This window comes from Primulina eburnea, chromosome 3, assembly GCF_022965805.1.
Source record: "Primulina eburnea isolate SZY01 chromosome 3, ASM2296580v1, whole genome shotgun sequence".
NCBI classification, from domain to species: Eukaryota; Viridiplantae; Streptophyta; class Magnoliopsida; order Lamiales; family Gesneriaceae; genus Primulina; species Primulina eburnea.
In genome coordinates this window covers 11,894,972-12,036,717 of record NC_133103.1, presented here as the reverse complement: position 1 = coordinate 12,036,717, position 141,746 = coordinate 11,894,972, and the positions used below count along the sequence as shown (strand labels likewise).

General features: G+C 34.8%; 16 protein-coding genes, 1 non-coding gene and 5 pseudogenes across 26 annotated transcripts in view; 13 read left to right on the top strand and 9 right to left on the bottom strand.

The window, feature by feature from the left end:
* The window catches only part of LOC140826453 (protein MRG1-like), a 3,960-nt gene extending 2,197 nt beyond the window's left edge, over positions 1-1,763 (top strand). For all 3 annotated transcript variants that reach the window (XM_073188760.1, XM_073188759.1, XM_073188762.1), the window contains 5 exons: positions 1-89; positions 287-366; positions 689-858; positions 999-1,083; positions 1,418-1,763. The exon at positions 1-89 is cut by the window's left edge. In XM_073188760.1, the coding sequence (XP_073044861.1) occupies positions 1-89; positions 287-366; positions 689-858; positions 999-1,083; positions 1,418-1,508 (515 nt within the window). In that variant the 3' untranslated portion in view covers positions 1,509-1,763. The remainder of the gene's footprint in view (positions 90-286; positions 367-688; positions 859-998; positions 1,084-1,417) is intronic.
* Positions 1,764-17,602: 15,839 nt separating this feature from the next.
* On the top strand, positions 17,603-21,129 carry LOC140826452 (probable LRR receptor-like serine/threonine-protein kinase At4g37250). Its single transcript, XM_073188758.1, has 2 exons — positions 17,603-19,377; positions 20,325-21,129. The coding sequence occupies exons 1-2, from the start codon at positions 17,727-17,729 to the stop codon at positions 20,999-21,001; spliced, it is 2,328 nt and encodes a 775-aa protein (XP_073044859.1). The 5' UTR covers positions 17,603-17,726; the 3' UTR covers positions 21,002-21,129.
* A 6,251-nt stretch (positions 21,130-27,380) lies between these two features.
* Positions 27,381-29,481, bottom strand: LOC140826451 (cyclin-D3-3-like; annotated as a pseudogene).
* Positions 29,482-31,653: 2,172 nt separating this feature from the next.
* LOC140826450 (protein RER1A-like) lies at positions 31,654-33,908 on the top strand (annotated as a pseudogene).
* A 299-nt stretch (positions 33,909-34,207) lies between these two features.
* LOC140826448 (UPF0481 protein At3g47200-like) lies at positions 34,208-36,429 on the bottom strand (annotated as a pseudogene).
* A 396-nt stretch (positions 36,430-36,825) lies between these two features.
* On the top strand, positions 36,826-39,477 carry LOC140826449 (uncharacterized). Its single transcript, XM_073188757.1, has 3 exons — positions 36,826-37,376; positions 37,679-37,785; positions 38,715-39,477. The coding sequence occupies exons 1-3, from the start codon at positions 37,026-37,028 to the stop codon at positions 39,427-39,429; spliced, it is 1,173 nt and encodes a 390-aa protein (XP_073044858.1). The 5' UTR covers positions 36,826-37,025; the 3' UTR covers positions 39,430-39,477.
* Positions 39,478-45,750: 6,273 nt separating this feature from the next.
* Positions 45,751-49,282, top strand: LOC140826447 (probable inactive receptor kinase At5g67200). The gene is given in 3 exon segments (XM_073188755.1): positions 45,751-46,439; positions 46,441-47,473; positions 48,574-49,282. Coding segments are annotated over 3 exon segments (2,031 nt in total). The 5' UTR covers positions 45,751-46,004; the 3' UTR covers positions 49,137-49,282.
* Positions 49,283-58,814: 9,532 nt separating this feature from the next.
* On the top strand, positions 58,815-62,456 carry LOC140826446 (floral homeotic protein APETALA 2). Of its 3 annotated transcripts, none has more exons than XM_073188754.1 (10): positions 58,815-59,996; positions 60,098-60,123; positions 60,256-60,286; positions 60,413-60,500; positions 60,894-61,039; positions 61,140-61,184; positions 61,289-61,380; positions 61,491-61,654; positions 61,882-62,010; positions 62,114-62,456. In XM_073188754.1, exons 1-10 carry the CDS (start codon positions 59,476-59,478, stop codon positions 62,327-62,329), a joined length of 1,458 nt encoding a protein of 485 aa, XP_073044855.1. In that variant the 5' UTR covers positions 58,815-59,475; the 3' UTR covers positions 62,330-62,456. The 3 variants fall into 3 exon arrangements, with proteins under 3 accessions (XP_073044855.1, XP_073044853.1, XP_073044854.1); XM_073188752.1 differs by having other exon boundaries at positions 61,864-62,010; XM_073188753.1 differs by having other exon boundaries at positions 58,817-59,996; positions 61,870-62,010.
* A 7,025-nt stretch (positions 62,457-69,481) lies between these two features.
* Positions 69,482-76,048, top strand: LOC140826445 (nicotinate phosphoribosyltransferase 1-like). Its single transcript, XM_073188751.1, has 15 exons — positions 69,482-69,818; positions 70,100-70,247; positions 70,503-70,622; positions 70,759-70,893; positions 70,978-71,039; positions 71,589-71,664; positions 72,252-72,353; positions 72,880-72,996; positions 73,559-73,617; positions 73,845-74,019; positions 74,090-74,224; positions 74,297-74,395; positions 74,632-74,737; positions 75,497-75,612; positions 75,746-76,048. Exons 1-15 carry the CDS (start codon positions 69,652-69,654, stop codon positions 75,821-75,823), a joined length of 1,695 nt encoding a protein of 564 aa, XP_073044852.1. The 5' UTR covers positions 69,482-69,651; the 3' UTR covers positions 75,824-76,048.
* Positions 76,049-78,093: 2,045 nt separating this feature from the next.
* On the top strand, positions 78,094-79,926 carry LOC140828247 (uncharacterized). Its single transcript, XM_073191233.1, has 3 exons — positions 78,094-78,894; positions 79,005-79,190; positions 79,505-79,926. Exons 1-3 carry the CDS (start codon positions 78,442-78,444, stop codon positions 79,787-79,789), a joined length of 924 nt encoding a protein of 307 aa, XP_073047334.1. The 5' UTR covers positions 78,094-78,441; the 3' UTR covers positions 79,790-79,926.
* Positions 79,927-81,831: 1,905 nt separating this feature from the next.
* On the bottom strand, positions 81,832-83,141 carry LOC140826444 (mitogen-activated protein kinase kinase kinase 20-like). The gene has a single exon (XM_073188750.1). The coding sequence runs from the start codon at positions 82,984-82,986 to the stop codon at positions 81,913-81,915; it is 1,074 nt and encodes a 357-aa protein (XP_073044851.1). The 5' UTR covers positions 82,987-83,141; the 3' UTR covers positions 81,832-81,912.
* A 15,450-nt stretch (positions 83,142-98,591) lies between these two features.
* LOC140826443 (uncharacterized) lies at positions 98,592-102,108 on the bottom strand. 2 transcript variants are annotated; one of them, XM_073188749.1, is made up of 5 exons: positions 101,815-102,108; positions 100,617-101,243; positions 99,881-100,220; positions 99,344-99,425; positions 98,592-99,070 (listed from the first exon to the last, which is right to left on the bottom strand). In XM_073188749.1, the coding sequence occupies exons 2-5, from the start codon at positions 101,167-101,169 to the stop codon at positions 98,885-98,887; spliced, it is 1,161 nt and encodes a 386-aa protein (XP_073044850.1). In that variant the 5' UTR covers positions 101,170-101,243; positions 101,815-102,108; the 3' UTR covers positions 98,592-98,884. The 2 variants fall into 2 exon arrangements, with proteins under 2 accessions (XP_073044850.1, XP_073044849.1); XM_073188748.1 differs by lacking the exon at positions 101,815-102,108 and having other exon boundaries at positions 100,617-101,682.
* Positions 102,109-105,411: 3,303 nt separating this feature from the next.
* LOC140826769 (heat shock factor protein HSF24-like) lies at positions 105,412-106,553 on the top strand (annotated as a pseudogene).
* A 3,126-nt stretch (positions 106,554-109,679) lies between these two features.
* Positions 109,680-111,365, top strand: LOC140826442 (red chlorophyll catabolite reductase). The gene is made up of 2 exons (XM_073188746.1): positions 109,680-110,080; positions 110,596-111,365. Exons 1-2 carry the CDS (start codon positions 109,727-109,729, stop codon positions 111,205-111,207), a joined length of 966 nt encoding a protein of 321 aa, XP_073044847.1. The 5' UTR covers positions 109,680-109,726; the 3' UTR covers positions 111,208-111,365.
* Positions 111,366-111,448: 83 nt separating this feature from the next.
* On the bottom strand, positions 111,449-115,556 carry LOC140826441 (single myb histone 1-like). 4 transcript variants are annotated; one of them, XM_073188744.1, is made up of 7 exons: positions 115,417-115,556; positions 114,149-114,344; positions 113,769-113,986; positions 113,311-113,395; positions 112,945-113,028; positions 112,183-112,500; positions 111,449-111,812 (listed from the first exon to the last, which is right to left on the bottom strand). In XM_073188744.1, exons 2-7 carry the CDS (start codon positions 114,296-114,298, stop codon positions 111,645-111,647), a joined length of 1,023 nt encoding a protein of 340 aa, XP_073044845.1. In that variant the 5' UTR covers positions 114,299-114,344; positions 115,417-115,556; the 3' UTR covers positions 111,449-111,644. The 4 variants fall into 4 exon arrangements, with proteins under 4 accessions (XP_073044845.1, XP_073044846.1, XP_073044843.1 ...); XM_073188745.1 differs by having other exon boundaries at positions 112,148-112,500; positions 115,358-115,552; XM_073188742.1 differs by having other exon boundaries at positions 115,358-115,552.
* A 327-nt stretch (positions 115,557-115,883) lies between these two features.
* LOC140826440 (NADH dehydrogenase [ubiquinone] iron-sulfur protein 4, mitochondrial-like) lies at positions 115,884-118,399 on the top strand. The gene is made up of 5 exons (XM_073188741.1): positions 115,884-116,130; positions 116,420-116,508; positions 117,154-117,283; positions 117,951-117,980; positions 118,160-118,399. The coding sequence occupies exons 1-5, from the start codon at positions 115,963-115,965 to the stop codon at positions 118,217-118,219; spliced, it is 477 nt and encodes a 158-aa protein (XP_073044842.1). The 5' UTR covers positions 115,884-115,962; the 3' UTR covers positions 118,220-118,399.
* Positions 118,400-119,204: 805 nt separating this feature from the next.
* Positions 119,205-119,278, bottom strand: TRNAT-AGU (transfer RNA threonine (anticodon AGU)). The gene has a single exon. It is a non-coding gene; the product is annotated as a tRNA-Thr (tRNA).
* A 654-nt stretch (positions 119,279-119,932) lies between these two features.
* Positions 119,933-123,723, bottom strand: LOC140826439 (ACT domain-containing protein ACR1-like). The gene is made up of 9 exons (XM_073188740.1): positions 123,305-123,723; positions 123,178-123,223; positions 122,737-122,851; positions 122,494-122,561; positions 121,742-122,413; positions 121,547-121,651; positions 120,329-121,470; positions 120,185-120,245; positions 119,933-120,112 (listed from the first exon to the last, which is right to left on the bottom strand). The coding sequence occupies exons 1-7, from the start codon at positions 123,373-123,375 to the stop codon at positions 121,081-121,083; spliced, it is 1,467 nt and encodes a 488-aa protein (XP_073044841.1). The 5' UTR covers positions 123,376-123,723; the 3' UTR covers positions 119,933-120,112; positions 120,185-120,245; positions 120,329-121,080.
* Positions 123,724-124,817: 1,094 nt separating this feature from the next.
* LOC140826438 (growth-regulating factor 1-like) lies at positions 124,818-128,235 on the bottom strand. Of its 2 annotated transcripts, none has more exons than XM_073188737.1 (4): positions 127,615-128,235; positions 127,020-127,202; positions 126,015-126,360; positions 124,818-125,922 (listed from the first exon to the last, which is right to left on the bottom strand). In XM_073188737.1, exons 1-4 carry the CDS (start codon positions 127,799-127,801, stop codon positions 125,268-125,270), a joined length of 1,371 nt encoding a protein of 456 aa, XP_073044838.1. In that variant the 5' UTR covers positions 127,802-128,235; the 3' UTR covers positions 124,818-125,267. The 2 variants fall into 2 exon arrangements, with proteins under 2 accessions (XP_073044838.1, XP_073044840.1); XM_073188739.1 differs by having other exon boundaries at positions 127,621-128,235.
* A 2,694-nt stretch (positions 128,236-130,929) lies between these two features.
* On the top strand, positions 130,930-132,995 carry LOC140826437 (uncharacterized; annotated as a pseudogene).
* A 555-nt stretch (positions 132,996-133,550) lies between these two features.
* On the top strand, positions 133,551-139,089 carry LOC140826434 (DEAD-box ATP-dependent RNA helicase 16). The gene is made up of 15 exons (XM_073188735.1): positions 133,551-133,849; positions 133,976-134,134; positions 134,227-134,316; positions 134,439-134,567; positions 135,292-135,392; positions 135,872-135,986; positions 136,135-136,266; positions 136,757-136,822; positions 136,945-137,124; positions 137,341-137,436; positions 137,598-137,735; positions 138,093-138,175; positions 138,287-138,324; positions 138,417-138,631; positions 138,835-139,089. The coding sequence occupies exons 1-15, from the start codon at positions 133,631-133,633 to the stop codon at positions 138,898-138,900; spliced, it is 1,827 nt and encodes a 608-aa protein (XP_073044836.1). The 5' UTR covers positions 133,551-133,630; the 3' UTR covers positions 138,901-139,089.
* Positions 139,090-139,220: 131 nt separating this feature from the next.
* Positions 139,221-141,247, bottom strand: LOC140826436 (probable xyloglucan endotransglucosylase/hydrolase protein 7). Its single transcript, XM_073188736.1, has 4 exons — positions 140,864-141,247; positions 140,528-140,628; positions 140,250-140,446; positions 139,221-139,764 (listed from the first exon to the last, which is right to left on the bottom strand). The coding sequence occupies exons 1-4, from the start codon at positions 141,033-141,035 to the stop codon at positions 139,374-139,376; spliced, it is 861 nt and encodes a 286-aa protein (XP_073044837.1). The 5' UTR covers positions 141,036-141,247; the 3' UTR covers positions 139,221-139,373.
* Between the last annotated feature and the right edge of the window lie 499 nt (positions 141,248-141,746).

Below are 141,746 nucleotides of genomic sequence, written 5' to 3'. Positions count from 1 at the left end.
CTGCAGAAAAACTGATAAAGATCCAAATTCCACCAACTCTGAAGAAGAAATTAGTTGATGATTGGGAGTTTATCACACAGCAGGATAAGGTACATCTACTGAATAATTCTGTTCCTCCCAAGAAAGAAAAGGAAGATGATTGGAATAGGTTGCATTTTTTTATGATCTGCATACTAAATTTTCCTTTCAAATTGAGGTGAGACATGGCTTATGAAGTGTTACATTACCCTCTATGCTTGTTTAATGGCAAGCAAGAATGTTTATTCATGTGCTACTCCTCTGGCAGCTTGTGAAACTCCCACGATCTCCTTGTGTTGATGACGTATTCACAAAATATCTTGAATATAGGTCCAAGAAGGATGGCATGTAAGTTTATAATTTTCCACTTTCCCATAGAATGAAACAACTCGTTATATGATTAATTGGTTTGTATTTGACAGTAGGTGGTGATGTAAGTTTCTTATATACCACTTTCTCATAAACAGAAACAACTCGGTTTATGATTAATTGTTCTCATCCTGGGGGATGGGGGGTGCAATATAAAACCTTTAGGCTTGTTTTCTCAGGGTGGAGCAGTACTTCATTCACATTTTAGATTAGTAGTCTGTTACTCCACTGTGCTTTCTTGTTATATTTGCAATTTGCATCCTTGTATTTTGTAACTGTGGTTTATTTCCATAAAATTCAGGATGACTGATGCAGTTGGAGAAATTTTTAATGGTTTACGATGTTATTTTGATAAAGCGTTGCCGGTCATTCTTTTGTATGAAAAAGAGCACCAGCAGCACAGAGATGTAATTTCAGAAAGTGTCTTTCCATCAAGCATATATGGTGCTGAACATTTATTGCGCCTCTTTGGTATGTTTATCTGGTTGTATTCCATCATACCACAGTTTTCGTTCACATTCATGATATGAATTTTTTTTAGACATCTTCTTGTGAAATTTCTGTGCTGGTTGATGTGATTTTATGTTCATGGTAACTTCTCTTATTTGCAGTGAAGTTGCCAGAGTTGTTGGCACATATGAGTATTGAGGAGGAGACTTTGATTCGCCTGCAGCAGAAGTTACTTGAATTTCTCAGGTATAAGATTTGTTTATTTTCTTATTTTGATGTTGTCCGCTGGTCTGATTCTTCTAAAAATATTGGTTGATAAAGAATGATGATAAGATCATTTTGTTTTTCTTGTCCCCAGTTAGATCGTAATCTTTTTGAATTTGCTGTAAGCTTTGAGTTCCACTTGATTTTATGGATCATAACAACCATTTAAGATGGATTAATGCTTTGTACATTGGTTCAATTTATCCTTTCTCGAGACTTGCTTGGAAGTTTAGACCATAGTTTGTTTTGAGACTCCACGATATTCTTTTGTTAGAAATGCTTGAAAACTAGTCCTGGATTTGCACATTTGATGCAGGTTTCTGCAGAAGAATGAGAGCACATTCTTCCTTGGGACGTACGATGGCCCTAAAGTCACTGAAGGTGGCAGCAAGAGGAAGGATGATTGATCATCAACAGCCGACTTGATTGTCATGTGTATCATCACTAGCTGAGTGGAACATTCTTGTAGGTTCTGAACTAGTTATATGTTGATATAGATGGACGCCAAATAGCCCAGGCGTTGTAACAATAGCTCTTGCTTTACTGTTTTACTCAATATTTAGTGTTTGTTCTAGCCTAGATGTACCACAAACAACAGTTTTGGTGGACATATTTCAGGTTTTTAAACATCAAATTATGCTACTTACCTTACCCTCTTGATATGCATGCAATTGTTTTACTCAGTTTAAATCTTCAGTTTTCACACGCAAATTCAGATTTAATCATCTACATGGAACAGAAGATGAAATATTATTTTGGAATGGAAAATATGGAGTGGGTGGCAAGTGGCAACACCATCCAAGAAGTGTTGTCTACCCTCATTCCACTCGTTTCGACTGGTTCACTCTACAAGCTTATGTAGCTTTCAAATTTTTATGGTTAGTGAATATGTAACTCCAGATTTTGTTTGATTTGGGTCTTCCACCGTGAAATAGAAAATTATAATTCTTGAATTTGTTGATAGAAATATATTAGTATGAAGAAAGTGACATAAAATCTGGTGTTCATCGTGATTTATGAAATATTTGTTAATAGACAAAAATTTGTGTGAGACGCTCTCACGAGTCGTATTTGTGAGACGAAATTCTTATTTGGGTCATTTATAAAAAATATTATTTTTTTATGTTAAGAGTATTACTTTTTATTGTGAATATCGGTAAGGTTGACCTGTCTCACAGATAAAAATCCGTGAGATCGTCTTATAAGAGATCTATTCTTGTTAATATTGTGAACCGTAGGACGTGTGTTTGGTTTTTGTTATATATAAGTTGCTTTAATTACTAAATAATAATTATTTATCAATATTTAAGCATACAATATGAGCTTGTATCATTTATATTTCCTCATAGTTTTGTACTTTTCGTTTTGCTAAACATTTTTCAGTAAGCTAAATAATGTATTTTAATGCCGTGGGGAAGGATTAGTTTCATTATTAAAACCAGCATATTTGCGCTACAGATTTATGGAATTTTAATATATACTAGAAAAAATACACACGCGTTGCATGTGTTATTATTATTTTTAATTTGATCAAATAATATTAAACAACTAACACGAAATTATTTTCAATTTAGAAGAGTTGTTCGATTTAAGAAGAAAGTTTTGTTTATATTTTTTTATAAGTAAAATATGGATATAGTGTCCTATAATATAACTACTCTAGATTGAATACACCCCACTTACTTTATTACATTTCATACTAAAAATAAATCTAATACAAATTAATGAATCGTGCCCCAAATATATATATGTATTTATTATTTATTAACCGCGATCCAGCTCCCAATGGCGTCAGTAGTTGGGCGAAATAGCATTTACTCCCGAGTCCTGGCATTGAATGAGGGTAGCAATAAATCTCCTTTGAATAGAGTCCTTTCCAGCTACCTCACGTCACATATTTTGAATAGTAGATCTGAAGTTTGTTAAGGATACTCATAATTTACTGCAATGTAAGATCTGTTGCCTCAAACGGGTTGATTTAGGAGCACTACCCACATGATAGAATCAAATGCTCAAATTTAGTTATACATACATAAGTTCCACTAATTTTTTTAAAATCACATATATGTATGAATTTGTCCATCCAAACCATGTGGAAGCACTGCCTCCATATATAGCATCGAAGCTACCCCAAACGCGAGTTGCTACTTTGTATCTTAAAGATACTCTTTATTTTTTGAAATTGTGTGTAAAGTTCATAATAATTACTTTTGTAAATTTGGACAAAAAATTACCTGCGTAGTTTCAAAAAGGACAGAAAATTATTGTACCATAGCTTGTTTTTCTCTTTCAATCACAATAAATAAGCACGAGATCCGATTAATGACTAATTTAATGTAGACGGTGAACTAATTTCGGAATCAATCTTATTATAGTCGTAAAAGTGGATAAAGCTACCATAAAAGTCCATCCAAAAAGGTGGACCAAATTAAAATAGTGGGGAACCCTTTCTTGAACTCCAATGATTCCAAAAACCCATTTAAGGATTTGCTTTAACATTGGATGAAGGTCTTGTTGGCAGCATTTTAGGTCTGAAAATTCTGAAACACTTCTTCAGTGTTATGAAACAGATTTTTTGTATCAGTTTTTTCGAATAAATTGGATATCTTCTTTTATCACTAAATTTTCCAGTGCCCAAGATGCTTTTGTATTGTCGGATGCTAGCTTTGGTAATGTCACACAGTCCAGGTGGGAGTTAACAAGAATTGAACAATTTAGAGTGGACGTGAATGCGGGTTTTAATGAGTAAAAGAATATATTCTATAGGCGCTATCATTCGAGATCACTTTGGTCATATTGTTGCTGCAACATGTTGTAATATTCCGAATCCGAATCCTGGTTCCATCCTTAACTTGGAGGGGAACTCACGGCAGTGCTGCATGGAGTATTATCATGCAAGCAATATGATCTTTCTCATGTATTGGTGTGTTCGGATTCGTTTGGAGCAGTCCGAGAAGTGAATGCACCAACAGAAATTTTCAGTCCGAAAGGTGTTTTAATTAATCAAAAGCTTGATGCAGGACAATATATTTGATGGTTTTCATCACTTGAGTTGCAAGGCGAATTTGGTGGCTCATAAGTTGGTCAAGTTTGGATTATCTACATCTCTGCCAATGTTTTGGAATGATAATTCAACTTTACCTTCTTGGTTATCTAGTACTGTAATTGATGATATCATGATATAATGTTATCTACTCTCGCGATTGGATGTCTGACTTTTGATGATAACTAAATTTTACTACTATAATTAATGTCGAAATTTAAAAATTTTCGAACGCAAACTAAAATTTGCAAATATCATAGAATTAGAAAAATATCTACAGATTATTTATCTCTCTGTCTCTCCCATTCCTTCGAGTGGCGTGGTGGGTTCAAGAATAGTAGAGAAAAAAAAAAGAGCCAAATTTGGTGAAACGCGTGGCTTGTTTGTGAAGGACTAAATGCTTCCAAGTCCAATCCAACTTCACTAGAGGTCACCTTCCGGTGGTCCAAAGTATAAAACCCCAGCTATTTCTTAGCTTAATTGTGTACACGAGATACATTCAGTCACAGTGAATCGATCAAAAATTGTGACATTGCAGTGTTGATTCTTGAACTATTTTACATCATTTTCAAATCCCAAAATTCAATCTCATCCATCTTTATGTACTGTGTGACACATGATGTTTTATGAAACATAATCATTATGAGGGCCCTTTTGTTGGGTCGGTACACCCAAAATATCCAAAGACTGCAAGGGTCAAGTTTTCGAGTTCTCCTATTACTGGGAAAAGATGCTATTCTCCCAATATTTATTATGTATGAGCTTCTTAATTATGAATTACTATATATGCAGCCATCTTTTGGGTATGCAATTTTGTAGTACAACTCAAACATTTATGCATCAAATAGTTATGATACCCTTAGTAGGATCCGGGTCATAGTCAGGGTCGATTTCAGGAGTATCCGGGTATAACTCCTCTTCCCGGATGGTATAACTCCTCTTCCCGGATGGATTGGTGTTGTACGCAATTCTTTATTATTTACCCGGGCCCTCATAGAGTTGGTCGGGTGCTTCTCCCCTGACCGGGTAGTGTTTCCCAGTTGCATATCCACTTTGGCAACCTCGAAAATAGCGTTACCTCGACAAGTGAGCCACACTTGAGTATAATCATTACATGCCATCTAATCTGCCAGAGCAACTTGGGCTTGGAGTGTCCGAGAAGTCATCAGAAGCTAGGATGGTAAACCGACTTAGTAGATGTCACGGAAATCGAGGTAACTACCCATTCCTCCCCTATAAATAGCCGGTATTAAATTCATTTAAGGGAGAGAGACTCTTTGAACTAAAAAGTATTGTTCACATATATTCGCATATATATTGCTTAATTTCTTCTTTGCCTGCTGATTTAAGCATCGGAGTGGTCACGTCGGACACCCCTCCGGCGCCCATTCACGAGTTCATCTTCTTGTTTGCAGGTCAAGACTGAAGCCATATACCTTGTTCATTTTCCTAAACAACACTACAAATACTTGATTCGATCCGGTGGAGCACCCGACCCTGCTCATCTATTTCGCCTGGATCGCATCATTGGCGCCGTCTGTGGGAAATATACTGAATTCAAGACGTTAATATGGCTCGTACAAGAAGAACCGATCAGGGTGATCCTCATGCCCAGGGGGATGGGGGACAGACTTCGAGACAAGCCAATGTCAATAATACTGGGCCAAACATTACCCTGACCCCTGAGGAGTTAAAAAGAATGATGGCTGATGCCGTCGCGTTATATGCAGCTGGAAAGGAGGTCTCTCGACCTGTTACACCACCCGGTGATAAACAGGGTGATAAACAAGGACATGAAGAGGAGCAAGAACAGGAGAGGAGGGAAAAAGAAGTAACAGGGGAAGATGAGGAGTCCAGCGCCGGATCCAAATCTCCTACCATGGCAGAGGAATTGTCAAATTTACGGCAGAAGATGAAGGTCCTCGAAGGACAGTTGGAAGAACGAAGCGTTGCCCGAACAATCTTGAGAGGATGTCCGTTCGCAGACATCATAGTCCGGGAACCTCTTCCCGGGAATTTCAAGTCCGCCAAAGTAAAAGATTATGATGGCAACGCTGACCCAGAGGAACACTTGGCCAGATTTGAAAATACGGCCATGTTGCATTGCTACACTGACCGAATTAAGTGTAAAGTATTCCTAACGAAGTTGGTGGATTCAGCTCAGAGGTGGTTCGAAGGCCTGGCATCCCAGAGTATTAACTCCTTTCAGGATTTCCAGAGGGTGTTTTTACACCATTTCAGTAGCAGCAAGAAGTACAAAAAGACTGCTTTTAGTCTTTTTGAGGTGAAGCAGAGTCCCGAGGAGAGTTTGCGGGCTTACATCAAAAGGTTCAACAGAGTGGCTCTAGACGTCCCATCTTGTGCCACCGAGACCAAGACTACTGCCTTCACCCAGGGTCTGAGAGAGGGTGAATTCTTTAAATCGCTAACCAAAAAAGTGCCCGGGGATTTTGAGGACCTGTTATCCCGGGCAGAGAAGTACATAAATATGGAGGAAGCCCAGAAACAGAAGAGGGAAGCAGTGAGGAAAGAAAGGGGAGACCGGGTATCCAAACCCGAGGAGAGGGGACAGAAGAGGGGCAATCCAGGGCATTTCTCTCATCATGTGCCTCTGAAGATTGCCCGAGAGAGGGAGGTGCAGGAGTGTAGTAGGGATTTAGCTCCGGATCATCAACTGGCTCGGCCAGAGAAGACAGGATTTTGTGCGCTTCACAAATTAGGCTATCATAATACTGAGGATTGCAAAGTTCTAAAGGGAAATTATGTTGCGCCTTCCTTCCCAAAGCCCACTATCAATACTCAGATGTCTAGGGTGCCGCCGTGGGCATCCCGACAGCCCGGATCTAGTTCTCAGAGAGGAGGTGTGAGAAACAACTCTAGAACCGAGCCCGGAAGAAGAAGGGGGCCTGAACCTGAGCAGAGAAAGAAGTCACCTCCCGTTGTAGGGACAATTAAAATGATATCCGGAGGCTCTACTGACGGAGACTCCAATCGGGCAAGGAAGTCAAGAAGTAGGAAAGAGTGCTTGGAGGTGGAAGGAATGAGGGGCAATGAGGCAGTCATCAGTTTCGGCCCGGAAGACCTGAAAGGGGTGAATCTACCCCACAACGATGCCTTGGTGATCCAAGCCCGGGTGGCGAATTATGACATTCTGCGGGTTTTCGTAGATTCAGGCAGTTCTGTGAATGTAATTTTCCAAGATGCTTTTGAGCAGATGGATTTACAGGGCTATCACCTGGAAACAGTGGAAACTGCTCTTTTTGGTTTCGCCGGACACATGGTTTATCCAGAGGGGGAGATTATTTTGCCGCTGACTCTGGGCTCTCACGATCTAAAGAAAACAGTGATGACTTCTTTCACTGTGGTGAACTCCCCGTCATCATATAACATTATCCTGGGGAGGCCGGCTATGAATGAGTTAAGGGCTGTAGCGTCTACCTACCACCAGAAAATAAAATTTCCTGTGGGAGCAAGGGTAGGAGAAGTTCGGGGAGATCAACCCTCTTCTCGAAAGTGTTATGTAGAAGCGGTCCGGGCGGATCGGAGCAGATTTAAGAGGGAGGGGAAGAGAGTTAGGACAGGAGAAAGAATAGTGGAGGAAGGGGAGATCCACTTTGTGGCAGAAGAAGAGCAGGAGGCGGTGGAAGTGGGGCCGGGACAGCAAATCCGGGTGGCTCGGGATCTCAGCATGACCACCCGGGTAAGTTTAATTAAGTGTTTAAAAACTAACATTCATGTATTTGCCTGGTCCCAGCAGGAGCTTACGGGGATTTCTCCCCTTATATCGGAGCATCATTTGAACATCATCCCGGGATCTCAACCCGTGAAGCAAAAAAAGAGGCATTTTGGTCCTGAAAAGGACAGGGTCATATCCGAACAAATAAAGGAGCTCCTGAAGGCAGGGCACATTCGGGAGATTCAATTCCCTACGTGGCTTTCCAATGTGGTTTTAGTACCTAAATCCACTGGCAAATGGCGCATGTGCGTAGATTTTCGTGATCTAAACAAAGCATGCCCCAAAGATCATTATCCACTGCCCCGGATTGACCAGCTGGTAGATTCCACTTCTGGTTATGAGCTGCTGAGCTTTATGGATGCGTACCAGGGGTATCATCAAATTCCCCTGGCCAAAAAAGATCAAGATAAGGCCAGTTTCGTCACCTCGGGAGGTACATTTTGTTATGTTGTAATGCCTTTCGGGTTGAAAAATGCAGGGGCCACCTATCAGCGTCTTATGGATAAAGTATTCGAGAAGCAGCTGGGGCGGAACGTAGAGGTCTATGTGGATGATATCTTAAGCAAGACCCGGGAGGTCACTACTTTTATTGATGATCTGGAGGAAACTTTTGCCACCCTCATGCAATATGGGATCAAGCTTAACCCGGCCAAATGTATTTTTGGCGTAAAGAGTGGCAAATTCTTGGGATTCATGGTCACAGATCGGGGAATTGAGGTAAATCCAGAGAAGGTGAAGTCTGTCTTATGTATGCCTTCCCCCCAATCTGTAAAAGAAGTACAAAAACTGACAGGAAGGATTGCTTCCCTTTCTCGATTTATATCCCGATCAGCACACCGAAGTTATCCTTTCTTTCAAATCTTGAGAAAGGCCCAGCAATTCGGGTGGAACGATAAATGTGAACAAGCCTTCCAGGACTTGAAAGCCCATCTTGCAGAGCTCCCGGTATTAGTAAAGCCCGAGCCCGGGGAAAAATTATTCCTATATTTATCCTCTACAGAGCATGCTGTCAGTTCAGTGTTGATCAAAGAGGAAGGCTCTAATCAGAAGCCTATTTATTACGTCAGCCACGCTCTAAGAGGGCCCGAACTCCGGTATACAGAGGTAGAGAAGATTGCATTGGCTTTAATCGTAACTTCCCGGAAGCTAAGACCGTACTTCTTATCACATCAAATAGTAGTTCTTACCAACAGCCCTCTTGGTAAAATCATGACTCATGCTGAGGTATCTGGGCGAATGATTAAGTGGACTGTGGAATTGGGGGAGTACGATATCGAATATAAACCACGAGTGGCTATCAAGGCACAAGCTTTGTCAGACTTCTTGTCTGAGATGATCCAGCCCAGTGAAGAGGAAGTGTGGAGAGTTTTTGTAGATGGGGCGTCTAGCCTGGCAGGGTGCGGAGTAGGAGTCGTGATGATATCTCCCCCGGGAGAAAAAATCAAATTGGCAATAAGGATTGATTCCCGAGTAACTAATAATGAGGCCGAGTACGAGGCTGTGCTAGCTGGAATTCGAGCTGCTCGGGAAGTCGGGGCTTCCCGAATAATTATATATTCTGATTCTCAGCTTGTCACTCAGCAGATAAGGGGTGTCTACGAAGCCAAAGATGACAGGATGCTGAAATATTTACAGCTTATCAAAACACGAGCGGAGGGCTTTTCGGATTGGAGTATCGAACAGATACCCCGAGAGGAGAACAGCGAGGCGGATATTCTGGCAAAAATGGCTGCCTCCCTAAGTGAAGTAAGTACCCGAGAAGTGTTGCACGTCTCCCGTTTGATCCTCTCGACCGACGAAGGAAGAGCCCCCGATCCAGAAAACTCTTGGATGACGCCCTTAATCAGATTTATTGAAAAGGGTGCACTACCCGAGGACAGAGGTCAAGCCCAGAAGATTAAGAGACAGGCTTCCAGGTTTGTTTTCTTAAACTCAATCTTGTATAAAAGATCATTCCAGGGGCCTTTCTTAAAATGCTTACCTGAAGAGGAGGTAGATTATGTACTCCGGGAGATTCATGAAGGATGCTGCGCAGAGCACCTTGGAGGAATGTCTCTAGCTCGAAAAACCATGCTTGCCGGGTTTTGGTGGCCAACTCTTAACCGAGATGCCACCCGGATAGTTCAAGCTTGTCAGAGCTGTCAACATCACGCAAATTTTAAGCACAGCCCGGCCACTCTCATGAAGCCCATCTGGGCATCTTGCCCTTTCGATCAATGGGGTATGGATATTGTGGGTCCCTTCCCAAATGCTCGGGCTCAGAAGAAATTTTTATTAGTAGCAGTGGATTACTTTTCCAAGTGGGTTGAAGCCGAGCCCTTAGCCCGAATTACCGAGCAGGAAGTGTTGAAATTTCTGTGGAAGAATATTGTATGCCGATTTGGGGTGCCCAGAAGACTAATCTCGGACAATGGCAGACAATTCCAGGGCAAAGAAATTATGTTGTGGTGCCAGGAAATGAAGATTATTCAATCTTTTACCTCTGTTGCATATCCACAAGCTAACGGTCAAACAGAGGTTGTCAATAGAATCATTGTGCAAGCACTAAAGACCAGATTACAAGGTAAAGGAAAAGATTGGGTGGAAGAATTGCCTAGTGTTCTCTGGGCTTATCGGACTACTCCCCGGGCACCTACTCAAGAAACTCCTTTCGGCTTAGTGTATGGTTCTGAGGCAGTCCTTCCCGTAGAGATCGGAATGACTTCTTCTCGGGTAGAAGCTTACCCAAGCAGCAATGATCAGGCCAGGGCTATGGAATTGGATCTGATAGAAGAAAAGAGAGATCGAGCATGCATCCGAATGGAAGCATATAAGAATCGGATTATGAAATCATATAACAAAAGGGTCCGGATCCGAAATTTCCAAATAGGAGATCTCGTCATGAAAAAGGCCAATCCTGCTGGGGAAGTCGGAAAGTTAGAAGCCAGGTGGGAAGGACCTTACAAGATTACTCGAAAAGTCAGTTCGGGATCTTTCTATTTAGAAGATGCACAAGGGCGTTCCCTCAAGAGACCTTGAAATGTATTTAATTTAAAACAGTATTATGCTTAAATGGGTGTATTGATTGAAGATATAATGGAAGATATATTTTTCTCAGAAGTGTTCTATTATTTCTTGCATCTTAAGTTCGACGAGTACTAATCTTAAAAGCCCAGGGCACTACACCCTGGCTCGGGGCTAAACACCTCGACCATTCCAAGTCCCGGGACATGCTCCCCGGCCCAAGGCTCCGCACCTTGGTTCTTAAAAGCCCAGGGCACTACACCCTGGCTCGGGGCTAAACACCTCGACCATTCCAAGTCCCGGGACATGCTCCCCGGCCCAAGGCTCCGCACCTTGGTTCTTAAAAGCCCAGGGCACTACACCCTGGCTCGGGGCTACACACCTCGACCATTCCAAGTCCCGGGACATGCTCCCCGGCCCAAGGCTCCGCACCTTGGTTCTTAAAAGCCCAGGGCACTACACCCTGGCTCGGGGCTACACACCTCGACCATTCCAAGTCCCGGGACATGCTCCCCGGCCCAAGGCTCCGCACCTTGGTTCTTAAAAGCCCAGGGCACTACACCCTGGCTCGGGGCTACACACCTCGACCATTCCAAGTCCCGGGACATGCTCCCCGGCCCAAGGCTCCGCACCTTGGTTCTTAAAAGCCCAGGGCACTACACCCTGGCTCGGGGCTACACACCTCGACCATTCCAAGTCCCGGGACATGCTCCCCGGCCCAAGGCTCCGCACCTTGGTTCTTAAAAGCCCAGGGCACTACACCCTGGCTCGGGGCTACACACCTCGACCATTCCAAGTCCCGGGACATGCTCCCCGGCCCAAGGCTCCGCACCTTGGTTCTTAAAAGCCCAGGGCACTACACCCTGGCTCGGGGCTACACACCTCGACCATTCCAAGTCCCGGGACATGCTCCCCGGCCCAAGGCTCCGCACCTTGGTTCTTAAAAGCCCAGGGCACTACACCCTGGCTCGGGGCTACACACCTCGACCATTCCAAGTCCCGGGACATGCTCCCCGGCCCAAAGCTCCGCACTTTGGCTCTTAAAAAGCCCAAATGACCATGAGGACCGGGTCTGGGAATACATATGTATTTCACATATCATTTAGTCACAAGGAAGAAAAGAAAGTTCTTCATTAAAGGGCTCGAAGGCCGGAAATTACAAAGAAAAAAGAGAGAAGGTAAACAATCCTACTCTAAAGGTGCAGTTTGATCCCCGGACTCCCCAGCCTCTTGGTCAGCATCACCATCTTTAGGAAGGGAGTTAATGGCTTTGTCAATATCCGGGAAGCCTTCTTTGTTAGCCGGGATTAAGTTTTCCTCTTCAAACTGTTCCCGGCATTTCTCAAAACCGACTTTGAAGTAGTTGTATGATCTATCTTCAACAGCCGCTTGGAAATCTGAGGATTGAAGGAAAATAGTCTTCCATTCCTCTTGAGTAAGCTGTAAGGATTTAAGCTTATCCTCAGCAGCCACGACTCGATGTTGTTGGCAAGTAGCTTCTTCCTCAAGGTAGCGGGTCCGGGATTCCAAGAAAGCAATCTGCCTTTGAGAGGCCTCTTCTCGGATTAAACTTTCATCCCGAGCACGCTGAGCGGAAGCCAAATGCTGGTTGGCCATTTCCAGGGAGGCCAGGAGACCGGTGACTTTCTCCTCATGCAGCTTGGTAGCCCGGGCTATATCTTCTCGAAGTTGATCATGAATTTCTTGAGCCGCCCGGGCTTGCCTATTTGTCTTGGTGGCTACTGCAGCCACCTCCTCAAAAGCAGACATTATCATTTGAGCAGCCTGAGCAAAAACAAAGAGCAAAAGTCATAAAGAATGTGTCAAAATATAAGTGTAATAAGGAGAAAAACTTACGGAATAGAGGCGATTCGATCCTTCCAGAAATCTATTGCAGGCCGGAACACTTTTTAGAAAGGCCGCCTCAGAAAGACTGAGCATCTGCTTAAAGCGTTTCGCGCCACTAGAAGTAGGCCCTTCGAAAAAAATGTTAGTCGAAGGAAATTCGGAGCTGGAGGCTTCCTTGAACTGCGGAGGAGGAAGGGATTCGTGGGAACCAGAAGGACCCTGATCACCTGCAGGAGGATTATCCAAGATAATCAGTTCGGGCTCGACAGCCAAGATCCTTTGCCTTTTACTAAAAGGAACCAGATCTTCGGCCTCCTGTGAGGTCTCAACCACTACCCGAGGAGTATCATCCCGGGAAGGATTCTCTCGAGTAATTTCGATTCCCCGGGGCGTTTCCTCCATAGCACGTTGTTTTTCTGCTTCGGCCATTGCCCGGTTTGTTGCGAGTTCCTTTTCCCGGGCCGCCTTTTCGACTGCCCGTCTTTTAGCGAAAGCTGCTTGCATCTCGGAGTTATCTGGACAGAGGAGAAGTAAGTGTTGAGTAAATCAAGGAAAGAACAAGGGAGGGGGTGGCAAGAAAGAAGGGTGAATTACCGGGTTGAGGGCCCGAGCCCGCCACCTCATCAATCATGCGATCTTCGGGATCCTCACCCCGGGGACTCAACCCATATGTGATCAAATTATCATCAGAAATTAATGTGGAAGATGAGTATTTGCGCCCTTCCACCAAATCCTGGCTCACGATGAAGGGTTATTCAAATTTATAGGTGCCGGGAAGCGAAGGTTGTGTAGGCAGAGAAGAGAGAAAGCCAGACAAGCAGGGAAGATCTCCCGGAAGTCGAATAAAAAAGTATCTTCCTTTCCACCCTTTTTGAGAAGAGGGAATATCATCAAGGAAGCGAGCGTTATGCCGGGCAGTCAGGGAAAAGGCATTATCCCCAAACCGGCAAGAAAAGTAATAGTGAAGAATGAGGGGGTTAATAAGAAAATTATTCATGTTAAAGAGGACATAAGTGGCAGCCATTATCCTAAAAGAATTAGGGTGAAATTGGTTAATGGGTACGCCAAAAAATTTGGCAACTGCAATGAAAAAGGGGTGAATCGGAAATCTAAGACCATTCTTAATTTGGTCCCGGAAAAAAGTAGTGTACCCTTGAGGGGGGTTTTTTGCCCTATCAGAGGACTCGGGTATTAAAATAGAAAGATTGGAAGGAATACTACCCCAGGTCCTAAGTTCTTCATCCGCCCCTGGGCGCAGGGTGCTACTCAAAGAGGAGAACCAGGGAAATCCAGGGGCCTCGACAGGAGGAGGGCTCACGGCCCGAGTTTTGCCCTTACCTTTCCTTTGGGCAAGAGTTCGGGAGGAATTAGGAATGGAGGGTTTAGAAGAAGATGGTTTAATTAAAGAGGCTACTGGTCTCTTAGCAGGTTGGGTGACAGAGCGTTGGGGTGGGGGAGATTGAGAAGCATCGGAGCGTAACGCAGCAGATTCGTCGCTAGGAGAGCCTCGCGCATTGGCTCCCGACGTTGAAGAAGTAGAGTTTGACATGATAAAAATAGAGAACTTACAGGTTTTGAAGAGGAGCTTCGGAAGTGGGTGATTTTTTGCACGGAAGAGCTTCGAGGAGCAATTTAAGCAGGGCTTCGCCGGAGATTCGAATTTGAAAGTGATATTTTCAAAATAATTTAGGCGCTACTTATAAGGAGAAGGACTCGATCTCTACCCTTGATTTGCATCTGATCGGATGGACGAGATGATCCTTGGGAATCGGTAAGGACACGCGTAATCATTATGGTGTCAGACTTATCAACGCCTCGAAATTCGAAACGTTGATAACCGTTGAAGCAAGAAAGGTACGTACTATCACGGTACCTTTTGAATTACCCAGTTTTTGGTAGCCCGGGGGGTTTAAGGCCCCGGCATGTTATTTGGGAGCCCGGGAGGTTTAAGGCCCCGGCATGTTATTTTATAAATCGGGAGGTTTGAGGCCTCGATATGTTATATGTTATGTTAAACCGGGGAGATTTTAAATCCCGGTTTTTACTTGGAAACACGTAAATTTGAGGGAAGTACACAAGCAAAATGCGCGAAGTAAAAGGCGAGGCCCCCGACAACTTGTTCGATAGCCCGGAAATTTAATTACCCGGGATTGTGTTTTTAGTCCAGGAAGAAGGATATCGCACCCCGGAATAGATTCCCAGACAGGTATATCGCGGAGACGTTTTCAGTTTTATAATTCGAATTATTACGATTGATTGAGCATCTATTGTTGCGACGCACGTAAATTTATATAGATTTTCTGGAAAAGAGGCAATAAAGCAATAAAAAGCAATAAATTTCTCATTACATAAAGAAGCGGCGAGCAATTATGTCATCCATTACAACAGACACAGAATCTCGCCATTCTGTTATCCAGTTAGTCAGCTCGTGGATTCGAAGATTGACAAAGGTTTCATTGTGCATTATCTTGGTTAGCGCATGCCATTCTTTCCGCAGCATCATGTGTAGTAGAACCTGGTCATTAACCAGGTCTGTAATCCGGGCCACTGCAAATTCTCGGATATACTTCCTCGCTCTTGCTCTTTGTGCTCGAGTAAGAACGAGACTGTTGCGGTAGGAAAAATCCAGATCGTGGGCCTTATCTCGTACGGTCATAACTTTCCTCCACACGCTCTCCTCGATGCCTCTCTTTAGCTCCTCTAGATGAGGACGCATTGCCGGGGTCACCAAGACGTGTGTGCTGCTGCAAGCACTGGAACCGCCTGAACTCGACATGGTAAAATGGGAAATTGTTTTTTGTGTTCACCCTCTTACTTATAGGCAAACGTCCTTAAATGTGGGGGAAATCCAAGAGTCTCAGCCATGCGAAGCGTCTCCTTTATTATTCAAAGGCAAGAGTTGATCATAGCCATCAGATTTGGACAGGTGTATGGTCAGGATGTCCCTCGTAAAGTGCGCGGAGCAGACGAAAGGATCTGAACAGTTATCAAAACGTCAAATCGGAGGTGCCTCGAAATACGGAACGTTTTTGTTTGGCAGGATTTCAATAAATCTCATATTATTATGGCACCACGTCAGCAGACCGGGGGATTCTTGGTCCCTGTTTATTCTTTCTCTCGAACTACAAACTCGAGATCTCAACATAACAAACTGATAAATGCTAGAACGAAAACAAAAGGACATTTCATTATTAAAAATGAGCACGAATTACACGGAGATGTTCATCCTCTACAACAACCCTCCATTTGTGCAGCCAACCGCTGAGATCTCCGGTAGCGGTCTTGCCAAAGCTATCTGACCCGGCTATGTCTTCCAGGATCTTCAACTCCTTTTCTAGCATTAGTGCGTAGACACCATGGTGAGTAAATATGTCCACATACTCCGCAACACAAAGACGTTCACGATACTTCTGCATACGAGCCACGTTCTCAGGAGCAGGAGCCCCTTCTGCGTACTGAGAAGATTCCAGCTCGTACAATTTTTCCCAAAATAGGAGTATTTTGTGGAAAACTTCGTCTTCCAAATCCGTCTTCCGTCTCTCTGTGGCCGCACGCATAAATTCCCCCGCCATATCAGGAGCTTTCGAATTGCTTGAGCTTGCCATTGCATTGATAAGATGGAAGGATAAGCCAGGTCTCTATTTATAGGGTAGAGCGTTCATCTCTACCTTCGATTCAAATTTAATCGGACGATCGCAGGACGCTTAGGAAATCGTGCGTACAAGTGAAGAGACGTGTGCAGTTATTGAGAGTATAGACTCATCATTACCTTGAAAAACGAGCAATTTTCAGTAGCATCCTCATTAATGTATTCGATCGATTCTCTCGAGAATAGTGATTATCAGACATCGAGGAGTCAAGGATATGGAATACGAGACACTCCAAAAGTTCCCTTGTTTAAATATTTGTTCACAATTGCAAAGAGTGCAGAAAGGATCAAATCGGGACAGCGAGTCAAGCTCTAGCCCGACTATTTTAGGGATGGGTGGTGATACCCCTAGTAGGATCCGGGTCATAGTCAGGGTCGATTTCAGGAGTATCCGGGTATAACTCCTCTTCCCGGATGGTATAACTCCTCTTCCCGGATGGATTGGTGTTGTACGCAATTCTTTATTATTTACCCGGGCCCTCATAGAGTTGGTCGGGTGCTTCTCCCCTGACCGGGTAGTGTTTCCCAGTTGCATATCCACTTTGGCAACCTCGAAAATAGCGTTACCTCGACAAGTGAGCCACACTTGAGTATAATCATTACATGCCATCTAATCTGCCAGAGCAACTTGGGCTTGGAGTGTCCGAGAAGTCATCAGAAGCTAGGATGGTAAACCGACTTAGTAGATGTCACGGAAATCGAGGTAACTACCCATTCCTCCCCTATAAATAGCCGGTATTAAATTCATTTAAGAGAGAGAGACTCTTTGAACTAAAAAGTATTGTTCACATATATTCGCATATATATTGCTTAATTTCTTCTTTGCCTGCTGATTTAAGCATCGGAGTGGTCACGTCGGACACCCCTCCGGCGCCCATTCACGAGTTCATCTTCTTGTTTGCAGGTCAAGACTGAAGCCATATACCTTGTTCATTTTCCTAAACAACACTACAAATACTTGATTCGATCCGGTGGAGCACCCGACCCTGCTCATCTATTTCGCCTGGATCGCATCAAGTTACAAAATAATTCCGATTTTTATTGGAACCAAAAGAGACTCCGCCAGTGATTTTTTTTAAAAAAAATCATAGCAAGACTTGCTAATTAAATTCAATGTATTCTATGATAAGATTCCAAGGAGAGTATATTTGGTAAGTAGATTTGGTTGTTGGTGAGCTGTTTGTGTTGTCTTTAATACATGTACTTTTTTGACATCGAATTTTACCTCACATGGTCCCTTTCTGTCTTAAATCTCAGTTAATCTTTTTTTACTATATTTCCTATCTTTCTCTCCCCCTTAACTTCTGTCCCGAACCAGCGAAAATGTGGGATCACTGTTTAGAATCATGAACTACCAAAGCTACGGTTTGTTCCATTCATGGCGGTGGAGAATTCTAGCATGTATATTTCTACTTCGGGCTCAGTCTTATGGGCTCAACATAGACGGGCTGTTCTTGCTTTCTTTCAAGTACGGTATTCTGAATGATCCGTTGGGTGTTATGAAGAACTGGAACCACCACGATGCCACGCCATGTTCCTGGAATGGTGTCACCTGCGGAACTTCGGGATCGGGGGATGCTTATTTTCGGGTTACGGGCCTGTCGTTGGCGGGTTGCGGGCTCCTGGGTTCCATTCCGGCGACTCTTGGCAGGATAGAGCACCTTAGATTCCTTAATCTTTCAAGAAATTCAATCAATGGTTCCATCCCTTCAACTCTCTTCCGAGCAACCGAGCTTCAAATTTTTGATATTTCTAACAACTTGGTCTCCGGTGAGCTGCCAGAGCTTGTGGGGAACCTGAAAAATCTCCGGGTTCTTGATCTTTCAGACAATGCTCTATCAGGGAACCTGCCAAGGAATTTAACGAGTCTACAGAATTTGACTAGTGTTTTTTTGCAGAACAACTACTTATCTGGTTCACTACTTGGTGGGTTTGATTCAGTCCAGGCTTTAGATCTGTCCTCCAATTTGATCAACGGGTCCTTGCCGCCGGAATTTGGAGGCAGTGATCTTGCATACTTCAACATTTCTTTTAACAGAATTTCCGGCGAAATTCCGCCGGAATTTGCTAGCAGAATCCCTGGAAATGCCACCATTGATTTTTCGTTCAACAACCTGACAGGCCCGATTCCTGAATCATTTCTTTTCTTTAACCAGGAAACAAAATCATATTCCGGTAACCCAGAATTATGCGGTAAGCCACTATCAAATCCCTGCACCTTTCCATCTTCCATCGCAACTCAGCCCAATGCTTCTATACCTGAATCTCCTCCTGCTATTGCCGTCATACCCCAATTTATTGACTCCATCCCTTCAGTTGGTGAAGGTGCAGCTGCTGGAAACCAGCCTCAAAGAAAAGAAAACAAGCTCAAAATCGCAACAATTCTGGGAATAGTTGTCGGAGATGTCGTGGGTATCTGCGTCGTGGCAGCGGTTTTTCTGCACGTCTATCATCTGAAGAAACCAAAAACTACTAACAATGAGGCAAAAGAGGGAAAGGACTTCGACTGGGCATCCTCGGCATCGTCCACGGAAGGACACAACTGGCTGAAAACATGGCCATGTCTGAAGAAACAACAAAACTCCGCCACCGAGGAAAACGAGGAAACATCCTCCGACTCCTCCCACGCATCGAACTTGAACAAGAATCATGAAATGCATGCAACCCAAGAGAAGAAAAAAGGGGAGCTGGTAACGTTTGACGGGAATCAAGAACTGGAAATGGAGAGCTTGCTCAAGGCGTCAGCTTACATTTTGGGGGCGTCGGGTTCGAGCATAATGTACAAAGCGATCCTCGAAGACGGCACCGCATTGGCTGTTCGCCGGATCGGCGAGAGTGGCGTAGAACGTTTCAGAGATTTCCAGAATCAGGTTCGGGTGATTGCAAAACTGGTGCACCCGAATTTGGTCCGGATTCGAGGGTTCTACTGGGGCGCTGAGGAGAAGCTCGTTATCTATGAATTTGTCCCCAATGGCAGCCTCGCTAATGCTCGTTTCAGTAAGTTTTTTAATCCCTTTAATTTCTTGAATGCTTGATTAATAGACCTATTATTTAACTTTTTAAAGATAAAAGCAAAGATAAATTAATATTTAAAAAGTAACTCTAAAGAATTATTCGAGCTAATTCTCTCATAAATTCTGGACTATAATATATAATAATGAGATTTAGGTACTCAGGCTAGAACTAGACAACTAGTGGTCCTATGAAACTAAGTTTCACGATTGCATGCTCGATAGAATTTTGTTAAGATAGCTAGCTAGTAATTTGGGTTTGACCTAAATTAAATAGGAAAGAAAGTAAGTATACACGTTTGGCAAAAAATAAAGACCTAAGTACCCGTTTCGGTCCCTCTCTCGACCTATGATACCCAAACTGGCCTTGGCCAGTGTGTGCCCTCGACTATCATGCTCTGAATTTTGTCTATTTTTAGAAGAAAAAAAGTTTGAGATTTAGAAGAAATGATGGATGAATCCACGTGTGAGAATGGAAAGGGACGTAATTTTTTCTCAACATTAAAGCTGGCAATTTGAACGGTAAAGTTTGTTGAAACTTGAACATTGTTTTAAATGCTCATGGCTCAGTTGTCTGTGTCACCAACCAATGCATTTCGACCGTATTTTATCTCTTGCAATTTGGACCATTTTGGCACGAAAGCGATGTATGTCTCGGGCCACGGCCATCATTTGCAAAGCCAATTGTCCATTAGTCACAGTCATCTGCATGGAAAGGGGCCGGACTTCCACCACCATTTACTACTACAATGATATCCAAGTGTGGCTCGGCTTAAGATGATGCTTGGTTGATTTTCCATTGCCTATTTTGAACTTGATGAGGCTTTGTCATAAACATTTGTAAATGAGAAAACGGCTTTTTTGGTGCTGTAATATTATCATAATTATGAATTAATTTAATTTGAGAGTGCACTTTTGTTTTGTGATTTTCAGGGAAAGCTGGCTCTTCACCGAGCCATTTACCTTGGGAAACACGTCTTAAGATAGCAAAGGGAGTGGCCCGTGGGCTTTGCTACATCCACGAGAAGAAGCATGTCCATGGCAATTTAAAGCCTTCTAATATACTATTCGGCCCTGACATGGAGCCCAAGATTGGAGATTTCGGGCTCGAAAGGCTTGTGTCAGGTGAAAATAGTTCCAAGAATGGGGGCTCGACCCGAAACTTTGGTAGCCGAAGATCCACGGCCTCTCGCGACAGCTTCCAAGACTTTGCCTCCGGTGCCACCCCGAGCCCAAGCCCGAGTGCCATATGTGTATCCCCTTATCAAGCGCCTGAATCTCTACGAAGCCTAAAGCCCAATGCAAAATGGGATGTTTTCGCCTTTGGTGTGGTGTTGCTAGAATTACTTACCGGAAAAGTTGTCCTGACAACCGATGAAATGGGGCCTGGTTTAATCATCGGAGCTTCCACATCAGCAGAGGAAGACAAGGGAAAAGTGTTGAAAATGGCTGACGCGGCGGTTCGAGCAGAGTTGGAGGGCAAGGAAGAGGCCTTGTTGGCATTATTTAAATTAGGGTATAATTGTGTGGCTCCTGTCCCACAAAAGAGGCCATCCATGAAAGAGATCCTTAATGCACTTGAAAAGATTTCATCTTCATCGTACTATTAAGATCACTATGACGATTATTTGGATCCAAATGTTGGAAATGGCTTGCATGTTTGACTAATTTGTTTTTAATTTTACGAATAAATCAGTGATTTGTGTGATAATTGTATATAATTTATTCTTTGAGCCCAGCCCAAGTCCCGTAATTATTCATCCGGCCCCATAATTTTGAATGACAAAAGGAATACCAGCTCAACTTGCACAATTGCATTTCAAAAACAGACATAAACGCTAACCATTCTAAATTTTCAAACCAAATCGAACTGTCGAAACTTGGAAGAAAAAATGGCGACGAATATTGGAATTATGGATTCTGCTTGGATTAACTCTATAAGGCTTGCGCAGATGCCATTGGCTGTCATCTGATGGACGCTGCACACCCAGGGATGGTTCCTATGAACAAAGTCAATTTCGACGTAAAGAACTAATACGAGAAGATCCAGAATTATAACGTCCTTCAAGACGTTTTCAACAAACTCAAAATCACTAAGGTGCCGACAAGTTTCCGTGTCTTCATCATTCATTGACTGATCTATACTTACTATTTTTCGTTCCTGTGAAATTTTTTCTATTGATTTCTTCCTAGTTCTCGTTTGCTCGTTATTGGGGAAGTCTAATGAGTGCATCCCTTGCCTTTTGTGTTTGTATGGATATGTGTACAGCATATTGAGGTCAACAAATTAATCAAAGGGATCGAGGCCGCTGGACAACCTGGACTTCATGCAATGGATGAAGCGATATTACTGCCATTGCGTTAAATGGAGGGCTAATGAACAAGTGAATCTTTTTGTGCCAAAACTTCTTTTGCTTTTCTAATTGCTACATTTGGTCGAGTTTCCTGCGTTGATAAATGTGGGTATAAAAAAGTTCTATGTGAACAGTGTGCTACTCTTCGTACTTAAATATTGTTGTCATCTTTATGTTTCTGAATTCATGAAACAGATGGCATATAATCTTCTATTATGTTCTATTTGGCGTGTAGAAAGTGTGTTCTTATCGATTTTACTTTTATTTTAGCTACTTTCATTAACATCTATCAAACATACAACTTGTTTTGACCGCAGACGTAGTCCCAAGAACTATCTTGCGAGTATTGATGATTAAAGCTCGTTGTGTGTTTGATATAGGTAATGTGGAGCCACAAATACTTCAATTTAACTGTTGTTAACTCAATTTTCCAGTTTACAATCCTTTGGAAAGAAGAGAGCAAGAAATCTGCACCGTTACAGCCTTCATCTAGAAGTTCAGCAGCTGCGCCGAAGCACACCTCTGACGATGTCTGAAGGACTTTCACCCTCATTGTCTTTGTTTAAAAAGTATAAGAACAGTGTGTCTCATCATTCTTCCTATAGAGCAAGAACTAGGCAACTAGGATAATAGATTATGGTTTTCTTGCATGCCATTACAGGACGTTGTGTAGTATTTGCAGTTTAGTTTATTGCTTCTATACACTAGCGTGCTAGATTCGTAAGAACAGATTAGCTAGTTCCACGGATAAAGAAAAGCCCTGTGGTAAAAAAATGGGAAATTGTAACAAGTAATGGCTTCTTGGGATAATTTGTCAGGTGAGGTATGTGATGATGTGAATGGTACGAGACCTTTGACTGCTTCATATGGGCTGATTGTAGGATATCAATTTAACCAACGATTCGTGAATGAAACTGACTCAAATATTTGGTTGGAAGATCTGAACTTTGAGATTATTCAAAACTCTAAAATTATTTGATTTTTGTATCCTGTATATAATTTTTTATTCATATTATTTTCTAAATGAACATTTTTCTTTTAAATTTCACCATTCGTCTCATTTCATTCGCTTCCTCTCTTAACGAGTTTGCGACTTCTCGGATATATCTTTTTCAACCAACATTTCTCATCCAGCAGCAGAGCCAGATACATATATAAGCTCGGGTGGTCTAATTTTTTTTAAAAAAAATTATATGTAAATTTTGGAATAATATGTTATTAGTCCGAGTATATCAATTTAAAATATTAAAAGGTTCTAGAGTTTAAAATTCTAGCTCGAGTAATGTTCTCATCAATTTCTTCTATCTTATCTTGTTTCCACTATCAATATCACCGATTTTTTCCTCAATAAAGATATTACAATTTTCATATTTGGGGCACGGCAAAAAATTCCATCAAAAGACCACACGGACCATGGGATCACCTTAATATTCTTGAACCACTACTAGTATAATAATAATGATAACATATTTTTATCCCTTCAGCTGCGTAACGAATCATGTATATATACTCTTGGGTTGGAACTTTTATCATGCGAAGCTCATTAGGTATAAATGACAAGTGAAGTGAAGGCCATACAGTGGCTGATCGGGTAATTTGTTCAGAATAAATAAGTTGATGATCTTTAATTCTAAAGAAAAATATTTGTTTTATAATTTTTATTATGTAATGAAAATTGTGTTGTAAGTACAAGAAACAACATTTGGTGTGCATTTTTTTTTTTTTTTAGAAAGGATTGTGATACTAATATTAATTTTTCTTTAATTATAATTGCTGGCCGTGGCTGGGGTCTTGAACACGAGACCTATGTCAGTATTTGAAACACTTGGTGCTACTTAAGCCTCAATGGCGGTGTGTACTTGTTATCGAGTAGCAAGAATAAGTAACAACTATCTTTGCACTTGATATCGAGTAGATACATGAAAATTTCAATCAGCACTAGTTCGACACGAAAGATGTTTATAAACGAATTTCCAGATTTATAATCCAGACATGATATTTAAACTTGAAATCAGACCAGAGATGAAATAAATGTCGTTTATTTATAATATTACTCGTACATTGATGATTCATGCATATGAAATTCTTAGTCAACCAAAAATATCTGTTGCATATTGAAGATTAGTTCAAATTAAATGACATAAATTTCAACTTGGGAAATATATATATTTGGTGGGCATATTGAAGCCAATGAGCTGATCGAACAGAACCTCATTAAACACGTGCATTAGTTCTTGCTGACACCTTTCATCAGAAAATAGCATTTGGATTTAATTCATTTTTGACCTTTGAATCCGTCCTTTTCAAATAAATAGTTACACCATTTTAACAAAATCCAAGCGCCTGTGTATTTAATAAATGGAGGTCCAAATGTTCATACTTTCATCAATGTTTTTGTTCTTTTCATGATTGGTAGTTGTGAAATTTTACTTCACACAATGTTTTTTTTAACCACAGCAATTCCCAAAGGATAACTCAAAAAAGTCTCACGAGATTAACTTTCATAGGCACCATACAGTGGCGGAGCCAGAAATATGACTCTGTCCGGACAAGAATTTTAAACTCTAAATTCTTTTAATATTTTAAATTGATCTACCCGGATTAATAGCATATTATTCAAAAATTTTACATATAAATTTTAAAAAAATGGGGCCACCCGAGTATGTGACTCCGCCACTGCCACCATGGTCATGGATGTCATCAGCTCGTATTGGAGCCTTCCCTTCCCTCATTGTAAATAAACAACAAATCGGGCTCCCGATTGTACCCCGAGCAAGTTTCAACATGAAAATGTACACGAAAAAAGCAACACTCAGTACAAAATATTTTCACTGCCTGCAAAGGCATGCCCGTACTCCGGTGTTCCCAGGTAATATGAGCATTCAAAAAACGTACCAATGAGTACTGAATGTTTCATCCTTGTTACTCAAACATCTATATGAAATGGGAACCATCTCTTTTAATTCTCAAGATAACACAAGCTTTAATAAAATAATAAGGTTTGATATAAACAAAAAATTGATAAATCAGATATCAATAAGGACATACATCGATTCACAACCAAGGTTAATCTGGCCAAAACTGATTAATGAATATTAAAAATATAGCCCTCGGAACAAATGACACAAAACATTCAATGCAGTTATAGTCAAAGACAAAACGATATTGATGCATCGAGAAAACCAATTCTGAGCATGAAAAAATGTTGATATAACTAATCTAATATGTTTTTTTATTTTACACATTATTAATTTTTTACAAGTATCATTACTAAGTATTTGTAACAACATTTAATTAAAAATGTCTACAAAAAAGTGTCACAATTCTAAAGAAAACCAATTCTGAGCATGAAAAAAAGTTTGAGATCTAATTCAATATCTCAAGTTTAAGACCGGCTTGTAAATTCGATACTCACACAAAACCCAAAAAAAAAAACACCTTGGCGGGAACTCAAGTTTTACATTTTTTTATCGGACTTTTCAAAAATATTCAACGTGAATCGTGGTGAACCATGGTTAACTCGACCTACCTCTGCGGGCACTGTCCGCAAAGGTCGATCCAACGGCTCGGATTTTTCTGAGTCAATTTTTTTATTTTACATGGAGGTGGGTCCGGATCACTCATGTGGAGTGATCCGGGCCGTTCATTACAGGAGTGATCCGGGCCGTTCATTGTCCGTGCTGGCAGTGCTTGTAGAATATTATTGATTTCAATTCGACCTTAATGATGGGTTTGAAGTTTTTGACTAATTGAATCTAAGTTCAAATCTAAATGCTCCAAACTTTGCCTTCACATGTTTAATAGTATATAATATAATAAATAGAATGGTGCAGTAAATTTTTTAGTACCCGATCTTTTAACTTTTAGCAATTTTTTTAGCATTTTTAACTTCTTGATATAAATTCAAATCTAAAGAATTCACAAGCTCGACTCGTGGCAAAATTTGGGCGAAGAGTTGACCTTAATGCTCCTAAGTCCTACACTCCTACCCATCCCATGGTCCAATTTTGTACTACATTTTTTGATGTTTGCGCTGCAAAATAACTAGCTGACCTAATACCCACATGCTATGTGCAGTCAAATAACTCCACTGCCCACCCACTGAATCATATACCACAAATATCTCATTCCACTTTTTAATCTTGCCAATTTTATTTCGTTTTATAAAACTAATCCAAGTGTTTGAAGATTATTTTGTTACTCTATATTTATCAATTTTTTTATCTCATGAGTAATTCCTTTGTACAAATATTTCAGAGATATATAGTTCGTATTTATAATGAAAAGTAATATTTTGAATACATATCAACATATAGTAGATATTATGAAAAATAATGTTTTTACAAAAAAAATTAATACTTTAAACATAAAAACGATATTTTTAATGTATCGTGTCGAATCAAAAATTCATCTCACAAAATTGACGTATTAAACAAACTCAATAAGTTTTGGTGTGGTGTCGTAGGATATGTTTTTGGTGCTTGATATTATAAACAATTTTAAACTTTCTTTTTATTTCTCATATGTGATGGAATATCACAATCACTCTTTTTTTAGAATACAACGTCTTCATCGAGTCCTGAACCTTATTCCACCAATGTCAAAAATCTTGAGGTGGCTTCTACAATTTTAAGAAGCCGCTCTGATTATGTAGTATTTTTCCTCTCACAGGTTAAAGAGGTGCATGTCACAACTCAATTTTTTTAAAAAATAAATCCATTGTAACCCATATAAATTATTTAAATTTTCATTTCTCTCTCTTTCGGTGGGGTGATGCGTCATAGTTTGACAACTCTATATATGTGACAAATCACAAAAAAATTTTACTGACCATTTGATACGAAAATATTCATGTAGATAACCATACAATTAATAATAACATTCATCTAGAAAATATAAATATATTGAGATAATCCCTTGGAATTAAGTTGTGAGCAATAGAAACAATATTTTTGGTATATTCATTCTAGAGATTTGATGATTTTTTTCAAAATGACATATTTTTTTTAAGTTGATAAATTTCTACTAATTTTTGTAGAATTACAAAAATTTCTGAATATTTTCACAGAATTTTTTAGATTTATTTGATGACCAGTACACTACTTTAGATTTTAGTGAAAGTCGTCAGAAGTTGCGAGTTTCATATAATTTTCATTTAGATGTGGACTTTAAAATTTCATATAAATATATTTAAATTAAATTTATCCGCTTCCTTAGCAAAATGGTATGGATATATCTTATATACAGATTAAGAAAAAGAATTTATTAGCCAATGAGGTGCAGAACCAAGAAATAACATTTCTCTTAAAAAGTAAAAAAAATGGTTATTTTGTTTTAAAAAATATATGAAACTTCTTCAAATGAAATAAAATACACAACTTGTTTTGTCGGTTCATTTGAATTTATTTTATTTTTTCAGAAAAAGAGTTAAACAGCGCATAGTCCATGCCACCCTGTCTCTACATTGAAAAGCTTACTTAATTCATTGATACCTCCTTTTGAGAAACAACCAAAGACAACATCCATCCCTGTCTCTGAATCTTTATCAAACCTATGCATACTATTGTTTATCTCATTATCTGTGACATATATAAACTCATGTCTCGAATTCACATTCAGTAGCAATACCAACACATGAGCCCAAGAATCATGTCTTTCCAATCTCATAAGCTGATAAGAGTTGAGCTTTAACGGGATAGGCATTGAATACATGGAAATTTAATCGAAAATCGTATGATCGCGTTATAATATGATCGAAACATAGCAAAAACGAGAACATGAGTGCTCAGTGAAGACAGTCGTTAACACCAACAGGTAAATTACTGCTTAATGAAGCTACCATCGTGTGCTGATCCAGAATTCTGCTTCTCTTAAATAATGGCTCCAGAAAGGATGAACCAGACAACACATGAGCCCATGAATCATTCGAACTATCGGAGCTGAAATATGAATCAATTACACCACTCGGGCTACTTGGTATGGAGTCGTGTTTCCTCTTGTGGAAAAGCCTGCGATTATGGTCATCCATTAGCTCCACGATAAGTTCATGGCAAGCGTCGGCCTTGTCCTGTAACAGTTCCGATTTGGCAATCAAGAATATGTGTTGTCAGTAATCAATAATCAGCGAAACTCCAAATCTGGTTTCAGTAACCGAGGAGATGCTAATAGATGGGATCAGAATTCAGAAGATGAACAAAAAGCAAAGAGATCAAACAGACCTTGCTAGTTCTTAGCACGGTCAACAGTTGGTTTTCGTATTCCAGGGCAACAGAAGGCTGAATCTCTCTTATAACATACTTCATTGTTGCAGCAGCAATAACAGAAGGAAGAAAATGCACAAACCTACAATCTGAAATTACACATGGAATTGACAACAATTAGAACTCAGTGGACAGAAACTCTTGGAAAATTAGGCGTAGAATCATGGCCTTAAATATTAATTCACAGACCAATATATCCATTCCACTGAAGTAAAAATAGAGTACTGCCGTACCGGTAACAATAGTGAGTACAAGACTCTCACACCTCCTCAAGAACTCGGTTTGTAGATTGGTGATCAATCCAAATCTCCTCACAATGTGGTCAAAGAATGAGAGTGGTGTCACAAGATTCACCTTCCATTGAAGCGTCGAGAGCACCAATAGCTCCCCTCTCTGTATCGTCTTTGCCTCGAAAACATACTTGGATTCGTCCACCTAAAAGCCATCCAAATAAAAATCAAGTCAATATCACCACAAATTCAGCACAACGAGGAATTAGACAAATATGATTTGAATAATTGATGAGTTTGACAAAGTAATGCACAGACATACACGATTTGATTTTAAATGTATACCGTATACATCTGTTAACAATTGCATTTAAAGCCACAAAACGATATACAATATAACTGCGACAAATCTTAAATCTTAAGATATCAAATAACGGAAGAAACCACTCTAGATTGTCCATATCTCTAGGCATTATCAAATTTGGGACAAACAAATGGATTAATTGTCCACAAGCATATACGTTGCGAACACTAAAAAGTCAAATGCCCATCAAGAAACATACTTGAAGGTCTAACAGAAGAGGCACTCGAGTTTCCTCCACTTTTGCAGCTATAGAAACACAAGCCACAGCAGCCAGTTGACTCATCCATGGCTTATCTTTCTGAAAACAAGGGCTTGACACAAATCTGTCATAGTAATACACAGCTAAAAAACCAGTCATGGCAGTGAACCCGTAGCGTGCAATAACCTTCAATATCCATGTAATAGCCTCATTTCTCCCCGTTTCCAAAAACCCATTAGAACTAATTTCAGTACATCTCATTTCCGCCTGATCTTTTTCCTTAATCAGAAGGGTGACAAGCTCATCATCCTCCCAGGAAAAATCACTCTCATTTATAAAAGAGAAGGGCTTTTCACGAATTTCATTAATATCCAAACCAAACCCACAACCCCAATCTTCATCAAAACGCTCTTCCTCACAGTAAAGATGGTCAAGAATTTAACTTTGGATGAGGAGGTTTTGTTCTTGGAAATGGAAAACCATCTTCTTCTTGGAAGAAGACATTGGAACCTACGCTCATTATCCTCAGGACAAGAAGATAAAACTCGAAATATTGAATCTTTGGCTCATTTTCACACCTTTGCGTCTGTTTTCACTCCTTTTTCGCCCTTTGTACCCTTTCTCCTTCTGATACTGAAAAGGAGAGGAGAGCGAGGAGGCTAAAGACGAGCGTCCGAGGGGTTTTATACTTTTATACGTGAACAGACCAATTCACGCCTGTTCTTTTTACTTTTTTTTTTAATTATTTTATTTTTATTTGATGCCGAGCAAAATTCGGCCTTAAAATAATAATTCCTTGTGTCGGGCCGTGCAGGCTGAACCTAGCCCACAAGAACTGCATGGGCTTCCATATATAACATATTATATTATATTAAGCCCGGGCCCAAAAAATTTGGTCAGGTTTGAACGGTCGAACCAACTACCAAGTACAAAATGGTGAGGAACTTGTTATATTATAATAATAAATCAATAATACTGAACCTATACATACGCATATATATATATGTATATATATATATATTAGGTGAAGCTAAACATTAGAAAAACTCTTTGTATACATGATATAAATATAATATAATATTGTGATGCCAAATATAGATTTAAATAAGTATTTTCCTTTGTCGATATGAATGTACACTACTTGCTAGCTATGAAAACCTGTTTATCTAAATGGATCTTATGTAATTTTTTTTATTTTTAATGTATAAAAATAAGCTAAATAAAATATTATTCAGAATAAAAAAATTAAAGACGTATTAGTGCTAAACTTTTAATGATTTTTGTTGAGTTAAAAAGTTTAGAGGTATTCAATCTAGATTTTTATATATTATATAAAAGTTTAGTGATATTTTGTAGAGTTTTAAAAAATCATGTGGTATTTAAACTTGACGTTTAAATATTTTACAACAGTATATAGAGATTCAAAATATCAATAGATTTTTAATTACTCGTGAAATTTTATTAAATACAAAAATTAAAATTTAAAGTACATCTATAAAATATGAAAAATTGTCTATATTTAACTATCAAATATTTCAAACTCAAAACTCATTTTTCTTTTTTGGATTTTTTTAAAACTTATTTTAAAATCAAAATTATTAGCATCATTCATTTTTATTCAAATTTTAACAAAAAATTATTATACTATATAAAAAATTATAATATTTTATTGGTTTATAATTTGAAAATAAGAAATTATGTTAATAAGTAAATTTTAGTTTATTATTAAATATTATATACAATTTCAGTTTTAATTATTTTCATAATTGTAGTTAACATGTATCTTACTTTTGATTATAACTCAAAATTCATACATATGATATGATTTGAACATATGCAAATATATTACAAAAAAATGTGTGTGATTGATTGATATATTAACATATTTTTAAAAATTCATGAAAACACGCCTATATAAGAATAATTATATAAAATTAAATATATTAAAATTTTATAAAATTACACTAATTTTACATTTTTCAGTTACTTATTCTATATTTCATATACAAATAATTGTTTAATTTATTTTGTTGTTAGAAATATTTTAAAAAATAAGATTAATAATTTTTTCATACAAACATTACTTAAAAATGAATATATTTATTTTAAGTTTTATTATTTATTAATATTAGCTATTACATAGTTAAAATATATTAATTAATTAACTAAAAATGTTGAATTGACTTGAACAATTAAAGTTTAATTGCAATAAATTTAGTATTAACGTATATATCATTTTTCGTAAATCAAATTATAATTTTAAAAATATTTATATCAATAAATTAAAATATTTAAAATAAATAAAAGTTATTCACGTTCAATTACTAGTTTAGAAAAAAAAAACAACAATCATAAATTACAAATTTATAAAGATTTCAATGAAAAAATTTATAAATGTCTATAAAAGTCTTGAAAAAAAAATCTACAAAATTCTATGAATTTTTTTTAAAATTCTATGAAATTTTGTAAAAGTCAGTAGAAATCTATCAACGAGTCAGTCATTTAAAAAGTAAGCAGATATATATAACTAATGCACACCTTACATTTGTATAAGTTGAGAAGATAATTAATGTGATACGTAAACCATATTTTCTAGTCAAATATTTAAACTGTCATATATTTATTTAACATTTATTTGACTTCAACACTATAATAAAAATAAAAAAATATTATATTATACACATCATGAGTCACTATTATATAAATTTGTTTAAAATTAAATTATATTGTTATCAAAATTTAATTTATATTTACGTATTATGACCAATTATCATTATTCACTAGTCTTATAATTTTGGATGAAATCGACATTTGTAATTTTTGGTAGGGTCAATGTGAGAAATTAGAAAGGAAAGGGACTAAATGATATAAACCCGTCTTTCCCTCCTCCGTCAGCACCTGCAGCACCTCCTAACTCTGATCCCAATGGACTCGACTCCAGGTGGTTCCTTGACATCCTACTGAAAAACCCGCCACCGAGTCTGCGGCGGCGGCCGAAAATCGAGATTCACCTGTGTCTAAAGCCTCTATTTCACGGTGGATCTTCACAATTTCCCAACGATACCAGCACTTGTTGGACAAAACGACGCCGCATGTTCTGAACCGGTGGATCGCATTTCTGTGCATCGCAGCCTTGTACGTGGTGCGGGTTTACCTTGTAGAGGGATTCTACGTGGTGTCCTACGCTCTCGGTATCTATATACTCAACCTTCTCATAGGATTTCTTTCGCCTCAGGTGGACCCGGAATTTTCCGATGGGCCCACCCTTCCAACTCGCGGCTCCGACGAGTTTCGCCCTTTCGTCCGCCGCCTCCCCGAATTTAAATTCTGGTGCGTCCATTTCTGCCATTGTCCCAAAAAATAAAGAATATTGGCTTGCGTTAAACTAAAGTCAACGACCCAATTGAAACTCAGGGAATGATTCTATCATGTTAAGAAATACTGGTTTTGATTTCTCTTGTTTCAGTTGCGCTGACCCTGAATAATTTCGTTTGTTTTCTTTTTCCTTTTCTGGATACAAGCAACTTTTTAAAAGAGAATTTCCTGAGATACCGTAGTTGGACTGCTACAAATCTGTGTAAAATTGGAAACAACTTCGCAGATCAATTCTACCCTTGTTTTCTTTGATCGCTGTGTATGTATTATAAATTTCACTTTGAGAGTGAATTTTGTATAAATATCTCTTTTGTTTTTTAATTCGCTTTATTTCAAGACTACAAGTAAGTGAATTTTGCATTATCATAAAAGTTTTCTTCTTTTCTTTTTACTTGGTGATTTGTTTTGGATAAAGTTTGTTTTTTTAGATCGATGGCGTTGGGTTGTACGAGTGGCGAAGCATTGATATTATGGTTGAATGAGGGAGTGGAATTAGTTGTGCGGTTGTATTGATGATGATTATGGATATGGTTGTCTTTGTTATCAAGGGGTGAGCCCGCAATTTCAGAAGGGACGAGTGCATATTTATGAAACTTCAACTAGCTTACAATTTTATGTTTTATTTGTGCTGCGATCGGTGGGTAAAAATACAGAGGAAACATTTGGTGAAAGCTATATTAAAGTAAGAGCTCATATTACATCCTTAAATTGTCAGTTGGCAAAAGTTCTTCCAGCCATGGTGCCAGAGAGCTGCATGAGTTCTCACAATTTTTGCAACTACAAAAGAAATCCATTTATTGGTGTCTGGAGCTTACACTTGTAAGCAGATGGGTTTGATTTGTCTGTGTAGTGCGTACTCTTGTATCATGATTCTCAGCTTGCCTTGTAGTTTTCTTTTTACTGGATTTTATAAGTTTTCAGAGAGATTTTTCTTTGCTTCCAAGCAGAATGAACTTTTTTTGAAGCAACATCGTGAAATGTGCTTTACTTCACGATGTTGGTATTTAATATCTGGGAGCCCTGTAAATGGCGTTTCAAATAAAGCATCATTTTATTCATTTATCTTTGCTGTTCTGTGATTGGTTTGTCATTGTGATATCATGTTAAGGTACTCGATCACCAGGGCATTCTGCATTGCTTTCATCTTGACATTCATCAGCATATTTGATGTACCTGTTTTTTGGCCAATCCTCCTTTTCTACTGGATTATTCTGTGCATGCTAACTCTGAGGCGACAGATAGAGCATATGATCAAATATAAGTATGTTCCATTTTCCTTCGGGAAGCAGGTATGTGTTAACACACGTCATATTTTAATCTTTTGTGTAAGTTCCCTCTTACTTGAAACTGTGCTATTGTCAACTCTAAGATAATCTTATGTACTTTTCAGCGGTATGATGGAAAAAGAGCAGCTTCAACTGAGCCCAAAAGCTTACCCCCCGTAGTCTAGTACTCGCATATAAGGTATAGCCTCCGAGAACTTCTCTGTTTCCTCAATTTTATCTGAGGATCTTAGCAGCTGTGTCATTCACATTTATGCAGCCAAGTTTGAAGGTTATCGTGTTTCCTGCTTTGTGTCTTAACTGACCATAGAATATCTTTGTACAGAAGTAAAGCATCAATGAGTGGATCACTGATCTTATGAGTTAGAAGTGAGAATTATTCACAAAAATATGAACTCTGTTATACCATAATTTGAATTTTATAAAAATGTTTCAATGTGGAATCATATTCATTCTACTTGTTTTTTGTTGTTTCTGCGACGTCACGGTTTGAGAATCTGTATTTCTCCTCGTTTTTTTTTTAAAAAAAAAAAACTGAAGGAGACTTGCATATTTTCATCTCATTTTCATGTCTCTTAAAAAATCAGTGTAATAGTTTTTTCATCAAATTTTGTCATCCTCCTATTTCAGATACTTTGTGTTCTCAAATTCTAAAATGTGTCGTCATATATATATTTATATAATGGGGTAAACTAAAGTTGCAGAGTAAGATCAAATATATATAATTTTTCAACTACTACCTCCTAAAATACATTGCTTTCGAACTAAAGCGCTCAAAAATTATTGTTAAGATTTTAGTTCGCAACTGCAGCAAAAGTATGTGCATATCACCTTTTTCTGCTAGTCAGATTTTAGTTTCTTGGCTTCTCGATTCCCAGCATTTGTGTTTTGATCTGTTCCGAGTGACACTAAAGTCGTGTCCCTTTGAGTTTTGGTGAGTATGGTTTCCTCAGAGAATTGATTTTCCTCGATCGCTTCAATCTGATCTCTGTTTTCTCTCACCCTAATAGAAAAAGTTCGCAACTTCAGCAAAAGTATGTGCAAATCAGCAAGCAGGCGTTATGCGTTAGTTGGCTTATAATAACCATAGATATCGTAAAATGTTTGTGAATAAATTAACGGCAGCAACACAACTGCTGCAACAAGGGAGATAATAGCCCATGGATTACTGAAATACTTTGATTTCAAAGAAGCCCTCCAAGCATTCCATCTATGATCATAATAATAATTCACTTGTTCAGACAACCTCGATAAATTGCTGTCATTTATGTCAAAAACCACTCTTGACAGAGACGATTGAATAGTTCGGCAACCTCCGCGTCGTTCCCCAGCCAATGCTCAATAATCCCACAATAATGCAGGTAGCTCACATCGGCTGCCGAGTCAATCAGGTTGTCCATGAAGATCACGTACGATGTTATGTCGTTTGAACAGTCTAAGTGGCATTGTTCATACGCAATGAGGTTAAGGAAGAGCGATTTTGTGCCATCGTGGATCAAGAGTCTGGGAATCTTGAGTACTCCATTCTTGAATTTTATATCTCAGAATCTGTCTGTTTTCCTTCTCTTAAATTCGATCCCTGCATCTTTTAATTCTGTGACACAGTGAATGAGTTGATGCCGTCTTTTATCCACCACCCGGTTTGTGTGCGACCACCGTTTGATCCATATTCGAGGAGTCGGTTTTGGGCCGACTCGGATGGCTAAAAGGCTCCTCCTGAAGACTTCAAGACTGTGGAGTCCACCCTGCTCGGTTAATGGATGGAAAGTGCTCTCAGTTCCTATTGATGACTCGACCTTTTTCCTATCGCTCTTAGTTAATGCTTCATCTTAGGCATCAATGGGTCAAAAAACCGAAGCGCCAGTCGTGCCTCGACACCTTTCTGGTCAGGATTTCCAGACTGAAGGCCTAAAAGCATATCCCATACAAAGAGAGGAATCTGATTCTCCAGCATTATCATGTCCCGTTGAATTGAATACATAGAACCCCGCATCGCAAAAACGCGGTCATTCCTTGAGTACCCCAATTGTGTAAACCCTCCGGTCGCACCAGAAAGGAGCTCGAGATGAAACAGGAGTCCAGCACCATCATCTCCACAAACTCATTGCTACTTAAACAGATAGTCCCTTCATAACAAGCTCGAGTTTTTTCTTCAAGCTCTTTAACAGCGTCCAAATGTATTATTATATCTTGATTCGTTCACTTGAGAATCCGATGAGCAGCTCGCCACTTGTGCTGGTCCATGTTTCGTAAACGCTTCTTGCCGTGATGACGAGGGCCGAGGGACACAATCTGAGGAATATAGGCCTTATCGTCACCATCTCTTAAACAATGAGGTATCCTATAAATACATAGTTTTGCCCATGAGCTCGCAGCATCGTCGTTTTGAGGTTGATCAAGCTTCTCTTTTATACTGATCACCCAATCAGACTCGGGATACTTGATCTCAACTCGGTCGCTCTCATCTTCTTTGATTGAAACTTCAATGGAATTCGAGCCCTGACTTTCCTGTCTGATCTGACCATTGATTTCTCGAGGGAACTCAACGGATCCTGAAACGGTGTGGCTTTGTGCATTATGAATCCCAGTTTCTACTGTTTGATTCAGCTTGAGGGTTATCAAGTACCAACTAAGAAGCTCTTTGTTGAATACAGCCACCATTTTTTTGGATTCTGGTACGAGATCTGTTGTGTGTAAGAATGAAGCTGATTTATTGATATTTTTTTGGGTTTGAATGATGCCCTTATCTTTAGACTAAAGTCTTTTGGATTTTAAATTTGAAAACTATTATTAGAATAGAAACTGGATGCTGAACTATACCTAAACCAGTAGGGCAATCCAATGATGGAAACTTGTATGAACTTTTTTCCTACACGTTTTTATATGATACAAGCAAAAGGCTATGCGTATGAACCTTCACTATATAAAAGAAAAAAAGTATTTATTTTGACTAATTGATTTCAAGCGAAAAGTATTTCCTACTAAGTACTCCACAGATTAAATTATATCAAACGAAAAAGTTTTTTGACTTGATTATGGTTTTAGTTTATACAATTTATTATATTTTGAAAAAACAAATTGTTGGAATTGTCAAATGTTACTCAGTTTTCAGTCTGTTTTGCTTCCATGTTTTTGATGAAACATTTCCAAGTGAATTTTTTTAATCGAATTGGCTTTAATTTCTTTCTTTTTTAAAAGAAAAGAAAAGAAAAAAAAGACCCCTTAAAGTTTTGATAGCACTTTCTACTAGTCTTCCATCTCGCCTTATTATAATAGCTTTTTTTTATGATATTATGGTAATTTCGTAATTTGTATTTAAAAAAAAAAAAAAATACCCGACTCACGATCAAACGTAATGTAGGAAGCGGGTGGGGTTGATAACCAAAAACCCTGCATTGCCCTATTTTCCAAGGCCAATATTATTTGAAGCACCTCCCAGAACCCGCGGCGGCGATGGATCCATCACCTTCCACCGCCGCGTCCGCCCTCTTCCCGTCAGAATCGAACTTGGGAGTCTGATCCAGCTCCACTTCAACCCTGACCCGAAACTGAATCTTCTCAACCCGTTCATGGCTGCACAATCTCAACCCCTCTCCGCACAATCCTTCCCCACCATTGAAGAAGACGATACTATCTGCTCATCAGAAGCTTCCGTTCTTCCCACCGAGATAGAATTCTCTCCTTTGGGTCATCCGAAGGGGTACTTGACCGGGGAGGCCCGCATCGAGAGGGCCTGGTCTCATTGGAAGAGATTGGGCAGTCCCAAGCTCGTTGTGGCCCCCATGGTGGACAACTCGGAGCTTCCCTTTCGTCTTCTCTGCCGCAAGTACGGCGCTCAAGCGGCTTACACTCCAATGCTTCACTCTAGAATTTTCGGTCAAAACCAAAAGTATCGGGCAGAAGAATTTACCACCTGTAAGGTATGTTGAGTTCCAGTTTTAATTTTCGAATCCTTCAGCTTGTAGATAGAAATTAGCCTGTGTAACACGAAAATTTGTTCATTTGATCCAAGCTCGCTGCTGGGCTATTCCAGAAACAGGCCGATTCAGCAGAGCACGAATAAGGATACTAGCCGGCCAATTGAAGAAAAATCAAATAATACTTTTTAAGTATAAATTTCCGTTAACATAATCATTGAAGCAATTTCTTGGTCTCCCCTAAGTGGAAATGGGCAACAAATTATCTAATGTTTGTGTTGACTTGATATTTTGTGAAATGGCAGGAGGATAGGCCGTTGTTTGTGCAATTCTGCGCTAATGATCCGGATATTCTGCTGGAGGCAGCACGGAGAGTGGAGCCTTACTGTGATTATGTTGACATCAATTTTGGGTATTTGTTCTATCTCAAAATTTCACTTGCTTCAAGATATAACCTTTTTTTTAATCTTTTGTATTGAATGTTTATTAGTATCTGAATATATTAGCTCAGTTTAAATTCCTTTGTTTTGAGTTCGCGGTATGAAAAAACAACGTTATCAAGCTTCTTGGTTTTATTTTTGTTTTGAGATCAATATTACTATTATTTAACATGAACACGGAGGACTAGATTTATAATATCCTTAATTTGGATGGCCAAATAGTACTTTCAGTTTCGTGTTATTTGTTTATATAAAAGTTGTGAAACCCTCACTCTTGTAAATACTGCATAAAAGTATGACTGAAGTTTCCTCTCCGTGAAATCAAATGATATTTCAGTCACTTGGAGTTATAATGGATCCGAAACCAGACGGTGGATAGACTTGCTTGAACTTATCAACTCAAATGCTGCCAGACTTTAAATATCAAGATTTGATTTAACATCCTTCACCAACACTTTATAACGTTTTTCTGTGATGCAAGATTTAACCTGTCCTCTCGTTTGTGTTTCAATTATCTTTGCCCTCACGTATTTGTTTCTCTTTTAAATTTCGAGTTTTTGCCCAACTCTTTTGTGCGGTTTTCTGCTCACAGGAAAAGGGTTCCTGGAATTTTTAACCTTTTCTTGAATTTGCTGTATTCACGACTTCCAGCTAAGTTATTTGGGACATTTATGAAATCTCAAGTGATTCTTTTTGTGGTGTACGTGATTGCACTGCTTCTTTAGCGTTCTTATCTGGAGCAGGGGACACCTCAATTTGTTTTATATATACTACTCGGTGTACATATTAAAGAACACCTTGAGTGAATCACTTTGTTGGTGTACATTATTGAACTGCTTCTTGGCATTCTTATCTGGAGTTGAGTTAATCTTAATTTGTTCTATATATCCTTGTTATGCAGTTGTCCCCAACGTATTGCAAGACGAGGGTATTATGGCGCTTTCCTCATGGATAATCTTCCTCTTGTTAGGTCCCTAGTTGAAAAATTGTCTAAAAACCTTAACGTTCCGGTGTCATGCAAAATTCGAATATTTCCAGATTTGCAAGATACCATCAACTATGCCAAAATGCTGGAGGATGCTGGTTGTTCTCTTTTGGCTGTACATGGAAGAACAAGAGATGAAAAGGATGGAAAGAAATTCCGGGCTAACTGGAATGCCATCAGAGCGGTTAGAAATGCGGTTAGAATTCCTGTCCTTGCCAATGGAAATATACGGCACGTGGATGACGCCTGGCAGTGTATAGAAGAGACTGGCGTTGAAGGGGTACTTTCAGCGGAGTCCCTTCTCGAGAATCCTGCTCTGTTTGGTGGATATCGAACTGCTGAATGGGTACACGAGAATGAAGAAAACACTCAAGATGGGAAGCTGGACCAAGGTGATCTGTTGGTGGAATATTTGAAGTTCTGCGAGGAATATCCGGTTCCATGGCGAATGGTTCGTTCACACGTGCACAAGATGTTGGGAGACTGGTTCAGACTTCATCCAAATGTAAGAGACGATCTTAATTCACAGTACAAGCTTACGTTTGAGTTTCTTTATGACATTGTGAACCGACTCAGGGAACTCGGTGTTCAGATGCCTCTTAAATTGTCTGGAAATGGTAGTTCACTATAAATTGTTGGGTTGTTGTTAGATTATATAGAAATTTATGTGATTTTACTTGTTGATTCTAGAATATGCACTAATCGTGCTATTTCCATGTGGGTAATGGATTCTTGATCTTTTAAATTTTTTAAAATATCATGATAACCAGAAGCTTGAATTGTGATAATTTATCAGTTATAACTTACAACATAGTGGTTCCGTATTCGAAGGCACAAATATCGCGTGATAATGAGTCACTGCCAATTCGTTTTATTGACGTATTATGCGGCTGGATTTTGACTTTTTTCACACATGCTTTGTTCAACAGTTGAAAGCTTATGGCATCCACGTTGGTGTTAATATGAATGAGGGTGGGTGATGTATTTTAAATATTTCATAATGTTATGTTCAAAAAAATATATTTCATAATGTTTAATGTATATATTGTTTTTAATTATATATAATTGTGGATTTTTTATGTTGTTCTTTTTCATTTCAAATTAATAATAAAATTTTAATTATAAATAATTGTACTCTTAAAATAATATGAAATAATCGTAAGTGATTAATTTTTTAAAATTAATAATAATATTATTATTTAATCATTGAAACAATATAAATAAAATTGAAAATATATTTATTTAAATAATAACAAATATAGATGATTGAATTGTAAGATCACAAATAATGAATTCTGACGTTGTGAGAGAATGAAAATGTTAATATAATATATATGTGATACGTGAACTCTACATTTTTTGAGAAGGTATAACACTCATCAGTATGGACGCTCTTAACAATTGTATTTACGCTCTATAATCTACCACAAATAATATCATTAAATGATTAATTACAAATAAATATAATCAACTGTTAATTGAACATGATCCCACATAAAATGAGATACAAACTCAATATCTCACTGTGAAAATTAATTATTGGCAAAAATTTGTGTGAGACGGTCTCACAGGTCGTATTTGTGAGACAGATCTCTTATTTAGGTCACCATGAAAAAGTATTACTTTTTATGCTAAGAGTATTACTTTTTATTATGAATATGAGTAGGGTTAACCCGTCTCAGAGATTATGATCCGTGATACGATTTCATATGAGACCCACTCTTAATTCTTTGGGCTCTTTTTGTCAACGAAATGCAACTTTAAAGATCCCAAAAAAGTGGTGTGTAAATCTTTCAACTTTCATCGTTATCTAAGCTTTTCGAACGAAATAGCATTTTATATTCGCAATTTTGAAGTTTAAATAATTATTGATAGCGTTTTTTTTAAAACAATAATTATTAATAGCTACGAAGTGTGGACCTTTTTAGGTTTTAACATAAGGTAGAAATTCTGTAATAATACGATTTCTCATTAAAGGACTTGTCGCTCGCATTTGGCTGGTCTTTGCTTGAATAAAATCTAGAATAATAACGATTACTTTTTGCCAATTCTATTTTCTAGTGTTATTTAAGAATAAATTTTATAAAAATATGTAAATGAGGTTTTTATCAAACAAAAAAAAATCGCAAAAGTTTTTATAGGTAGATCCATTATTCAAATATTTTCACGCACAACCTTTACTGACTTGTTCTTGTTTTTATGATTTTTATTGATTTGTTTTTATTACTGACACACACTGAAAGCTGGTGTAAGTACTGCAAAGGCATCTAGGCAGGTTGGGCTCTAACTTTCTTGATTCTTGAAAATGACTTCAAATCCAGAGACCCGAGTGTTCGGACAAATTCTAACCACTCAAAACATATTTTCTTTAAAAATTCTTTATATTTCATAGTACGTGACCAATTACGTACTTCTTTGTTTAAGAGTCGCAAAATAAACTTGTTCTATGTTTCATTGATTCAAGAACCAATCTACTGCTCTGCAAGTGCTTTTTAATCAATAAATTTGCGATATTTGATGTATATTAGAAGCAATTGATGATTAGTACCCAAATTCATTTTGATATTATTATTATATATTTTTTGTTAAGATATATGTTTGAATGAAAGTGAAACATCTGATGTGTTTGGTTGGTCCATGGACCTGGCCGGTGGAGAAGGGAGAGGTGAAGACTCAGCAGGCGGGGTGAGCTACGAGACCCATGGAGGAGGAGTAATGGAGAATGACGGGGTCGCATCTGCAAGGAGAGAAGGCTCTAGAGGGGAAGATGAAGTGAGGGAAGAACTAAAAAATGGAAGTTTGTGATTTTTATTAATATTGCAAGACTTCAAATAGAAACGGGAGTTTAAACTGACAGATGCTGGTAGGACTCAAGAGGACACTAAGTGACGCACAACTTCAGATGAGAGGAGATCCAGACGAGCATGCCATAGCGAGATGGACTCAGAGCTGGAGAGATAAGCAGAGGGCGATGGAGGTGGCAGCGCAGAATATCCTCGGTGCTGAGATCATCCACTTGAAAGCAAGAGGGGAAAAAAAATACAGACACATTGTTAGTACGACAAAATTGAGCCAGTGATATTAAATTTTTAATCATAGAGGGGACATACATGACATTAATGACCGTGATATCACGGGATGGAGTGGGGAAAACAAGAGTGTCAATATGCGAAATAGACAACTCGTTGCCATTGCCAACTATGATGGAGTCAGAACCACCATATGGGGAATGGAGAGAGAGGTTGGAAAGATCGGTAGTCACAAGGTGGGAGGCGCCAGAATCAAGAAGCCATTCAGTGGGTGTGGGAATGGGAACGGAGGTCAAGTGGGAGACTGTGTGTGCTTAAGGCGCTGCATAGGCTACACGAGAGGGATCAGGGGAATAAAATAGAAATCGGGAACCTCTTGGCCATGTGATCAAATGTACCGCATGACTGAACGGATAACCACCTTTCAGCTAACCTATCCTGCTCCGTCCCTCGAAGCGGCCTAAGTATGGTTTAGGCGCATAAGAAGCGACAAGAGGGGATGGCCGGGGGTACCATGAGCCAGTATGACGAGAGTTATGTGGACGTGGCTGAATAGTGGTGCGCGAAGAGCCCGGGTGAGGGCCATAGAGCACAGGTTTGGTGCAACGTGAGGCAGGAAACACGATAGAGGAGTCACATTCTTGAATGACATGAGAAAGTTCTTTGTAGTTCTCATCGAGACCACTAAGAATTTTGAGTATGAGATATTCAGCATCAACCGGACATTCATGAGAGCAAGGACATCAATGTTGGCTTTGATGCCGTGGAGAAACTCGGTGATGAATTTTGTACCTTCATCGGTTGAGATAATTGAGCCTTGAGTTGCATAACGCGACCTCGGCTGAGAGCGACATAAGTTTTGGTAAGCATAGTACATGCCTCATAGGAAGTTTTGGATATGGCCATAAATGTGACGAGAGTAGGCGAGAGTGCACAAATGATAGCATTGAGCAAGAGTTGGTCCCGAAGAATCCAGAACGAGTACTCGGCGTCGGGCATAGTAACGTTGTTGCTGGTGATTTCGGAAGGCGAACACCATCAACGAAGCCAAACAAATCATATCCAAATATGGGAAAATGAAACTGTAAGCGCCACGTGGAATAATTTTTGTAAGTGAGTTTTAGTGACGGTGGCAACGGCGGTGGCCCGGAAAGTGTTTGTGCATTGTTAGCCAAAATGCTATCATTTGAAATATGAACACACCAATTACAGAGCAGCAAATCAAAGTAGGATCGTATAGACGTAGACGGAGCACTAAACAAAAGTAGTACAAAACTGGAAATATAAATATCAAATATGTAAAACAATAGGAAACCAGTAAATCAATCTGTTGTATGTATGAAATACAGTTTTCTTAAAACGTATTTGTCCCCTCCGAAGGTGTTTCGAAGATCAAGATGAACAACTGTTTCATATGATGTAACGACAAAATAATATAGTAATTTAGCATAAAATAACTACATCGACGAACTGAAACGTACATTTTCTTTATCACCAAAATTTAACGACAACCAAATGAAAATTAACAATATGAAATGCAATGAACACGCTATTTATAAACTCTAAAATGCAAACCAAAAGTTATTCAAGATTAGTCAACTCAATTAATTTTAGAATTAACTTAAGAATATTTTGCATCAAAAAATCTCTAATTAATTCAAGAATGTAAAAAGTCAAATATATTTTGACATTTTTCAATGTAAACACCATACTTCATAAAATTTTTGACATTTTTCAATAAAAGTATCGATGCATCACTTTAGCTTCACGTCATCACAATTTCGGTATCATAGCTAGGTCGAACATATATACAATCTCAAATATATATATATAAATATATATATATATATATATATATATATATATATATATATATATATATATATATAACTAAACTTTGACAATAAAATCAAAGAAAAAATAATTATATATGACCAAAATTAATTATCATCATACAAAAAATGCAATCATTATGAATACGATGGAAAATGACAAATGAGATATGTATTTCATTTATGTTAAAAATAAAAATTTATGATAAAAATAAAAATTTCAAACTCACAAAATATATTAAACTAAATATTTATATAAAATTTTCTCCACTTGATTGTGTTTTTCTTCACAAATTGATATAAATATTTATAGAATTTCATATATATATATATATATATATATATATATATATATATATATATATATATATATATATATATATGAAAAGTGTGGGGGTCCTTTCCTTAGAGGTAAACGACTTGAGAATTAAAGAGTTTTCAGTTTACATCCAAGTTCATGAATTTCTAAGTCAAATACAAACTCTTTGTTGAAATTTTATAGTTGGTCGAATTTAAGGTTTAACAGACACGATAATAGTATATCATAAAAAAAGTATATAAAGGGGGGATTGATTTATTCTATTTCAGTAATCAATATATATTATGTTGTGGAACCTAAATTAATTTTTAATAGTATCGGTTTATTTATTTTTTTAAATAATAATATTCCTCGTTATTCCTCATATATTTATTTAAATATATTGATTTTAAAAAAAATTAAACAAAAGAATATTAATATATGTGATTAAAGTAATAATTTACATCAAAAGATACAGCTACAAATATTTATGAATTCGCTAAAAACAAAATTATTCGAGAAACTTAAATCTATCATGAAACATATCATAATTATGAATTATACAAATATTTACAATTTTTTTTGTAATTCGTTATATTAAATAAATAAATATTATAAATAAAAATAAAAAAGAAAACAATTATCTTAAAATTCGTTATAATATTTATTTTTTAAAAAATATATGCTAAAAGCATTATTATTTTTAATAATATGTTATGATATGTTAAAAATTAATAGTCTAATTAAATAATTAAATTATTTGTCAACATAGTTACAAAAAATTACTCAATGTAAATTTTTTTTTAAAGCTAAATTAAATTGAGTAAGTCTCAGGTAAGACGGTTACACATATCTATTCATTAGACGAATCGATTAGATTCATATTTTGAGTGAAAAACTATATTTTTCACGAGTAAAGTAAAATAAAGATTCGTCTCACAAATTGATTCTTAAGATGGTTATATATATATATATATATATATATATATATATATATATATATATATATATATATATATATATATATATAAACGACATTGTATGTTTATATCAATATTTTAAATAATTATTTAAAAACATATTAGGTATTTTACTCTAAAAGTAAAATAAATGTATGAAGTGTATTTATAACAAATTTTGAGCGTAAATAACACTCACTTGAATATTTTCATTGATCTATCATTTCATTTATTTTTATTAATGGTTTTGAGTTTTTTTATTAACTTTATATATTTAATTTTTCATATTCTTTAAAATATTAAATAAACTATAAAAAATTCATATAATATTACACTTTTCAATTATTTATTGAATAATATAAACGTGAGTTTTTAGTATGTGATTATCTTTTTTTGAGACAGTATATGATTATCTATGTATCGATATTATTATTATATTAGAAATTTAGTTTAAGTAATTTTAAAATTATTCAAAAAATAACTAAAATTTTAATCAAAATTTATTTATTAATAAATGATTTTTTAAATTTTTAAAATATTTTTTTAAAAATTTTTTATTAACAAGTAATATATACTTTTTTAATATATTTTTTATTTTTTATTATTAACAATTTCATTCTATCAATATATTTAATATGATAATAAATATTAATTTTGATTATAAAATATTATTATTTTTATTTTTAGTATGATCTCAAATGATATAAAAATATGTATAATATTTATACATATTATTTATTATATCACTAATTTTAAATAAATAATGATTAAAACACTCAAATTTATTAAATTTAATGTTAATGGTCGCTTTGATGAAGGCAGGAATCAGGGTCCTATTAAATTGAGTGCACGATCTTCGAAACCAGGAGAAGAAAGTAGTCAATTTTTTCAAATTATTTTCTTTTCTTTCACGTGCACTTTGACCCCCCTCTGTTTCACGTTCAGTGCTCCGCCAGCTGCTCCGCACACATCCCACCACCACCTCAGCCGCGGCCGTCACATCCATCTCTTAACTGTCAACGTATTTCGTTCTCGGCCTCCAACTCCGGCCAACTTCCAGCTAAAACCATACATCGTCCATTCTCGAAATGAAGCTCAACATTGTCATTGTGCAACTGTTCTTTTCTTTAGCATTTCTGCGTTTCGGACTCTGCCTTCCAGCTACCCGTACAGGGAGCGGAGGTGTCGGCGTAAATGCCGGCTCAGTCGCTTCTCTTCCCGCCGATGCTGTCTCACTTCTTGCATTCAAGTCAGCGGCGGACCTCGACGGGAAACTTCTTTACACCACTAACGAACGGTTCGATTACTGCCGATGGCAAGGAGTGAAATGCGCGCAAGGCCGCGTCGTGCGATACATTGTCCAGGGTTTCGGCCTCCGGGGAACTGTTTCCGCCGCCGCGCTCACCAACCTCGACCAGCTTCGAGTCTTGAGCCTGAAAAACAACTCGCTTTTCGGTCCTCTCCCTGATTTCTCCCTTCTCATAAACCTTAAAACTCTCTTTTTAGACCACAACTACTTCTCCAGGAGCTTTTCCTCTCTCCATTTTGTCCCTCCACCGTCTCTTGATTCTTGATTTGTCTCAGAACAACTTTACCGGCCTCTTGCCGGAAAATTTGATGGTTTTAGACCGGTTGGGATACCTCCGACTGGATTCAAACCGGTTCAGTGGGCCCATTCCTCCATTGAATCAGACATTATTGGGAATGTTCAATGTTTCTAATAATAACCTCACCGGTCCTGTACCTGTCACCCCAACTCTCAAAAAGTTCAAAGTTTCTTCCTTTCAGCATAATCCCAACCTCTGCGGTGAAATTATCAACAAACCTTGTCAAGGTTCCCCTTTCTTTAACTCGTCCTCCGGCAGCTCCACCCTGGCCTCACCTCCATCGCCGCTTCTGCAGAACGCACAGTCCCAGCAAGGATTAAGCATCGTTTCACCTCTTAATCAGCATAAACGTCATAAAAACGTAGGCTTAATTCTGGGTTTTGTGGTTGGGGTCCTGATTCTAACGGCAGCTGGTTTAAGTATTTTGGCGTTGATAAGGAAAAGAAGAGAAAACAGAGATCAGATTGAAGCGATCGAGGAAAACCAATTCTCTGAGGAAACCATACTCACCAAAACTCAAAGGGACACGGCTTTAGTGTCACTCGGAACAGATCAAAACACAAATGCTGGGAATCGAGAAGCCAAGAAACTAAAATCTGACGAGCAGAAAAAGGTGATAAAAAGTGGGAAACTGCTATTCTGTTCGGGGGATGAAGAATTGTACTCAATGGATCAGTTAATGAGAGCTTCAGCTGAGCTACTGGGTAGGGGTACTCTTGGTACGACATATAAAGCTGTGATGGCTAGCCAGTTGATCGTGTCTGTAAAGAGATTGGATGCATGCAAAACCGCCATTACAAGTGGTGATACATTTGAGCAGCATATGGAAGCTGTTGGTATGCTGAGGCATCCGAATTTGGTTCCTGTGAGGGCTTATTTTCAGGCTAAACAAGAAAGGTTAATTATTTATGATTATCAACCTAACGGCAGTCTCTTCAATCTTATTCACGGTAACTTCTCCGACTCTTGTTCTTTGTATTTACACTAAGTTAAAGCAAGATTTGAAATAGTAAATGATTCAAAGATTCATTATAATTGGTTAGCTTAGTGATTAGAATTTGATCTAGACTAGCGCCACGCAGCCCACTTTATATTCGATCATATCTCAAGGGGGAGAGCTCATATATATTCCTAGTGAAGCTCCTAAAATTATTAGTCATTGCAGGATTACCAGTATAATGGAGGCGAAATCGTAACAAGTAAACAACTTTTATGCTAATCTTTCAGTAATTCTAACCAGGAAATTATCTCAGGGCAAGGACTGACAAAATAATGGGTTTTGCTTTCTTCTATTTTACGTAGTTATGATGAGTTGGAGGGATATGGTGGGCAAGTTGTGACAGTGATGGTGTCTGAAATAACTTTTATTTTTCTGCGTAAGAATGTGGATGGAGTGGCTGTACGTAGTCCAATGGATAGATTATATATGATCAATCAGTGCTGCACAGACTCTGTTGGAAATAGCTAAATAGGCACCCCACTGTCTTTATCCATACCGACAGTTCGCAAAAAGAGCTCTTAACTATATGAAGTCAAAAAATATAACTTTGTGATTTAATTCTTAACTAGGTGAAGTTTAATTGTTTAAATATTAACCATATATTTAGGATAATTTGAAAACTATGGCCAGTCAAATATTTCATCACCTATGGAAGTGACTTTTTTTGTGGGGTCCAATCATGAATTGTTATATAAGGTTCAGTATTGCAAAATTCTTAGACACTTGGATTATCATAGCTTATTAGTTTTGTCTGCCGCATTTATTATGTGATTTTTTTTAACGGAGCAAGCATTGCATCATTCTTGCATACGCAAGTTGGAGTAGATGTTTTGGAATTACTCGCTTTAATTAATGCATCAATTATATTTGTGTTGGGTATCCGTATCACAGATGGCGCAGCTAGAGAAAAGTTGTGTTTATCTTGCTAAGTTTAAAATATTTGAGTTATACGGTCGTAAAAGTGTGATCCTAGGTGATTTATAAGAATTCTCGATGGTTGTTCGGTTCTGTTTATTGTTTCCACGATCTCCTTCATCTTGTGGTCAGCAGGTTCCAGATCGTCCCGAGCCAAACCACTTCACTGGACATCATGTCTGAAAATTGCAGAAGATGTTGCACAAGGCCTAGCCTACATCCACCAAGCATCCAAGTTCATCCACGGCAATCTCAAATCTTCCAATGTCTTGTTGGGCTCTGATTTTGAGGCCTGTGTCACAGACTACTGCCTAGCAACCCTTGCCGACGCTCCATCTGATGACGACGTGGACAATGCAGGGTACAAAGCCCCTGAAACTCGTAAATCAGCTCGACAATCCACGGCCAAAGCTGACGTCTATGCCTTTGGCACCCTCTTGTTAGAGCTCTTGACCGGAAAACCTCCTTCCCAACATCCGTTTCTTGCACCCCCAGACATGCCGGATTGGGTTCGAGCAATGAGAGAAGATGACGCTGAAGATGATACGCGTCTTAGAATGTTGGTTGAGGTTGCGAGTATATGTAGCTTGACGTCTGCCGAGCAGAGGCCAACCATGTGGCAAGTGTTGAAGATGATCACAAATATAAAGGAGATTATGGATGATGGTTCAAGGGATTTGCAGAACGGGTACTTGTGATGTATGAACTAAAAAGGGAATTATTGTATATGTGATTACTTTGGGGCAAAGAAGTTGACAAATGTAATGGATTTTGTTCCAATGTTGGCCTTTTGTTGAACTTGATTAACCGGCATTTTATTGTTACTGATGTTTTCTTGGGGTGACAGCTCTTTGATCATCGTCTATCATAAAATTATAAATTTAATACGAAAATTCATAAAAATTATGCTTATGTTCAAGGGCTGAGTTCAATAATAAAAAGCAATATTATTAGAAATTTCATATCCAAAAAATTCAAAAAATAAAATTTCTATATACTTTTTGGCAAAAACTTGTGTGTGACGGTATCACGGGTCGTATTTTGTGAGACAGATAACTTATTTGGGTCATTCATGAAAAATTATTATTTTTTATGCTAAGAGTATTACTTTTTATTGTGAATATCGATAGGTATGACTCATCTCATAGATAAAGATTCGTGAGATCGTCTCACAAAAGACCTGCTTTCTTTTTACATATTCAAAGAAAGTTTCCGTTGAAGACAAATTTATCCAATCTAGTATCAATTTCTTGAAAGTTTATATCAAAAACCAACCAGGTCAAAATCTATCTTTTTTTTTTATTTTTTCAAAACTTGGGCTTGGCTCCTCTAATAAATTAACATTAATCATAGTGGCTAAATTGTGAAAATTAGAAATAAAGCAATTCTTGACAAATTTGGACGTCGTGTAATGGCTAAAATGGGCCGAGATGAAACGAAAGCGGATAATGCATTTCTTGGTCCACGCCCAACAAAATTTTGGGTTATTTTTTGTCGCCCTGTGAAAACGATGAATAACATAAGTATTTGTGTAATATTTTTACAATTTAATTGGAATTGGGAAATAGCAGGCAATAAACTAAAATTCAAGTCAAAGTAACTATAAATTAAATGCTATTATTTCAAAGTCTACGGACTGTAAATATTCACTTAGACGGCCATTCAAAGTTGTTTTGCTTCTGGTTAATTTATTTTATGATGATATCGGTTATTTTACATGCAAATTAATTTCTAACAAAAAAAATGTCATGTATCTTTCCTGCATTTCAAAAGCGTTTTACGTACATATATTCTATTGTAAGGCAAGCCCTTAATAATAATTAGTAAAATATGCATGTGCATTGTATGTATTATTATTATTATTTTTAATTTGATCAAATAATACTAAACAATTAATACAAAATTATTTTCAATTTAGAAGAGTTGTTCGCTTTAAACGAGACGTTTTTGTTTATATTTTTTCTATGTAAAATATGAAGTGACTTGAAAAGATTTTTAGTGAGATAAGAACGATAATTATGAAATTAAATATTTTGTTGTTAGTGAATATGATGATAATATTTTTAATACAATAGTATAGATAAACAATTATGCTCTCATATTTGATTAGAATTCACATTTTGGTTTATTTCATTATCTGTACTAATAAATAAGAGTAAGTCTCTTGTGAGACAATCTCACAATCTTTATCAATGAGACGGGTCAACCCTACCGATTTTCACAATAAAGAGTAACACTCTTAGCATAAAAAATAATATTTTTTCATGGATGACTCGAATAAGAGATCTGTCTCACAAAATACGACTCGTGAAATCATCTCACATAAATTTTTGCCAATAAATAATTTCAACATCTCCAACCAATTACTTTCCCTCCCTTTTATTTCAATTAATTCTTACAGACAGGGCACAATACTTTTTATTTTGTTTTATCCATAAACATGACTAAATCAAATATTTTATTTTTATTTTGTAAAAAATAAGGGAAATTGGTGAAAAATCCCAATCGAAACATTTCTTTAAGTTCACTTCCTACCCACAAAATTGTAGTACTGTGTCATACAAAATGTGGTACATTTCATATGAAAATGTGATACTAAAAAAGTACACAATGATGAAACACAAAAAAAAATCGATTACTGGAGACTGAAGGTCAATTTCCCGTGAAGAATACAACTAAACCAATTATTCGAAATTAATGACACGTAATATTTATATATGAGTCATATTGTTTTTCTTTTATATAATATTTTTGGAGTATTCCAAGATTATTTTAGTTAATTTGTCGCCGTCGTAATGTTTTTTCAATGAATCGCCCACGAAATGTAATTTATTTCAAATGGGAGCTGCTCAAAAACCTGCCGACCGTATCTCGCGTGGTCAGTATGTTTTTTCCGATTTTATAATATTCTTTTTAAATTGTGGGAAAGTTTAAACTCCGTGGCGGAATTATGTCCATAACAAAAACTGGTAGCCAATTTATGTAGTTTCGAAAAACTTAATATAAGTGTCCGTGATGTATTCGCTCAATTGTTAGGGTTTTTTTTTAAAAATATTATATTTTTAAAACTAATTTATTAAAATATAACAGATTTTAAAACTTTACAAAAATATGACAATCCGGAGTTTGAACTCGCGGATTCAGAATACGCTCAGTCGGCGACGGTTTAACCAAAACCGTCGCTAATAGCGACAGTATTCCAAAAACCGTCGCCACTTGCGACGGTTTTAACAACAACCGTCGCTATGGCAAGGATTTTCATCCTTTACTCAATTTCATGCTTATAAATCGCACCGAGTATTTGGCGAATTCATCATATCCTTCAGCTCAACTTTTCAGTTTCGGCACTCTTCTTGAGCAGTTTTTTTTCTTCGGTCCGTGTCTTTTTTTTTATATATAAAAATTCAGTGATTCTCTTTCTGTCGCATATCAATTTATCTCATCTTCAGCTCAAAATATATTTTAATTTCTCAAAAAATAAAATAACGTTATTTCACATATAAATTTAATTTCATAACAATAATATATTAAATTTAAAAAAAGTAATGTTACCTCTTAAGATTTACTTGTATGAAATAACCTGTCAAAGTTAAGCTTTATTACAAAAACAAAATTAATATTGGCCGTACACATAAATTTTGTAATTTTGATTAAATATGTGTACGGCCAATATCTTTATAATATATTATTATGTGAAATAAATTATAACTTTGTGATTGTGATTGAATATAATTTTTTGATTCATCAATTTTATTTTTATTGAATTAATGTTGTTTTATAATTTTTGTTTTTGTAATAAAGATTAACTTTGACAGGTTATTTCATACAAGTAAATCCTAAGAGGTCACATTATTTTTTTCAAATTTAATATATTATTGTTATGGAATTAAATTTATATGTGAAATAACGTTATTTTATTTTTTGAGAAATTAAAATATATTTTGAGCTGAAGGATGAGATAAATTGATATGCGACAGAAAGAGAATCACTGAATTTTTATAAATAATAAAAAAAAAAAAGACACGGACTGAAGAAAAAAAACTGTTCAAGAAGAGTGCCGTAACTGAAAAGTTGAGCTTAAGGATGGGATGAATTCGCCAAATACTCGTGCGATTTCATGAAATTGGGTAAAGGATGAAAATCCTTGCCATAGCGACGGTTGTTAAAACCGTCGCAAGATGCGACGGTTTTTGGTATACCGTCGCTATTAGCGACGGTTTTGGTTAAACCGTCGCCGACTGAGAATCCATGTTATTCTGTCCCGGATTCTGAGAGTTAACGTCTTATATTTGTTGATTTCAAGTTCGAGTCTCGCTGATTATGGATATTTTTTCTAATTTATTTGAGTAGACTTAATTGTTCTTTGTAATTTTTTTTCCCGATATAAATAAATCTCGGGTTCATGCTTAAATCTCGTCAATAATACAGAAAATTATATTATATCTTTGTAATATGAGACAATATTATTATTTTACTCTAAAAAAATAATACATGCTAAAGTAAAAAGTTGTTCAATCCAAGCAATAATTAATGTTGATGTTGTCTTTTGATTGATTTGTTGTTGCTTTTAATATAATTTAATTATGGTTATTAATTGTACATGCGGCTGATCATGAGAAATATTACGCAGAAATAATTGCAACACTTTTAGTAAAAAAAAAAAATCCATCTCCGTTGATGTTCAAACGGATATGATTTGATGAAATAAATCGAACAATCGAGACCGTCGAATCAAATATATTTTCTTTTAAAAGAAATAGGAAAAACCTTTTTAATGATTTATCATAAATCTAATGTTTAATCTTTGTATTTCAAGTGATAAATTACGCAACCAAATATTTAGTCCATCGTTAGGTTACAGTAGTGTAGCTCATATCCATCCCCTCGCAAAATTTAATTATCAGTTTTAGCACAAAAAATATGATTAATTGCATAAAACTCGAGTAAAAACGTAAATTGCCAAATCTTGCAAAAATATTAATAGATATTCTGAGATATTATTTTGGGATATGTGATATGACAAACCAACTAATCCACTACCTAAGGTCTAGACTAAAACTACAGTAGACAGGAAAAAATTAATTTGAAATACCAAAAAAATACTCAAGAAGTTAGCAAAATTTGATATTTTCATTTCCATTATATACAAACATGCTTCATATATGCTATCACTCCATGCGTACTTTTGTTCAAGATATTCGCGTGATCATTTGAATCCAAAACAAAAAATATGAAGATCACATTAGCATCTTTATAAAAAATACAAAGAGAGTAGTACTGTCAGTATTGCATATATCAATCTCTATATATTCAATCCATGACTATGTGTTTTGTGTGTGTGTTGGATATGATGCCTGGTTGATGGTCCCCAATGACAACTTTTAAAAGTTTGACAAAAAAAGAGAGGGATTTGAAAACATTTATGTTACATCTCTGTCACTTTCTCTTTTGTGAAATGAGGTTGTTAACTCGATGTTTATTAGGTCTTTGGAAAAATCCAATTCCTTGATTAATTTCTAAAATTTGTACATCTTTTCATCAAAAAAGCCCAAACATGAGTGATTTGTGTGTCATCAAGGGGTATGGAGTCCAAGAAAGGTAAAATGTACCATTATAGATTTTGGGACCATCTCCTATTCGTAAAGGGTCCACGGAGACTTGCCGGGTTAAGGTATATTTTACTTGCATGTTCAAGTCTTTGTATATATATAAATTTATTAATTATTTTAAATACTATATTCACATTTTGGGGTTTAGAAAAACATGAAAATATATTATAATAATAATAATAACGGTAATTGATTTTAACTTGAAATTTTTATGTTAAAAATGGTTTTGTAGACATGGCAATGTCGAACATGTTAAACGGAGAGGCACATTCCAAATCAAGCTCTATGATAAAAACTATCCTTACAAATAGATCATTTTTTCATATTTATTTTTTGAATTTTTTTTAACAAAAAGAGAGAAGATATTTTATCCAGCAGATTTCCACATTCGTGATGAATGACAAACAGTTAAGTAGAATTCCTACATCTGACCTAGAGAAGTAGTAACCTATTTTTCGAATTAAAAATTATCAAATTAAATGTATACTTTTCAAGAATTATACATCTATATTCTTGCCATCTTAATTTTCCGATGTTGGTTATTTTTTTTATTTTTTTATCGTGACTTACATTTTATTGGCATAAGAGTTATAAGAAGCTCGGACCAAACCTAACAACCTTATAGCTCGTTGTCATAAAGAATTCAACAACCAGATTTTCGTGCTTGCTCTATCAATAGGAGCGAGGGACTTTAAAAGCATCGGCGGGACATAATATAGTGGCTACGTCTATAATTTCACATATAATGCGAGCAATATATCTTTATAATAATGAAACATTATAATAATTTCTTTATAAGAAGAATATAAATTATATCGAGTTTGGCTAAGCAGAAACATATCGAAATCGAAATATCGAATTAGCTAATTTTTTCCAGCTCTTATAAGCATGCTTAAGATGTGTGTGTGTATATATTGTGTAATATTTTAATTATTTATGTAGGAGAAATATAAAATATGAATATACCGATTTTATTATATTACATAAAAGTACTGAAATTTGGTGAAGGCATACGATCCTATGTTTACTCGGTCGACCAAATTTGGTACCATTATCGATGTTTTGAATCTATTACACGACCGTTCCCAATATGACAAAAGGACAGAATAATTTAGGAGGTTGAAAAAATTTACTCACTTAATTAAATTATTTAACTTGTTTCCGAGGGAAATAATAATAATAATAATAATAATAAACGTAGTAAAATATATCATGTCTATGGAAATTTGTATAGGACAGAAAAATATTTACATTCAAATTATTATACTTTTTTTTCGAATCTTTCATATATTTTTCTTAAAAATAATTAAATAAATAATTGTTATTCGAAGTGAAGTAATTGACAAAAACTTTGTGTGAGACGGTCTCACGGGTCGTATTTGTGAGACGAATCTCTTATTTGGGTCATCCATGAAAAAATATTACTTTTTATGCTAAAAGTATTACTTTTTATTGTGAATATAGGTAGGGTTGACCCGTCTCACAGTATTACGATCCGTGAGACTGATTTAACATGAGACCTACACGAAGTAATTTATATCCACTCGACAGAAATTTGAATTATTAGATTAGATGAATTTGCTCCATCGAATGTGGTGCCACTATAAATGTCTCCTAATCTATTACATTACTGTTGTAGAGGCGGCACACCTATGGCACATGAGCGAGCTAGCATGGAAAAATTATTTAGGAGACATTGAAGCAACTTTGTACCAAGGTTGTTAAATTATTTAATTTCATTTTCGATAACACGAAAATTCTCATGAGATCATTTTATAAATCGATTTTACAATACAAATTTATGTCAAAAATATTATCTTTCATAATAGATATAAGTCGAATCAACTTGTTTAATAAATATAGATATGTGAGAGATCTAACGAAAAACCTATTATTCGGGTAAAGTAATGTTTTGTACAAACTCTGTTGAAATGCTCCAATCATAGTCTCCCATCGATCACTTAAATTTTTATTTTGTCATTGTCGATGCCTTGTGCTTATGGAAAGACATCTTCAATTTTATATACACCCGAAATTTTCCATAAACATGAATTATCATTAAACTGTTCCAATTTTTTTCTTCATTTTGCGTTACTTCAACCCCTTAAAAACATCACCTTTTTACCAAATTTTCGGCCTTAATTACTTTGATTTGAAAAATATCTTGTATCACTGTTTATGAAAAGTATTTGGTTGAAGAGTACCTTTTTTAAATTTCATGCCGACAGCAAGACTTCAATGTTTAATTTTTCAAGATCTTATTCAATGACGAACAATATTTATTTTAAAATATCATTTTCAAACTACCTAAATATTATATGTGATCATCGTATGAAAGCAATCAAAAAAACATAAAGAATATGACAAAAAGTTATGTGAGACGGTCTCATGAGTCGTATTTTATGAGACATATATCTTATTTGGATCATCCATGAAAAATATTATCTTTTATGCTAAGAATATTACTTTTTATTGTGAATATTGGTAGGATTGACTCGACTCACAGATAATGATTTGTGAGACCGTTTCACAAAATCTACTCAAAAAATATATATATTTCATTTCTAGCACATCGTCCAAACGAAATTCATTTCCTATCGACATAATTAAATAAATATATAAAATAGTAAATTATAATAAACACGTGATCTGAATCTAGTATAGCTTATTAAATAAATTTCCAAAAAATATAATTCCCATAAAAAGTGCACGTGATTGACACGCGCTGAGAGGTGCGGGTGTGGGAAGCATGAGATTGATAAATACGAGGTACATGGGGTCAGTATAAGAACAGTAAGGGGAGATGGGTGGGCTGTTTCCCGTACAGTGGGATTGGACTTTTGTGGAATCTTTTTCCAATTTTGCCCATTATTCCCATTTCCATTTCTGAAACCTAGCCCTTTCACCTGACGCCCCCAGTTCTTCCACAAATGCCCTTCCCTGTTCAAAAACATTTGAAATTTTAGACCCAATTCTTATACATTTTGGATTGAGGTTGGGTTTTCCTAAAAACGAATCAACAATTAATTGATTAATTTCAATAAGGGATATTTTTTTTAATAATTATTGTTAAATGTAATGTGTGTTCATTTTTCTCCTACCGAGACTTTTTCTCCAATCTTTGATTAAAAAAATTTTTTTTATACTCCTTCAACCCGTGATTATTTTTCATATAAAATCCTGTACAAAATTTTGAAAATCTGCAAAACAGATTATTTCATATCTGATTAAAAAAAAAAAAATTTGAGTATAAAATTTGAACAGTTATATTAATATCAATACTTATTGTAGTTGTTTGTGTACTCAAATATCATATATCAGTATCCGATCTAAAAGACTCTATACTGAAATGTCTTATATCAGTACCGTGTATTTAATATTTTGTATCAAGTTTCATCCAGAAAAAAACAAGTGTCGTTGATACCAAAATTTGTTAGTCATGTTTGGATACTCAAAAATCATATATTAGTACCAAATCTGAAATATTTAGTACTCAAATAACATATATCAATAACATATATTCAAGGTTTTGTACAGAATTTTAATCCGAAAAGACGTGCTATTAATATCAAATATTTTATATATATTTATATAATAAAAAAAGAGTAGGTCTCATGTGAGACCGTCTTACAGATTTTAATCTGTGAGACCGTCAATCCTACCCATATTCACAATAAAAAGTAATACTCTTAGCATAAAAAGTAATATTTTTTGATGGATGACCCAAATAAGATATTTGTCTCACAAATACGACCCGTGAGACTGTCTCACATAAATTTCTGTCTAAAAAAATCATACATTAATATTAGATCTAAATATTTAGCTACCAAATATATCATATTTGGTCTAAATTTTCAATATTTTATATTAAATTTCATCCGAAATAACATGTACGAGCATAGGAATTGCAGAATTTTTTTTGGATGCGTCAACTGCTGCATAAAAAGAATCGACATATATTTAATTATTGAAATAATGATTTATTGATTATTTGATCATTCGCCAATGGGAATTTGGTGACGGGATGTGTGGATAATTAAAAGTTGCTAAAATGGCAATGGAGTAACAATTTATCAAACCTGTGTCGGTGATGTATACTTCCATTATTGGTTAATGTAGGACGAAAAGAGAGAGAAGTGGGGGTTGGCTTTTCGATTTGGTTAACGTCGGAAAGTTGCGTGAGAAAAAGATGCTTCTTTCTTTCTTTCTTTCTCTTTTTTTTTTTATATTCCAAACTAATAAAATTAAATTAGGATATATATTCTTATAATACATTAAAAATAGTGATTTTAAGCATACTTAAGAATTATATATGCTAATTCTTTATCGACAAAACTTGTGTGAGACGGGTCGTATTTGTGAGACATATATCTTATTTGTGTCCATGAAAAAGTATTATTTTTTATGTTAAGATTATTACTTTTATTATAAATATCAGTAGTATTGATCCGTCCACAAATAAAAATCCGTGAGGACCGTCTCACAAATGACCTACTCTTCTTTCATCACATGACTCAATTTTTACAATAATAATTCAAATTAAACAATAGCTATGTTAAATAGTTAAAATTTATCACGCGAGTAATAAATAAATTTGAAGGGGAGTAAAAAAACAGGCACACCTTTATATGCAAATAACCCATAGAGAAAAAGAGAATGGTTAAATGAAATAACAGCTGCAGACATATATAAATATGGAAAGATTTTAGAAAACAATGCCTCAAGTATTTATGACTTGATTGAATGATAAAAGAGGATTCCCCCACTAGGTTTAGAGGGAAAATTCGATGCTGCCCGTGCAGGCACTGCCTGCACGGGCAGATCCAAGGGCCAGAAAATTTCTGGCCCATTTTATTTTATTTTTTTAAAAAAATTTCACCCCCCATGATTGAATCTTGACCCTTGATTGGGTGTGGGGCACTGCCCCCACACCCAGGATCGACTTTACCGGTTTAGAGTCTCTGTATCATATTTAGGCCATTCGATCCATTTAATTTTGAACCCAAAAAAGAGACGACAGCCTGCACATATATGATCCCATTCAAGAAAACTAAATAAAGAGGCTGGCTAGCTAGGCGAGGGAGGGGAGCTGCTAACTAGATAGGTAAATTTATGGAGAGGAGAAGAAGGAGATCTACCTTGTAGAACTACTATTCATCCATATTTTTGTGACGATGATCGTGGGTTTTCCATGTGAGATAAAAACTCGCAGTTTTGTAATATATATTTATACATGTGGGATAATTGATCGGATGATCGGGGAGCAGTATCTTTAGTTTTCTGCTGATTCGAGATTTCTTTAAAAAATATATTTTGGTTCTTAATTTGAGAGCTTGTTTTTTTAAAAGTTTCTTGAAGTGAGGAATTGAGTTGAGGCTTGGAATCTTGTCCGGTTGTCTTCTAATTTTTTGTTTTTGAGGTTTTTTCAATGTGGGATCTCAACGATTCACCGGATCAAAGAAGGGATAATGAATTAGACGAGTGTTCGGACGAGAAGGGCAAACGCCTCGGATCCGCCTCGAATTCAAGTTCATCGGCGGTGGTAATGGAGGACGGGTCAGAGGAAGAAGAAGCAGCTGCAGGAAGAAGAGGTGGAATCAGGAAGAAAAGCAGCAAAATATTTGGTTTTTTTGTGGATGATGAAACGTGGCCGTGCTCGTCGGAGAGTGAACTTCCCGTGACTCGGCAGTTTTTTCCGGTGGATGAGTCGGAGATGGGGAGTGTATCAGCTCCAAAATTTCCGAGTTCTCATTGGGTGGGAGTTCAGTTCTGCCATTCTGATCCCCAGGGCGGAGAGAGCGGAGGAGGAAGTGGAGCTATATCAGGAAAATCGGTGGCGGAGGCTGCGCAACCTCTCAGGAAAAGCCGGCGCGGGCCCAGGTCCCGGAGCTCTCAATATCGCGGCGTCACGTTTTATCGGAGAACTGGCCGCTGGGAGTCACATATATGGTTATCCATTAAATAATCAAAATTAATTTTCCCTTTATTTTTTTAAATATATATATATACTCACATCCATAATTCTTTATCTGCTTGTCTGTCTAATTCAGGGACTGTGGGAAGCAAGTTTATTTAGGTCTGTTCCTTTCTTTCCTAAACTTGCCACATGATCGAAAATCAATTTCATGTGTATTTACTTCGGATTGTTTCTCATGAGATTCTTGATTCACAAGTATTCGAGTACCTAATTTATATTTCACTAAAACAGGTGGTTTTGACACGGCTCATGCTGCAGCCCGGTAAGCTCCAAGAATCCAACTTTAATCTTTATAAATTTGTTGCTAATTCTTGAAATCGAATTATTCTCCTTTCCAAGAAATGGATATAATTCCAAATCCAAATAATAAATATAATTTGTGTTGCAGCGCATATGATAGGGCAGCCATTAAGTTCCGGGGAGTGGAAGCAGACATAAACTTTAGTATTGATGATTATGAAGAAGACTTAAAACAGGCAAGTCATTTGTAAGAGAAACAGAGAGAGTTTGTTGTTGTGTTTCGATCTTCATCTTATCTCGCACAGTGTATTTCCTTATCTCGAACAGTTGTGTTCTAATAAGTGGCGACCCACAAAATTCAGATACAAGTACATAGAATGTTTTAAACGGGTTAAAATTTTATTTTATTCTTGATTCAATTTTTCAGTAAGATCCAACACTAAATGAAAGATTTGAAACATATATATATCTGTATCTTCGTGATTTTGTTATCAAGAATATATATGAATTTACGTAATACACACACACACACAGAGAGAGATATATCATGGGGCATCGCTAAAGGTGACGATTTATTATTTGTTGAATGAAATGGAAAATTATATTATATTCCATGTTACATATTTCAGATGAGCAACCTAACAAAGGAGGAATTTGTGCATGTGTTGAGAAGACAAAGCACTGGTTTCCCAAGAGGAAGTTCCAAGTATAGAGGTGTTACTTTGCACAAATGTGGACGATGGGAAGCCAGAATGGGCCAATTTTTAGGCAAAAAGTAACCACTCTACGTAATTTATATAACCTTAATTAATTATTCATTTGTATGCATCATTAAAACAATCTCAATTAAATTTAATTTTAATGCAAGTATACAGGTATGTTTATTTGGGTCTTTTTGACACAGAAATTGAAGCAGCCAGGTTGGTTTAATTTGTATTATACACACACACACACACTAAATTATCTTATAATTATGTCAATAACATTGTATTAATATTAATTAATTTGTTGCGACTTATTGTAGGGCATATGATAAAGCTGCCATCAAGTGCAATGGAAAGGAAGCTGTTACCAACTTTGATCCCAGCATTTATGATAATGAACTTAAAGCAGCAGGTACGAAGTAAATAATAAACGGATCGAATTTTATTATATGATTGAAAAGTATATATTTCAATAAAGTTTAAAATCTGATGAAAGTTACGTTGCATGCGTGTATTAATCAGAGTCTTCAAGCATTAACACAGCAGACCATAATCTTGACCTGAGCTTAGGAAATTCATCAGCTTTAAAGCCAAGCAATCGGGAACCATGTAGGGCCAGAGATCATCAGCTTCCCCCTTCCTTGCAATTTGATTTTGCTCGGAGACGCCACGTATCAAATCCTGAGGTATATGTTATACTTTTACCAAGAATTCGTCATCGATCCATCTCCGTGAAATCCTTGGATCCGTTCTTGATCATATGAGCGAACTGAAGCGAGGTTTAGTCTAACTTACCTAAGCTCAAAAGGGGCGGAGAGTTGATTTTTCTCGAACTTTTTAAAGCAACTACATATTTTAATCCCGCATTCACCGTGGTATCATTTTCATGGCGAAGCAACAGCTTCATTTTCAGCCCCATATGACAAATCCAAACGATCCTGGAAGAAGAAATGGATACTACTTGGTGGCGCAAACCATGCAAGACAATAAATTCGGGCAACAATTCGAAACGTTTTCTACTCCATACATGTCTCAGAATCTCGTAAGTTTTCCAACTCCAATCCTCTCGTGAAAGAAAGGAAATTTTAGATTATTTCTAGCCTCTAGGTTCCCATATCTTTTTCTAAAAGAAACACATTTAACAGATTAATCAGTTCCCTTCGGGAATCAGCATCCATGGCGGAAGAACAGGAGGAGAATTTGCGGCTTCAAGAAATGATCAGCAATGGCAAATGAATAATAATTTATTTGCTGGTGCTGCAGCATCATCAGGATTCCCACAGTCGCAGAATATGGTACAAATTAGACCTCAAAACTGGCTTCAGATTAACGGAATCCATCCTTTCATGAGACCCAATTGACTAAAAGTTTTCAATATTCAGTACCGTTCCTTTATGTGCCATTTTTGCTTCGATATATGCTGAATGCAAGAAGGAAAATCAATCTGTATTTTTCCTTTAAGTGGGAAGGTTGGATTCATGATTTCAACTGCTTCTTTCTTATGATTATATATATAAGAAGAAAAACAAAAAAATAATAGTTTTTCTTTTTAAAAAATAAATATATAAAAAAGTTTGAGTTCAAAGTAGTGGTGAAAATCAGAAAAGTAATCGCCTTTTTGCATCATTTAAAAAGACTCAGAGATTTATGTTAATTTAACAAAATAGTTGATACTTCAATTTTTTAAAATTTTTATTTATTGTGCTGTGGTTAATTTTGCATGTTCTATAAATTAATTAAAGAGGGTAAGACGTGCAAAAATAAAGAGTAACTATGTAACTTATTATTAAAACAAGTAAACTAACAAAATTAAAATTAAAATAAAATCTGCATATTCATTATGAAATATGAATAAATGGTGCTTGAATTGTCACCGTCTTGATCGTCCTGTGCAACAGTTTTTCGGCGAGCAGGAAAAGTAAAGAGACACAGACGGCTGTTATTATATAAGAGAATTGACCTACTAAAGTTTCAAGGGATAAATTCATTATAGTTTGCTTCAAAAAAACTATTAATAAATAAAAAAATAAAATCATAAAGTGTGAGACTGAATATTTCTATCTCTAAAAACTATTTCCTATATTAAATTATTTAAGTTTAATAGTTATGTAATAGATTAAAACTTGGGAAATTTGAGATTTTTTAATTGTGAGTACTATTATATATTATTTTTTTGAAAAAAAAAATCTAAATCTCCTAATTAAATAGTGAATCTTTGAACCTATTTTCAAATTATTTATGTTGGGACCAATGTTATTAATTAAAATACTAGCCATAGCGCACATCATCTGTGACGTCAACATAAATTATTCTTACATTATTCAAGCTAGCAATTAGCATGCTGCATGCCTTCGATATTTCGTACGTAGTGAGGATTATAATATATATTACGAATTATTAATGTAATAAATTATCATGTAATCATGTTTGTACGTACGGTGGGTTCAAAAAGAAAATTAAATATAAGCCAAAATGGAGGTTTTTTCTTGTGGTGACAATATTTGGTTCGGAGTTCGGACCAGCCCCTTTTTCTTTATTTTTTTTTTCCTTTTTCGTCTCTGGTTTTTTTAGGACACGCAACTCCACATTCACGAGGAATGCCTCTCCCCCCAAATTTATACACAAAAAAATTAATATTTTTTTTCAAGTATTTTGAATGAAAAATATGTGGCGGAGAAAAGAAATTGCACGTGAACATCGACAATCGTCAATCTATGGATTCTCTAGTTTTATTTTTTTTAAAAAATTTTATTGAATCTATTAAGTAATTCGAATTTTTTAATAATTCTTTTGTTTGTTCAGTTTGATTGACTTTCATTATTATTTTTATATATTTGTATTAATCACATTAATCGACGATATTTTAAAGTCAGATTGGGATTGAACTGAGCTGGGGTTTTGAATTTTTGTGTGGTGGTTGGCACTGTTAGAAATACATCACTTTCATACATTATTCAGCCACGTTTTATAACAAGAGATTATAAATGAATTTAACTTTTTCTAATAGTTCATCTTTTCCCGACCACGATATACATTATACAAATAAAAAATTTAGAGCACTTTTTTCATTTGTTGTGTGGGCATCCTATCGAATAATTTTGATTGTTTAATTTAATCTCGGGTTCTTGAGATTTAAATTTATTTAGAAATTAATTGATTTTTTACTAAAACGAGATCAATTCCTAATTAAAAATTCGATTTGCTTGCTTGGTGAGATTTTTATATTTTTTTTAAAATAAACAAAAACTTGTGTGAGATGGTCTAACGTGTCGTATTGTGAGACGAATCTCTTATTTCGGTTATCCATGAAAAAGTATTACTTTTTATGCTAAGAGTATTATTACTTTTATTGTGAATATCGATAGAGTTGACTCGTCTAACAACAGATAAATATTCGTGAGATCGTCTGTTAAGAGACCTACTCTTATATATATATATATATATATATATATATATATATATATATATATATATATATATATATATATATATATATATATATATATATATATATATATATATAACATAAAATTTTAAAAGGAAAGCGTGAGCGATCTTATCAAATAATATTTTTTATATAAAAAAATTGTCTTAAAAGAAGCGAGAGGAAAAGGACAATAATTCATTGATTCCAAACATTTATATTGCAGAAATGAAAGGCTGCAGTAACTTATTGACCAAAATCTAACAATTGCATTTGCATTATTTCCATTGGGTCATTATTATTTATTCACAGTTACAGCTGCATTATTTTACATAGTACTACGACCCTTTGCACACATCAAATATATGTGATATTTTTGTATTTTTAATTTAATTTTTTAATAATAATATTTTATATTAAGAATGATATTATCATTTAAAAATTCAAAAGTTTGATAAAAATTAAATAATATTTTAGCTATGAGACGAGTTATTCGATTCACGGATCGCTTAACAACTTGATTATATACATATTGCTTGAGATTTACACATACTATTTAATTTGTGTGTATATTTTTGTCTCCGTTGATTTTTTTACCACTTTCCGACATTGCATGGCATTAAAAATCGAATTTACCCACGCATCTTTAAACCGAAACAAAGTAGTTAAGGATTCAATATTTTGGAATGGTCCTAGATTATTGAGAGTGAAATTGCATAAACTCAGTTTCGTGAAAATGGAGTGGACAGAGTAGTGGGTGGGTCAAAATATTTTCCATTTACGTACATGATATTATTTCCTCCACCATACGTATGTTTCCAAGACTTTCCATGTTTGGAAATACGTGAAACTGAATCTCATTGCAACTTTCAAGTACGTGAATGAGTTGCATATTTGGGCCTGAGTCTAACTTTTAAAAGGAGGCCTCTGAATCATAACGTGTGTTCATATTTTTTTTAGTTTCATATCAATTTTTCAAATTAAATTAATACGTCAAAGACAATATAAAAAACAAAAAGAATAAAAATATCAAATATGTCCAAAATGATCACTAAAAAACAACACGCATAACAGTTTTAGAGCTAAAAATACTAATCAAGTTTCGGTAATTTCTTTCTCAATCGATAACATAACCAATCTTTCTCGTGACATGATTGATCGGAGAAAAGTTTTGATGATCTTTATATTTGAGAAACTTCGCTCTGCACTTGCTATTGTACCCGGGACAGTCAACAAGATTTTATATGCAATATGAGCATTTGAAAGCCGGATAAGCATTACATCCACCAAAATTTCGGTGAAAAATCATAGATTATAGATACCACATAAAACCCCGAAGAAAATAAAAAACTACAATAAAAAATTAGAAGTCCGAACAAAGCAAATACAAAAAAATAGACTTACAGCTCCTCACGGGTCTTTCAATCAAACCTAGAGAAGATGCACCGACTGGAGTCGATTAAGACTTGTCTGCAGATGAATATTTGGGAAGATTATGAAATAAACCGATAACAGGCTAAGCAAGTTCCACTTGGTTTTGAGCTATTTAGTAACTAGTATTATAAATAATAATTTTTTTTAAAAAATTTTGGGCCCTAAAAAAGCGATGGGCCTAAGTCGTTGGACTCATTTGCCTCTTAATAAGCACGGCCCTATATATATATATATATATATATATATATATATATATATATATATATATATATATATATATATATATATATATATATATATATATATATCTTTTATTAATATAAAAATCGACCAATACCTTGATTTAGATAAATAAAAGAAATGGAATTAATCAGACGGAGACTTTCAACAGCTAAAATGACAGTTGAAAGGAAAGAATAGTCCAAATGGGGAATCTTGCAAATATGATCTTCGTGAGTTCAGCCAACTTTTATTTATTTACTCTGCACAACTCTTAATAACCCAACCCACCTTGGTAACACAACTATTATTTGGTGAATATTTATTTAAAATATAAATAGATTAATTTTTTTTTTTATTCGTTTTTGTTCTAATCAATCTTCCATTCCTCATTAATTTCCGAATTATAGTAACAGTTATTTTATTTTTTTCGTAATATTTTATAATTTTGTTACTTTAAAATTTGACTTTAAGATATATTTTTGGGGCTTAAACATACACTCTCAAAGTCAAAAACTTGTGTGAGACGTTCTCAGAGATCGTATTTTGTGTGACAGATCTCTTATTTGGGTCATCCATGAAAAGTATTATCTTTTATTGTGAATATCAGTATGATTGACTCGTATCACAGATAAAGATTCGTGAAACCGTCTAACAAGATACCTACTCTCAGCCAAATTCAGTTAGTCATACTTTTTGCCAGAATTAGGTACTCATTTAATTGAATAATTTTTGTCCCTTTTTAGGTCTGTTTAGATATTCGCTTAATGAGATAGAGTAACTCATTTTGACAAGCTTTTCTAAGGCTCCGTTTGATACGTGTGATAAGATAAGTAAATGATTAATAATTTAAAAATGTGATTATACTTATAATCATGTTCATCATGTGTTTATTGGTTTTTAAATTACTCCTAAACTCATTCCATATTTATCTAATTTAAAATTAAATTTTTAATAATCTATTACAAATGAAAAGCGTGATAAATAATCATTTTGAACTAATTCAATTTTCAAGCAGCCAAAAATTACTTTAATAACTTTTATTTTAAAAATTATATAAATGAAAAAATATAGCTCATTTAAAAATTGTAAAAACATGAATTAAAAAATGATCCTAGAGTATGATTTTTTTTTTTCTTTTAAGGTGTACTCATTGTTTTTATGATAATATTATAACCAAATTAAAAAATAGTAGATCTCACGACAAATTTTTTGGGACATTTGCACTGTTAACATTAATATTATCTAAATGTTGAGATATAGACGTTTGAATACATGCTTATTATTAGCATCTCATCAACTTTTCATCTTATCCAATCAAATGTTTAGTAATAATTATTATTATTCATCTCATCCTTATTATTCTATTAATGACGATATTAAACAGATCAAAGTCGTTTCGAAATCACCGATGTTGGTTTGCATATAATATGATAATTATATAAATGATTTCGAGATAATTATATAAATAATTTTTATAAATCTCAATAAAATTATTATCACTCGATTAACTTTAAAATTTGATATTTGACTTGATTCAAAAAATCAAGGGCTCAATTATCATATTATATAATATATAAAATTAGGTAAAAATAAATAAATCATGCAAGTACTATCGGCACATGTACAGATAAAAAATATGAACTCAAGCAACAACTTTGAAATTATAAAATTTATTATGATAAGGTTAATTTTGTCATTACAATCTAATATATAAATTTAATCACTCTTATTAAAATCATACCAAACATTAAATATAATATCCTACATCTTATTTATCCTTAACTTATCATTATATTATATATCACATGTTTATCCTATCATGTGTACCAAACTATGCCTTAGTATATTGAGAGTGCGTCTCATGTGAGACCGTCTCACGAATATTAATATGTGAGACGGGTCAATCCTACCCATATTCACAATAAAAAGTAATACTCTTAGCATAAAAAATTATATTTTTTCGTGAATGACTCAAATAAGAGATTCGTTTCACAAATTCGACCCGTGAGACCGTCTCACACAAGTTTTTGCCCATCCTTGAAATGGCTTTTTCTAGGCTACACTAAGACATAGTTTGGTGTACATGATAGGATAAACATGTGATATATAATATAAGTATAAGTTAAGGATAAATAAGATGTAGGATATTATATTTAATGTATGGTATGATTTTAATAAGAGTGATTGAATTTATATATTAGATTGTAATGACAAAATTAACCTTATCATAATAAATTTTATAATTTCAGTTCATATTTTTTATCTATTCATGCACCGATAGTGCTTGCATGATTTATTTATTTTTACTTAAATTTATGTATTATATAATATGATAATTGAGCACTTGATTTTGTGAGTCAAGTCAAATATCAATTTTTAAGGTTAATCGAGTGATACTAATAAATTTATAGAGATTTATAAAAATTATTTATATAATTATATCGAATTTATTTATATAATTATCATATTATATAATATATAAAAATAAATAAAAATATTTATTTGATTTTAATTTCTACTTACTAGCATAGATTTATAAAATACATTTATAAATTGAGAGTAATTAAGTCATTTGTAATGTATTTTATCATTAAATTAAAATTATCATACTTAATAGAAGGAACATTTTATCCTTCTAAAAAATTAGTTATCAATGGCTCATGATATTATCATGAGCTTTTTAAAAAGGTATCAAACATGGGTTAAGGAACTCTTCCCTTATCCCACGTACCAAATTATGCTAAAAGTAATACCCCCTTTACATTGTTATAAATATGTTCGTTCGAATATATGAATTCAAACGAAATACGCGTGATCTATAAATAATTTTTTGTTATGAATTCTGATGTTTATCCAAACATCTTGTATAAAATACACCGAGAGTGACATTTCTACACATTCAAGGTGTTGTAGACAAAGTTTTTTAAAATAAACTTTATGATTCTTGTTTATTAGATTGATAATTTATAATCAATAAAACAAAATATTATTAAAATGAATATTTACATTTAGCTACTAAATGATTATAGAAGTCAAAATGAGGTAAGTCTATCCTTTTACATAAAAAAGTTGAGTACGTGAAGCTCATCCAGAAAAGAGGAGGGTCTTCTAGTTATAATTCAGAAACGATTCGTATATATATATTTCATAATCATTTTCCATCCAACTTACGTATGTTCCGCCAGCGTTCATCTGAACCATCTTGATATAAATAATTACAAGGGCTAAAGGAGGAAGAATGGTGGTGGGAAGACCTAATTGGTTATTAAAAGGATTTATATGTTCCCGAGATTCACACATATATTATAGATGTATATAAAATTGAAAAGATTTTTATAAAATGGAGAATGGATTGTCCAGGTGGGTTACACTTGGACCGTGTCACATTACTTGTTTATAAACAATTGTATATATACGTATTACGTGCACGGTTGGTGTTCATCATGGACAGCCTCGTTCCTCGTATCTCTAACTATCTATCTATAATCTATATATAAATATGTTCTGAATGTATTTTCATTCAGTTATTCAGCAACCCTTAATTTTAACGATCTAAAGCATATATACTGAATTGCATTGGATTTTCTTTAATAGTAACAACAAATGGCGGCGGCTGTGCCTGTGGCGAATGGGCCGAAGAAGGAAAACAAGCTCGCAGGCGCGGTGGACCGGCCGTCCAATCCAATGGTGACGCCTCTGTTGACGGATCTCTATCAGTTCACCATGGCCTACGCTTACTGGAAAGCCGGCAAGCACCAGGAACGTGCTGTGTAATACTCTTCTCCTTCTTTTGACCAAACAATTTCTTCTAAGAACTTAGTACGAAATTTGACTGGCAAGAATCAGTAGATTTGAGTTATTTTTAGTTAATGCAAAGGTGATGGTTGATCGTAGATACGTTTTTGTCATCTTGAATTTAGAATCTCGTAATTTTGTCACGAGAACACCTCTTGAGGAAGAGTTTGCAAGATCAACGAGAGAGAAAAATTCCAAATTTAGCTCTGTCCTGTGTTCAAAATAGTTATGATTCGTATCTATGCTTAATCTTCAGGTTTGACCTGTATTTCCGAAGAAACCCTTTCGGCGGTGAATATACAGTCTTTGCTGGCCTTGAAGAGTGCATAAAGTTAATTGCTAACTTTAGATTTACAGAGGATGACATTTCTTTTATCCGATCATCCTTGCCTCCATCGTGTGAGGTATACGATTTTCTTGAGTTTATCTCGGAATTTAACCATTTGGTAACATTGATGTTATATTTGATTATATAGCATAAAGTTTCTTTTTCCATAGCATCATATAATTTTAATTGAAACAAATCTTCTGTTCCATCACTGTTTATTTTCTTTAAAACTCTGACCTTTAGTTAGGAAATAATGTTTTATCATTCAAGCTCACGTTTCTTGATGATCTGTGACGTTTATATGTGTTGGACATTAATTGTTTTGCTTTAGGTTGGCTTCTTTGACTACCTTCGACACACAGATTGTTCCGACGTGGAAATATACGCTATCACTGAAGGATTCGTTGTATTTCCGAAAATACCATTGGTGAGGATTGAAGGGCCCGTTGCTGTAAGTTTTAGGCAATTATTTTTGCAATTTAGCGAAAATCTATTTACATCGTGATTTGTTCCTAGTACCACTTTAATCAGCATCTTTTGTCAAGATGAGATTTTTCTGACCAATCGAATTATCTTCACCTTTTTAGGTGGTTCAACTACTCGAAACCCCGCTTGTAAATCTTATAAACTATGCATCTCTAGTTGCTACAAATGCTGCAAGGCATCGTTTTGTTGTCGGGAAATCCAAACTTCTCATTGAATACGGGCTGCGACGGGCACAGGTTTCATAAATTCTCGAAATTGTTTCATTTCAGAGTGCGCATTTTTCATAGTGTGGAATGCTAGTGGTTCTCACATTCATGCAGGGCCCTGATGGTGGTGTAGGAGCATCAAAATATTGCTACATGGGCGGATTTGATGCCACAAGGTGATTTTTACGAAAATTTCGAATTCATATTTCCGTTATTGACATTCATACGTGTCAATTGATCATGTTGTCAAGGTTATCCATTGCATCTAGTGGTGCCGTTCTATACCTAATGATGAAACTTGCACAGAGGCACTGAGTTTTACTTGCTGTCTTTGGCTCAAACTAAATCAACCAGAACATCTGTAGGTATCTAGTGATTTGTTCTTGTTTATTATTTTTTTTTGTCAAAAATATTTGGTTAAATCCGTCGTTCACGCTATGGAAAAAGTTTTCATCTTGATCTTCGACTCGAGATAAAACTAGTGAATATGTCAAATAATAACGCACCACATAATCATAACGATTGAGTTTGAATCATTTACTACTCAATAGGCTACAATGGCCAACTATTCAAAACTCAGTGTGTAAATGTTGAGTATGTAAGTATCCCTTATAGTCAACCTAAGACAGAAACGCAGTAGTTATGACACATCTCCTTTTAGCCTTTAAAAAAAGTTTGGAACTCATTATTCATGCTAATCTTCTTTTGCTGTTGCATTCTAACAGCAACGTTACTGCTGGAAAATTATATGGAATCCCACTCAGAGGAACACTTTCCCATGCCTTCGTCAGCTCCTTTTTGGTAATCCTGCATAAATACGCATCTTATATAATCATGTTTTGGTTGGAAACAGTTAACTCCAGATTAATTATCATACGGGGAAAAAATTTTCCTTTGGTTGTGCAATATATTAAGCATCATAATCATTATTTGGCAGAGCAGGCTCACTCTTCTCTGAGCCATTTGCATTTAGAATCAGTTTCGATAAAGAAACCATTCCTTAATTTCTTTTATGATAAAAATAGAAACTGTTTTGATATTTGAATATAATAGAGAATATTTTTTCCTTTTTTTTTGATAGAAGGTTCAAACTTCAAACTGGGAGCCCGTTACTTACATTTTTTGACTTGAAAAAAAAAATGCTTTTTAAACCATTTTTTAAAAAGACCTTGTCATGTAAATGCATTTTTTGTGAACTCTAATCTACACCTCAAAGATTGGTAGCAAATCTGTTATGGCAATAAAAACTGGCTTTGGCTCTGTATTCACTCCTGTTCTACATACATGATCCACTGGTGGTGTAAATCTTAGTTCAAACTCCTCCTTATGTGTCAATATGCTCCTAGCACAATTTCATCTATCATCTAACTGAATCAAGTAATTTGCAGAGTCTTGATCAGATCTCGGAGAAATCACTCCATAGCTATGATGGCTCAAATATATGTCAGGATTTCGTTAGTTTAGTGCAAGCGTGGCTAAGTAAACTAAAGGTGCACTGGATTTCTCATTACTTCTTTGCAATATATTTTATATACTCAATATAAAATCTGCATCCATATCAATGTTTTTGCCTCTCTGCATGTTTATAATATGCAAAAAACTCGTAGATCCACCGACCTTGTTCCATTTTTCACCAAGATTTTTTTTACATCATTATATCCTCTGTGCAAATAAGCTCATAAAGAACGTGCCGAAAATGACTCTTTGACTCTTAATATAACATCCTGAAGAATTGGTCTCGAAATGTTGTTACAAGGTCAGTGGATCTACGAGTTTTGACACGCGAGAATTGAGCGGTTAGATGGGATGGAATCATAAACTTGGGGATGAAATCAGGATTTTGATTTAGGCATCCTCCAAGCTTTTACTGTTAAATCCATCACGCTTTAATGTATCACAGGGGCCATTACACTCTGTCGTTACTCAATTCAATCAATTTAGTAGCTACTCAAGCTGTGGAAGATCCATTATAGGCTGAGTTATTATGTTGGCTGATTTGATGTTTGCTTTGTACAGCGGTCACATATATTAGGTGGAAATTCTTTCAAAACAAATCAAAGCGAGGTTGCTGCTTTCACCACATATGCGCTTGCCTTCCCCAAAAACTTTCAGGCCCTTGTTGACACATATGATGTAAGTATCTCCACAACCATTCAGGCTATTTACCCAACAAAACCTGTTAAACTAATTTTTGTTTTAGGAGACTGCGTTTTGCGGCTTTTGCCAGAACCACTCAATTCTCGTTGAATGTTTGTTTTATGTATTAATTTCATAAAAATTATAATTATATCGTATGAATAAGTTGCAAGAATTGAAACTATTATACAACTTTTACAGAAGTTCATAAGATGGTCACTCTGCTGTATGTGACTTGACATTAACTCAAGGCAACCCAATGATTTCATCCTGTGGCCTCTGCTGTATATTTAGTGGTTAACTTTTTTTATCCAAATTGAACATCATGAGATAAAAGAGACTTGAGAATTCAAATTTTCAAATCAGTTTTTCTTGGAATTCCTCTGATATCCGCCTTATTTTAGTATTTTCTCGTGGAGGTTTTTATCTTATCATGTAAAGTTTGGATCTCATTATTGGAAGTTGGAACACACAATTTCCATTTCCATTTGGTCACTTGTTTCTCTCTGCGTTGCAAATATATTGAGGTTTTCTTTGAGCAATTCGATGTTTTGAACAGGTAATGAAAAGTGGTATTCCTAATTTTTGTGCAGTTGCTCTAGCTCTAAATGATTTGGGGTACGTCCAAAAGTCTTATCCTTTTTTTCCTGTACTTTATCTCTGTGACAACAGTCATGTATGATGAACTAGGATTTAGTGTCTCCATTTGGGTGCACCTTGATGACAGACCGTTAAGGACGTCTAAATGATAATATTTTGTTATCATGCAAGTTAATATTACCAGGCTTATCGGGTCATGGATTTGTTTTCATTTTAACACCTTCATTTTTCAATGTATTTTTTAGATACAAGGCACTAGGTATCCGATTGGATTCTGGTGATCTTGCCTACCTTTCTTGTGAATCTCGAAAGATCTTTCAGGCCATCGAGAAGGAATTCAACGTGCCAAATTTTGGAAAAATTGCCATCACAGCCAGTAATGATCTTAATGAAGAAACTATAGATGCTTTAAACAAACAGGTGAAGACTACCGACAATAAATTTCATAGATTTTATATATATTGCTTTCCAATATTTCTTTTTTCCCCAGGGTCACGAAGTAGATTTATTTGGAATTGGCACTCATTTGGTTACTTGCATTGCTCAACCTGCTCTTGGTGTTGTTTTCAAGATGGTTGAAATAAACAACCAGCCTCGCATCAAACTTTCGGAAGACATTTCAAAGGTTTGATTGGTTCGTCTGATAATTTGTGATTGTTTTATCGTGGACAATTTTTCATATATCCTTTGGTTTCAGGTCTCCATCCCATGCAAAAAACAAATCTACAGATTGTATGGGAAAGAAGGTTACCCTCTTGTTGACATTATGACGAGGGAAAACGAACCACCTCCAAAGGTGTGTTCTTCAAAATTTCCATCTTTTCTTTTAAAAAATTACGGTTACTCAATATATTTCTTGTCAATATTAGTAACATTCGTGCTGCTTACTGTTGTTGTAAAAAGCAGTTTGATTAATAGAATAGAAAAATCTGTTAAGAGTCGTGTCAGTTTGCCAGAAAGGAGTTGGATTTTAGATAGCACCAATGTCGCTTATCTACTCTAATCTATGGATTTATTCTTTTCAATATGCAGCTGGGTGAACAAATTTTATGTCGCCATCCATTTAGTGAATCCAAGAGAGCATATGTTGTTCCACAGCGCGTAGAGGAGCTAATGAAGTGCTTTTGGCCGGGCAGATTCAGGTAAGATTTTCTAGTTTCTTGTGTTACATCTGCTACAACACTAACATCTCAATGGAGTTGCCTCTGCTTTTGCATGTGCTTGGAATTTCGTGCCAGCATCGACACTTTCTTTTCATAGTTCAAGAAGTATTCCTGGATGCATGTGTTAACACCAGATGGCCTAGTGATATTTGAGTAATAAATTCATGAACATCGATAATTCTAATTTATGTTGCCCAAGAACCTATCAAAAAAACCAATTCCAAGGGAATTAACCATTGGTGAAGTTGAAAATTCTTTGCTTTCGTTGGGTGATATTTTCCGCTAAGTTGTATCACATAATTTTCCAAATTCGAGCTTGGGTGAGCTCCAGGAAAAAAAGAATGACAGGGGAAGGGGAACAGAGACTTGGAGAGATATTTTTGGCATGCTTCTCTCGTTGACGCTAATACTAGACCCGATATGGCCCTAGTCGCGAATCATTCATGGCCTTTTTGAAGTTGCATTTATTTACGGGCCTAGGCACAAGATTGACTAGAAATAGAGATCCCTTCATAATTTTATATCTGCTTTTCAATTCATAGTGCCGCCCACTATAAAGGAGACATAATGTATAGATAAGAGTATTGGCCGGAAAACAGGACACCAGAAAATCGATGCCTTACAGTGTGTCTCTTCTCAGTCCTTCTTTGCCATGGTGTTTGGGATCGCTTACTCATTTGTTCATTTTTCATGATATATATTATATGTTCAGTTTCTGTGTGAAAACAAATATGCAGGAAAAGATAGAGAAGAGTTGCTGCCACTTAAACAGATTAGAGAACAGTGTATGAAACAACTGGAACAGATGCGACCAGACCACATGCGAAGATTGAATCCGACACCTTACAAGGCAACAACCTTGAATGACATATATTGCTTTCCTTGGAAAATTACATTTCATCGTTTCTGTTTCATGATTTCCGAGCTTCTCTTTCATGATTTTTCGGGCTTCTCACTGGTTTATAGCATTTTGTGGTGAGCAGGTTAGTGTAAGTGCAAAGTTATATGACTACATTCATTCCTTGTGGCTCAATGAAGCACCAGTTGGAGAGTTGCAGTAAATGGGGAAGGATTTGTCGTCGACGGTTAATTGCATGTCAAACCGAAATACACCAGTTCGCGACTACGTGAACAAGACAGAAAATCCTGATCACTTGGATTTATATTCTTGTTAAATTAATGTAAGGGTTCTTTTTCTTTCCCTTGATACCAAACTTTCAGATTGTTATTACTAGCAGATGTCACATGCAATCCCTGGTTATAGAAAACTCTAAATTGTGTTTTAACCAGAACATAAACATCATGAATTATATAATCAATATATAAAATTTTAAAATCGACGATTATGTTTGGATTGATATATTTGAAATTAACCAAGACACAGACATGGAAGCATTGTCTGTAATGAAATTGCTTATCCATTTGGGTAATACTGAACCTAGAAATTTAGCTAATAACATTAGTTGTAGCTAATTAATAGAAATGTCGTTGCCTTGCCTGGGATGAGTCTGTTTGTACATACCATGCAAGAACTTCTCCAAGCAGCAGCTACGTTAATCGATCAGTGGATACCAGTTTTGAGTTTTTGCTAAATATTTCATGTTCAAAAGCTGGAACGTTAAATTGGCAAATATATATATATATACACCACAAATTATATATACTTCAATGCATGTATAATACAGAATATGAAAGGAAGATTCATTTAATTTAATTTGTTTTATAAATATATATTTAGTTTGTTAATTGAACTCAGAAACAACAAATTAAAGTCACTGTGAGAACAGAGAAACATACTGAAGATCAATCCCTTGAAGCTCCCATTTTAGGATCATTAACTGCATAATCGTCCACAACTTCTGGCAAAATCTCACTGTCAGTGAAATGGGATACCCTACTATTCTCGAATCCATTTGTATAATTTGATTCCAAAGATGAAGAGGGTTTGGTTTCTTGCTCGCTCTGTGTATTATATATCCTCGAATACTCTACTCCCCAACGTTCCCACGGCTTATTTTACGTGTAGAATTTCTCGATGGATTGTTGAGCATGCTAATCGCATGGTGAGTTGGGCGATACTGTTAGCTAGCTCCATCTTCTGTGTATATTATAACACATAAATATCATGTGTTGATCATATTTTAAATATAATATGTTGCATGTATGTTGTTTCTCAAATTTAATTATGATATTTATATAATTAAATATGACATGATATTTTAGAAGATTAATTTTCTATAATTATGAAATAAAATATTTAACAATACTTTATAATTTTAAATAAAAAATAAACATATTGGGCGCGATAATTATTTTTGTTGGGTAAAACAATCGAAACGTGAAGCTTAAGTTGTTGTACAGTTTTAAATATTTGTTGCACCATTGTCATCAGCTATAATTTTTTGTAAAACGATAAACGTTCGGTTTTATAATTGATATCGTAGTGCCAATGTAACATGTTCGATTCTCATTAATTGCAAAAAGTACGATATTGGGAAGGAAATTGTTGGTGCTATAATTGTCCATGCTGAGTAGATCAATCGAAACGTGAATTTTGGATTGTTGTATGAATAAAATGATTTGAGTTGCATAATTATAACAAACTATAATTTTTAGTAATGCGAGAAGCGTTTGGTCTACAAAATAAATAATAATTTAATAAATAAAATATAAGTGTAGGACCGAGTGTTTGTCGCTTTACCAAAAGCTATAGCTAGTGATAATGGTGCAATTCAAATCTTTTAAATCGCACAACAGCTCAAACACCACGGTTCGATTAGGGTCTCTCGCTTAATTAATGGTATAAACGTATAATATGGAAATAAGAAATTGAATGAGATGAGTACTAAAATGATGTTAACTTTCATTAGAGATATTGCAAATGTTGAATGAGTGAAATTAATTATTATTTTTATCTTTGAAAGGTATCAAAATGTAAATAGAGAATTTTTTTTTGTTCGAGAATTAGAACTTTATTAATACAAATTGAGCTCCATTCAATCCAAATCGAATAAATTTTTTGAACTTCCATATCCTCGTTCAGTCAAATCAAGTCTGATAACTTCGTTAAAAATACCCAAATTTCTTATAATGCATACAAACACAAGTTGCTTTTTTAAAAAAAAAAAAAAAACCAAAAATACCATGTTTGATCATCGAGTAATGAATTTATACCCAATTAGAAAATTCGGTATCCGATTATTTTTAAAATCTTAATTTATAGATAATATTATAAACTTAATTGAAAAAATTGTTATTTTAGTTGATGAAACAATACCATGATATTTCTGTAATTTTTTTTATTTTAAGAATAATTTAATTAACTAAAAACTATAAATGTAATTTAATAAAAATTATAAAAATCTGGTAATACCTGAACCATTATTTCGGGTTAGGTTCGGATATAAAAATACAACTAAAAACTCCAACCCGAATAACTCGACCTGTGCCAAGTCCAACCCTAAATCCGGTTGCTCATTTGTCACCGCATGAGTACGATCGAGTGGAAACATATAACATTAAACGCACACACACAACGTGCAGGTTGGACTTTATACACTCCGCCAAGAAATTAAGATTCAGAAACACGAACCTCAATCGAATCCAACCATTGATCATCAGATTCCCATTTCGGCTTCCTGTTTCCTCCTCCACCAAAAATCACAGTCCAGAAAAATCAATGTCAATGCATGGGAAAACTGATTCCGAGGTAACCAGCCTCGCCGCATCCTCGCCGAATCTGGCTGTGTACTACGTGCAGAGCCCATCGAGGGACTCCCACGATGGAGAGAAGACGACCAACTCATTCCACTCAACGCCGATCCTCAGCCCGATGGGATCTCCGGGTCGCCACTCCCGGGACTCGTCGTCGACTCGGTACTCTGGTTCGCTTAAACCAGGCTCACAGAAATCTAGTAACGGATCACGATGGAACCACCGCCGCAAGCCGGAGAGGGATTTTGACGCGATCGAAGAGGAGGGTTTGCTGGATGAGGAAGGCGGCCGTAGAGGAGGAGTGTCACGACGGTGCTATATGGTGGCATTCGTTGTCGGGTTTTTTGTGCTGTTTTCTTTCTTTGCTTTGATCTTGTGGGGTGCCAGCAGGAATCAGAAACCTGTCGTTACTATGAAGGTAAGCAAGCGTAACAAAAATTTAAGACACATAAATATAATAAAATAATAATTGAAAGTCAGTTTATTATAAATGTGAATGATCTTGTATTTGTTTTACATTTGGTGCAGAGCATACTTTTTGATGACTTCATGATCCATGCCGGCTCGGATTCCGCCGTCGTCGGAACTGAAATGGTGACCATGAATTCTACGTTAAAGTTGATATTTCGAAACACTGGTACATTCTTCGGCGTTCATGTGTCACCCACGCCATTGGATCTTTTCTTTTCCGAACTCTCGCTGGCGAGTGGGGCGGTAAGATTCAGGTTCAGCGAATTTCTTGTAACTTCTTTTCTATATTTTGTGACAACGTTGCGCAATTTCTTTATAGAAGAGCTCAAGAATTTAGATAACGTGATCCATCAGTAACCATTATGTTTACTGTTTAGAGATGCAACGATGTAGAGTCGTTTGATCACGTGGACCTCACAAGTATATCGAGAATAATTTATTTTCAGATTTCGCTCGATCATATAGATCATAGCCCCTTAGCACAAATTCAATTATATGTTAACAATGTATGTGTAGGCATCGATTTGATATTGGTGGGCATTACATTATTATTGCAGATTAATGGATTTTATCAATCAAGGAAGAGCCAAAGAACAATAGCGGTGATTTTAATGGGGAATCACATTCCCTTGTACGGCGGAGGTTCTAATTTGAGTAGTAAAGAAGGCAGACCGGCGGCACCAGTTACACTAGCACTGAATTTCACGGTACGGGCAAGGGCTTATGTATTGGGCCGACTGGTTAAGCCCAAGTTCCACAAAATAGTCCATTGTTCCGTAGTTTTAGACCAAAATAAAATGAATGTGGCCATTCCTTTGAAGAACTCATGTACGTTCGATTAAGCCCAAATTATGTTTGTATTTATTTATATTCGGGCATGGGCTGGAGGAAATATCAGAGCATATTGGGCCGTTGGAAATGGCCTGGTTGAGTTTGGCGGAATAACGGAAAAGTTTAGGAGAAAGTGACGGTGTCTGTGAATGAGCATTTCTATATTTTAAGGGGTTCTCTTTTAATTTATGTATTATTTATAGAACAATGTCAAGTGAACGAATTATTTTTTAAAAAAGAAAACAAACTAGTAATAATTATAGAAGCTGAAACTTAAAAATATTTAAAAACTATCATTCATTAATTTTATATTTGTAGTTGAGGGAAATATATATTATACCGATTCTTTTTAAGAAAATTGGTACGTTTGTCTACATGCAAAAAATCAAGAATAATAACATTTTGTAACAAAAAGATGTGAGTAGGTCTCTTGTGAGACGGTCTCACGAATCTTTATCTGTGAGACGTGTCAATCCTACCGATATTCAAAATAAAAAGTAATACTTTTAGCATAAAAAGTAATATTTTTTTATGGATAACCAAATAAGTTATATGTCTCATAAAATATGACATGTGAGACCGTGTCACACAAGTTTTTGCCAAAAGATGTTGACAGGTTTGTCCGTTATTTATTATTATATGGTTCGGCTGTCCATTTCTACAAAATGGAAAGAGAAAAAAAGAACACGCTTGCTTTCTACAAAATTAATTTAGCATGCCGATTTATACTCATTTCTGTGCAATTAACTTGCATAAAATATGTTAAATTGGATATCAATGGGATGTGGCCGTAGTTTGATTTTTTTTTTTATATTTAATAAACATTTGAATTGATTTTAATCTATAGCTTGAACTCAAATAGAAAGTAATATTTTTTGCATAAAAGTTATATTTTTTTATGTGTGACAAAAATAAAAGACATGTCTCACAAAATTGATCGAATTTTTATGTAATTGTATATTGATTTGTGCAATCGGGTATAATCGATTATATTGTGTGAATAATTGAAATTAGTGTGCTCTTTATGATATAAAATGTACCTTGCAGAGATAAAAACATAATTTTCTACTTTTCATCTTAGTAATTTAACAAACCACACCAAATCGACGGAGAAAATAAATAAATTATATAAAAAAAATATATCCGATCCAGGGAGGTATATGCATGTCCCGACCATATTGTTAGAGATTTATGTTCCCAATTGCAAGTCCTAGCTTAGTGGCATATATTAACTTGCGTAACATTCATCCCTACCACAACTTGCAACATGTGGTTGGTTTCTGCTTTACTATTTTATAAATATATTCTTTTTTTGGTGCAATTAAATTGAAATTCCGATCGTTATACTGATTATGTTATAATATCATTGTCCCCATCTTGGATTGCGAATTTTATATTATTTGATTAAAAAACATTAGTTCGAGTAGCTAGACTAGTCCAACGTATTAGTGTTTTATGAGTTGTACTTTGGATTTGCATTTTGTAACCCGAATGGGAAAATGGGTTATTTTCCTTTAGATATAATTATATGGCAACAATGTTCGAGGTTGATTTAATTATTTATGTTTTATTTCACTTGGCTACGCGCGACCTTGATCCTGAATTTAATGGTTGTTGCCACTTGCAAGGTTGAGACATTGCAGCAGAAAACCCAGATTCTCGGCAAATCACAAAAGTAGGTTGTGCCTAATGGCGCCATGTTGCCTAACACATCCAGCGCCACCACTCTCGTATTCCCAAAGAAAACATGTATTCCTACGTGAGGTCCACATGACCAAAACATTTCGATTAGTCATGTATCACAACGTGCATTGAAAAATTTGCGAATTTACAAATCACACACAAGTTTCAAATTCATGAAACACATGGTTAAAATTTTTATCCTATCAATTGTAATTAAAGATCCCCGGTTAGTTTTAGTTTTTTTTTTAAAAAAAATAAGTATCTAGTCTAGTATAAAATGTTAGCAAGAATATCAAAAAGTACCAAATTAGTAAGTACTTATTTCTAATCCTTAGGATCGACATACGGATAACGTAAACAACAAGAACGGTGAATTGAATTAAAATGAATGTTAGATAAATCTTTACAGCATTTTCTATGGAGGTCTAAATTGAAACGTTTTGCGTTCGCATCACCTGATGGTGATCCAATCATCTGAGACAGACCAATCGGGACTTTGTTGTGTCATTAGCTCCCCCAGCCACTCCAACGGGGTAGGTGGTGTCAAATTGGAGAAGTAAAGGGCCGGCTGTGGAGAATATTCCGGTGTGGGTAAAGATGTAATTGAACACGCCGCAGGTGATTCCCAATCAGGGAAATCGAATGGGCATCTTGGAGAAGGTGATACGGTAGTTTTACTTTCTTGCCTGGCTTTCAGCGAATCTGCCACGTCATCAAAGTATTCAACATCGCAGACGAAAGGGTGATTAAGGAGCATCTCAGCCGTCCATCTATAGCTCGGATCCTTCACGAAGCATTTTCGAAGAAAATCTTTTCCTTCTTCCGATAATATTCCTGGAATCTCCGGCACCTCTTCGCCGACGCCGATTCTCATAAGCACCGCCGCCAAATTGGAACACCGCCACACCGGATTCCCGGTCACCATCTCCGCTACGACACACCCCAGTGCCCACACATCCGCAGGAGCCCCCTGTTCTCCGCCTGTGACAGTCTCCGGCGACATGTACATTGGGGTACCTCTGAATTCGCATCCAGGAGAGATCCCTTTCCCGGTCCTCTTCGATAGACCGAAATCCGCAATCTTTACCCCGCCGTTCGGGAACAAGAGAATGTTTTGAAGCTTTAAATCACAGTGAACATAACCAAACTTGTGAATATAGTGAAGACCTCTCAACAAAGCTTTCGTGTATCCCCGAACTTCGGATTCCGGCAGCCTCTGATCATCGGTGTTCTTCACTTTATCAGCAAGCGTGCCGCCCGGAGCGTACTCCAACAACAGATTGTACAATCTCTCGCCATTTTCACAAGAAAAACTGCCTCCGAAGCATCTGATAATTTGTGGGCAATCTTTAAGATCATCCAAAATCAACTTCTCGTTCATCAGTGAACAAGAATGCGAAATCCCACATGATTTCACCGCCATCAGCGGAGGAAACTGAGAACTCTGGCTTGTGGGCACTCCTAAATTCACCGTGGCGAAGCTTCCATGACCCAATTTCTCACCGCGAACCCAATCCATGTCCATTTATCAATTCTCGATCAATAACTTGATTTTCTTCAAACTATGGGGAAAACAAAAGGAGAGAAGCAAGAGAAATCGAACCGAGTTCGAGAAATCTATGACTGCTGTTGTACTTATAAAGAGGATTTTGGAGTTGATTTGTATGCATTGTATGTACAAGGAAACTTTAAAAATAAGAAGCACGTGGTCGTTAAGGATAATTCGCGGGAACCTTAAATAGCCTACCCAAGGTTTAGGAAACGTGGTTGATATTTTGATTATTGTCAAGAATCTTTAAAAGATTTGTTTTTTAAGAAAGGAAGTTTTTTATGAAGAATAAATAAACTCTCCTCGTGTTAATTAAGGAATTATGTTACTTGTATCAGTGAAAACTTCCTTTTGCTCCACCTAGATTTATCAATTAAATGCACATTAGGAAAAATAGTATATTTTTGGGCTATATTTAACCGATTTATCTTATCAATATAGTGATTTGAAGATCGCAAAATCCACCATCTAATTAAAAGTCAAAATCATCACCGTTGTGGATTCATATTTGCTGTGATGTTAGTTCACATTTGAAAGCGATGATATCATTAAAACTTGACTTATAATGATTTGAATGGATTTGGTCAAATCGAGTCTTCCCAAGATTTTTCTTTAAATTATTTCAGATCGTGTATATCTCGATCACTTCGTAATAATGGCAAATTTGAATTTGGATAGGAACAAATATTATACGATGAAGGGAAATCAAATAGAATGACTTGTAGATTTCATATATATCTTTCCATACTAAGGATTAGGTTTGGGAACATAAGCGGATGGGGTTCTTCTTTTCAAGTGGATGTACTTTCTAAAATTCATCTCATAAGAATATTGCTTGACAAATACAAATTTCCTAACAAGTGGTATCAGAGTGTTTGAATTTGTGTTATATTATAATTAAGTGTTGTGTCAAATGTTACAACATTTAAAGAAACATGTAGCGGAATATTAAATTTCTAACACAGATCAACTTTAAATAAATAGTTGGACAAGATTAAATATGCACAAGTATAAATATTTGTACGATGTCTTAGGGAAAAACTTAATCACTAGAAAACTAAATCGTTTACGAAAATCCAATCGCTGGTGATTATGAATAAAATCAATCTTCTCAATTCGTTGAGAAAATAAATAGCTTTCTGAAACAAATAACTATAATAAATGTAGTCAAGAAATTAAAGCAAACAAAAACGTGATGTCAAAACAAGAGCAACAAACACAATCTTCAGCCAACGTCATCATGGATGTTGTCTATAGATGTTTCCAACATTCAATGCAACACGCGGTATCTGCACACTTCAAAGCTACACGTCTGTTGAAGAATGTTTTCCTCTGAAATTCCACAAAGCACGAGCGTGAGTATATGATTGATCGATAGTGTGTCAGTCCATATATATCCTCGCTTCTCTTATTTATCAAATTCATCACGTTGCTTCTCTTATTTATCAAATTCCTCACTATCAAATCTATAAGATAAGGAAGGTAACCATTTGATTAGAAAACAAACTCCTCTTTTAAACATTGATACCATATCATGATAAGACTTGCATACTTATCTCATTATCTAGAAAGACAAAATTTCATTAAGGCATAGTTTGGTACACATGATAGGATAAACATGTGATATATAATATAAGGATAAGTTGAGGATAAATAAGATGTAGGATATTATATTTAATGTTTGGTATGATTTTAATAAGAGTGATTAAATTTATATATTAGATTGTAATGACAAAATTAACCTTATCATAATAAATTTTATAATTTCAAAGTTGTTGCTTGAGTTCATATTTTTTATCTGTACATGTGCCGATAGTACTTGCATGATTTATTTATTTTACCTAATTTTATATATTATATAATATGATAATTAAGCCCTTGATTTTTTGAGTCAAGTCAAATATCAATTTTTAAGGTTAATCGAATGATAATAATAATTTTATTGAGATTTATAAAAATTATTTATATAATTATCTCGAAATCATTTATATAATTATCATATTATATAATATATAAAAATAAATAAAATATTTATTTGATTTTAATTTCTACCTACTAGCATAGTTTTATAAAAAATCATTAAATTGAGGGTAATTAAGTCATTTGTAGTGTATTTTATAATTTGATTAAAATTATCACACATTCTATTAGGGATATTTTATCATTCTAAAAAATTATTTATCAAGGGCCCATGATATTATCATGAGCTTTTTAAAAACGTACCAAACATGGGATAAGGAGGATTATTTATCAATCCCTCTCTTATCCCATGTACCAAACTATGCCTAAATATTATATACAATCAAATCAAAGAAAAATAATATTAGAAAAATTATTTAAGATAAAAAATTATATCAATTAAATAAAAAAATATTTCCCTTCGACATCATATTTAATTTTATATGATTTTCTTTAAGATCGCGAGTTCATCCACAAACCGCATGTTTATACAATTAAAATAACGGTAAATTAGAGAAAAATACATCTGTGCATGATTTGTTTAAGATTCAGTACCCAACAGAATTTTTTTGTATTTTAGTACCTGACAAAAGACCACCTTAGTTTTTACTACATGTTTAATGTATTTTTACATTTTTACCCTTTTAATTAATAAAAAATATATAAATACTTATTTTTGTTGGACATTTTCTCTTTCCACTCATCAATCCCGATGCATTTTGATGACATGTATATTTAATTTTAAATATTTTTTTATTAAAAAAACAAATTCACAACTAATTGAATTTTTTGAAATACTTAGTTTAGCTTGTGAAATACTTAGTTTCAATTTTAAAATACTTGATTCAGTAAATGAAATACTCAGAATGTTTATTAAAAACTGGATATTTGAATATGCATTTAAAAAAAAAACAAATTCGGAACTAATTGAATTTTTTGAAATACTTAGTTTTACTTGTGAAATACTTAATTTCAATTTTAAAATACTTGATTTAGTAAATGAAATACTCAGAATGTGTATTAAAAAACTGGATATTCGAGTATGCATTTAAAAAAAACAAGTTCGCAACTAATTGAATTTTTTGAAATACTTAGTTTTACTTATGAAATACTTAATTTAAATATTAAAATACTTGATTTAGTAAATAAAATACTCAGAATGTGTATTAAAAAACTGGATATTCGAGTATGCATTTAAAAAAAAACCAAGTTCGCAACTAATTGATTTTTTTGAAATATTTAGTTTTACTTCTGAAATACTTGATTTAAATATTAAAATACTTGATTTAGTAAATGAAATACTCAGAATGTGTATTAAAAAACTGGACATTCGAGTATGCATTTAAAAAAAACAAGTTCGCAACTAATTGAATTTTTTGAAATACTTAGTTTTACCTCAGAATGTGTATTAAAAACTGAATATTCGAATATGCATTTAAAAAAACAAATTCGCAACTAATTGAATTTTTTGAAATACTTACTTTTAATTTTAAAATACTTGATTTAGTAAATGAAATACTCAGAATGTGTATTAAAAACTGTATATTCGAATATTCATTTAAAAAAAAAACAAATTCGCAACTAATTGAATTTTTTGAAATACTTAGTTTTACTTGTGAAATAATTACTTTTAATTTTAAAATACTTGATTTAGTAAATGAAATACTCAGAATGTGTATTAAAAAACTGGATATTCGAATATGCATTTAAAAAAAATCGCAACTAATTGAATTTTTTGAAATACTTAGTTTTACTTATGAAATACTTAATTTTAATTTTAAAATACTTGATTTAGTAAATGAAATAATCAAAATGTGTATTAAAAAACTAGATATTCGAATATGCATTAAAAAAAAATCCCAACTAATTGACTTTTTTGAAATACTTAGTTTTTCTTATGAAATACTTAATTTTAATTTTAAAATACTTGATTTAGTAAATGAAATACTCAGAATGTGTATTAAAAAACTGGATATTGGAATATCCAACGCAAGTTCTCCAAATGCTCGCATTTCCATCCAAGATCCTTTTATATGACATGTTCATTTCATTTAATTATTTTTTTTATTGTTTAAAAAACAAATTCGCAACTAAGCATTGAACTTTTTCAAGTACTTAGTTTTACTTGCGAAATACCTAATTTCGATTTTAAAATAGTTGATTTGGTAAATAAGATACTCAGAATGGGTATTAAAATACTGGAAATTCGAATATGCAACGTAAGTTCACCAAATGCTCGCATTCTATCCAAGATGCATTTGGATGACATGTTCATTTTATTTAGATTTTTTCTTTATTTTTTTAAAAAAAAATCGCAACCAAGCATTGAACATTTTGAAGTACTTACTTTTATTTGCGAAATACCAAATTTCAATTTTAAATACTTGATTTGCTAATTGAGATACTCATAAAAGTTAATAAAATAATGGATATTCTAGTAGGCAATGTAAGTTCACCAAGTGCTCGCATTTCTATCCAAGATGTATTTAGATTACATGTACTTTTCATTTAAATATATATATTTTATTTTTTAAAAGAAAAAGAAATTCGCAACTAAGCATTGAATTTTTTGAAGTACTTAATTTTACTTGCCAAATACTTAATTTCAATTTTAAAATACTTGATTTGGTAAATGAAATATTTAGAATGCTGTATTAAAATACTGAATATTCGAATATGTAACGTAAGTTCACCAAATTCTCGCATTTCCATCCAAAATGCATTTGGATGACATGTTCATTTCAATTTAAAATACTTGATTTGGTAAATGAAATACTCAGAATGTTGTATTAAAATACTGGATATTCGAATATGCAATGTAAGTTCACCAAATGCTCGCATTTCCATCCAAGATGCATTTGGATGACATGTTCATTTCATTTAATTATTTTTTTATTGTTAAAAAAATAATTTGTAACTAAGCATTGAACTTTTTGAAGTACTTAGTTTTACTTTCGAAATATCTAATTTCAATTTTAAAATACTTGATTTGGTAAATAAGATACTCAGAATGAGTATTAAAATACTGGATATTCGAATATGCGACGTAAGTTCACCAAGTGTTAGTCTTTCCTCAGTAGATACATTTGGATGACATATTCTTCTCATGTGATATCTATTTTGTAAAAAAAAAAAATATCAAATTCCCAACTAAGCATGAAACTTTTAAAATACTTAGTTTACTTGATAAGTACCTAATTTTAGTTTCAAAATACTTGATTTTATAAATGAGATACTTAAAATAGATAATAAAATACTGGATATTCGAATATGCATTATGATGCAATTTCAATGCAAATGAAATTTTAACAAATACATTGCTCATCACTTCTCATGAAATAAAAATAACAATTTATTTCAGTATACAAATAAAGAACTTAGTTTTACTCCGAGACAAGTATGCTACTATATTTTGTTAAAAGTAAGTGCTTATTTTGATCTACAAACAACTTACTCTTACTCCACGATCAGTAATGAACTGTTTCATTTCTTTAAATGACATTAATAAGTATTCTAATGAATCTTAGTTGAAAAAACCAATCATGACTAAATTTACGTTGCATATTCGAATATCCAATATTCTATCACATATTATGAGTATCTCATTTACCAAATCAAGTATTTTAAAATTAAAATTAGGTATTTCGCAAGTAAAAGTAAGTACTTCAAAATGTTCCATGCTTAGTGATCGAGCAAAACTTTCATTGTAAAATTCTTAGTAAAAATTAATAATATTCAAGCTCGAATTAATCATAAGTGTACGATGTCAAGTAATAATATAGCGTAAAAGAGTACGATTATCGTTCCTCTAAGGACTGTATTTCTCAATTATTATTCTCAGTTATTCAATTTTTAGCAGCGATACTTCAGATGATTGTTTACTACTACGATTATTAAATAAAAACTCAATGAAATGGTTCAAGGATTAAATGATGAAATAAATAAGCTAGAATGATTGATTAAAGTTCAATTGAGAAATGAATTTATTGAGAATCTCGGTTCACATACCTCTCGCTAATCTACTTAATTCGTTCGACAATGATCTATGCTTTCGACGAGATTTCATATCCAATTGAACACGCCCTCTCAAGCTATGCCAAACTAATTCAACTCAGTGAAGTAATTAAATCTCTTTAATATGTCGTTTTATTAAATCCACTAGCTTTCGACCTACTGAACTATGACTATCGACGTATATCCGACTTCATATTTCTCTATAAATTGTAAATCCAAGGATTAAGTTACTCGTTCCTATCACGAGATATTCTCTCGAAGAACATTGTCCGGAAATCTTTAAATCTTCGCTCTAAGCCTTTTTTCTTTTTCAAAGCTTTTTGGCTGCTGAAAAGTCCTTGAAGATGTCATCCAAATGCATCTTGGATGGAAACGTGAGTACTTGGTGAACTTACGTTACATATTCGAATATCCAGTATTTTAATACTCATTATCAGTATCTCATTTACCAAATCAAGTATTTTAAAACTGAAATTAATTATTTCGCAAGTAAAACTAAGTACTTGAAAAAGTTCAATGCTTAGTTGCGAATTTGTTTTTTTCAAAAAAATAAAAAAATATTTAAATGAAATGTACATGTCATCCAAATGGATCTTGGATGGAAATGCGAGTACTTGGTGAACTTACATTGCCTACTAGAATATCCAGTATTTTAACACATATTCTCAGTATCTTGTTTACCAAATCAAGTATTTTAAAATAAAATGAACATGTCATCCAAATGCATCTTGGAAGGAAATGCGAGCATTTGGTGAACTTACGTTACATATTCGATATCCAGTATTTTAATACAACATTCTAAGTATTTCCTTTACCAAATCAAGTATTTTAAAATTGAAATTAAGTATTTGGCACGTAAAACTAAGTGCTTCAAAAAGTTCAATGCTTGGTTGCGAATTTGTTATTCTTTTAAAAATTAAAAAAATTTATTTAAATGAAATGTACATGTAATCTAAATGCATCTTGGATAGAAATGAGCCCTTGGTGAACTTACATTGCCTACTAGAATATCCAGTATTTTATTAACTTTTATTAGTATCTCAATTACCAAATCAAGTATTTAAAATTGAAATTAGGTATTTCGCAAATAAAAGTAAGTATTTCAAAATGTTCATTGCTTAGTTGCGATTTTTTTCAAAAAAAATAAAGAAAATTTCTAAATAAAATGAACATGTCATCCAAATGCATCTTGGATAGAATGCGAGCATTTGGTGAACTTACGTTGCATATTCGAATTTCCAGTATTTTAATACCCATTCTGAGTATCTCATTTACCAAATCAACTATTTTAAAATCGAAATTAGGTATTTCGCAAGTAAAACTAAGTACTTGAAAAAGTTCAATGCTTAGTTACGAATTTGTTTTTTAAACATTAAAAAAAATAATTAAATGAAATGAACATGTCATACAAATGGATCTTGGATGGAAATGCGAACATTTGGAGAACTTGCGTTGGATGTTCCAATATCCAGTTTTTTAATACACATTCTGAGTATTTCATTTACTAAATCAAGTATTTTAAAATTAAAATTAAGTATTTCATAAGAAAAACTAAGTATTTCAAAAAAGTCAATTAGTTGGGATTTTTTTTAATGCATATTCGAATATCTAGTTTTTTAATACACATTTTGATTATTTCATTTACTAAATCAAGTATTTTAAAATTAAAATTAAGTATTTCATAAGTAAAACTAAGTATTTCAAAAAATTCAATTAGTTGCGATTTTTTTTAAATGCATATTCGAATATCCAGTTTTTTAATACACATTCTGAGTATTTCATTTACTAAATCAAGTATTTTAAAATTAAAAGTAATTATTTCACAAGTAAAACTAAGTATTTCAAAAAATTCAATTAGTTGCGAATTTGTTTTTTTTTTAAAAATGAATATTCGAATATACAGTTTTTAATACACATTCTGAGTATTTCATTTACTAAATCAAGTATTTTAAAATTAAAAGTAAGTATTTCAAAAAATTCAATTAGTTGCGAATTTGTTTTTTTTAAATGCATATTCGAATATCCAGTTTTTAATGCACATTCTGAGGTAAAACTAAGTATTTCAAAAAATTCAATTAGTTGCGAACTTGTTTTTTTTTAAATGCATACTCGAATATCCAGTTTTTTTTTTTAATACACATTCTGAGTATTTCATTTACTAAATCAAGTATTTTAATATTTAAATCAAGTATTTCAGAAGTAAAACTAAATATTTCAAAAAAATCAATTAGTTGCGAACTTGTTTTTTTTTTAAATGCATACTCGAATATCCAGTTTTTAATACACATTCTGAGTATTTCATTTACTAAATCAAATATTTTAAAATTAAAAGTAAGTATTTCATAAGTAAAACTAAGTATTTCAAAAAATTCAATTAGTTACGAATTTGTTTTTTTTTTTAAAAATACATATTCGAATATCCAGCTTTTTAATACACATTCTGAGGTAAAACTAAGTATTTCAAAAAATTCAATTAGTTGCGAACTTGTTTTTTTTATATGCATACTCGAATATCCAGTTTTTTAATACACATTCTGAGTATTTCATTTACTAAATCAAGTATTTTAAAATTGAAATTAAGTATTTCACAAGTTAAACTAAGTATTTCAAAAAATTCAATTAGTTGCGAATTTGTTTTTTTTTAAATGCATGTTCGAATATCCAGCTTTTTAATACACATTCCGAGTATTTCATTTACTAAATCAAGTATTTTAATATTTAAATCAAGTATTTCAGAAGTAAAACTAAGTATTTCAAAAAAATCAATTAGTTGCGAACTTGTTTTTTTTTTTAAATGCATACTCGAATATCCAGTTTTTTAATACACATTCTGAGTATTTCATTTACTAAATCAAGTATTTTAAAATTGAAATTAAGTATTTCACAAGTAAAACTAAGTATTTCAAAAAATTCAATTAGTTGCGAATTTGTTTTTTTTTTTTAAATGCATATTCGAATATCCAGTTTTTAATAAACATTCTGAGTATTTCATTTACTGAATCAAGTATTTTAAAATTGAAATTAAGTATTTTACAAGCAAAACTAAGTATTTCAAAAAATTCAATTAGTTGTGAATTTGTTTTTTTAATAAAAAAATATTTAAATTAAATATACATGTCATCCAAATGCATCGGGATTGATGAGTGGAAAGAGAAATTGTCCAACAAAAATAAGTATTTATATATTTTTTATTAATTAAAAGGGTAAAAATGTCAAAATACATTAAACATGTAGTAAAAACTAAGGTGGTCTTTTTTCAGGTACTAAAATACAAAAAAATTCTGTTGGGTACTGAATCTTAAACAAATCATGCACAGATGTATTTTTCTCTAATTTACCCTTAAAATAATTATTTAAACGTGATGAATTTGAATGATTAATCGCCAGTGGAGGAATCTTCGTACGTAACTGTCCCTCGTCCATAGCTTGCATGCAGAAAATTAGTAGTCAACCATGAGTACACGCAAGTTGACACGTGTGATTCCTTCACACATCCTTATTTTCGAAATATGGTCCAAATTATGAGGATCTGTTTGCGAAGCTATCTGGTTCATATTTGGAAAATCACCATTGACCTTTGACTGCGGAGGCTAATTACCAGTCCACGTTCTGGAAACGTGGACCTCTAAATCTTCGTTTTACATCTACTTATTATATTAATTATTTATATTATTTTTATTTCACAGTTCACACTACACTAGAGGGGAATTTGAAGCATGTCTGACTGGAAACTGTTCATAGGTGAAAATCTTCTCTGAAGTTTTTTTTTTTTTTTTTTTTTGAAAATTTGAGTAATTTGTAAAGATATTTCTTTAATTTTGTAACTGATTTCAAGTGAAGTCAATTTTTATACCACCGCGTCCTTGGAAATTCTTGGTAAAGCAAACCTAATTTCTGTGTAAAATAAATGCGGGGACTTTATGGAATTTAGTATAAAAAGGATGAAATGCAATTTCCAACAAATTAGGTATACAATGGATGTAGTTGTTTACTTTACTCGGTCATTCTACGTACATCTCTTTCCTAACAAATCAACAGTCATTGGCAGAGACAAAATGAAACATGCATCTCGAGACGTATCACATGAACATGACCATGCCATTTCAGAAATTTTGCTGTATTTAACAACTGGAATTTTTGTTTCTATACAACATAAAAGTTACTGAAATTATTTATGAAAATTATACTTTCTCCACCTCATATATTTAAGTTTATGCGTTTTTCACACTGATTAAGAAATTATTTAAAAAGTAAATTTTACGATAATATTTTCTATTTTATAATAGATAAAATAATATTAAATATTGAAAATTGTCTATATATATTTATTATATATAATAAATATATATAGCTTTTTATATTTGGGACGGAAAATATATATATATATATATATATATATATATATATATATATATATATATATATATATATATATATATATATATATATATATATTGCGTATGTGTGTGTGTGTGTATTTAAAAAAAAATAAGTAACACTCCATGTGGCCATCCCCCAAAATGCCCTTGTGAGGCAATTATAAAATTAATAAATATTTCCCCCCTGATTTATCCAAGAAATATATTTTACTAATCGACAAACATTATCTGAAGCATAACGGACAACATGTTACACCAACAAAGAACGCACCACACGGGAAACCAATCCATGTCTTGGGGACTATCTGATTTTGTAAAATTTAAGACATCAATAAATGTCTCACTTTGTTCACAACATGCTACCCTATGAAGTTTAGGGAGCAACTTGATAAACTCAACTCCTTCATGTCGTTAATTAAAAATTCATTCGTATAAAATTGAATTAGATAAGTGACATTCGAGTTCCTTGGTGTGCATTTGATTAAAATATTAAAAATTTTAGTAATCTATGCAAGTCGCAATATCCATTTATAGTAAAATTTATACTTGAATGGGGGATCATAAATTAGAAGGAGTGGCTGCAATTTAAGTTAGAATGGGTCAATCAACTGGCCCAAGACATATAGAGATAAATTTTGTACGCCAATCAAAACCATTCACATTTTGTATGCATTCACATGTTCTAAATTAATGTTTTAGACGTGACAAAACCATAAAGGGTCGGTCGAAACTCTGCAATTTTTAAACGTTTGAGATGCTAATTAATCAGCGAACAAACGTGATTTGTCGATGTATTTCTTCACTTAAAAGATATTGACATTTAAAATATCATTTTGTCCCCTCCTAGTCTATTAGAAATACATTATTAGAGATGGACATATACACACTTAAATGTTCAATATTTCTTCCATTGGTTTGTGATGTAAGATTTGTTCAAGGGCTTCTTCTCCAATGACCTACACTAGTATTAGGTTTTAAACTATTGAGGCCTACATATTTGAAGGGATAATATTACTAGTGAGTTAGACCTCGACATATTTTATACATTATAATTATAATGTTTCAGATTCGATGATAGTCCATACTGTATCAAAATATGTCTTTCAGCGTGTTTATGTTATCAATCACATATACCCAAAGAAACCGTAAAGAAACTTCTCAGCAAAGTTCTAAAAAGCGTGAAGCATCCCGAAGCGAGGATGTAGAGTTCTAAGTTTTCAAGCTTAAGAAGCTTAACAAGATTAGCACAAGCTTAAGCGTGAAAACCATTTTTTATCTTTAGTGTAATTGTAATTATCTCAAAACAATTAACAGATAAAATAATACATAAATATGATAAATTTAAATTTGATGCATTAATTTTCATATTTATAAAAGTATAAAAAATCTCAAAATTACAATATTTATTTGTTTTTACAGCTAGACCACATTAAAAATGTTAATTTTATTTTAATCATTATCAGACACGCTTAATCATAATAAAAATTAAAAAATAAACATGTAAATTATAAATCTAATTTATTATTTTAAAATAAAAAGACATACCTTCAAAAATAAAAAATTTAAAAATAAACAAATGCGATTGATTGTGCTTAAGCACACTTAATTAAACACCTCAATCACGCTTAATTTGATCAAACAATAGTTTGACCACTTTTTTCCGTTTTTCTCTGAAGTGGGGCGTTTTTGTCGAGATTCATACTTAAGCGCGTTTAAACAAGCTTTTTAGAACACTGCGTGTCTTAGAGGGTCGGTCACTCATATCATAATAATATCAAATTTTTTAAATTATACAGTCTTATATATGTACAATTTTGAAATCCAGTTTATTTTTGGACGAGGTATCACATAGATTATATATGATAAAGATTAATTTATAAAATTAGGCTACGTTTGGTTAGGGGATAGGATAAACTAATGATTAATACGTAAATGATAAAGAAAATGATTGTGGTAGGATTGTAATATATGGTGTAAAATAATATTAAGTTTGGTACGATTTTTAAGTGTAGGATAATTTTGAATTTTTTGATGAAGAGACGAAATTGCCCTTCCCCTTCGCGACGGCGATAGTGGCGGCGCCGGTAGGCGGCCGGTCGGAAACGGTCTCCTTCCTACCGGAAAATTATCGACGGCTTCTAAAAACCCGTCGCTAATAGCGACGGTTTTTGAGAAACCGTCGCGGATCTTGTAAAACCGTCGCTACTTTGACATTTAGCGACGGTTTATTAGTTCATGAAACCGTCGCCGATCGTGAGAAACCGTCGCCGATCTTGTTTTGTGAAACCGGCGCCGATCTTTTTTGAGAAACCGTCGCTAATTTGAAATTTAGCGACAGTTTATAAAAAAATCGTCGACGACGGAGTTTTACAAACCGTCGCTAAGCGATTTTCTTTAGCCCCACTTGCAATTTTTTTATTCACGGTAAGGGCTATTATTTTAATTCAGAGTAAGGGCTATTATGGTCATTTTTATTTCTAGTCTACCCGGATAAAAATAATCCACCTAGAATGCATGGATTCCTTTTCCAAGTTAAACAGTAGAAGTTGTCCTACAATTAATCAATGTCAGATTTATAAATGGAACCAAACGTGAGATTAATTAACAATCCAACCTTAATCAAACCTATCAAACTGGGCCTTAAGGCATAGTTTGGTACATGGGATAAGAGAGGTATTGATAAATAATCCTCTTTATCCCATGTTTGGTACATTTTTAAAAAGCTCATGATAATATCATGGGCCCTTGATAAATAATTTTTTAGAAGGATAAAATATCCCTAATAGAAGGTGTGATAATTTTAATTTAATGATAAAATGCACTACAAATGACTTAATTACCCTTAATTTTATAAATGATTTTTTATAAATCTATGCTAGTAGGTATAAATTAAAATCAAATAAATATTTTATTTATTTTTATATATTATATATTATGGTAATTATATAAATAATTTTTATAAATCTCAATAAAATTATTAGTATCACTCGATTAACCTTAAAAATTGATATTTGACTTGACTCACAAAATCAAGGTCTCAATTATCATATTATATAATATATAAAATTAAGTAAAATTAAATAAATCATGAAAGTACTATCGGCACATGAACAGATAAAAAATATTAACTCAAGCAACAACTTTGAAATTATAAAATTTATTATGATAAGGTTAATTTTGTCATTACAATCTAATATATAAATTTAATCACTCTTATTAAAATCATACCAAACATTAAATATAATATCCTACATCTTATTTATCCTTAACTTATCCTTATATTATATATCACACATTTATCCTATCATGTATATCAAACTATGCTAAGAGAAAGAAAGAAGGATAGGAAAAGTAAAATAATCAGTGGGTTAATAAATGATGCTTGATAAATAACATATACCAAACAGACTACTGCGCCGCCGCCATTTCCTTGGATTTATCTCCCTTTATCCGCAATTTGTCACACTACAATTTAATCGAATTGATTAAAAGTGGGACCCAATAAAAGAAAGCTTACGATCGATCTTACGGGTTTCTTTGGTAGCTTGAACCTAGGAAATGGTAATGGGCCGTGACGAAGACGGATTTGTTATCTTCATTTTTTTCTTCATTTTCAAATTTAATCTTTACCCCTATATCTATTTCAATCTCCGTTTTTTCGGGTTCGGGATCCCCAAACTCGAAGTTACGGGAATTAACTTCTCATCTTCGTCCTCATCCTCGTTTCAAAAATATTAATATGGCAAGACGATCTCCGAACCCGAAAAAGCGAGGATCAACTTCCCATCCTCGCGCCATCCCCGTTTCAAAAATATTAATATGGCAAGACGATGACAAATTCAGATAATTTCTAAAACCAAAACTTATTATTATCTATTATTATTAGAGATAATATTAATATTAATATCAATATTAATAAATTAATAATACTATTACTTTATTATCGATATTTTTTCGAGGCGAGTTCGGAGATTTCGAAGATGGGGATAGTAATCTCATATCCACCTCGAATTACATCAATGATTTTTTGAACTCGAACCTAAACCCGAAAAAATCGGGGATCCCATCCTTGTTTCGGGTTTTCCCCGCAGGACTCCAAACTCGTGAGGAAAGTTGTCATCCCTACTTGAACCTGGGCAAATTATGGGATGTTTTTTTTTAAAAAAAATAAAATAAAATCTTACGTTATTTCAAATAATTGAATTCTAAATGTGAGAATTCAACAATTTGGTAAAACAACTCGACGTTAATTTTTCATTTGACCTCTCCTTACAACGTCGAGCTGAGGCGGCTGAGTTAACTTATATCGGATCCAGTAAACCTATACAATTTCAAAATGTCATATATTTTAATTAATGTAGTTAATTAATGAAGTATATAGTAGTTATTGTTTGTCTTGGGAATGATCTACTTAAATTTGAGCTCGAACTCGATTCAATTGATGTTAAATCCAACTAGATAATGTAATTATTTTTTTTTTAAAAAAAGATGCCAATTCGACATATCAAATGGAAAAAAGAACCTTTCGTTTTTTGATTCATGCATATGCATATTTTAAGAAAATCACACGAAGTTCAATTCAATTATTTACTAATAAAAATATAGATAACATATCAGGCATTTTCGGTTATCAAATTTATGCAACGTGTGAAGAATCAATAATTGCATCTTGGCAGTTTAGTTCAAGCCAATTTTTGTGTTCAAAATTACAGAGTTTTTCTTGAAAATAATAACAGAACTTGTATAAAAATGGAAACAAATAATGAATTCAAATATTGCAATTTTATATGTTGTGGAATCTTAAATATTGTTTAATTTTATTAAACTCTAAATTTGCTGTAAAATTAGCGATGAATTCATATTTATATGTTGAGCTGCAAATGAATCGAGCCGATCGCGAACTTTTCGTGTCGATTTGATAAATATTTGATTTATATTCGAATTTATCGATCTCAAACCAAACTCGAACGTGTTCGAATTTTTTTTCTCTCGAGCTAAAATTATTTTTTTCAATATATCGTGAATTGATCGCGAGCCTTAATATTTTATTAATTTAATTACATATTAAATATATATACATTTCGAGTTTTCGGATTTTTTGGACTTTCAAACCTTTGTTGTTGAATCTTAACATCAGAACAATAGTTCGAATAGCTTGCGAATATATTCGAAGATTTCGAATCAGACTTAAATTCAAACTTCTTTTTTCGCCGAAATCGAACAAAAAAATAAATAAATTCGAGCTTCGAATAAAGCTCGAACTCGATTATACTCAACCTACTTACACGTCACATAATTCACATCCATCTTAGGTTTTAGCCCATCAACACTCGAAAAAAGAAACCTCAGGTGAAGTTTGTACCCATTTTGTCAAGATTGCTTCACTTGCAAACTACTTCAGCAAATTTAAGATAAAATTGAAGCAACGACAAAATTTACAAACTGTCATGCTGGCAACAAGAGCATCATCTTTCACTTGAAACATCAATAGATAACGCAAGAAACCAGCTTCTACGGCAGACTCAGTGATGGCAAAAAGAGCATGTCTCAAAATATTTAATGAAGGAAATCCATATACTAGACGAGTGAGTTCTTGTCACATGATTTTCCGAGGGCAAATTTCTCATAGCTTGAGCTTTCATCTGTGCAGCTCTGAGTTTGTTCAAGATTTTGTCCAACGATTTTGATCTCTTCTTTTCAAGATTCATCTGAAAAAGAAGAGGAAAGGAAAATGGAGTCAATATTTCCAAAAATGGCCCCATTTAATTTTCCGCTCTGGATAGATAGGTTACGTATACCACAAGTGATGAATGCAACACAATATGACCAAGTCATCACGAATGTTATGGTACGACGTAACTGTTAATACGTAAGTTGATACAGGTTGCATACTTGCATTACTGGTAAATTCACCATTTTTGTGATGCCGTAGTACAAACAAGAAATTGTGTTTGGATAATAACCAGGTGGTTACACTATACCTCGAGTTTGTGAATAGCAGCCTCTGCTTTTGCCTTCTGCAAGTTCTCCCAAGCTGTGATCTTGGCTTCCTCTCTTTGCAATCTGCATAAACACCACAAATAATAAATCATTACGAATTTTGTAGGAAGTGATGCACTTTCGTAACCAGCTTTCATATATACTACTAATTGTTGAGTATGTGAAACATCAAAAGAAGCCGTGAGCAACCATGAAGTGAACAATAATCAACAATTTTCAACTTAGGGAGGTCCTTGTGATAGAAATAAATTCAAATATTTCATTGTATATGCTTTTCATTATATATTCTATTAAAATTTAACCTAATACTTCCATCGAGGATAGCCACGATTTTTCACGATTCTTAAGCTCTCGGCAGCTACAACTCAAATTTACCATCCACATAACAACCCAAGCATCAAATTTTGATAATTGTCACAAAGACAACCACACATGACAACAAGACCAACTATCGCTGACCAACATTGGCGAATAATGTTTTTTACCTTCATTTTATTCACGAATAAGCACAAGTATACCTTGATGTGTTTCTTGACGCCTCCGCAATACTCCAAGACAAAGGCAAGTCATCAGCATTGATTGAGTCCTTCATTTTTCTCATTCCTTGTTTTTTTGAGTGCCTTGACATGGTCGTGCCTCTGTCCACCTGAACATCCCGGATTTCATCTTTAGCTGCAGGAGTACTCCTATCCGGAATCAAGAAAGTAGAAACTCCAGAAGTCAAGACAGAGAAAGACAACCGCCCCTTGGAAGATGAATGAGAACTTCCCTCCGGGCTCATTTGAGTTGCCATATCCCTCCGTGAAACAGTCCGTGAAACCGACGATTCTTCGCCCTTGGTGCTGTCAAGTTTATAATCTGTCGTTTGATTCAACAAAAGAATTGGTTACTATTAAGTATCACCCAACCTTAAGTGCTGGGGAAGAAAAATCAACTAATCCATTCCACACACTACACGGATGTTAAATGGTAGGTCTGGCTATCAAGGATAGTTACAGGTTCAAATCCAATTTGGGGAGATTTGATTCATTCTGAGCCAACAAACTCAAAAGAACGGAGCTCAATATATTCATCTAGAGTAGAGAACCTATCCCTGGTTTTTAAATAATGGAGAAACCTTGAACTTCGAAACTGGCAATTGATAGGCAGCAAGCCTGAGTAATGATCAAATGACGTAGCAATTGAGTTAATGCATGAGCAGTACGCTACACAAAGAAGTCGCACAACTAATGGAAAGAACAACTCCATATATACCTTGAGAGCTTGGTACTGAAGTTTCACTAATCAAATCTGACAAGCCAGGCACGCTACTACTCCAAGTCCCACTATTTTCTGCGTACAAAGAATTTGATTTTTCGAAAATCCCACCATCATAATGAACATGCAACCCATCTGGGATCAGCACTCCAGTTGAAAGTGGCGAATTCGCTGTATAATTCCTCACACTCCCACCTTCAAGCACAGGCACAATGGGAGAATAGTTCGAGAAGTAGCCAAGATCCTGAGGTCCACTCTTCGATTTTTGTCTCCTTTGAGGCTGCGCATATGCGGTTTTCCAAGCAGCATTACCAGAAATTGGGCTAGTAATCCATCTCTCAGCGTCATCCCATTTTGAAGGCAAAGCACGCCCACTATTAAAGGGCATCAAAGCCGCAGCACTAATATGACTCCTGTTACCGTTTGTTGGCAATGGTACTCGCTCTGAATGCCAGCTTTTAGGGGTTCCTCCCACATTACTATCACCATATTCCGGCGTTCCAGGGCTTGTATAGGCACCTGAGTTCCTAAATGACTTCGGATTCTTCATGACTTTCAGCTGAGATCAAATGTAGTCCACATCGCTTCAAAATCTTCCCAATTTCAAGCAAACATATCCTAATACTAAATTTCACAAGCAGTTAGAAGGCATCACCTAAATGCTTCGAGAATTAAACTCTCCAAGACTAATTACGGAAAATACCATCTATCTATCTATAGACAACTAGCAAAAATCATCAATAAAACGACCTAATTTTGACTTACTTTTATACTATATCGACTCTATCTTCTCGTCACCACACACAAAAGATTTTTATAGGATATGTAACTGGATAGCGGGGGCACGGACATCTATCGCAATATATTTGTAAAACATTTCAATATGGTCAATTTCTTCGGGTCCAATAGTTCATGGGTTTTGAGCCAGAGGACCGCAGATAGAGTTGTGACGTACAGATAGAGCCAGCTGCAAGGTGGATCGCATCAACATCATTCAATGAAATTGAAATTCTTTTAACAAGAACACAACATAAAAATATTAAAAAAAATCTGCCTTTCGTTGTCAAAAATAGCTAGATTATTGTCCCTCGTAACATGGTTTACTTTTCCTGCTTCGCACACACGACACACACTCATGGGACCAGAAAATGAAAAAAAAAAGGCAGTAAAAAGAAAGGGCTTTCATAATCCTTGCCTTTAATTGGGTCCGAACTCGGAAAATGCAGCAAGAAAATCCAGCAAAGGCACGCTTCCGCACTTTTTTGCTCCTTTAACTTTTCGACGACTTCTTGACTCTTGTTCAAACCTTTGCGGGATGGGCCAAACAGTTGGAGAGAGACAGAGAAATGGACAACAGGGTTCACTCACTGGTACGGAGGAATAAAATATTAATCTTTGAAATTTGAAACAGAATATTTTAATTAATGGAAGACTGTGCGTGCTACTGCTGGCTTGTGAAAGCACAGAGTTGAATATGATAAGAAAAAATAAACTGTTGTTCCGACGAAATACTGCCGCTTTTGTTGCAAGAACCAAGGAGACTTAATCTGAGATTATTTTGTCCTACTATTTTTTTTATAAAAAAAATTTTAATACTCTTATTATTATTAAAAAAATAAAATTGAGTTTGAAAATTTGCAAATCTAGTCCTGCATTCTACAGTTTGTAAATTTAGTAAATGAGAAAATTATGCTTTTGTCTTATATTATGGATATTTTCTTATTTTTTGTCATGTCCATCAATTAATAATTTTAGTCATATAACTTATAATTTTTTTTCAAATTTAGTCTTTTTCACCGAAACGTTGGCATGAAATATACAAGTCACTCATGTCTGGTGTTGTTAAAACAAATGCAAAAAAAATTAACGTAAAAATCAACACACAGAATTACGTGGTTCAATAACAATGTGTTAACTACGTCCACAGACAGAGAAGAGGATGCTTATTGCTTTTGGTATTCAGAAATTACAGAGTATGTATCTAGGTTACAGAATAAGCAGTATTTATGTATCCCGTTAAGCGTCGCAGTAGGGGCTAGACAGGTTCAAGGCATATTCTAACAGGTGTTATGTTAGCATTTTCGATATTGTATTATTATTTTCTATCTCTACGTCATTTCGGTAAAAAAATGACTAAAATTTTAAAAAAAAAATACAAGTTACAAAATTAAAATCGTGAATTAGCTGATAACATAACAAAACATTGAAAACAAGATGGATTGTAAAAATCCGATCACTACCAACCAACCAGTTCAATACGACCTATCTTTTTTATTAGTTTAGCTACTTCAGTTTGATAATTTCGATTATAATGAAATTTAATTTACTTAATTTACCTTCTTAGTAAAATATCAGTTTGAATACTTTTGATTATTAATTCATTTCCTATCAATTCGAGCAGTTCATTTTGACAGAAATCTCAATGTGTTCGTCTAGCAAGGTTGGCGCAGAGACCCAAGGATCAGGGGTTCAAAACTTCAAATTAGATCTCAGAGAGATGAAATACTACGTTTATTTACATTTTTTCAAAAGGAAATTGAAATTTTATAGATGAAAAAAAGGGGTGAAATTAAGGCAGCCAAGTGACCATCTAGCGAGGCATCCCTCCGTTGGCAATTTTGATTAAAATTAGTGGCATAGGCAAGGACCAAAAATAAAATTCTTGATAATCGAAGGAGAAAATTGCAATACATGAATTGTCAAAGGAAGGAGGAAAGAAATAAAGACAAGTTGGGTTGGCAGATGTTGTCTGGTGCGTCAATGAGACAATGCCTGCACCACAAAAGATGGGGCCTGGGAAGGATAAAAGCTTTGAAAGGAAATGTCAATTTGTGACAATAAATTTTTATTTAGAAACCAGTTATAAAATATTTAGACATGTCCAATGTCGATTATTATTATATATAAATAGTAAGAAAAATATATAAATAACATAATTATAAAGATAAGAAGATTGATAAGAAAAAAAAGTTGATATTTTGAAAATAATATTAATATGTGGCTTGCTACCAATCCAAGGTTTAAGGGTAAATGTAATATATGAATCCAACTTTCGCAGGGTTGGAGTTTGCTGAGTACGGATTTAATTAAACCCACACGATTTGATTGAGACCAAGATTTTTAGTTTTTATTTTTTCTGTTGTTTGTAATCAATAAGAAATATGATAATATATAATCTCTTTTGTTTTATTTGGACTGATATTTTATCACATTTTTCTTTTGATATTTCTGAAAGATTTCGTATTTTGACGGTGGAAGTGTTGGTTTACCAATTTCTCACACCCAAGATATAATGAAAATTTTAAAATTTTAGTTTTGACTTTCGAAACTTTTCACATGTTATTCAAATATCCATAAGATACTGCTTAGATTTTATATCTGCGCATAAATTACGTTGTACTCCAAACAAATCCGAGATTAACAGAGATGGCTTTTCTTGTATCTTCCTCGGAATGAAGTTCAATTCTCTAGTTTGGTATATTCCATTTCACCCCACCTCAGCCGAGGTCGTTATTCCAGTGTTATTCCATTTCAGAACATCAAAAGTGATTGGATGGATGGTTTTATATATCTTATTATCAAAAAACTCTGCTGTTAACAACTTGTTATAAGCTGGTTTGACATAAACATCTTCCCATAAAGAAAGGCGTGCGTTCTAAAGAAGAATTCCACCCCACCTCACCCAAAGTTGTAATGATAATAATAACAATAAAAAGATCACATGACTTTGAGCAATTAATTAATTAACCTTATCTACTATGACATCGATCTATTTGTTTGATTTGGGTCAACTGTAACATATTTTCTTCATCTTTCTGTTGGTTTGGAGGACCGACAGCCTTCCTATTTCCCAAGCATGATGATAGGGACCCATAAGCACAAACCTATGCTTATGGAATTAAAGCTTACTACCATAAAAATGTGGATATATATACACTAAGCCTTACCGACAGTTGTATTTCTATCAAAACATAATGTATGACATCGATGAATTAAAGACGTATAATATAAAAATGATAAATTAATATATTTTAATAAGATAATGATGTATGAATATTAATTTTTTGTAGAATCTGAACCATACATTGAACAAATTAAGCAAAGATGAAACAATCAATGTCTTATCATTCACATTAAGTGGTGTATACTGGATAATAATATTGGCGATATTGTTAAGACATTCTATTTCCTTTCCATTTCAATTCCTATGATTAATATTTATTTTTCTCTGTAAGATTATACTCATGTCATGACCTTATTCTCTATACGTACACACGTTAATAAATGATGTTAATTATGTATATAAAAGTAGTAAGAAGAGGGAACATAAAAACGATACGTGAATTAAAATATTTTGGAACGAACTTCGTATGCAATTTCTATATGAATGGACCGAAATATCACCGATAAATGAATGGGCTGTGCTTTGAAGTAAAGTAAATTGGGCTATATTTTTTTCTAAATATTTCAAGAAACATAATATCACTTTCTTGATTTCGTTTGACCACCGCATTATATTATTCTGTATTATTCTGTATTATTCTATACGAAAAAATATCAATATGGAAGTTGCCAGCTAGTTCTTTAAAACTCGATCCTCTCGATTCATGAGGATGATTTGACATGTTCTAAAATTCTATCCCTGAACTTCCCTTTTGATATTTAGATTCTGATTAATCATCCCTTGGAGAATTCATCACTTTCAAACGGCCTTTCTGGTCGATTAGGGAAGAGTTAAAATAAATATGGCACAGAATGGGTTCCGGCGCCATTTATTACCAAAACTTACAGCATGGTGGACGATCCGAGTAGTAACGATGTGATCTCATGGAATGACAATGGAACAACATTTGTGGTGTGGAAGACGGCGGAATTTTTGTTGCCTAATTACTTCAAGCACAACAATTTCTCCAGCTTTGTCCGTCAGCTCAATACCTGTGTAAGTCTATCTTGTTGTTCTGTCACTATTCGTTATAGTTATTTCAAAAAGTCAAGCTTAAACTTTCTGAAAAGACAAGCACACCGTAATTTTTTATGAATTAAAATCATATATAAATTACTATTAGTAAAACATTGATATATAATTCATAATTTTATTAATTTCTAATTTTTTTCATTGACATATTATTTACTATATATATTTATACTACCTATATTACATTCTAATACTTGATGTCATCGGAATAACTATTTTGGTACAGCGTGACACCAAAAATTCTTTTCAGTTTTGTCTCACCATAATTATATGAAGATTCAATATGTAAAGTCAATGCATGGAACGAAGTCAACGAGGGTTAATATCAATATACCTGTGCGTATAATATTCTAAAACTTACCGGCTGGTTATTTTTAGGGTTTTCAAAAGATTGCCCAAAACAAATTGGAATTCGCCAACGAAAACTTCAAACAAGGACAACAAGAGCTCCTCACTGAAATCCACCGCAGGAAAATGCGCCCCACAACCTCCGCCTGGCAGGAATCCCGGTTATCTGACTTCATCTCCATACTCGGCTGATGACTTGGCCTCGAGCTCCACAAGTTTCCTAGACACTCAGGCGTCAGCTCGAATCACCGATTTAGCCGACGACAACGAAAAGCTGAGGAAAGATAATCAAATGCTGAACTTGGAATTAGTACAAACCAAGAGGCAGCGCAGTGATTTTATTTCTTTTTTGACTCAGAGCATGCAGCTGGAACCGGATCAGATCAGTCGTATTCTGAATCTCTGTGAGCGCCGATGGTAGTAGAGGCTAGCGGCTGCGGAAGTGGATATTCAAATTGTGATGGTGACGAAAATGAAAATTGTGTGAAGTTGTTTGGGGTCGTCGTGAAAAAAAAAGAGGGACAATTTCGTAAATATAGGTTTTTTCGGAGGCAAACGAAAGGAAATGGGGGAAAAAATTAATACGGGCTAACGGGCCTAGCCTTTGATGAAAATTTCGGCATCACTGTTATGGTCCAACGCTAATCAGTCCAAGTTGCTTAACGAAAAATTAGAAAATTACACTTTCGAGATTATCAGGTTCACTGTATATTCATGAGTAGGTCTCTTGTGAAACAATCTTACGAATTTTTATCTGTGCGACGGGTCAACCTTATCTATATTCACAATAAAAAGTAATAATATCTTAGAAAAAAAAGTAATATTTTTTGATGAATGACCCAAATAAGAAATTTGTCTCACAAAATACGATCCATGAGACCGTATCACATAAGGTTTTGTCTATATTCATAGGAAAGATGTCTACTCCTGGAATTAGTCCGATAAAGCACGGATAACAGGATTACTTACTCAAATCCTATTAACATTTTCCGAATTTTTACTAAGCTCATTTTACCATGCACATGAAGGACCGAGGTTCCCAAAATGCCATTTGCTTGGCTTCACAATAATAAAAATATTATTACCTATTTCTTTGGCTTGATATTAATAAACAGATTTCTAGGAAATTCATAATAAAAATATGTTTACAAAATATATATCACATGTTTAATATGATAATAAAAATATGTTTACAAAATTGCTTAGCTTATGTCATCTTCATTATTGCATAAAACTGAATTTAAGAATAAGATATTATTCTCAAACGATTTTTATTAATATAAATAGGCTTTGAAAGAGAATTTTTTAAAACAATACGTGATTTTTTTTCCTGGATTTAACAAACTATTAATCGCAGTTAACAATGGGTATTTTTACATCAAGGCTTCAATGGTGATAAACCTTCTTAATCTTATTCAAAAAATCAAACCAACATAACATATATTTATCACCACATATTATAAATCTTTATCTATCATTTTTTATCGTCTATTTATTAATAATTCAATAATCATGTCATCTGAACCAACACAAGGAGGGTTCGATTACTTAGGTGAATGAGATTTAATGCGATAAAAAATTTGTGATTATTAAAATGTTTAAGTTGTATATGACATAGTAATTGATAAATAATAATATTTAAGTTATTTGTGATGCGATGATAAATTATAATATTATTCTTTTAATAAATAATAATTAATATAAATAGACAATTTATATTTAATATAAATAAACAATTTATATTATGGGTCATATTGTAATTTAAATGTAATGATTTGATTGATTATTAATAAATAAATAATATATGGATACATTATAATTACAATTAACGTTTGATAGAATGAGATAATTTTTTCTATACATCCTATGAAACCAAATTTGTTATATCATGCCGAATATAAAGTAAATATGAACAATCCAAACCAAATAGTAGAATGGGTCTCATGTGAGAACGTCTCACGAATCTTTATTTGTGAGACTGATCAACCATATCCATATCCACAATAAAAAGTAATACTTTTTCATGGATGACCAAAATAAGATATCCGTCTCACAAATATGACATGTGAGACCGTCTCACAAATATGACCTGTGAGACTGTTTCACACAAGTTTTTATCCCAAATAGTATAAGGATTGAGCTTGGCTCGTTTAAGATTGTTTGAGGCTCGAGCTCGATTCGAGCTTTTATTATCAGGCTCAAGCTCGGTTTGTCTTGAAATTACCAAACCCGGGAAAGCTCGAGCTCGGCGCGTTAAAAGTTCGTTTAGCATGTTAATCAAGCCGGGCTCGAGCTTGATTCATTAATAGCTCGTTTAGCATGTTTAACAAGTTTGGCTTGAGCTCGGCTTGTTTTCGAACTCGTAAAGCATAGAATTGAGCTCGAATTTGAGGTTGATTCAAGCTTGTTAAAAATTAAATATATCTATAGCTAATTTTAAATTAGACATACAAATGTAAATTCATTTATAAATAACCAAAATAACACAAATAAGAGCTAAAAATCATAAATTAATATATTATTGAACATTCCAAAATAATACATCTAAAATATTCATCATACACTGATATCACCATATAAATAACAATGAAATAATTTCACTCATTTAATACTTCTACTAAGTCTGGTGAGAAAGTAAGGAGGACATTAGAGAATCTATTAAAATCAAGAATTACAAAATCATCTTCAATAACAACTAGTCAACTATCCTGCAAAGTCCATAATAACATTACATGCTAATATTTTTATTTGTCTTTGTTCTTTGCTCAATTCATTTCATTGACATTAGTACTAATATTTTTATTTGTCAACTCAACAAATGAGTCAAGCTCGAGCTTACAAGCCACATAAACGATCCGAGCTCGAACTCGAGCTCGCGAGCCTATCATCGAACATGTTTGCGAGCTCACGAGCCGAATATCTTTATGCTTAAGCTTGGTTTAATTAAATTTTGAGCTTAAAATCGAACTTGAGCTTAGCTTGATATGATTAACAAACGAACTCAAATGAACTTTTTATTGAACCGAGTTTCGAACAGCTCACATACAGTTTTGTTTATTTACATCCCTAAAAATAGATACAAATTTTTGAGTAAACATTAAATAATTAAATTATAAAGTCCGCTTGAAACATTTTTTAAAAAAATCTACCAAATCCAATTGCCATAGTTTTAAATTACTTAAACTAATAATAAAAATTTTAAAATTAAAATCAATTATAAAACATTTATATGGAAATGTATAATTAATTATGTGTTTTCTATGTGTTTTTATATTTATTTGTATTATTTTTTAATTATCTGTATTAATTTTAATTATATATTTTAAATTATGTGTAAAATTTAAATTTAATTATGTGTAGTTTTAAAATGTTTAATTATATGCAATTTTTTCTATGTTTAAATACTCGATTTAATTTTTTTTAAATACTCTATTTAAAAAAAATATCCAACATCATCTATGCAATATAATCTCATCCTCACATAATCATAGTTATCAAGTTAATCACAACAACTTCCTCCCATAATTATGTTTTTCATCAAGCTGATGATATTTCACAACTGAGTTTTGATAATACGATGATTGATGAATTTACTATCGAATCTAACTGTTGCCCAAGAAATCTATATCTGAACTCAAAATCATATGAATATTGAAACTTTATCCTTGTTATTGGATCAAGGGATTCTTCACATATTTATCAACTATTTAAGTGTTCTAGTTAGTATATTAACATTGCCACATAATCCTTCTTTAATAAAATATCTACAGGTTTCTAACAATAAATGTCACTAACGAAGAACCCGATAGCTCATATGGCTACAATCTTAAACTCTTGTTGCCAATTCACTCAACCTTGTTCAACTTCAACTTCTCGATCATATCCCGCGAGATCCCTAGTTTCCTGTTCCGCCGCATCCATGAGTTCCGGCAATGAGCTCAGAGCGAAGTTCATGGAGTTCCCTTACGTTTCTGGCCCGCACAGAGACCTGATGGTGGAGTTGGTATCGTCTGTTGAGAACCGGGTCGGATCCTTGCTCCAACCTTGTACTCTCCCGCCCGAAGTTCAACATTTTCGGAATCCAACTTCCACTGCCCAGGCTTCTCTCCACATCAGATCCGGTGTCTTTTCGTCCCAGGTATAGTTTATTTACCTCAATTTTTGCGTTTCATTCGAGTCATTTTACTTTTCAATTGACTTCAGCTCTGGGAGAAATGTTAAGAGGGCAGAGTAACAAATTCGTGTTATTAGGGCAACTAACAGTAAATATTTTTGTTTATCTACAAGTTATAACTGATTATAGAAAAATTTGAATGTTAGGATGGTAGATGAATCCTAGCTACACCACCGCGTGAAGTGGATCCTCTAATTAAACATTTGCGGAAGCTTTGGCAGATGAATCTAAACACGATTGAACAAACCAGAAAATTCAAGATTAATTTGTCTTGAAATTCAAGTTTTATGTCCTAAAGCTATGGGATATTACGCATTGTTTGATCTTCTTGTATTTCAAAATCGCATATGAAAAGCAACCTTTAAATTTATCCTGTGGTAATTCTGTTGATTTCCCAATTCTCTGTTTTAGTCGCATAATGTTGGGGAATGTATGTTATTTAAAATTCTCGATTCTTACGGGATCCAAACATGTCCCAGATCGACTTCATGTTGGGGTCTTGGATTCACTGCAAGTTACCATCTGGTGGAGCCTTGAACATAACCAGCCTCTCGGCCTATCTAAGACCCACGACCGATGCGCCTCACTTCTTGATGGAACTCATCCAAAACAGTCCTACGTCCCTTGTGCTCATTATTGATCTCACTCCAAGAAAAGACCTGATCGCGTATCCAGACTACCTCAAAACATACTACGAAGATCCTCAGTTAGACAAACACAGACAGCGTCTCCAAATTCTTCCCGAGGTAAGCCCTTACTTCTCCCCGTCTCTATATATTCGAGCTGTTGTTTCCCCAACTGCTATCATGGTTTCCATAGACGCGGGGACGAGTGAATCGGCGAGCATTGAAGGGATAATTCAGGATCACATCAGTCCAATTGCGAAAGAGTTGTTGGAGTTTTGGTTGGATACATGTGCTTGTTTGCAGAAAAGTGTGGGAGAGTTGGCGAAGGTGTATTTAGCTGAAAGGGATGGTATAATCAAGAATAAAACTATCGAGATTGATTTGGGATCGAGTTTTCCTAGGTTGTTTGGGCAAGAAGTGGCAAACCGAGTGCTGGATGTTTTAAAGGGATATTACAATGCTTAGTTCTTTTACTTTGTAAATCGTAACGATGTAATGTGGTTTGCATTTATTATGTTTGAAAATTAATTTTACCTATGTTCAGAATGTACACTTCGTATTTGAAAAAAAAAACCACATCTAATTTAAAAATTCCTCAACCAAATATGTGACTGTTCATCTTAGATTTTCCCATTCGACCAAAAGGGAGATAAAACGGCAGGACAAAGCCATGTTCTCATTCGTTAAAATTACCACATCATACGCACAAGCAAGGATATATTACATAAAAACTAAAAGTTGAATTACGTTGTGAAAGTATAAAAATCAACAAAAAGTATTCTTTAGCCAAGCTATACGTTATAGCACAGAAATAAGAAAGAATTCTCAAACGCGCAAACGCTATGTCCTTCACATCTGTCAGACATCAACAATGTGCAAAGAGCACAGATGGAATGCAATGTTTACCACCTTGTATGTACAAAGCATTTCATACTCCTACAGTTAAATACATGATACATGCTTGGGTGATTATCGTCGCGTATATTATACAGCTTACAAGGGATCATAAGAGCCATGAAATTCCTTAACCAACAATGAATCACTCCAATTGGAGACGGACCCCTGAGATTCTGCATATTCATGAAAATGGCATCAGGTGAATTCAAGATAGACAAAATTTGCTACTAACTAGACACCAAGAATAAAAAATGATAAGAGCAGTGGTTGCACAAGATGCCTCGCAAAGGAAAATTAGAAATGTTTACACGCGAAATGTATAGTTCAGGCATATCTAACACCAGAAAAGTAGAACTCGAAAAAGGTCATTTTTGGGTTAGATCAACTCCAAGAATCAAATATCATTTGTCATCCAAGTAAGGGGAATAATTTGAGGAGTTCAAGTTCGAGTTTGTGATGCCATTTACAGTACTTTTGCAGTTATTCGAAATCGAGAAAATGATGCTACCAGACTCGTATGGTTTTACAGTTCAGAGTCTTCACCGCCGCATCAGCAAAACAACGCGCTGCCTCTGCTTCAGCCTCGGCCTCCTCAGCTTCCCTTGCTGCCGCCTCAGCTTCAGCAATTGCAGCTTCAGCCTCTGCAACTGCTCTTGCAGCGGCCACAGCAGCTTCTTCTGCAGTCATGCTCTTCATCTGCTCTAACTCGGCATCGATCCGGGCTTTGGTCAGAATAATCACACCACTATTCTCTGCTTCCGAAAGACTGTTCTTTGTTCCATTAGGTAGCATAGCGTGGAAGGTGTCATTCCCCACTTCAGAATATGTTGATTTTGGTGTAATTCTATACTGATTCTTCACCTGTCAATCGAACCATATTACAGATAGTTATAAAACCCATTCAAGCCTGTCAGTAGCTATAACCCATCCTTTTTATGCTGGTTTCTAATTCTACAAAAAAATCATCGTACATTTTTAATAGTCCAGTACATTAAATTTTTGACGGCCTTTCCATTTTTGCCAACTCGGTGTGGTTTGGGGAAGGGGAAAAATAAAATTTGGAAAAAAGAAATAACATGAAACCAAGTGACTTTAAGTCACAGGTGAAAGCTGTGATATCGAATATGTTATGCATCATGATTTTACTCTCATGTATACAACATACGCCCTGATCCATCAAAGGACTTTTGTGTTTTATACATTCAGGATTTAGCTAACTTCTTACACCAATTTTTTTTTTAAAGCCATTTCCACCCCAAAATAATAAGCTAACATGATAAAGTGAAGGCCGTTGCAGATATACACCTTAATTAAATGTCCTTTTTCAGTCAAAAGCTTCAAATTTGTGGCCAAAGTCCGTTCCGAATCCGGAGGTGCAGCATGACGCAACTACAGTATCCAAGCAAATAAAGTGAGAATCTGAGAATCAAAATCGTATCAGATAAATCCGCAAGAAAACCCAGAGAAAATAACCCCCATTAATTTCATTGATGTCCCCATCCTCAAATCAAGTATTAGGTAACCGAATATTATTACTGTAATTAGAATGAAAAAACTTTATCCCAAAATTCCAAGGAACGTGGAAAAGAATCATCAGCCATTTCATTGTAATTTATAACCACATTGTTGAGATAGTATTTCTGTTATGTTTTCACTATTAATTCAAATTACCTCTATGTATCGAGCGATTGCATGCTGACTAGATCCTCGAGGTTCCTTTAACTTTGTTACAGCCTCCAATATAAGATCATTCAACCTTCATTCATGGATAGTACCAAACAAATGTCATCAAGCAGTACATAGAACATAACATTCCGTTTCAAATGAAAGCCAAGACAAAAAATGTTTAGACTGTCTACATAATAAGCAGCTAGATTAAACTTATCCACATACTGATAGGTAAACAAAAGACAATAGATGTCATAACTAAAACTCGAATGTGTATGCCCTTTTGATATTAGACATTTGAGTTTTTTAAAGATCGAAGGTTCAAAATCCAATATAACAAAAACAGTAGCATGTGGGGCACTAGTTCGCGGCTTTGAAGGGAAAATCGAGCAGTAACAGCCATAAATATAAATTAAAGGTAAATTAATTAACAGCGACACCGCGATATTATTTCTTTCAACCTTGAATCTTGTCTTTCCGAGCCAGCATCATAGGAAGTTTGAATAGATTCTGCAACTGGTGTTAAATCAACTTCTTCTGAATCCTTCTCAACTACCATTTCATGAACTGCAGCATCTCCACCATGCTTGTTGGTGGCCTGTATACTTTTATGTGAAACCTTAACCCTATGCCGTGAACCCATACCATTTGCCATGCAATTTAAGTTTCTCCATTTATCCTGTTCATTGATCTTAAATACTTTAGCTCCCCCAAACAAATTCGTATGTTACATTATTTCTGTATGTACCAAATTAAATTTTTTGCCTAATCACAATAAAGAAATCCCCTCTAGGATATCAATAATCCTTAAAAGTAAACGAGAAACCTCTACATTTCATACCTTAAGGTCCACATTCGAACGTGACCTCAGGGCTGAGCTGAAATCTTGGTCTTTAAGTATGGTACTCCATTTTCCCACTCCATACTTTTTAATGCCAGCTTTAAGAGCAGCTTCTTCTTCTGATGTCCACCTCTGTTTAGGAGCACCCATTTCCAGTAGTCACGACAAGTGATTTCCGGAGTTCTACTCCCTATTGCTACAACAAGAAAAACATTAAAACCACCAAATTAGCATAAGAATTATATGCATGAGAAATAAATGCATACCATAAACATCGGAAAATAAAACATGAGAAAGAAATGCCTTTCAAACCAAACTATCTCTATCCTTGTGTTTTTTGCGCCGCATTTTGGAATAACGTAGATTGGTGGTATTTACATACGCAAGATGAAACGTCACATATTTGTAAAGCTGGTCAACTTCAAAGATAAGTGTCTGAATTTCGGGAAATCAGATCCAAATGCCGCAATAATCACCTTCTAGGGAAAATTTACAATAGATAATCCAACCTATTTACAACCTCTCGACACTTAATAATTGACTATTCTATAACAATTTTTACAAAACAATTACACCACGTAGAACTTCAAAAGCTAGCACTAAAAGCACTGGGTAACATAAATCGACTCAGAATGAAAGATAAATCTTATTGCACAACTATTCCATTCAAATACTTTACCAGAACGAAATGATTCAGTAAAACCATGCATATTCATAATGAAAATATCTAAAACCAAAAAAACTGACTAATTACAATGTCTAAACGAAGCCGGTTAAATATTAACCATCAGACAACTTGTTCTCAACAAGCTAAAAGACAACTCAATTTCTAAATGTACATTGAAAATTAAAGCCAAATATTCAAAGCTCTACTCGTTAAGTTTACACGCAGCAATATTTTATCTTTCTCATCTTCCAAATTAGCGTCTAAAATGTCACTTCGAGCATTTATCATAAATAGGAGTAATCTTCATCCCTGCACAAATCCCACGACCTAAAATTTCGTTTCCCAGCACAATTGAAGTAAAAAAAAAAAACACACACACACACACACACCAACACAAAAGGTCTGAAAAGGATCTCGTATTATCACACAAAAATTTTGTTACTTCCGTCAAACTAAATCAAAAACCCATCGAGAAAATAAAATAAAAAAAGGGAAAAAAAAAGATGTGATTGCAAGCGATTTCAGAATTTCGAAAACCATACCTGAACAAAACCGGAGATTAAATCAGGAAAAGAAAAACCAGCCTCATTCAATTTGGAACCTCATTTTACTTCCAAAAGATTGAAACTTGAGATACAAAATTGTTGATGGGCTAAACGAGAGAGCTGAGCCTTGCTCAGTCTGTGTGGTGACTTGTTCTCGAAGAATCAGTGCCGATTCTCAATTATGTTGACAATTTATTAGTAAATTTAAACGAATAATTTTAATATTTGTTTCAACTGTTTTTTTGATTCACGCCAAAAATAAATATATTTTTACCAAATTAGTCCAGGGACCGGGCCTCGACTCCTTAATTTTATTATAATTTTTTTTAAAAAAAAATATTTTGATAAATATAATTATTTTTATATTGTTTAAAGTTGGATACAACAAAACAACTTAATAGTATCGATAAAAGAAATAAAATATAATTCACGTGAAATAAATTAATTGTAATAATAAACATATTGTAAAAGACACGTGGCCCAACACAAATCATAATTTCATGTTCGCCCCAAAATTTACAATATTTTCATTTCCCCAAAGTAGTCTGCAGAAATACAGAACAGAGAATTAACCCATATTTTCTGGACCAAATCGGGAGCAAATGGCGAACTCGCTGCAACGAATGCGGCATTCATTTTTTGTGAATTCAAATCGGCTGGTGATTTCTCCATTTTCGAGGGCTTTCTCCACGGATGATTCGTTGGTTGAAATCAAACCTGGAGAGATTGGTGTCGTCTCTGGTATTCCTGAAGAGCACCTCCGTCGTAAGGTACAATAATCATCTTTACTTTCAGATTTTTTTTCATTTGTTTTTTCTGGCATGAAGTTCATTTTTTCCCAAATTGATGGTGTATTAATTTGTTAGATCAATTGTTGGACCAGTGAGCTAGGGTTTCGACATAATCAATATCAAATTTGTCGGAATTTGTATTATTTTATTGTTTGTTTCGTCTTGCTCTTGTAATTGTAACAACTATATCAACTCTCAATTACTTAATTAAGGACTTTTAACATGTACATGTCAAATGCTACTTTTAGTTTAATTAAAGTTTTGACAGGTTCTGATTTTCTCACCTGCTCGAACTGCTACACAACAAGGTTCTGGAAAACTTGGGAGGTGGAAGATTAATTTTTTGTCCACTCAGAAGTATGCAATTTTCTTCTATTAATGTTCTGGTTCCCTTCCTTTATATGTCCTTTACCGTCTAGTTTAGACCTGCTGAGTTGTCTTGATCGTAGCTCATTCTTCTTTCTGTGACTTGTGTTGGCAGAAGAAAATGCGTGATAGTGGATTCCATTTTTCTTTACAAGGACCGGCTTGTTTACATTTGAACAAATTGAAGCTATCATAGTTAGATGTGCTGAGGTTCATTATAAATAACTTGTATGACATGGTTAATACCTCATGTCCGACTTTGGAACAAAATTCAGTGCTAAGGAAGTAAATCTTGTTGGGATGAGAAAATATTTGATTGACCAAAAGTTATGTGCTAATTTTGTGACGTATATTGGTCAGGAAGTTCGTTTGACTTAAATATGGGGGAAGGAAAAGAAAATGTTCCTTTAATGATTCCTCCCCTTGCTACCCAGCTGTCAGTACCCCCTGTATTTTTCTATTTCCTCGCTCTTTGCAAAAAGTTGGGTTGAGAGTAAAAGCAAAGTAACCCACTACTCTCTCTTATTGTCCCTCAGTACATTTTTAGTTGTTTAATCACATGTTTCTCTCAATGGTCAACTTTTCCTCTTATATTTTATGATCATTCAGTAAGATTGTGGTATTTGTGGCATTCAGATGGGAAAATCCATTGATGGGTTGGACATCCACGGGTGATCCATACTCACATGTTGGTGATTCTGCATTAAGTTTTGACAGTCAAGAAGCAGCAATATCCTTTGCCGAGAGGCATGGTTGGGAATACACGGTATGACTTGTTTCTCAGTTTACCCTTCAGAACAAACTTTTGCTGCCTTTGTGGCTCTTTTAGAGCCTTTTGTTTTTCCCCTCCCTCTTTTGACATACTATCGATCTTGAATTGTATTATTTAAGGAAGAGAGTTATTTCTTCAACATATTGCTACTTCGGAATTGTTGTCATGTATTGGTTTGAGTGTGGAAAAATCGGAGAAGATTCCTGTGACAAATGGGTTGGTAACATTCTTAATAACTGTTTATCACTTGCTTTTGATGGAACTACAGAAATTTAATATAAATAAGTATTAAACTTCACATGATTATCCGTGTTATGTTTGACTTGGGCTGAGTGGTGTTAGTGTGGATGCCTTGTTAGATTCAATTTGGTGTATTGGCATTTTATTGGAGCTTATATCTGTCCAATAATGTTCCACATGTTCAAAATTCTTTTATTAAAAAATAAAAGGAATTTGGAGGAAAGGACATCTTGCACTTGTTACAGTTGCTACACGATAGCGGGCAGGTCATGATAAGGCAGTTCAATTTTTCTAGTTGATTTTACATGGATGGTTCTAGCTTTTTTTTTTAATTAGACTTATTCATCATTTTTAAAGCTTGTGTTTTTTCTACTTGCTTTTTGATTGAAAATTTGAGCCCTTTGCAACTTTTGACTTTCAGGTTAAGAAGCGCCAGACACCACTATTGAAGGTGTGAGATTCTTGTTTCAAAATTTATGTTCCGGTTATAGCTTTTGACTTTCAAAATTTATAGCTTGTGGCATGACACCCTTTGCAACTTTTGACTTTCAAAATTTATAGCTTGTGGCATGAACTTAAGCAGCATCCTCGACTTATCTCTGCTTTTATCATTGAATAATCTGCTTGCAGGTGAAAACTTATGCTGACAATTTCAAATGGAAGGGCCCTCCGACGACAGATGTGAACTAAATTAATTTCCCCCAATGTTCATCTTTTGTGCTTTTTTGGGTGATCAAAATCTTGCACGATATTTTATCGTTTCCTGTTCAATATGCATAATGGAATTTCCTTCCATGGACAATGTATTCCCAACTTGGGATTTTCGGAATTAGTTGGTGAATAAACCTGTGTACGTCATGATTTCATTTATATATATATATATATATATATATATATATATTGTGTTGTGGATTATCAATAAATACCCTGACATCTGTCATTGTTTTTTATGCATCATTTTCAAACCAACTCATGAGATTTGTGGTTCAAGAATGCATTCTGTGTGTAGGAAATCCCTGGACAAGACCTATCTATATTACATGAATGACACGAAAGCTTCATGTCGCTCGGTTCTATAAATAAATAAAATTGAAAAAACAAAAAGTTAGAAACTTATACAGAACAAGGTAATTGATTTGTCCGCCGAAGTTTCATGATATAGTAGTGACCTTGGAATCGGGGTGGCAAACAAATCTGAAACACACAATGTAAACCAACATATATTTCTTGGTAAATATAGAAAAAAATTTCTTAATTTATAAATATCAACGAGAATTTGGTTCAATAATCTTAATCATTCAATAGGAACATTTTCTATAGGAATGGACCGAATGGTTGGGTTTAGGGGTGGTATACCGTACCGAACTATAGTACCGTATATCGTACCGAAAATATATATATGGAATTTTTTCATACCGATATCGGAAATTCGGTACACCGCAAATTTCGGTATACCGAACTTAAATTTAAAAAAAATAAAAATAAAAAATTATACCGAAATACCGTAAAAAATAGTCTGTACCGATACCGAAAATTTCGGTACAGGTATCTCAATTTTTTGGTAATTCGATATTTTTTTTGATATAATATATCGATATTTTTTTATCCCTAGTTGGATTAGCAAAACATCGTCTTACACCGCAGAAGGTAAGTGATGATTAATTATTAAAAATAATGCTCTCGTTGAGAGTCGAACTCAAGACCTCCCGCTTACTAAACGGGTGCTCTAACCAACTGAGCTACGAGAGCTTGCTTGGACGAACGTGACAAACATTTTATATAATACTTATAAATATTTTGAGGCAATGTTTTGCTTCGTTTCCTTTAAAAAATCGTTTTCAAACACCTACGGTTGAATATTATCTTTGGGTTATTTTATGTCTAAGTAACGGCCAGACCAAGTTGATCTTCTCATTCAAAAAAACTTAGAATCGAAGTCTTAAATAAGAAAATCGAACAAGTTGCCATTCATAGAAACATATGCCCGTCAATAATTTATTTCAGGAGAAATATAAATAGAATATTCCATTAAATACGAAATATGTCGAGATTTACGAAGAACTTGTAAGTTGTAACATTCGACAATGATGTTTTCTAGTACAACTAGTCATGTTTTTCGATGTTCGATAAATTCAAGGTTTTAACATTACAATATCTTAGCCTTCCTCCTCCGCTTGATCTTGTTCTTCTTTGTGCTAAAAGAAGACGCTCCTAAACAATGCAATTTCGATCAAGCATCAGTCTTGATCCTAAATCAAAAGCGAGGGATGTAAAAGAACATGGAAGAAATTCATTCACCTGAATTGTTAGTTACAGTACTTGATCCCGAAGCGGTATTTTGTCGAACACTTTGCGGAGTTACATCCACACTATCAGCGCCACCATCATTTCCGTTATCCGTTGTGTTCGGTAAAAGTGGCCCAATAATCTCCCTTCGTCGTGAAGCTGCTTCCTTGAATTTCCTCTTACGAAGCCTTTTCCTCTGCGACCTCGTCAGCTTTTCAGAGCCTCCGTTTTCGCCATTGTCATCATCACTGCTCGATGAAGACGAGTTACTATTATTATCCTCTAGCTCTCCTGCGTCTATACAATAAAAAAAAGATGATGTTTGTGTTAGGTAATAACCGCGTGTTCTTAGATATTTTTGACAAACACCTGGAAGGTAATACGACGAATCTGTTGAATTCTTTAGTTTCCCCTCTTCATCCCCCTCTGCCTGTACAAATATAATAAAATCCATTGATTAAAATCAAATGGGGACAAAATTACAGTGAGAGATGAGGAAGAAAAGGTCATCACTTGGGGAGGAGGGGATGGTGGAGGAGGATAAAGCATTTTGAGAAGCGCTTCATGGAACTTCTGTTGCTTTTCCTCTTGCTTCATTTTCTTGGAAATACTCTTCCACTTGTTCCGAACGAAGTCCGCGGTTTTTACGAATCCATTTCGACAGTGAGAGTAGAGAAACAAGAAACGAAAAACATATTCAGAAATCTTGAAGAAAATCAAGGGCACGAGCATGCAACTTTAGACAATCTAATCACACTAGTGATCAAAGATTCAACAGATCGATTTCAACTAAGCGAAAGCTCATTCGTTTTTCTTCGTTTCTTGAACAAATTAGAAACACATCCTACAGCTCAAGAAATATGGCCGCATCAAAGATCTCCGTCAAATATAACACGTTTGATTATTTGTTCGGAGAGAACTTTTTATCGTCGTCATATGATTATTTGAAGTATTTTTTTTAAAAAAAAACGTTGTTTTGTATAAAAATCCTTTTCTGAAAAATGCCTACACATCGAGCTCTTTGGAAATTATAATATCTTAGCGTGATGTGATGCATATGAAAATTATAAGATACTCGCATTCAGGTCCAGTATGATCTTTTTGTCGTGTCGTTGAAGTGCAAATATTCGAGAATTCCATATTTCATCCTTCATTTGCGAGGTTGCCTCAAAACTTAACTTTGTCTACGTACAGCCGAAAACTAGGGATATTTGAAAGTGCCAAGTTGTGTTGATAGACGAAAACAGGGCATTCCTACGAAGTTTTCAAGACTTTATGGGTCTGAAATTATTGGAAAGACGCTCCAGCTGCGCCCACAGTAAGCTCCCGAACGAAAGCCTCGGACCCTCTTCAATCCCACCGCTGCTGCTGGTGCTGCTTCCTCTCATTCCCGAAAAACTTGCCCCTGGAGATGCACCCGATGGAGAGTTGTTCCCCACAATGATTGTACCTCCTATTTCTCGTCTCACAATCTCGAGTGTGCGAGGACTCACATCGTCATCGTATACATCTTTAACATAAAAAGTTCCGATTGCTTTTTCACCACGAATCCCAATCTCTGCCCTCGTTATGGATAAACCGTTCTCTCTGAAAATTCGACTGACATCTGATAACAGCCCTGTCCTGTTTTTGGTACGGATTTCTAGTCTCAATCCCTGCACGTATATGAGTAGATATAATGTTGGAATTCATTCTGTTTTTTCAAAAATGAGGATGAAAACGGTTACATACATCAGATGCTCTTCTCTCCGTTGCAGCAATCAAACACCGGATGACCATACGCTTCTCACCTTCAGAATCCAGAGTGCCTCCATTTTTGTGCCGTAGATAGTACTCCTGCGATCATTTTCAAGATACATGGAATATAGAGTCGGGGAAATTCACAACCAAGTATAAGCAACAAAAAACAATTGACAAGCCATTTACCTGGATAGCAAACGATCCTTCGGAGCTAATTGCAGCGTGAGAAACAACATACTGCAGGTCCATCAAAGCACATAACGTATCGAACAATAACTTTGGTCTATCTTTACTCCTCACTGAAACCAAAGAATATCCCATCTTTCTACAATTTTCAATCTGAACATGTGTACGGTTGCATCTCTTACTCTTCCCTTCTCGCCACTTTTCGTACCCATAAATGTCATCATTAGTGCCACCGCAACACGAACATGATTCCTCGTAATCACCCTCAGCGGCCATTATTTGGTGCAGGCGCCTCTCCCTGTGTGTCTGGCTGGCTGCCGGGGGACATAACCTCAGGCTTCGAGGCTCGTCCTTGTAATGGTGGGCTTCCACCACATTTTCAAGTTGAGCCTGGACATGGGCAACTCGACAAGGGTCTGTTATTGGCCCGTGGTCTGAGCTATCGTCCACATAGATGATGCATGCCACTCGTCTATTGTGGGTCCATGCCACAGCATTAGAGATGTGGCATCCCAGCCCAGCTAATACGGCCGACATCTCAGACATTAAACCTGGCCTATCTATTCCTGTCATCTCAAGTACCATTCTTCCTGTCAACGCTTCTTGGCTTGCTTCTTCTAACCCGGTGTTTTGTTTAACTCCTTTAGAATCCCTCCTACTTGTGCATATCCCCTGTAAAATCCTTCTTTTCTCCATCATCTATATAAAAACATATATAAAAAGAACAATGTCTTTAGTAATAACAACCCTACCTCTTGGATGTAACATAGGAGGCTTTGTTCAGTAACTTTGTTTCCTTGTTGATCAATCACGTGGAAGACTGGAATCCATAACCAAAATAACCCCGAGTGAAAACAAACACAACTTACTACATGAATTGCTTCCTCAGTTAACTGAAAATTTCAAACCGAAACCCAACAGAATAGGTACTCACTCGTGACTCGACACCAACTAGTTTGAGACTGAAGTGTAAAAGAATGCTACTATTTACTCACCATCCATTAACCAACCACCATCAGAGGAAATGTAAGATTTTGAAATGATGAGGTCGAGATCTGTTAGAACTTGGACCATGTCCAACAACATCCCCTGCTTGTTAGCACTATCCACCTGCAATCCATATTTCGGTTTGAAAAATATTAGGATACGTTCCTAAAATACTACAGCAAACTGGTAGAGGTAATCCAAATTTTTGCAAGTTCATGAACATTAGATGATAGGACAATTGGATTGAAATAAAATTTCACATCCCAAATGCAAATATCTGAAAATTCAAGTTTTATAACATAACATCATACTCTGGTGATTCGTACCAGAATAAGTTGAATCAAATCAAGAAACCCAATTCTCCAATCATGACAAACATGGATATAAAAATGACCGAAATTATCTGCAAATATGTATTCCGATCCTAAAAATTTAGACTATTTACGAACCTTTACAAGCGTGCAATCCGGAAACGTGTCGTTGTCAATACAGACCCTGAAAAACCAAAGCAGTATGAACATCAAAATCTTATGCATTTCGGTTATGAGTTATGAAAATTTAATGTTATAGGCAAACCTCGGGGGATTGATTCTTTCAATGAGTGATTCGAATTCCGGGTCAATGTATGGCTTGTAAGTTATATCCATTTATTCTGGAGCTGGATTCTTTTGATTCTAAACTGCAGATATGAATCGATAGAAATGTACGTCTGTTCTCCTGGTTTTCAAGTTTATTTACGAATTTTAGTTGATAGTTCTAGGATTTGAAGAAAACCAACTTTGATTCTTGGAAAATATATGTTGAGAAGTAAGAACGTAGAATTTCCGATCAAGAATCACGGAACAAAAGGGACAAAGATAATGGTTTTTGTTCATCAATTGATCATGCATGCACCTTGGAAGAGAGAGATCGAGTTGTAGTTTATGAAGATTTCTCGAGAGAAAAAGAGAAACATGGAAGTATGTCGTAACATTGAATGCATATGCGCATGTATAGGTTGGGGGATTGATCGGAAGAGCCCGATTTGCAGAATGTTTTGTAAAAATGGACTCAAAGCATGGCCGTGAACATGCCACGTGGTGACGTGGCGAATGGGTCCGATGCCAGGTGCGGCGCCTCGGGCTCTCGGCAGCTAACACGTTGTCAATTCATCTGGTGATTTGGAAGCACGCGGTGAAAAATGTCGGGGTAAATTCGTCCTCCACGGTCAATGTCCTAAGACTTGAAATTGTTTACTTTTCTAATCCTCCTACGATTCAAGCAAATTTTGAACCAAACACCATCTTAATCTTTAATTCAATCATGTAAATTACGCATATTATTCTATATATGTATATAATCAAGCTCTTTTAATAATTAATAATTAACGTAGGACAGCGATTGACAGTTTGATATTGATCACCCGCACACTTGTCCGACTACATATTCGCTAGTAAGAAGTTTATAAAGAATAAAAAATAAACTATCAATTAGTGAGGAGGTGACTCCATACGTTTCACATTCAGGACCAATTTTTTTTCGAAAAATCAATATATGAACAAAATTCATAAGATATATAAAATGCATAATTTTCGATAGAGGTGAGGTAGTGGCTACAGCTGAGGCCTGCCACCTCTTGCATCCGCCCTTGACGACGAGTTTTGGGGAACTAATTTATTTCCATTTAAAAATATTTAATTTTATAAAAATATCAATTTGAAATTGAATATAAGAATTGAAATTATTGAAAGTTGAAAATAAGATTGGTAAATATTAAATATAATGATATAAGTACTGAAATATTTATTTTCGGATTATTTCCCAAAAATTCTACAAATAGTTCTTTCAATGTGTGGAAAAAAACAGACAATTGAGTAGATTTTTTTTAATAAAATATACAGTTTAATATATTTTATGAATTTGAGATTTTTATTTTTTATCATAAATTTTTATTTTTAACAAATTTTATGTATATTGAGAATCAACATTTAGGCGGACAGCAAACGACTGTTGCATTACAAATGTTACACTTGATGATGAAGTAATGTGCACATGGACCTCGTGAAACATCTATGCGTGGCAATCAAAGCCTAAACAGGCACGAAGTTGATAGATAAATCATCAAATATAATATTATTGGAGTTTAGATTGACCAAAAAAATGGCACGACCAGAAGAAGTAAAAATACATAGTCGGCGACCTTCTTAGATATGAGCATGTAACGCCATCACGTTCAACATGTTGCACAGATTCTAAACAAAGAAATAAATTGGTGATGCTCCAACGACATGAACATGTACAGAAAGATTTACTTGAAATTTTGTGTTTCTGTTTCCATAATCCGTGCCTTACTCAACATTAAGAACATAATAGAGATATGGAACTAAATTAATATCAATCCCAACACATCAAAAAATTAAACACGTCACGCGCTGATCAATATATGAATAACAATCAATTGTGCAGCTCAAATGATTTAGAGGTGAATCCGACCACCCCTACATGCCCAGTATGTTGATTAACGAGGATATACCTTGGTTCACTGCTTCCACAACTGCTGTCAAAAGGTGGACTGATTCACGAAAGCTGTGGGAGAAGATCCCAATTTAGGCATACTATCGAAAGTTTGTTGTAACGAAAAGTTCTTAAGTGTTCCTATACTCGTAGTGGTGCTGGTCAAGGCCTCGCCTAAAGGTCCCCCCATCGAATTTCCCCAAGAAAACTGCTTCTGAATTGGTTCACCAAGATCGATACTCGTACCTAAGCTCATTTGGATTGGATTATGTTCCCAAGGTAGCCCTGGAGATGACATAGTAGACTTCTCTTGTTTTGGAGAACTGGAGGATGATGAAAAATCCGGAGGAGCCATGGGGATAGACATGGAAAGCTGGGTCCAGTCGTAGTTTAGTTCTTCAGGCCAGGAAACATAGGAGCGATTTGAGTTATCCTTTGGCCAATCATCGATGAAATGTTGGATGGAGTTCTGTTCGTTTGCTTCTTGTTCATGGAACCCTGAAAAAGATTCAGGGTTTCTTGATTTAGTTAACGAGATTTTAACGGAAGGGTTAATGAGGGAATCCGAGGTAACATGTCCAAACTTCGACTCGGAGGTTTCTTCAAATGGTACACCTTCCTCTTGTACAGAAACTGATGCGTGTTTAGACTTTAGAACTTTAACACGAGCTATCAAGGACAGGTCTTGAAGTTCTTGGGATCTGTTGATTACATTTCGGGTTAGACAACTTATGAAACAGTCAATAAGCCCAAAAGATTAAAGGACGCCGAGATCTGCATCAGATAAACGCACCTCTTAACAAGATTGTCAGCAGAAGAAATACCATTTTTGGGCTGCAAGTAATTAAACTGCCGCTGCACAGCACCAAGGTTGCTGTATCTGGATATCACCGATGCTGATGAGGGAGAAGCAGTTGATGCCAGTTTTGAAGTAGTGGATCCAGAGACAGTATGGCCAGTCTGGCCTTCCACAGGCTTTCTTGAACGGTGGCGGCCTCTGTTGATGTGCCTTTCACAGTATTTCTGATCCGGAACAGCATCTCTCGAGCACCGCCACTTCTTTCCATCGGTTCTCCTACACCTCCCTGGTTCGGGATCATTCCTGCCAGAGAAGCCGAGAGGGAAAGGACCCCATCCCACTGAATGTACAAAGAGAGGGAACAAAAAGAACCTGTCAGATGCCTTGGAAATGTGCCATTTAACATTCAACTAGACAAGTAATTCAACATATATGTTATTTTCAGTTCTAGATGAAAACATTGTAAAGCTAATGAGAATCAAGATAGTGGAAAATTTCTGATTGGTACTACATTTGAAAAAACCCAACAAAATATCATACATAGAAAACAAAAATTGTGAATAATAATAAAGCCTGGATCTTCAGAAATTGATGTATAAGAATTAACAGCCAACTTACTTCCTATTTTAAATAGAAAAATCTATCCAACTATTCTTGGCCTAGGCTTCGGAGTCTCGTAAATCAATACTTAAAATCTACTGCCATTAGTAGAGACACGTGAACTTCAAAAGATACATCTCAATTTACACACAACAAAACACATTTCCATATTCTATCATTCACTTTTTCTACTCGAGCGTTGGAAGAAACTAACTAACAAGTCCATATTATTTTACTATCAGGGTGATAGTTGAGAGGGAGACTTAGAGCACACGCATGACTTCGATTTTTTTAATTTACATGCAAAGGTATTTTTTGATAAACTGCTTTTCTTTCCCTAAGGTATGTCTGCTCCTGGTAATCCAGATTGGGCTAGATATAAAAAAAGATGAAGCTTACAATACGTAGAGGCATAAGATCCATGTGATCCAAAAGGGTATAGGGTTCTCTTGAGTGGCACTAGTAAATTCGAAGGAACAGGGACATTTGCCACAATGTGCTTGTAGATCAAAGCTTGATGTTCCAGCTCCAGCCATTGGGAAGGAGTAAATGGCCCTTTTAGCCTAGAAAAAGGCCCGCCCCCTGCAGCGAAGAGAAGCAAGGCCAGTTAAGTTTATCTCCTTCAACCAGAAGTTCAATTCGTATGTCGAGAAGAATTCGGATTTCTAGACAATTTTTAAAAAGATTAAAGTTTTTGCCAAAATACGATCATTATCTCCTTAGCCCATTTGTTAGCTAACTAATGTATGCATGTGTGGCGGCGGAAATATTAAGAACTGAAAGTAAGCTCTTTCCCATAAAATATAAAGAAAACAAAAACACTTCACCAAATATTTTTAATTTCTGCATATCAGACACTAGAAAAATCATAATCCAGTGGGGAAGAAACTCCAACAGAGGAAAAAGAAGCAAGATAACAGAGTAAATCAAAACAAAATGCATTTATAAGCACACGTACATACATAAATACATGCATAGATTCATAAATACATACATATACCCCCAGTTATGCTCTGATTTTCATCCCGGTAAATTGAAAATGCTATATTATTACTGGAACCACCGCCGCTCATCCCCCCACTGTATGGCGTATCGGAACAAGAAAACGAAATAACTTTTCTCCCATCATTAGATCTTCCAACAGCGGTAAAAGGTATACCAACTTCACCATGCTTAGGCATTTTTGGTGATATCCAGCGGCTATTCTCAGCAAGAATGAATATTTCTTGCTTCAGATTCGCGGATCCACGACATTTTTCATTTCTGGGTTCGGTAGCACCCGCCCGCCTGGATTAGGAGAGGTTTGCCGCTGGCCGACCACTGCTGAATCCATTTCTTGGGAGAAAGAACCCCAGGGAAGAGCATGAGTTCATTTCAAGCAGCTCGATTGAAAAGATAAATATCTCCAAAATTGATGGGGTACAGCTCAAGGATGAGCTGCAGGTTAAAAAAACATTATTGGTGATGGATATTTGTGTGTGAAGCAAGATCGATTCTTTGAAAAGAAAAGGGGGAAACTCTGTGTGTATTTGCCTGCTTGTGTGTGTGTGGCGGGGAGAGAGGACAAATGCGTTCTACGACGTCAAGGACGTGTTTGGGTTCAAACTTGAAATACTCAACTTGTGATTTGTGAATATGATTTAGGCTAGGTTAATTATATAGTTTCTGGGAAATTTTAATTCTATTTTACCATGAATATTCGAATTTATGAATTATGACCAGTTATGTCATTAATGAGTTTGCAATCGCGGTTTTCCAAAAGAATATTGCATAAAAAATCCCCGTGTGCTTGTATATGTATATCACATACGTGATATGAGATGATTGAAAAGTGTCGATGTTCGAACAGAAAAAATTAAATTGGATATAAATAATTTAAATAGAGACCTTTAGATTAATGTTTTCTGGTAATATTGAAATCCTAACAAATAATATTAGGATTAATTTATTTGACTTTGAAGATAGAATGATGAGCACGAAACAAGGTGAAAATTTTAACTTTGTGGGATCAAGAAAGAATTATAAGCGTTTAAAAAAAGAAAATTTATCATACTGACGACTTAAAAAATATCTATATAAAACATGAATTATCAAACATATTTTCTTAAATATACCTGTTGCTATTATAATATTGCATGGTACTCCGATTTTAGAGACTATAATATAAAGTTAAACAGTTTAAATTTATTTTATAAGATTTTTTAAAAAAATTGTGGTGTTTTGTATTAATTTTAAATAAGAAATTATATGATCATTTAAACTTGAATAATATTATATTAAGATTGAAATAATTAAATGTTGATGAATTTACAATGATATAATTTTTCCGTGATAATAACAAAAAATAAAGTTACATTTGTTGTTAAATAGTAAACCAAACCACGACACACTCAAATTAAATAATATAATGATATAGATATGCATATGGTTGATTTGGAGTGATTCACGAAAAAAAAAAAAAAAAAAATAGTGGGTCTCATGTGAGACCGTCTCACGGATCATAATCTGTGAGACAGGTCAACCTTACTCATATTCACAATAGAAAGTAATACTCTTAGCATAAAAAATAGTACTTTTTCATGGATGACCCAAATAAGAGATCCATCTCACAAATACGGTCGGTGAGACCGTCTCACACAAGTTTTTGCCAAAAAAAAAAAAAAAAACTCTTGATAATTTGACTTGAATTGGTGAGGATTTTATAGAATCCCACTGTGATACATTATTATGTCAGTTGCATTATTGCGTAAAATATGAAAACATTCCTGGAAAATAAAAGCTAAGAGCAAAAAAATAAACAAAGACATTTTTGTTTTCAGTTTCCCTGACATAAGCCAGCTATTCTCGTTCAATATTTTCTAATTCATTAATATGGTATCAAGAAATTGTATTTGTAGTTGAATATTTTTTTTAACGTTTTTGATTTTTATGCTTTCAGAATTCAGTATTGATTACATATATTTTATTTTTTAACAATTAATTCTTTTGTATTTGAAATATCGATGTGATATTACACACATCAACGTCAAGTCGACACCACGTAGATTTGGAGAGCTATAAATGATCTTAATGGAAAAAGATTCAAAGGTGGTGTTCGTATAGTTGCTATCTAGTTCCAACTATTTGAATCATATATTTAGCATTCATTAAAAAAATATGATAAAATTAAAAATATTCGGAGAGGCGAGACATAATTTTATGTACTACTAAAACAATAAAAGTGTGGAGTTTGATATTTATTATATACATACAAAAATAAAATTAAAAAAATGCATCGATAACTTTAAAAAGTTCATGTCAAAAAATAACAAAATCATTAAAAATTATTGGGAAAAGAAATGAGACGGCAGCGAGACGTTTAACAATGATAGAAGCTGGCATTTTGATTTTTTGTGGAACCAATTATTACTGCAGAACAATGTTCCCATTTTGGGGGAACAATATCCAAAGCGTATCAGCTTAGGTTGTGTTCCATCCAATCAATCCAACCAAGACTAAATGCACATTAAAGTGTGCATACGGGAATTTGACTTTACTCCAAATGTAAGTATAGCCTTGACCCCCAGTTACCAAGGTAGTTGGCTCATAATTTCCAAATTCCCACCGACGTACTGTATTGTTGGGTTATGGTCCAGATAGCTCAATTGCTCTTGATACAACGAGTAGACATGTTAGGGTGAACTAGCGGAGAAAGTTGATATGTACTTTTTTAAATTTATGTAGTGAGATGAATCGGACAGAAAAATTTAACTCATTTTGATATTTCTGACTATAGCGAAACATCCAAAGCAAAGATGGAGTGAATCGATTTCCTTTAAGTCGATTTGGTTACTGAATGGTTGGTTAAGATTTTGAATGCTTAATGACTCTCTTATAAAAATTCATAAATCGACTTCAAACAAATGCTATATCAAATTAAGTCACAATCTGAACAATTTACAATGCCATGTCTGTCTTATACTGATTTACCGAGATGATTTCGGGTTAAACCGTCCCATTAAGCTTTCCTGATTTGGATGATGAAATAATATAACATATTTATATATAATGTGGTGAAAATCTTAGAGATCAGGCCCAATATAATGGGCTGAATCACCAACCCATCATAGATATTTTAAAACCATAAATAAATAATAAATTTTTTAAAACCATAAAAAATTCAGACTCAATTGAAACTGAAATAATTACAAAGAGTTAATCTAAAAAATCATTAGCACCTTACTTTTTAATCAAAATAATCCATATTTAACTAAAATATTATTACAATTTTAATTAAGACCCATTTTTTGTTCCACTGATTAATACCTGAGAGTTTGCTGGACATTTCTTCCAGGTTTCCTATGGCGAGAGTAACATCTCCACTACTCCTGGCCTCCTCTCCAGCCAGATACACCTTTTTGCCCGTTAACCCATATTGGATCATCACTGTTCCCTTCGAATTATCCTTCAATTTCAGCTAACCCGTCTGGAAAGCTCGCATCTATTCAGGAAACACCCGTCCTGGGACGTCACTCATGGCTACCGCCTCCTCCGCCGTCGTGTCGGATGACATCGCTGATGTGCTCGGGGAAGTTGGGATACTTACGGCATCCGGGGAACCCGTCAAATTCAGGGACCTCTGGGATCAGCAGGAGGTGTTCTCAAGTTTACTGTTAACCGTTTAGTTGTTTGATCCTTGGAAGTTTTTGTAATGTAGTTCATGGCCTCATGGGGATTGTTTTTGGTGATGTTATGGTTTTTATCTCATGTGATTGATAGTGTTGGAGTTTATTAAGCCAAATTATTTATCCAGTTGTACTGCCAACTAACAAGCTTGAAATTTTGGGAGAAATGGTTTCTAACAAATAACAATAGTATATTCAAGTTCTGTAATACTGTATCATAAATCTGACTCCACTCAACCTTTTGGAGCAGATGGCATATGGATTTGATCTTCCCAGTGAGCTCATTCTAATCTTTGCGATGGTGAAACTCCTTTTCTGTAGTTACATATCTTACTCAAACTATACTGCAAATACGTAATCGAACGTCTCGGAAATCTTAATTTGGTGTTTTAGGCGTCTGAGTTTTGTTCAATGTGGACTCTGATGAATCTGTTTTAAACTTATATGCTCTTCTTGATCTTTAATTGCGTGTAGATTCTAATTGTTAGACTCATTATGTGTTAAAAATCTAGCTCTCAGACCTTTACTGCTAAAGTCTGAGGTTTATTAAAATTTGACATAATTTATCATATTTGGGAATCTGGGTGTAATTCTCCATTTCCAGGGAATAGCTGTTCTTGCACTTTTGAGACATTTCAGATGTTTTTGTTGGTAAATACTAAATAACTACATGTTCCACACATTTCATTTTGAAAAATAACTTTGGGAATTCCAAACCTGGGCTTATAGATGCGCTTCTTTTTGTTGCATGTTTTAGCTGGGAACTTGCCTCAGCACTCAAAGAATCAAAAGAGCTTTTCAACTCAGCTGGTGTGAAGCTAATTGCTGTTGGTGTTGGTACTCCTGACAAAGCTCGTCTACTTGCTGAAAGGGTAAATTATTTTGCTTATTCTTTTTTGCTTAAGAATCTGTTACTCTACTTATATAGGAGAGACTTCGGAATGTTTATACTTGGAGCACACATTTATTACCATAGTATTCTGATAAGTATTCAACCTCCTGCAGTTACCCTTCCCAGTGGATATCCTTTACGCTGATCCTGATCGTAAGGTAAACATCTATTGCTTAGATTTCAATTTGTCCGATTTCCAAGTGGTCTGTTCTAAGTTTTTATTGTACATTTTCTGGTATGCTTATGATGTTTTGGGGTTGTATTATGGTCTTGGTCGTACATTTTTCAACCCAGCTAGCATATGTTTCTTACTTCCCCCTTGTCCATTGTATGTATTCATACTAAATCTTTCTTACTTTCCCCTTTCCATTTTTTTGGGACTCATTTTAGATTGCATTTGCTTTGTACAGACTAAGGTGTTTTCAAGAATTGGGGAACTGAAAAAAGCTATGATATGAAGAATTACACGATCAAGGCCACCTCGGATGACAGAAGTATTGTTTTGTTGTCTACTTTTTCGTTCTAAACAGTTGTACGAAAACTAGATCCATAATATGATTCAGCAATGTTGGTTCGATTATTAGGGAGGAATGTTTGTGTTTAAAGTAAGTGATTGCTTTACGCGAGGAAGGATGTAGGGACAGGTTACCATGCTTCGTTGGATCACATCTTTGATATATGCGGCAAAGCAACTGAAGGCTGAATTCTTGATTCCATCTATCTTGTGATGGATTTGTATAGTTATGATGCAACGGTAACACGTTTATTGTCTAGATCTAGCTTCAAATCCAGCCCCAGTTTATCATTGGTATAATAATATTTTTTGAAACGCTTATATCGTTATCATTGGTATATTAATTTTTTCTTGAAAAAATAAAATGACTTGACTAATGATAAATGAATGTTAAGCTGACAGTTTGTGTAGTTTAAGGGGGTAAAATGTTTGAATTGATAATCGGAGGTGGATATTACATCTTTAACCAAATCATCAATAGTTGTAGTCATAGAATAGTAAAAACTAATTGAAAGCGGTATGAAAGTAGAAGAATCAAATTTATTTATACACGTTTTCTTAATAACTAAAGCTCAAACTTGTAGCAGTTGAACAAAAGAAATAAAATAAATAAAACTAATCCCAAACTCTCTGAAAGGTCTAGGGATAATTTTAAAAAGTATTATTAATATATAAATATAAAATTTCTTTTATATCATGCAATTTATGTATTTTAATTTAATAATAATAACTAGTATTTTACCCAAAAAACCTCTTCAGTGTATTAAATTCTAAAACTTTCCTTTTACCGTATTGGGCTTGACTATTTGTGGCCCAACGTTAATCCACATCACAATCTTTCTTATTCATAACCCGTATCCACCTGAAACTTGAACCCTAACTCCCCATTCGCGCTATTTTCATCGTCTTCGTATTTTTCCAAGGCATATTCTTCTCATCAATGGTGAAGCGGAGGCGAAACGACGACATGGTGAAAGATGATATACAAGAAAAGGAAGATGATAAACCGGTATCAGAAGGTCAAGAAGAGCTTGAAGAGCTCGAAAAAGACCCGAGCTTCGAAGAGTTAGGCCTGGATCCTCGCCTAATCCGAGCTCTATCCAAAAAATCGATCGAGAATCCCACTCCTATCCAGCGCGTCGCCATCCCACTTATCCTTGTATATTTTACTAGTTGGATTTCTGTTATTTGGATTATTCGACCTTATATGCTTTTCAAACTCAGCAATAGATTTCGGCTGGTGAATTTTAGTTTAATTTGCTTTTGTTTGACGCCATGTATGCAGGAAGGGAAAGATGTGGTGGCCCGTGCGAAAACCGGCTCTGGGAAAACCTTTGCTTATTTGCTTCCACTGCTTCAGAAGCTTTTCACGAATTCTACCTCAAAAGTTAACCTTGCGCCTGTCGCGATTATTCTCGTGCCAACACGGGAATTGTGCCAACAAGTATATTTTGTTACGAGTCTTGATTCATGGTTGATTTTTTTGGGTTTTTCTGGGTGACTTCTTTAATATCTTGTACTCTGTGCTTTTCTCAGGTTTACTCTGAAGTTATGTCATTCATTGAATTATGCAAAATGCAGTTACGAGCCGTTCAATTGGCCAGAAACATGTCTGCCAGTGAAACGGTTGGTTTCTTTGTCTTTATCGTATTGACATCAGTTTTTAGGGTATTTATTCTGGAAATCAGGATAGCTGTTTTATTCCATTTTTAATATTTATTATGAAGTGATATGGTACTTCGCTGTAGAGAACGGCTTTGACAGGGCTCCCTGATATTCTTGTGTCGACTCCTGCATGTGTGAAAAATTGCTTGATGAATGGGACACTTAAAGCTACTGATCTTCAAGAATCACTTTCAGTGCTCATTCTCGATGAGGTCTGCAGTCTCTTTTATCCTGCTTTGACTAATCATGCTACAAGTTTTTGTTGAACTTTCTAGCTCTTGTAGACACAATCAATAACATTCAGCTACGAAAACTCTGATACTTGGTAAATATAAGTGTAATTTTTACATTATTACAATGTCTAGGATCGTATGAAATATGAAGATAGTTAATTATTCACATCTCTGGATAAATTGGGTTCATTTGCATATTTTCTTTAAGCCTAAAATTATGTGAACATGAAAATATAGATTAAGAAATGTACAAATGTAACCCAAATATGAGACAACAGGAATCATCTACACTAAAAATGGAAAATATTCATCCTTGCTTTATTTTGAGCCTGTCTAAATTCTTTAAAAGCAATTTAAATTTATTATAAGATGTAAATGGTCCTGCATAATAAACAAAATACTAACATTTGACAGTTTCATGTCTCATGAATTGTAATTTTGCAAATGATGACAAAACTGTGTTGATATGAGATAAAGAAGTTGCCAAGTCATTTTAAAAGAGTAGTATTCTTTGTGTATATAGTTATGACTGTCAATTGTTCAAGATTTTGGCATCAATCACAGAATGTGTGTGGGTTTTGAGTTTTTTGATTGTTGGTATGCACATTGTAGATAATTATGTGATAACACTTGTGTATGAGTGAGTCGAATGAATCAATATAATTTGCTACCTAGTAATATGCGCTGTCATTTTTCAAACCAGGCAGATCTTCTATTGTCATATGGATATGAGGATGATCTGAAAGCACTAACAGTTCATGTGCCCAAACGTTGCCAATGCCTTCTCATGTCTGCTACTTCAAGGTCAGTTACCTGAAATTCTGCCGCACTGTCTAGGTTATTAATATAAACTTTAAATTGTCTTGAAGTTGTTCAACATAGCCATGTCATCAATGAATAACTGGAATTTATGTATTCTGAATTTTTTCTTCTTTGAAAAGGCCAGAACGTTGCCCGGATTATGTATTCCCACATATGTGCCCGGGAATAGGGTGGTTTCCTGGGTGTATGCCTAGATAAAGTGCTTATTGTGTATATTTTGTTATAAAATTCTTGTTTATTTTGAATGTCTTCTGTGAGTATTGTATTGAGGCTAATGGACAATTGTAGATTTTTTTTGGTTGTTTTTTCCCTTCTATTACAAATCTTTCTCCTTCTCTTGCATTTTAATTTAGTAAGGTTGTTTGAAATTAAATCTTTTTTTTTTGGATAGATTCTTTATCTGTTTCCACAAACTAAGAAGTAAGCAAAATCTGACTTCTTTTTTGTATGAATATTTGCAGTGATGATGTTGAAAAGTTAAAAAAGCTTATCCTACACAATCCCTACATCTTGACTCTGCCTGAAGTCGGGAATGTAAAGGATGATATTGTCCCCAAGAATGTCCAGCAGTTTTATGTAAGCAATTGTCAATTTCTCATCTAGTGTTAATTGCGAATTTTCTAGTCTGAATAAATGTATTTTGTTTCCAAGGTAAACATTGCCTCACCATATTTATTACGGTGGAGTTTTCTCTCGTTTTTCCCTTGATGTTTTTACTTATCAGATTTCATGCAGTGCTCGTGATAAACTTGTGCATGTTCTTGCACTCTTGAAGTTGGAGCTGGTTCAAAAGAAAGTGCTGATTTTTACTAATTCAATTGACATGAGTTTTAGATTGAAGCTGTTCTTTGAACAGGTAGATTGATTCACCTTGTGTTTCTGTATGGTCATTTGATCTCTTGTATGATCATGCAGTAATGTTCTAATCTGTCGGACATGTCATGAAGATGCTATTTATATGTTTAGACATATTTGTCCATTGGACTCTGAAATTCTTCCAGATGTTTATATTTAAGGGAGACGGCCAAACGTTACAACTATACATTTTGTCGAGTTATTGTCAGCTTATAAGCTGCTGCCACGTGTTGGTAAAAATTTAGGCGAACTGGTTAAATGCTAAAAATAGACTCTGTGTTAGTATTGTCTATAAATGGTAATGTGTTGAAAATTTTATATTCTTCGAGTCTTTTGAGTTTAGACATTCATTTCGATATGGGCAATGGAAGAGTGTTGCTAATCGATTTCTAGTGGCAAAATATCAGATCAAACCAGGGTCATAACTTTGTGGTTAAAGTTTAATGACTAGTTTATGAACCATGGAGATAATCAAGAGTTACATCTTGCAGTTTGGGATCAAATCTGCAGTGTTGAATGCTGAACTGCCTCAGAATTCTCGTCTACATATCCTTGAGGTATCTACTTAGGTTTTACAATTTGTGGATTTTATAAAATTATAGCTTTTATTTATGCATCTAATTGTTTGCTCCTTAACTTTTATATGATGTTTGTGGCTTAACCTTTTTAGTTTTCCCAGGAATTCAATGCTGGTCTATTTGATTACCTGATCGCAACTGATGACAGTCAAAAATCGTTAGAACAGGTACAGAATGATAAGAAAAGTCTTGGAGGGAAAAAATCTAGAAAAAATTCCAAGAGAAAGTTAGATGCAGAATTCAGTGTAGTGAGAGGAGTAGACTTCAAAAATGTGCACACGGTGAGCTGATGCTCTTTAAATCTGTATATTTATTTGTCTTCTGTTGTGTGAGCTGATGCGCTTTACATCTGTAGATTTATTTGTGTCTTCTGTTGTCTTGTTCACAGAGTCTTGATAACTTTACAGATTTTTGTCTTGGTGTCTTTCATCATCACATTGATCACTTCGGTATATTCTCTCTCGCACACTGAGTATATGATTGATTTTTGCTGATAGGTAGTAAACTTTGAGATGCCACAAATTGCTGCTGGTTATGTGCATCGAATTGGGCGAACTGGAAGAGCATATAATGCCGGTGCATCTGTCTCTCTTGTAAAATTCTTGGAACTTGAGCCCCACTATTGATACTGATGCTTATGAGTTTTTAGTTGGAACTGTATTAATTATGGATGTAGTAATTTTTGACATTTCTAGAATTTTGATTCATACTCGTCTTTGCTAATGCACTTATTGGCATCTTTTCCTTGGAATAGGTCTCTCCGGAGGAAATGGAAATTTTTGAAGAGATCAAATCCATTTTAGGTGAAAAGGAAATAGAAGATTCGAAGTTCATTGCTCCTTTCCCTTTGCTTACCATGAATGCAGTGGAATCTTTGAGATATAGAGCTGAGGTAAATGTGAAATTGTCATGTTTACCTTCAAGAAAAACTTGTGGGTGCAGTTCATAATTAGACGAATTTAGTACAAGTTTCCGATAGGTTATTTGAAATGGGAACTGATTTGTGGATTCTTTTTTGGGATGAGATTTGTTATCTGTTATCTTTGTAGTATTATTTTTATCAAGAAAGCAAATATTATGAACTCTTTAAGTCCGCTTTAGGCTCCTGCAATACTGCAAACAACAATCTAATGTCTATGCGAGGAGGAATAAGAGTTGTATTCAAAAGTGACTATCATCTGTCATTCTCTCTGGCTATCATTTATTTTTTATTGAAATTAAAAAGTGCATAATGTTGACTGTGTAAAAGGATGTTGCAAGGAGCATAACAAAAGTTGCAGTGAGGGAATCACGTGCACAAGATCTAAGAAATGAGATTCTCAATTCTGAAAAGTGAGTTTATTTTCATCATATCGTTCTGTTTGAGCTGCATTGTGCGTCTTGTCATTTTTTATCCAACATTGTTGATATCCCCTTGGTCGATTATTTTCCCGTTGTTTTCAGGTTGAAGGCCCATTTTCAAGATAACCCGAGGGACTTGGGTAAAAGATTAATCTTGGCTAGATATCAATAATTTGTATAATGCTACTGAAAATTCGAATATTAGTTGCATAAACTGTTAATCTTCGAGCAGATCTGTTAAAACACGACAAACTTCTGAGCAAGAAAATGCCAGCTCCCCACCTACGCTGTGTGCCAGAGTACCTATTGGATCCGACAACTCAAGAAGCCAGCAAAATTGTAAAGCTCGCTAGGGCTGCCATGGGAAACACAAAAACTACTCATCGAAAAGGGTTTAAAGGGAAATTTAAAAGAAGCAGGGATCCTCTGAAAACATTCTCTGCTAAGGTAATCACCATAGTCCAGCACTCTTGTCCCTAGTATGATTTAATTTTCAGTTTCCTATAGAGACGAGCCGTAAACTGGATATATATGCATTGCAGTGCTGTAGAATCTGCAGTACTAAAAATGCAAGTTTCGCTACGTCATAAATTTTAGGTCAGCCACATGGCTTCACCTGATCATGTATAACAAATCTAATCTCGATTCAGGTACCAAAACGAGCCCATAAAACTGCGACGAAGAAGAAAATAGAAGATGGGAACGATGGCCGCTAACGCTGGAGAAAACGATTTGTCTAAAATCTAAATCCTCGATCGAACTTATACAGAGGTTGAAATTTATATCTAGAGTCAATTTTGTTTCATTAATGATTAAATTTTTTGTCCCTAGGGTGTAATGTAGGGGCGTTCTCATTTTGTTATAGATTATTGTACCCATGTTTAGTCAAAATTCTCTTATTACTGAACATCATACAGACTCGGACTTGTGCGAATAGAAAATGAGTTCGAATTATGTTTCATTCCTCTTCCCTGTAACAATTTTTAAAAATAGAAAATGACGTAAATGTCACGGGCCCACTTTCTGGAGAATCACGTGGTACAAGGATATAATTTTATTAGATTTTGACGGTACGACGTCTCATATTACAATGCAAATTCCCTTCTCAACCCCTTGATTTTTAATACAGCAAGATAAGCATTTTAACCAAGGAAAACAAAGGAATGCGATTTGTTCAACGAAATGATGATCAAATTCCCGCATGACATTCAGGTGGGGGAACCGGGTAACGGGCCTTGTCGGTACAGTAGTCGTAGATCATATGATTCATTCGCACCCATCGGTATCGCCTGGCCGCCTCAGGGCTCAACTCTTTGTATGCTGCACCCTCCCACCAATTGTTAGGATTCGAGGCACAATCCGCGGGTCCTGGAACCTTGCACCCTTCGATGTCGAAGTCAGTGTAATATGCATAAAATGGGGCTTTGCTCCAATCTATCTTCTCGAGACCTCCCCTTGTTGCCCAGTCATCGGCTTCCCATAGCGTGGAGTAAATTCCCATAGGCTGTAACTTCGGGTACGAAACTCCCCTTGCCTCGTTGTTTTTGAAAACCCTGATCGGCACTCCATCCACCGAAAAACTACAAATTTACCAAATCAAAGTACATTAATCACGTCTTATTTTAGAGATATATAGGGAACAGCAGTTTAAATCACATTTATTTAGTTTTATCATCCACTATCATACCACTAATTAACTAAATATTAATCACATGTTATATTAACAATACCGACAAAATGTGAATTATGTGCATACATGACGATGACAAGTGCTCTAAAGAGGGCGAATAATACATTTAATTTACTAATTCTTTAAATATAAAATTCTCAATGTCCCAAATATTTGGGTCGACTTATGTTTTCACACGTGTTAACAAAATTATTGGAAGCAGTTATTGAAATCGGTATGGATTGGTAAAAGTATGAAAATAATATAAAATATGGAAAACAAAACTATATAAATGATACGAATGAAAAGGAAATTCAGCTTAAGTAAATACGTGGGACGGGGGAATATTGAATCAAAATAACTCTCCCATGAAAGTATCGATTCCTTCCAGCTTACACAATACGTTGATGATTCCATTGTATGGCATAATCGTGAAAACCAATTGAAGGATCAAACCAAAGGTTGACTCTTTGTTCCCTGTCACCTTTTCCGTTAGCGTACACGTTTGTTTGGACAGTGTAGGGCTGCCCACTTCGATTACCCAGGAATTCGAAATCCAGCTCGTCTCGTTTCCCAAATATTTCAGAGATCATCTACACACACACACGCACACAAATAATTACACGTCCAAGTAGAAGCAAACCCTCGAGAATGCGTTAAATTAACCCACTTACGTAGAAAGCAGCGACTGTTCCAGCAGAGTCACCGGGTACGAGCTTAATCTTCATGCTAACACGTCCAAACAGATATTGGTACTTGGAAGCAAACCCGCTTCCTACATTTCAAATATTTTCATTCTACGAGCATCATATATTCGTTCGATTTTGTTGCACAAGATTTGTGTCATTGCCCAGAGATCAAACAAATACGTACAGTTTTCTCATTTTCATCAAACAAAATCTACCATTATCTACCATAGTAAAATATATATATATATACAAACAAATATCCCAAAATGCGCCCGCCCCATAATCTTTTCCCAAGACATTAAAAGTTAAGATATATGAAACCTGAATTTTGATCAAGAACTAGCTGAATTGTCTTCCCTCCATCAATCTGGCGAATGTGAGATTCCGTCCAAGTAACCCGAAAATCCTGCTGAAACGTGGCGGGTCGACCCTTAACCACGCCACACGAAAGTACAGCCATAATCAAGCATAACACTAACCTTAATGTGACCATATTTTAATAAAAAATGCTATGCGCGTATATACAACAATATGAGAAAATTCACTTGTTATATCATCAGTTCAGGATGCAAAGTTTGATGAAATATAACATAAAATGTGGGGCTTATTTATACATAAGAGAAAGGGATTGCTGTATTGAATCCGAAGAAAGGGGCATCGCAGAGAATTAGCTTTCCATACAGCTAATGAAAAGCCGTCACTGGACCCGCCGTGCATTCCCTCTCTACCCAACCCTATTATTGAAAATATTATATAATATATAAACATGTGATATTACATTATGTGTATAGTTGAGGTGTTCCCGCCAATTATTTAACCTGTCTGGGTTTTGTTTTCTTGCAATACCTTTTGTTACAGATGAGGTCAGGAGTAATGTTATCCTTACCAATTGGTTGTTTGTGTGTGTGTGTTTTAAATGCCACTGCCGACAGTACTGAGGGGGGTGGTCATGTCTTTGGTTTTAATTAGTACGATTTTATTAAGTTTCATCCAGAACTTACAATTACTGGTTCACTCTCCCTTTATTGCATGCGCATTTTTTACATGTCTTCATAATATGTTCTTTTAGCCATATTCGGTAACCCAGAAAAAACCTGTTTAACCAATTTAATGTAAAGTTCCCTTTTCTCTATATAGATTACACGATTAATTTTTTTTTTTTAAAAAGATGGCACCTGTATAATTTGGTTATCTTATAAATGTT

Coding starts and splice junctions, on each gene's coding strand:
- LOC140826444 (XM_073188750.1), bottom strand. CDS start 82,986: ATGGACATGGATTGGGTTCGCGGTGAGAAATTGGGTCATGGAAGCTTC.
- LOC140826438 (XM_073188737.1), bottom strand. CDS start 127,801: ATGCCTAAGCATGGTGAAGTTGGTATACCTTTTACCGCTGTTGGAAGA. Junction 126,361..127,019: donor ATCTTATGCCTCTACGTATT/GTAAGCTTCATC, acceptor TTGTACATTCAG/TGGGATGGGGTCCTTTCCCT. Junction 125,923..126,014: donor GCTGACAATCTTGTTAAGAG/GTGCGTTTATCT, acceptor TGTAATCAACAG/ATCCCAAGAACTTCAAGACC.
- LOC140826434 (XM_073188735.1), top strand. CDS start 133,631: ATGGTGAAGCGGAGGCGAAACGACGACATGGTGAAAGATGATATACAA. Junction 135,393..135,871: donor CTCATGTCTGCTACTTCAAG/GTCAGTTACCTG, acceptor GAATATTTGCAG/TGATGATGTTGAAAAGTTAA. Junction 135,987..136,134: donor AGAATGTCCAGCAGTTTTAT/GTAAGCAATTGT, acceptor TTTACTTATCAG/ATTTCATGCAGTGCTCGTGA.
- LOC140826443 (XM_073188749.1), bottom strand. CDS start 101,169: ATGAAGAATCCGAAGTCATTTAGGAACTCAGGTGCCTATACAAGCCCT. Junction 100,221..100,616: donor TTCAGTACCAAGCTCTCAAG/GTATATATGGAG, acceptor ATCAAACGACAG/ATTATAAACTTGACAGCACC. Junction 99,426..99,880: donor GCGTCAAGAAACACATCAAG/GTATACTTGTGC, acceptor GTGTTTATGCAG/ATTGCAAAGAGAGGAAGCCA.
- LOC140826445 (XM_073188751.1), top strand. CDS start 69,652: ATGGCGGCGGCTGTGCCTGTGGCGAATGGGCCGAAGAAGGAAAACAAG. Junction 70,894..70,977: donor ACGGGCTGCGACGGGCACAG/GTTTCATAAATT, acceptor ACATTCATGCAG/GGCCCTGATGGTGGTGTAGG. Junction 75,613..75,745: donor TGAATCCGACACCTTACAAG/GCAACAACCTTG, acceptor TGTGGTGAGCAG/GTTAGTGTAAGTGCAAAGTT.
- LOC140826449 (XM_073188757.1), top strand. CDS start 37,026: ATGGCTGCACAATCTCAACCCCTCTCCGCACAATCCTTCCCCACCATT. Junction 37,377..37,678: donor AAGAATTTACCACCTGTAAG/GTATGTTGAGTT, acceptor GTGAAATGGCAG/GAGGATAGGCCGTTGTTTGT. Junction 37,786..38,714: donor TATGTTGACATCAATTTTGG/GTATTTGTTCTA, acceptor CTTGTTATGCAG/TTGTCCCCAACGTATTGCAA.
- LOC140826441 (XM_073188744.1), bottom strand. CDS start 114,298: ATGGGTGCTCCTAAACAGAGGTGGACATCAGAAGAAGAAGCTGCTCTT. Junction 113,396..113,768: donor TCGGAAAGACAAGATTCAAG/GTTGAAAGAAAT, acceptor CCATGAATGAAG/GTTGAATGATCTTATATTGG. Junction 111,813..112,182: donor GTTGTTTTGCTGATGCGGCG/GTGAAGACTCTG, acceptor ATGAATATGCAG/AATCTCAGGGGTCCGTCTCC.
- LOC140826452 (XM_073188758.1), top strand. CDS start 17,727: ATGAACTACCAAAGCTACGGTTTGTTCCATTCATGGCGGTGGAGAATT. Junction 19,378..20,324: donor CCTCGCTAATGCTCGTTTCA/GTAAGTTTTTTA, acceptor TGTGATTTTCAG/GGAAAGCTGGCTCTTCACCG.
- LOC140826439 (XM_073188740.1), bottom strand. CDS start 123,375: ATGGATATAACTTACAAGCCATACATTGACCCGGAATTCGAATCACTC. Junction 122,562..122,736: donor TGGTGGTTGGTTAATGGATG/GTGAGTAAATAG, acceptor TATGGATTCCAG/TCTTCCACGTGATTGATCAA. Junction 121,471..121,546: donor CGGAGAGAAGAGCATCTGAT/GTATGTAACCGT, acceptor ATATACGTGCAG/GGATTGAGACTAGAAATCCG.
- LOC140826446 (XM_073188752.1), top strand. CDS start 59,476: ATGTGGGATCTCAACGATTCACCGGATCAAAGAAGGGATAATGAATTA. Junction 59,997..60,097: donor CGCTGGGAGTCACATATATG/GTTATCCATTAA, acceptor TGTCTAATTCAG/GGACTGTGGGAAGCAAGTTT. Junction 60,287..60,412: donor ACGGCTCATGCTGCAGCCCG/GTAAGCTCCAAG, acceptor TTTGTGTTGCAG/CGCATATGATAGGGCAGCCA.
- LOC140826442 (XM_073188746.1), top strand. CDS start 109,727: ATGTCACTAACGAAGAACCCGATAGCTCATATGGCTACAATCTTAAAC. Junction 110,081..110,595: donor CCGGTGTCTTTTCGTCCCAG/GTATAGTTTATT, acceptor AACATGTCCCAG/ATCGACTTCATGTTGGGGTC.
- LOC140828247 (XM_073191233.1), top strand. CDS start 78,442: ATGTCAATGCATGGGAAAACTGATTCCGAGGTAACCAGCCTCGCCGCA. Junction 78,895..79,004: donor AACCTGTCGTTACTATGAAG/GTAAGCAAGCGT, acceptor CATTTGGTGCAG/AGCATACTTTTTGATGACTT. Junction 79,191..79,504: donor TCTCGCTGGCGAGTGGGGCG/GTAAGATTCAGG, acceptor TTATTATTGCAG/ATTAATGGATTTTATCAATC.
- LOC140826440 (XM_073188741.1), top strand. CDS start 115,963: ATGGCGAACTCGCTGCAACGAATGCGGCATTCATTTTTTGTGAATTCA. Junction 116,131..116,419: donor AAGAGCACCTCCGTCGTAAG/GTACAATAATCA, acceptor AAGTTTTGACAG/GTTCTGATTTTCTCACCTGC. Junction 117,981..118,159: donor GCCAGACACCACTATTGAAG/GTGTGAGATTCT, acceptor ATCTGCTTGCAG/GTGAAAACTTATGCTGACAA.
- LOC140826436 (XM_073188736.1), bottom strand. CDS start 141,035: ATGGTCACATTAAGGTTAGTGTTATGCTTGATTATGGCTGTACTTTCG. Junction 140,629..140,863: donor AGTTCTTGATCAAAATTCAG/GTTTCATATATC, acceptor TTTGAAATGTAG/GAAGCGGGTTTGCTTCCAAG. Junction 140,447..140,527: donor GAACAGTCGCTGCTTTCTAC/GTAAGTGGGTTA, acceptor GTGTGTGTGTAG/ATGATCTCTGAAATATTTGG.